At 41.6% G+C, this 144,179-nt stretch overlaps 1 protein-coding gene and 1 pseudogene across 2 annotated transcripts; one reads left to right on the top strand and one right to left on the bottom strand.

Annotated features, from left to right (window-relative positions):
* Positions 1 to 35,069: 35,069 nt before the first annotated feature.
* On the top strand, positions 35,070 to 143,652 carry GLRA1 (glycine receptor alpha 1). Of its 2 annotated transcripts, none has more exons than XM_004042856.5 (9): positions 35,070 to 35,455; positions 73,860 to 73,987; positions 79,520 to 79,587; positions 106,284 to 106,507; positions 109,889 to 109,971; positions 111,095 to 111,232; positions 114,665 to 114,879; positions 137,064 to 137,210; positions 143,178 to 143,652. In XM_004042856.5, the coding sequence occupies exons 1-9, from the start codon at positions 35,400 to 35,402 to the stop codon at positions 143,466 to 143,468; spliced, it is 1,350 nt and encodes a 449-aa protein (XP_004042904.1). In that variant the 5' UTR covers positions 35,070 to 35,399; the 3' UTR covers positions 143,469 to 143,652. The 2 variants fall into 2 exon arrangements, with proteins under 2 accessions (XP_004042904.1, XP_004042905.1); XM_004042857.5 differs by having other exon boundaries at positions 143,154 to 143,652.
* LOC101142128 (glutamine synthetase-like) lies at positions 115,419 to 117,333 on the bottom strand (annotated as a pseudogene).
* Positions 143,653 to 144,179: the final 527 nt, after the last annotated feature.

Below are 144,179 nucleotides of genomic sequence, written 5' to 3'. Positions count from 1 at the left end.
GAACAAAGAACAATCGAGGAGAAATGCAGTGGCCTGTTACATTCATAGCATCCCCGAAATGTAGAGTGGGAAGGAAACCCTGATGAGTTTATCCTTGATAAGTAACCAAAATAATACTAAGAGCAACTGTTAAGGATTTTACGTATATTATCTCATTTAACCCTCACAATCCAGTAGTGTAAGCTCTGTCTCCATTTCATCGCTAAGGCAAGTACATCCAGAGATGTTTACTTCTTGCCCACACAGCACAGCCAGTATTTAAACCCAGATTTAACATCAAATCCTGTTCCCACAACCTCCACACCATACACTGCTTTACTTGGGCTAGCCTCTGGTTGAATATCTCAGCTGCCAGGAGATTTACTGCCTCACAAGGTGGCCCAATTCAGCATCTTCCCGAATTGAATATTCCTCCTTGTAACTTTGTCCAAAAGACCTCCAGGGGTGTCCAAGGGAGAAAATACAATTATGGGTTCTTAGTTTCTGATTCTGGTTAGGCCACCAAAACCCCTTCCTCATCCCTCTTTTTCACTTATCACTAGAGACAGAAACTAAAAACCATGGCTTTCAGGCTGCTAAAAGTCTAAAACAAAACAAAACAGAACAACAATAAAATTAAGGCAGGTTGGGCAAGCTTGATAGACTCTGACCCCACCTCCATTCACCCACAGTGTGTTCCATCATCTCCTCCTTCCCTATGGCAGCCCTTCAGAAGTTTAAAGTCATTGATCACCGTGAACATTCTTACCTCCAGGGGAAAAGCCTCTCTCATCCTTTTCCTTGTTCTCCATATGGCAAGGTCTCCAGATCCTTCCTCTCTTACTCACATTCCTCAGAACACACTCAGGTTTGACAATGAGATTCTTAGAGAACTGAACCCATATTTCTAAGTGTATCCCAGCCAGAAGAGAATGCAGAAGGACCATCTCCTCCCTTATTCTAGGCTTGCTACTTCTGTTAATGCACTCCAAGAGCGGCTCATCTGTATCAGCAGCCGGGTCACATATTGGCTTATGATGGGCTTGCTCCCAAATAGCTAGGACCTCTCTAGATATTTTTCACACATGGCCTTCTTAGCTAGTGTGTGATCAGCTGAATTGTTCAACAATTAGTTGGTTCTAAGCAGAATGCAATTAAATAGATCCCACCAGACAAAACCACCAAAGAAAACTCCAGTGTTCTATCCCACTCAAAATCCTTTTTTCTTCATGAAGGGACTGTTATCAGTTGGTCCAACAGGAATAGAACATCCTGTTCACCAATAAAATAATCACTGCTCCTTATAAGCCCTGAGTGAGGCCTTTGTTTTATCAATCATTTACATGTCAGTAACAAAAACTACCATTTTAAGCACTGACTATGAGATACGCTCCAGGCAAGTTGATTACCCTAACACTTAATGATAATCCTGCACGTTCAGCGTTATTATTTCCTTTTTCCAGATGAAGAAACTGAGCCACAGAGGAGTTTAGTGACCTGCTCAAGGGTTCACAACTGTCTTAACCTTTTTTTTCCTGTCAGTGCCAGGTTTATTAGTCCGTTCTCACGCTGCTAAGAAAGACATACCCAAGACTGGGTAATTTATACAGGAAAGAGGTTTAATGGACTCACAGTTCCACATGGCTGGGGAGGCCTCACAATCATGGTGGAAGGTGAGGAGCAAGTTACATCTTACGCTGATGGCAGAAGGCAAAGAGAGATCTTGTGCAGGAAAACTCCCCCTTATAAAACCATCAGATCTCATGAGACTTATTCACTATCACGAGAACAGCACAGAAAAGACACGCCCCATGATTCAATTACCTCCCACCGGGTGCCTCCCACAACATGTGGGAATTGTGGGAGCTACAATTCCAGATGAGCTTTGGGTGGGGACAGGGCTGAGATTCAAACCCATCTTTGGTACTGGATCCAAAGCTCACACTTTTTCCACCACAACACAATGTCTTCCAAGTCCAAAACTTCCTGCATTGGCCCATACTGGGCTGACAAGTTTCTATCTACTTACGTAACTTCTTATTTGATTGTCACAAACACCCTAGGATTTGGGGACAGGATAAACTAAAGGACTTGTGCAAGGTCCCAAGGGCTGGTCTTCTTTCCGAGTTCTCACTGGTTATTCTCTTCTTGTCCTGCATCCAGGCACAGAGGCCCCTCATTCTGCCTTGTTAATCTATGTTCTTGTTTCTTGCCGAGGATCTCAGAGCTCAGAGGGCCTCTGCAGGTCAGAGGGTTGGAAAGGGCCAAGTTACTCCCCTGCAGAGAAAACCAATCAATCTTATGTCGACCCACCTGCTCTCAAAAAGAGCAGCTGATCAGCCACAGCTGATAAAAAGGAGGTGATTTAAAGGTCAAATGAAGGCTGGATGTCTATCTGCCCTCCTTTTGTGATAAATGTATCTGAGATGTGAGCACAGTGAGATGGTGTTATTTTAAGATGGGTGGCTTATCAGGAAGACTGAATTCACCCAGCCTGTGTCAGCTCCATTTTATAAAATGCAGTGTCCAGGAGTTACAAAAGGTAAAGCAATGGGGTGAAATGAGCACTGGAATAGGAGTGTTTTTCTAGAATACATATTTAGGCTTGGCACCAGCTACTGGTCTTTGGGCCTACTGCTTGAGCCCTTTGAGTCTGATGTGGTTCATCTTTAAAATGAGATTATATAAGCCACCATCATAACAATGCTACGATAAGAAAGCAGAATTGCCTCTTGGATTCCTAGTCTCGTGTTGTACCATACAAGAGATGCAAGAACCCTCAGAAAGCAGCTAGCAAAGCTGGTTATAATTAGTGTAATCCTATAATCTCCTCCAATCCCCTAGCAATCACCAGCACCTCTCTGAAACCTGAGTTCACCAGGATATAGTCTAAAGACCAGCTACCTAACAGTCCATTTTTGAAATGGGAAAACTGAGGCCCAGAGAAGTGAAGTGACTCAAAGCCTTGAAGTGAGTTTATTACAGAATCAAGACTAGAATGCAGGAATCATAGTTCTAGTTTAGTGCACTTTTATTTATTTTTTTCGACAGGGTCTCGATCTGTCGCCCAGGCCAAAGCATAGTGGTTGATCACAGCTCACTCCAGCCTCAACCTCCCAGGCTCCAGCGATCCTCCCACCTCAGCTTCCTGAGTAGCTGGGACTACAAGCATGTGCCACCACATCCAGCTAAATTTTTTTTATTTTTTTCTTTGTACAGTCAGGCTCTTATTATGTTGCCCAAGCTACAATTTCTAATATGACATGCTAGTATGGCTTGTTCCTCTTTCCATGTGTAACTATATGTGTATAATATACAATGTTCTACAAAGTAACTTTCAAACTCCTTAGATCCCTAAGACTCCAAAAATGTGACAGTGACAAGAAAAGGCAGGATTCTTACCTCTGCTCCAATCAAGGCAAGTCTGTGTTTTTCCCTAAAATCTGTTAATAGTGTCAGCTAACATTTATTGAGCACTTAATACCAGGTTATATGTGAGTATTTTTAATGTGCATCATCTTACTTAATACTCCCAAGAGACTGTGAGGTAGCTGTTAGTCTTTTTCCCATTACAGAGATGAGGAAACTGAGGGTGAGAAAGGTTAAGTCGCTTATTCAAAGCCATCCAGCAGGAAGTGGAGCAGGAGTCACGCCCAGGTAGACTTACCCACAGGGCCTTTACCAGCAACCCTGTGTTCTTCTACCCAAGTACAATTTCCTTTAAAGAAAGGGACCCACCTCCTACCTATAATTTTTTTTTCTTCTTTACGTTTTTTAGTTTGGAAGGCACCACTCTGAGGTTGGGAAGAAGCACCCCAGTTTCTCTAAGCGCCTCGCTGTGTGTGTTGGGTAGAGCGTCTTAGTGAATAGGTCAGTCTTCCCCAGAAGTGAAGTAGGGTGACTCACCAAAACTGTGCCCTCCACTAGGCCAACAAAGTGCCCGAGACACCTTCCACAGGAGCTGCAGCGCTGTCAGCGAGGCCACTGCAAAGGCAGTCATCTCAGCCTGAATGTGCTTCCCTCCCCTCGTCCACGTCATCTGCAGGTACTTCACCTGCAACAGTTCCACCAGGGAGATGAGACAACAGCAGCGTTGGTGTGCACGCAGCTTCTCTGGAGTCATGCTAGTTTACTATCAAGCCCAAATCCAAACCTCAGCTTTGAAACAACCTACTTTCCTTCAATAAATTCCTGCAGCTTTTACTTGTCCCTGATCTTTTCTGCCTTGACCCCAGAAATGCCAGTTACACACGGGGCTGCTGAGACAAAGGCTATATATAAATGCCTGGGCCTTGAGATTCCTATTTCAAAAGTAGTCGATACACTCCTGCTTAAAGGTCCCACTCAACTCCCGAAGCTTGCTTGGGACTGAGTGGCTGGGTCCCTTTGGAAAGGACCCAGAAAGGAGATGGCAGATAGACTTGGAAAGGATCCAAAAAGGAGATGCCAGATAGACATCCTCTGATCTAAAGTACCAGTAAGCAGGGACAGCAGATCCCAACGCCTGCTCTAGTAATGCTGCCCAGCTTTCCTAAATGAACCCAGGTATCAGCCAAATCATTCTACAACCACCTAACACAACACAGTCCTGAGAAGAGTAGCATAGGATGTTATTTAATGACAAGGAATTATGTTCATGATTGTCAAGGAGAAAACTCTATACAAGAAATAGTACATTTCAGTTTTATATTTTCAACACATACATATTTATGCAAATTCAAATAGAATAAATGCACTAAAATTTTTAATGAGATATTGTTGTATAAACTGTTTCTATTATAGTTTTTCACTTAAAGTAGCATGAACATCTTTCTGGATATACACAAGTGTGTATGTGTGTGTTATAAGTGTGTGTGTGTGTGCACCTCCTCTGTGTTAGATTACCTGTAATTTTTGTTCTTTCTTATTTCCATGTTTTGGGAAGAAAGCTATTGAATTTGCATGCCTGCCTCCTACTTGTCCTTTGAGGAACAATCCATTCCACCCAAACAGTTGTGGCAGGGCGATGATAGTGCTCTCATCCCCACCAATACTGCCACATGACTCAGGCTAGGCCAGCAGAGCCCTCCCTCCCCTCGTGCACAGTGAATGGTTCAGAGGAGAGCTCATGGCCCAGAGGAGCTTGCGTCTCCTCTAAGACTTACTATCTGAGCATTGTAAGGAAGAGGAGCTTGCTTGTCCTCTGGGATGTTAAGCTAAAAAGACCATAATTAGCCAAGAATTATTGGGAGATTTATTATGCTGCTTCCAGTATATGGAGAAATCCTTTCTTAGAATGAAGGCAAGACAGATCAGAAAACAGAGCCAGGAAGTGAAGAGAGAGCGCTAATGACATTGATCTTCAGGATCCAGCCATGGCTAAAGCTGGAATGATCCCTGAAATTCTCAGTGATGTGCCCTAATAGATTTCCTCTTATACTAATGTGAATTAAATCTCTGTAAAAGACACAGCACCTGTGTTTTCTAATAAACAACTGTGTGCATATGTATATATATGTATGATATATCCCTTTTTATGAACAGTAATAATAAATTCAATCCATTCTTCAAGCTTTATCAGTGTATTCCTCAAAAGTCTCTTCTCTGTTTATAGCATCAATTTTGCACTCCATACTGCCATATATTGTTAATTCATTGATTTTTCATATGTCAGAATCTCCCCAAATAAATAAGTTCCTTGAAGAAGGAGTTGTGTCTACCTTACTCCATAACACCCAGCACCATGCATTGTTCAAAGTAGGAATGTGAAAAGCTCCACCCCACCCCGTCACCCCATCAGCAGACATGCATTTAGGTTAGATTTCTTCTCAGCAGGATGAGGTGCCTTACAGCATTCTCACTCCTGTAAGTTCATTAGAAGAGAGCTACCTAGCATTTGGGTCTGTGTTCATGGTCATCTGAGAAGACAAGCAAGATCCTCTCTCTTACAACACTGAGATAGTAAGAGAAGAGGCTCTTATTCCTCTTAGAGGAGACTCAAGCTTGAACTGGGCTACAAGCTCTCCTCTGAACCTTTCACTGTGAATGAGGGGAGGGAGAGTTCTGCTGGCCTGGCCTGAGTCATGTGGCAGTATTGGCGAGGATGAGAGCACTATCATGGCCCTTCCACATGATCAAACCCAGAATCACTGAATGTCAGAGTGGGAAGAAACTTCAGCCATCACCCTGCCCAGTGGTTTTCAAAGTGGTTTTATGAAAGCTTGGGGCTGTGCGTGGATGTCAGGAGGCAGACATCCCAAAGTCTGATGAGAGAAGCAAGCGGTTATGCTGAATGGACTAAATCCATGCCTGTTTCCACCAGAGCAGTCTTTATTTAATCCTTTTAAATACTGAGGTTGTTAAAAATGCTAACTCCTGGGTTCTTTCCTAGACATACTGAAACCTATGGTCAGATTTGTGATTCCAGCATTTTCTTTTTAACAAGCTGGCACTAAAGTTTAGGCAGCATGACTCTAGCGTCCCCAGAAATTGAGCCCCTTGACATCCATATCTGGAAATCCCATCCATCCCTACCAGTTCCCTGCCTAGGTAACCTCCACCCTCCTGAGGCACAGTAATTGAATGTCACATGTTGAGCATAATCCTGGAAAATCCTCTGTCATCATGCTGAAGTCCCAACAGCTTGTAGTAATTAGATCTAGACTGGAGAGAGGTACAAAGGAATCATACACTGTTACAATTTGAAGCTTCTGAGGTTCATGCAATGAGTGAGACCAGGATCAACCAAAGAAAGTGTAGCTACAAATTCCAAGTAAGGGGCAGTATGGAGGCCACAATATCCATGGGACATTCCCAATTCATTTCAGTTCCTCTCACCCCTCCTGTCCCCAACCTATGTCCTATTCAGAAAGGACATGCAAGTATGGTAGCAAACTTCATCTCTTGCAATATTAGATGGTGGATTTTAAAACTCCCCCTCTTTTGGCTTGGCTACATTTTAGCAACTTGATTTAAAAACAAAGAACCCTTCCTATTCTTTCTCCCCACCTCTTGAGTCAGAATCCACAGGAGTGGAATCCTGAAATCTGTACTTCTATAAAGATCACATTGATTTTTATGTAGCCAGTCCAGCTCCAATCCACAAACTAAATTTGGTAACCCCCATTCATGTCCACATTTGAATGTTCCTAGGTTCTGTTAAAAAAGAAAAAAAGATTAGGATAGAAGAGGAAATCAAAGATGGCCTGAAAAACAAAAGGCCTGGAAAGAACAAAAGAGTTAGAAAAATCACCATTTTGCAACCACTAATGAAAAGATGGACCTAGACAGGATGATCAGGGCATGCCAAACTCATTAGGTGAAAGGTTGACTGGAGAACTTTGCCGTGGTGGGACCAGACTGACATCATGCAGATTAGGAAGACTTGACATTACACACCCAGAATGTGGTAGAAAAGGAAGTACAATACTCACAATATGTTCGAAGTCATCTAGCTGAAACAATGGAGCCTGAATATAATCATACTCTAAACTTACTGCCACTTTATAGGAAATACTGGGGATAAAAGAACAACTTAAATAACAAGAAGGGATAAAAGAAAAACTTAAATAATAGCAGGAAGAAGTAATCAACTAAATTCATAATCTACAAAAGAACCAATTTCTCTAACAAGCCAACGGTATTAAAAGGTGGGGAGAAGGGACACTATTAAAAAATAAAGGAGACTTAAGAGACATAATTAACCAATACAATGCATGAACCTTGTTTAAATCCTGATTTCAATGAAGCAATTTATTAAAAGGCAATTTTTGAATCAATCTGGGAAGTGTAAGTATGACTGGTTACCAGTGCTATTCAGGATTATTGGAAATGCAGCTAGGCACAAAGAATCCAAAGTCCTTATTAGTTAGAGCTACATATGAAGTATTTATAAGTAGAATGACGTGATTCTGGCATTGACTTTAAAACACTCCAGTTTAAAAAAATGGTTAAAGCAAGATTAGCAAAATGTTGACAATTGTTAAAACTGGGTAATCATATTATATTATTCTCTCTACTTTTTTGTAGTTTTAAGCATCTCCATTATAAATTCTTTTTAATTCCTGGCACCATTATTCATCCCTAGTAGGAAATGAGTTGATGATTGGTGAGAGGGAGTACGAGTGAAAAGTGAACAAACAAAAATGTAATTGACACACAGGAAGTTAATGGCTAACTGAACTCCTACTCAGCATCACCCAATGTGAATATGAAAACCCCTTCTTAGATGTTCAATCAGTTTTGCCTCATACTGTATTTCAGGCCTCAAATTAGATTTCATGAGGTTAAAAAAATACCATGGGAAGGTTAGAGTCTGGCAAGGAGGTCTAAATATAAGCAAAATATAATGTACAGAGTAATAATTAAGCAAAGCAAATTTATTTGAGTACTTCCTCTGTTCTAGAAACTGTGTATTTAATATTATCTTATTTGATCTTCACAACACCTCAAAGGTAATTATCATATCCAATTATAAAGAAATTAAGTCCTAATAAAGCTCATATCAAGTTCATGCAGGTAGCACCTGGGCGGAGGAGGCAGCCTACAGGACCTAATATGGCATATAGAGAAAATGCATTTGGGAAGATGGAGTCAGTTCTTGCTTGTTCTTCTACAGGAATAAGTGTAATAATGGAGAAGGTAATGTCCTTGCTTTGAACAGCTGGCCCATCTGGAAGGGCCATTTAGAAGGTTATGTTGGTACCAGTTTTCTTTTATCTTAAGAATGGAGGGGAACCTTGAAATATTTAGCAAAGTTCAAAGCTCTGAGGCTATTCAACCCATGAGAATCTTTCCTCCTTGGATCTGCTTGTTCTTCAAATTCCAGCTCAGTTCCCATCAGAAGAGCCAAGCATTTAGGGATTGCTACCTTGGAGTCAGATAGATATGGGGTTTGATCTCAGCTCTGCCACTCACCGACTAGCAGCCTTAGGGGAAGTTCTTGGACTCCTGGGCCCACCTGTAAAGTGAGATGGTGATTGTCCCTCCTCCACAAGATAATATTTGTATCTACATAATACATTTAATACCATGCAGGGGATAAATAAATATTAGTTGCTATTAGAATAATAAAACTTTGCACCCTACTGAGATTTTTCCTTTTTCCAGAACCCTTGTGCACCCTGACCAGTGAACTTCAGCCAATGATAAACCAACGCCTAGCTCACAGTATACAGTAGGCAGTTAATAAACATTTACTGTATACATTGATGTCTACCTAGTGATGTCTCTCCCATAGGCTTATAACATTATTTAACTTTGGTACATGTTCTTCAACTAGAAAGTAACTATGGAAGACAGAAACTTATCTGCCAATTCTGTATCCCCCAATGTGTATAGCATGAGATTAGAGGCTCAAGAAACACTTGCTAAATGAATAGCAAAGAGTTGGCTATGTCTATGGGACAGAACGACCAGAGCCCCAAGTGTGTCTCTAGCACAGCCTCCAATTGAGCTCATCCTATAGGAAACAATGCAAAACCTAACAACCAAGTCCAGTGGAGGTAATTCAAGCTCCAGGCAACCAGAAGCAATTTCTCCCAACTCTCTGCAATACCCACCTCTGCTCTCTGCTCTACCAGGCCAGGAAGTGGATGCGTTCCTCTCGGAGATTTGTGATGCCTCTGTTGGGACAGAGGAAATGCTGCAGCAGCGACAGTGTCTGTGCAGGAATGCGTGCAGCAGGCTGGCCTGCTGGAGAGACACAGGCTGGCCAAGGAGCCGAGGGCTCTACTCCCCTGGGCATGGCATGCTGCCGCAGCTGACCACAATAATTCATCATGCTTAAAAACTCACCCTTGGGAGGGGCCCTGAAGGAGGTAAGGGAACTGAAGCCACAGTTTCTCAGGAAAACTCAGCACCTGTGATTTTTTTTTATCTTTTTCATCAAGCCTAAAAGGATGGTGAGAATCATCCAATCAGCAGGATTTTATGAACATAATCCAAAAAAAGGAACTCTCATTCTGGACTGAACAGTCAAAACAATCTAAGAAAAATTGACCTCACCTATAAGACAAATTTCCTTTTTACTGCAAAGCATCTTCCCACATCCCAATACCTATCCCACTGCTTTTGACACTGTTTTCTGTGTGAGGAAAAGAGCTCAGGTTTAAGGGGGCAGGTGTCTAGCCCAGCCCCTGCATGGCCTTGGGCAAGTCACTCCTACTCTCTCAACCTCAGCTTCCTTGTCTCTAAGAAGAATGAGCTGTAACAGAGTGCACAAATTTAAGTGACTGAGGCAGTTTACACACATACATAATGGGTGGGCAGATGGCAAACGTGCTAAGCTGCTCACACTGTCACCCGGCTAAAACTCTGGAAGGGTGTAACAAAGAACACAGCAAAACAAAATTCTTACGAGTCAGCCTGCTCGTGACCCATACTAAAAAGCTACCTTTTGGACCTTTCTAATTCTATGAAATTCTCCTTGTTCCAATGGCACTTACAATTTTTTCCCGTGGCACCATCTCCCTGGCACCCTGCCAGAGTTGGCAACCAGCTGTGCTCTGTGTGGCAGTTGTAGGAGCAGCCAGAGATTCTCTCTTCCAGAGAGCGAATGGAGAGAGGTGGGGATGAGAAAGAAGGAAGGAGCGAGAGAGGAAGTGGGGAAAGAAGGAGAGAAGAATCTTTTCATTTAAATTAATTCCCTCAACATCTCTACAAGTGAGAAAACTGAGACTCAAGGAGGTTAAGATTAATAATTAACTCAAAGACTCTCTGCCAGTGAGGAGCAAAGCTGGCATTCAAACCTAGGTCTGTCTGAATGCAAAGCCCTTGCTCTCCTCCTGCTCCACATTTCACCCCAGATGGGGTCAGAGACAGCCTGACTTCAACTGAGTAAAGTGAAAAGACACCTGTCTTAGTCTGTTTAGCCTGCTATAATGCATTACCATAGACTGGGTAACTTATAAACAACAGAAATGTACTGCTTACACTTATGAGGCTGGGAAGTCCAAGATCCAGGAACCAGCAGATTTGGTGTCTGGTGAGGGCCTGCTCAATGCTTCAAAGACAGTGCATTCTAGCTGTGTCCCCACGTGGTGGAAGGGACAAACAGGCTCCCTTCAGCCTCTTTTAAAGGATGCTAATCCCATGCATGAGGGCAGAGCCCTCATGACTTACTTCCCAAAAGCCCCCACCTCTTAATACTATCAGATTGAAAATTAAGTTTCAACATACGAGTTTTGGGAAGGCACATTCAGACCATAGCAGCATCCCACACATACGTGTGAGCCGCAGAAGAAAAGCTGTACTCACTCAATAACTCAGTATTGCTGAGCTAAATTTCTCCCTGGGGCATCTTTCTCTCTCCAACGCTGCCAACATTCCAATTTTGGCATTTGTTTACACCCTTCCCTCTAGAATTTCCCTCTAGCCAGACTCCAAAAACCAGCTAAAGCCTCCCTCCTTCAGGAAGTCTTGCCTGCTTCATTCCTCTCTACCTCCACTTAAGATTCCCTCGCTACACAGGCTGCAGCCCACACTAACGGTAATAAAAACACAACAGTAAGGGCAAGAACAGTTTTTATTGAGTTCTAGCTCTATGTCAAGCTCTGTTCTCAGTACTTACTGTAGATAAATGTTAATCCTCATAAAAGTCCTGTGAGGTGAGTACTAGCACCCTCTTACTCAGACAGTAAGGTTAGGTTACTTGTCCCCCGTCACAAGCTCAGAAGCAACAGGGACAAGATTCAAACCCAGGCAGACTGTCCCAGCCAGATCTTCATTCCTAATCACCCCCACTGCACTGTCTCATATTTTCAGGATTCTTTACAAACAGCCTCCTCATTTTTCATCTCATGTTCAGGTTCACAACAACCCTTAGATATAAAAAGGGGGAAATCTTAAAAGAAGAAAATAAATCTGTAAGTTAGGAAACCTGCTTAAGCAATGCACCCACTAAGTGGTCATTCCAGGACCCCAGGTCAAACAATACCCAGGCCCAGCTTATAAGTGTTAGCACCAAGACCAGAACATCTCCCAGAGGTGGCACAGCCGGTATCAAACAACTGTAGTCATGGGCCACCACCAGGGATCAGGGAGGAGGGCAGAGAGTGGCCATGAATTGAAGCCAACAGTCAGGAGCCAGAGAAGGGGAGCTGGCAAGCCCCAGGGAGCAAATACTGACGATGCTTTTCACTCCAGCGGAGGGCATGCAGCTCCTGTGCTTACCCCACGGCTGCACATTGTAAGTAGCCAATGAAGGATGGAGACTTAGTGTGTGTTTCTTTTTTTCAGGGTCTGAAAGAGCTAGTACTGAAATCTCCTTCTTAGGGAAAATGAAACTAAAGTCCAGAGAGGAAGGTCTGGACCAAGATAACAGAATAAATTAGCACAAAGAACAAAAACCCGGGTCTCCTCCCTTTAGCCTCTCTTCACCAGAAACATCCTCTGCAGCACCCAGCAGCCCCTGAGAAGGGACTATTACTCACTGGACAGACAGCCTGGGAAATCCCAGGCATCTGGCTTTTGCGCTAACATGTTCTCAGCCTCTGCAGACAAACACCACATGCAGGAAGGGTGGGTACCACCATCTGCACAGAGCCTTAATGAGAAGGCTGTGATCTCTTGGTGTCTTAGCCAAGCTGTTTGCCCATCTCAGGGAGTGAGCACCTTTGGCCTGACCTAACATAGGCCTTTCACCCCTGCATGGCCTAAATAAGGCACCTTGGAGTCCTCTCATCTGCTCTGCAATGAATGTCTTCCTTTGTCAGGGAAATACTTGTTAAATATCCTGGCAGCAGGAAAAGAATGGAATGAATCCCATAGGGTTTATAGGTTTGAAAGGAAAACCATCATACCTTGGTCTGTCTTTATACAAGATGAGATTCTTCAGTGTCCAGTCTCCTGGGATCTCTTTGCTGTGGGAGCTAAGAATGGTAACCTCACTTCAAGGGTCCTTGATGAGATGTCCATGGAGCATAAGAAAAAAGGTAATGCTCACTTCAGTAAAAGTCCGTTAACAATTATGTCCTTCATCAGTAAAATGGGTTGGCTCCACAGGACAATGAGTCACATAGAAGATGAATCTTTTGGGACTCTGGAGCAGATCCTGTGTGGCAGAACATTAAATAGAGGCATCAACATTCCTTTTAAATCTCTAGTTCTGTTCCCATGATCCTTGGAGGGTAGCAATACAAATAACATAGGTTTCAGAATCAGGATAGTGCAGTCCAGTCCTGGCTCTGCTATTTAGAGTCTGTGTGACCTTGGACAAGGTGTTTCTGATCTGTGAGATGTGGCTGACCCTTCCCCTACCTCTATGGGTTATTGAGAAGATGAGAACAATGGGGGGTATGCCCTGCACCCTTCCAGGCACATAGTGTTCAGCAAATATTAGCCTCCTCACTTCCTAAAAGGGGGCATCCAGAACTGCAAGATCTCCTGATCCTAAGGCTCATAAAAGAAAAAAATGTCTGTGATTCCAAAAGAAATGGGGCAAAGAGAACATTGATAGGAAACCTTTCCTGGCTCTCAAGAACACTGGGGCCATCTTCTCCCTAACCTTTAAGATAATGCCCATGTTGATTTTATTTCCAAACTTGCAATTTGGCAACTTGCTCTAGCCTTCTTTCCCCCACTTTTTCTTCCAATGATTTAGGCTGAGCTGTTGCTTGAGCCAAAAAAAAAAAAAAACCCACGCTGAAGTCTGCACCCTTCCCTCCAGAAGATAAATTATGTTGGTTTTCGCAGTGAGTGAATTGGGGCAGGAGAGAGATTTCACTAGAATAAAATGTTCTAGGCTGAAAAGGTGACTTCAAGTAGATTTGCTTTGTTTGCAGAGGTTCCCAGACCCCCTGATTTACCTGCTCCAGCCTGGGGTGGCTGCTCACCTCCAGGTGATGGCCTCGGGGGAGCCTCTTAAGACTTGGAGCAGAGGTGGCTCCGAACTGAAGGACACTGACAATTGGCAGCTTGCCTCTGTCCTCTTCTCTCCCTTCCCTCACAGGAACAGAGCTGTGAGTGAAGACAGGAAGAAATAAACCATCCTCTGTTTTTCAAGAGAAAGATAGCTTTTAGCAGAATTGTCTAAGATATCACACCCAAGGAGAGCAGGCCTACTTCCACCTATTCAGCATTTTCCAATCAACGTAACAATGACTTTACATGGTACAGGAGATGATTTTAAGACACAGACACATTAAATCACATTAAGTCATTTAGTGAGGAAGTTATTTACTTTCCAATCCTCTTTAAATTCTTCTCATTAGAAAGGAAGAAGCCTCAGTTTGGTGCTAGTGTGTCTTTAACCCTGTCCTACCACTTTCTTAATCATCCTTGTTAAACAAAAAAGCAGTCCGCAGCCCCGGTCCTTTAGCAGGCAACAGTATCAGCTAGAATGTAATTGCTTCTTCTATTTTTGTTATACTTATTTTCACGTCATCTACTTTTTAAAGCAAGTGATAATGGCTTCCCATTTATTGTAGTATGAAGATTCCTTTTAAAATAAATACACGTATGTTTTGAAAGGTGGGCCAATGTTAAGGAAAATATTAAACAAATAATATTATAGGTGATTCACAGATATGACAACAATCACAAAGATACAAAAGACTAAATTGGATAAATGTTGGATTGATTGGAAACAAATACATGGCATGCAACTTTTTCCCCACTTCTTTTTCAAATTAAATAATATATCCTGTTGCCTCATTTTTCCAGCTGAAATCCACTCAGGCTCTCCCACTTCCTTTTTCCTTTCTTTTCCCAAGGCTTCCTTGGTAGCAGAGGAATTTTCTACTGGTGAGAAGCATATCATTTTCCTTCCCCTTAGATTCAAGGTGAATGCTTGGAGCCATACAAATGCCCATTATACTCATTTATTCATTCATTCAGTTAATACACATTTGCAGGCACCCACTCAGTATCAGTCCTGTGTCAGGTGTGATGATACAGCAGTGAACAGAAAAGACACAGTCCCTGCCTTCCTCGGGCTCAGAGTCTAGCTGAGGAGGCAGAAGACTACACAAGCGACTGCAACATAGTGTCATACATCCTGGAACAGGGGAGCCACATGGCACTGAGAGCACAGATAGGAGATCAGGGAAAGCTTCCCGGGTGAAGGCAGCAGTGCCTTATAGTGCTATGTCTGCCAGCTCCATATAATCACACGTGGAGACCAATCTCAGTACCATCACTCTCCTGCTGGGAGATCTTGGGCTAGGGACTTCAACCCTCAGCCTCAGTTTCCCAGTCTATTAAGCGGGGATCATTTGATCTCCCTCTTAAAATTATTTTAAAAATTTAATGAGACAATGAGTAGAAAATGTTGTAGTGCATTGCTCAGCACATAGTAAATGCTCACTAAATGCCACATGACTTCCTTAAATATCTTTCATCCAAAAACTATCTCTTACACACTTGAAATTGTATGCAAACATTCCTGCCCGATCTGAGCCAATTCTATTTGAAAAAAAGCAAAGAGAAGTTAAGTCTGTTTATACAACACACAACAGATCTAGGACAATACTGAATAGAAACATTGTGCTTCTGATGTGATAGTTTGTCCTTAAGTACAATTGGGTCTTGAAGAAAAATCCTGGGGTTGAGGAAGAATTGATTACAGTGGCCAAGATGGGGAAGTTCCAAAGAAAAACGTTATGTGGTAGGATTAGTTGGTTGGAGGCAGTGGTGGGTGGGGAGTGGAAAGGGTGGGGTGCGGGGAAAAAAAGAATGAATATAGTGAAAAATAGATAATAAATGTTAGAAGCAGAAAAAAGTAAAGAATAAGGTCTCCCTTTCATGTCCTCTGCAGGGACATGGATGAAGATGGAAACATCATTCTCAGCAAACTATCACAAGAACAGAAAACCAGACACCGCATGTTCTCACTCATAAGTGGGAGTTGAACAATGAGAACACATGGACACAGGGAGGGGAACATCACACCGGGGCCTGTTGGGGAGTGAGGGGCTGGGGGAGGGATAGCGTTGGGAGAAATACCTAACGTAAATGACGAGTTAATGGGTGCAGCACACCAACATGGCACATGTATACCTATGTAACAAACCTGCACGTTGTGCACATGTACCCCAGAAATTAAAGTATAATAATAAAAAAAGAATAAGCTCTCCTTAATTAAAAATAAAAGAGAACTCTCCAGATTCTATTAGAAAATGTGAAGAGCTATAGCAGGTATATATGAGTACACAGTGTCTTTTCCAAAATGAAAATTAGAACTATGGAAGGAACTACAAATCTCTACAAATTTTTATGATGCTTTCATGTTCATAAAGTAGATTCCCATGCATCACATCCTCACAATGGCCCTATGAAGTAGGTATTACTATTAGCTCCACTTTATAGATGGAAAACTGAGGCTTGGAGAGAGGATTTGATTTGTCCAAAGTCACCAGTGACTTCATGGAAGTGCCAGGGATCAACCTCAGACCTCCTGACTCCATGCCTGGTGACCTAGACTAGGGGGCAGAAATTTTTTCTGTCAAGGGCCAGATAGTAAATACTTTTGGCTTTGTAGGCCATGCAGTCTCTGTCAAAACTTCTCAACTGGCCCATTGTGGCATGAAAGCAGCCATAAATGAATGTAAACAAACAGGTATGACTATGCTCCTATAAAACTTTTTTATGGACACTGAAATTTGAATTTTGTGTCATTTTCATGTGTCATGAAATATTATTCTTTTGGGTTTTTTTAACCATTTGAAACTATCTTTAGCTGGTTGGTTACAAAAACAAGTGGCAGGCCAGATTTGGCCCGTGGATGGTAGATTGCAAACTCCTGTTCTAGAATATCTCAAAGATGAATGAGGCATAGCCCCGCACTCACAGACTTGGAGCAAAGGAGGCACAACAAATTCTACTTCTGGAGAATTTGTTTCAGTTAAATTTCAGTCACTGCAGTACAACTGTCACAATACTTGTCACATCTGCAAAAAATTTCTGCTATTATTTAACCTTTTTTTCCCATTGACTGACTTTTTGACTTAAATAAGTTTCTTTTTACATGTTGTTACACTTTTACAAATGAAAAACTCATTTTACTTTCCAAAAAGGGAAAAGAAACAAAAAATTAAAAAACAATATAATTAGATGAGTACTATTAAATTCTAACTACCTACAATCACCTGCCAAAGTGATTGGGCCTGAGGGCTGCTTTGTCTTCTGCCTTTATTTGAAAAAAAAAAAACCTGGCAAAGGGCAAAAAGGTGTTTCAAAATCATACTGACACCAACATGACACCTTCCTCTTGATGTAGTCAGAAATACTGCAGAGGGACTAACTTTCTCAGCATGTAATCCAATTCTATTCAATACCAGGTCTTTGTCTATGTAAAATCATCTTCCAGGCCATAAGGCCCATGAAGCCCACACTCTGGAAATTGCTATAATACAAGCAAAGTGCCACAGATTTGTACAAGCAGGAGGGACACATCTGGGTGGAGGCAAGAAAAACTTTAAAAAGAAAGTGGCCTTTCAGAGACTTTGAATAGTATCTAGGATTTCATTAGACATGAAATTCAGAAAGAGCATTCCAAACTGCTGAATAAAGGGGTGAATGGGCAATAAGACCAAAAAGAAATATGGCTTCTAAATCATGAATGGCCTGGAATATCATGCCATGGGCTTTGGATCCAAGCCTTCTTGTTTTCTTGAATGTTCTCTAAGTCAATGGATGCTCAAGGTTATATTTTTAGACCCTTCTACATGAGGGAGATAAGAAGATGTAGTCCAGGGTCTCTAGAAAAGGCCCATGGAGGGGCCGAGAATGGTGGCTCATGCCTGTAATCCCAGCACTTTGGGAGGCCGAGACAGGCAGATCACCTGAGTTTAGGAGTTTGAGACCAGCCTGGCCAACATGATGAAACCCCGTCTGTACTAAAAATACAAAAATTAGCCAGGTGTAGTGGCGCACACCTGTAATCCCAGCTACTCAGGGGGCTGAGGCAAGAGAATTGCTTGAACCCAGGAGGCGGAGGTTGCAGTGAACTGAGATCACACCATTGCACTCCAGCCTGGGTGACAGAGCAAGATTCCAACTCAAAAAAGAAAAAGAAGGCCGGGCGCAGTGGCTCACGCCTGTAATCCCAGCACTTTGGGAGGCCGAGGTGGGCAGATCACAAGGTCAGGAGATCGAGATCATCCTGGCTAACACGGCGAAACCCCGTCTCTACTAAAAACACAAAAAATTAGCTGGGCGTGGTGGCAGGTGCCTGTAGTCCCAGCTACTCAGGAGGCTGAGGCAGGAGAATGGCGTGAACCCGGGAGGCAGAGATTGCAGTGAGCCGAGATCGCACCACTGCACTCCAGCCTGGGCGACAGAGCGAGACTCTGTCTCAAAAAAAGAAGGAAAAAAAAAGAAAAAGAAAAGAAACGGTCCATGGGGACATGGGGACAGAGAGAATTATTAGGACTGGTGGTTCTTGACTTTTGTACCACTGAAGATCCATTTTACATTTACTCTTGTGCATTTCTGCCTTTGAAATATTTCAGTCTACTAAACTGCATGATTTAAGTCTTGATGACTGTCCTGTTTTCTTGACCAGTGATATGCATCCTCCCAGTCATCCTGAGAGACTGGTACTGACTGCACTCAACTGCTCTGATTTCAGCCAAAAGTAAAGGAAGAGGCTTGACAGGGGAATTAGTGTTCTCATTTGGGCAACTGCGTCATGAGGAACTCTGACTCCAAATCAAGGACACTCAATGCTGAACCTGATTGTCCTATTCTAGCTCCTCATATGAGTATGAATTCAGAGCCTATTCTCCAGGACCACCGATGATTTTACGCCACACAGAACTGGTATGGAAATGGAAACAGGATAGCCTCAATGGTAATTTTTTAAAAGAAAGAAAGAAGAGGACATCATACGCTCAACTGCTTGCTCTCTTCTTCATTTGGAAACCTATACATAAATATAAAGACTGTTCTTCTGTTATAGACTGCAATGTAATCACAGAGAAGCAAATGCAGTTTGTGGGAGCTGCTTCCCGCCTGTGGTATTCCCACAGTGTTCAATAACTCGATAATCTCACAATTGGTCGGTGGAATCACAGTGTAAGGCAACGTGGCTGCAATGCAGCTGTAGAAAATGCCCAGCAGGGCCTCTCCAAGGATCTCCCATGAAGGCAGCAGTACTGGCCCCCTGCAGAATCATCCAGGAAACAAGGCCCATCCTCATACCTGCTTGGTGATAGTCACCCCCAAAACACACATGGCTTTGAGGCTTGCAGAGGGCTCCCAATCTCCTGAGCAAGAAGTGAAACAAGATACCTGAGTCCCAGTGAACTGAGATGACCCCCAAACTCCCACTGTCTAAAATAACCTCTTCTGGCCCTGCTCACCTCCTACCTGAAATTCACAGCTTCCTGCTCTGGCGTAGGATTGTTTTATAAAAAACAAAAGTGCTACAAATTCACTGTGGCCTTGCCATGTTACAGCAAATGCCTTCGGAATATGGGAGCTCCCGCACATGGAAGCCAGTGTTCATTTCTAACTCGACTTTGCCTACCTTACCTTCAACCTCCTCACACTGGTCTTCAGCACTTTCTGAAGTTTGGTCTTCACTTTACTCTCCAGCTTTCTTCCCCACTACTCTTCTCTATACCCTCTGCTGAGACCCAAAGGCTGTCTCCTAAGGGAGTCCCACCCCCGCCCCTTTGCCCTGGCTAAACTTACTCTGGAGAACATCCTCCTCTCTATGATCCACCTCCTCCAGAAAGTGTTTTCTGAATTCCAGGCCATAGTGACCATATTCCTCACCTTGCATCCTCCCCCTTGGAAACACTGAGGAGGCAGAAAGTCCAGGGAAGGATTGTGCCATGGCCCCTGCACTGCTCCCTTTATTGAACTCATTTCCCCCTGACCCCCACAACCCACGTCATATGTGTCTGTTTCCCAGATGCTGAATTTCTTTTTTTTTTTTCACTTTAAGTTCCAGGATACATGTGCAGGATGTGCAGGTTTGTTACATAGGTAAACACGTGCCATGGTGGTTTGCTGCACCTCTCAACACATCACCTAGGTATTAAGCCCAGCACGCATTAGCTGTTTTTCCTGATGCTCTCCCTCCCCCTGCACCTCCTCCTGCCAATAGGCTCCAGCGTGTGTTGTTCCCCTCCTGGTGTCCCTGTGGTCTCTCATTATTCGTCTCCCACTTATAAGTGAGAGCATGCAGTGTTTGGTTTTCTGTTGCTGTGTTAGTTTGCTGAGGATAATGGCTTCCAGCTCCATCCATGTCCCTGCAAAGGACATGAACAAATGCTGAATTTCTTATGAGCATGGATTATGCCATCTTCCCTACTGCATACCCAACACTTGATTCAGTACCTCCCCCAGTGGAGATACTCAAAGAATGCTGTCTGAATGAATAAATCACAAATCAAATATGCAAGTGATACAGGCTTGAGAGTCAGATACACCTGGTTTCAAACCCTGACTCTACTATTCTACAAGCCTGTGACCTTGGGTAAGTCACTTGAACTCTCCAGGCTTCAGCTTCAACTTCGTCATCTGCAACATCTACAAGACAGTCAGAATACTCCCTGAGGAGTTGTTGGTAGCGATTAAATTGCATAATACACACTAAACTCTTAGCACATGCCTAAAGCAAGAAAAGCATTCAATAGATGATACCCATAGCTGTGGACCTAGAACCTCAACTGTATGCCAGGCACTGAGATAGGCACTGGGGATTCTGCAGTCATTAAAATACAGGGCTTGCTTTGTGTTGTAATTATTGTGTTTATGTAAATCTTATCTTCCCAGTTAATGATGTAAGAGTATATTCATTTTGTTAAACAGTTTATATTAATGATCACCTGTGATCTTCACAATAACCCCATAAATTAGGCACATTTAACAGATTAGGAAACTAAGGCCAAAGAGTTAACCAACTTGGCTAAAGTCATACAGCTCACAAGGGATGAAACAGACACTTGAAAACATACTATCTGCCTCCAAATATCCCTTAATCTCAATACCAAGCACTCCTCTTATCTCTAAGAACCTGTTATTTACCTTTTCCCACCAGGGGTACCACCTTATGTTACCATAAGCATCTATAAAACAATTGGTTTGTGAGTGATGAGGTAGAATAGACACCTATGGGGAGAGAGATAAGGTGTGTAGAGGTGAACAGTAAAGCAGGATGACTGGTTTTCAGATAAACTCTTTTTTCTGCAACTGCCATGGTACCTGGCTTACAGCATGTTGACCGAATGAACACCTGGAAAGAAGAGACCCAAGAAATTACCAGATTGTAGATCCTGAGTAGTCAAAAGAAACTTAATGACTGAAGGAACTGGGAAGCTGAGGCAGGACAAACAATGAAATGGAAGAGGACCAAAGCTGAGCTTCATGTGAGAAGAGCTGGTTCTAACCCATCTTTTCACTTGTCTCACTGTTGGACAGTAGGCAAACCCTAGCCTCATGTCTCTCATTGCTAAAACAGGACACCAAAGGCTTGCCCTTCCAAGCTTGTTGGAACACTAAGAGACTCTAAGATTTCTGAAAGGCCTTTTTAAAAAGTTAAAAAGGCAAATTTTGAGGATGATATTTTAAATGTACTTCTTATAGAGCTACAACTGTGACATGGTAAAAAGTACATCACCCAATTGTTCAAGAAGCAGGGTTTGCATCCTAGCTTTCCTTCCCTGGGCTAGTTTGCTTCCTGAGCAAACTCCTTAACCTCCTGGAGTCTGTTTCCCTATCTATAAAACCAGGGACGTGAACATTAACTTCTCAGGGTTGGCCTGAGTGCTAAATATGAAGATGGATACATTAGCTCATTCTATGTGTATGTTATCCTATCTGAGATTGCCTGCAACTGTGTTTTGTTAATTTGTTAAATTTATTCTATAAATAATAAATTCTTCCCTGTAGCTCTCCTAACAGAAGACAGCATGATTTACCATAAATGGTCCAAGCTTTAGGATCAGATAGAACTCCCTTGGGATCTCAACTCTAATCCTTACTAGCTGGGTGCAGGCAAGTTACTGCCCCTCTGCATCTCTTCATCTTTAAAGCAGAAATGATAACACTACCTCATTTCTCTTTTTTAAAATGGAGATGATATTAAGTACACAAAACATACCTTTATTAAGTATCAACCATGTGTAATAATTTCTTATCAAGGAGCTTATATAAAGAAAGAATTTGTGTAAGAGTTTTTGAGTAAATTTTGTTCTATTGTTAGTAAACCTCAAACCTTGTAGGACAGAGAATTACTCTGGGAGCAACCTGGCTCTCCACCAAGGGTTGTGCTGGGGATTTGAGATCTTTCCTTGCCATTCTCTAAATGACCAAAAGACAAGAATGGATTTTCTATTCCCAGGAAACATGTTTTGTTGATGCACTAATAACCCAGCCACTGGAAATTCAGGTCAGAGATTTGGGGGGAAAACAGAAGCAACTACTGTCAGCCTTTGGGGAACCCAATGTTAGACTCAAGCTTTTAAAACAGCTTCTGAAATCTAAAAGAAAACTGCCTTTAATGAGTGCCAGCAACCAGGATCCCAGAAGAGATTGGAGAAACGATATTGTGTTTTTATCTTGCATTGTTGGCTTTGGAAAGTGGCCGGAGGCCTCAAAGGCTCACATAGCTAGTCTCTCGGTCAGCTGTCAACTATATGCTCAGAGGCACAAGCTCTAAGGTCTCTAGGGGAACCTCCCTGACCTTTTCTGCCTGAAGTCTAAGACATTACCAGGAAGGAAGGATTTTGGCAGCCCCAAGGAAGTGCAGAACACAGATAGAGGCTAGGGCTCCTGGTAGGAGAGGAGGAGTAGAGGTAGAGCCTCAGTAGTAACAACAATGGAGTAGTAATATAATAACAATTAGTAGTAATAACAATTGAGTACTTCCTCTGTGCCAGGCACCATGTTAAGTGTTCCTTACGCATGACTTCACAACATCCCAGTAGTAATACTATTACCATCATTTTACAGATAAGGAAACTAAAGTTTGGAGATGTTCAGTAACTTTGTCAAGGTCATACATTAGTAAGTAAGAAATCCAGAACCTGAATTCCACATTCTTAGTCACTATGCACCACTGTCTATATGTTTATTAAATGAGTGAGGATTTACCGCTTGAGTATAAGCTTTGCTTCCATGAGCAAGCAAAAGCCATTTATACTGTAGATCTCTTAAATACTACTGTCTAAGTAGAAAGGGACCTGGAAGTTTGATCCATCCTAAGATACTTGAACCTCCTCTGAACTCTTCTTACCAAGTGATCACTCAATACTTGTTTTCATACCTTTAATGACACAGACCTTAACTATCTTAGAAGATATCCCCTTCACCTTTCAACAGCTTTGGCTGTAGGAATTCCTATATTGAGCTGAAACATCTACCCATTGGTCTTATATCTGCCCTTTGGATGGCACATAACTCATTTAATCCTTCTTCCACATTAACAGCCCTCTAAGTACTCTGGAAACAATCATTCTGGTCCCTTGAAATATACCACCTCTACCTTCTCCCACCAACCCCCCAAAATTAATTAAGGCATTTACTTACTTGTTCATGCTATGAATAAACAATTATGAATTGCTCATGGCATGTATCTGAGCATCTACCTAGTTATTCTAGGAGAGAAAATAAAAATACACACGAATGATTATATTACAAGGTAGAAACTTATAAAACTGTAAGGATACTGGAAAGAGTGCTATGCAAGTTCAGAAGAGAGTTTTTTTAGCTGGGTGATATGTGCAGATGATATAGAAGAGGTGCTGTTTGGGCTGGCTCTTAAAGTATGAGATATACACATTTTAGAGATGGAGTGTTTCTACGTTCCCTAGGCTGGTTTCAAACTCCTGGCCTCAAGCAATCCTCAATCCTCCCACCTCAGGCTCTCAAAGTGCTGCAGTTACAGGCATGAGCCACCATGCCTGGCCAAGCATTGGAAATATTACTGATCATCTGTTGTAGGAAATAACTGGATAATCACAGAGTTATGAGATGCTGTAATAATATGAGAGCACTGACCTTGGAGCAGATCTGCTACACTGTTGCTATATCTTACTGCCCCTCATTTTTCTCATCTGTAAAATAGAACTTGTAACATCTGCCCTGACTATCCCTGAGTTGCCATAAGGATAAAGTGCAAGATAACAACGAAAGGGAATTGCTGCCAGGTGTGCAGGGAATTGTTAAACCCTGTTTTCTTAGACTTGAAGATTAACCTGACACTTACACAACTTGGTGACAGCTGGGGAATCAGAAGACACATGCTTTGGTGAGAGCCGTCCAATCCAGCACAAGCAGAGGAAGAAGAAAAACAAATGCCAGAGCCAAGCAACATGGCCTAAGTGTGAGCCAAGACAACCAAATAACAGCCCCAGTTCCTCGGCACCATTTCATTCAGAATAATCCTATAAGATGTGATCAAAGAAAGGATCAACAGCTCAAGCATATTACCAGCTACCTAAGCCTTTAGAGGAGAAGGCCCACTGAGAGATTAAGACACTTAGGACATGTCTGAGAGGTTTTCCTGCAGTTAGAGCTTCACTAATTGATATCCAAGCATCAGCAACTATTCCATCTGGCTCGTTATTACCACCACCTGACAAATAAGAGATTGACCTCATGCAGAGTCAAGGGCCCAAAGCAGAGAGCTGGGGGAGGTGCGTGGTGAGGTTTTTTCAAGGTCATGCAAGACACCCTTTTGCCTCTCATCAGGCTACACAGATACACTCTTGGGTTTGTACAAGTCACATGTCCACATAGTCAATCAACCATCAACAGGCATTTATGAAGCATTGTATGAGTCACAGCTTTCTTGGGTGTAAGGGTGAGAGAAATCCAACTAAAGCTAGCTTAAACACAAAATAAATTAATTGGTGCGTTAAACCAAAAAGGCCAGATGAGATTGTGGTTTGAGGCTGACTGGATGAAGGTGCTCAAACAATCAAACAATATTATCTAGCATCTTTTAATACCTCTCTCCAACTCCCAATTCTGAGTGCCTCAATATTGGCTTTATTTTTTGTTCTGTTTACAGTAGGTGGGGGTGTGGTTTATGAGTAGTAGGCTCTCCTACTTACATCCTCAAAGTGTTAAGTCTTAAAAGAAAAATAAAAAAGTGAATCTTTTTCCAGCAAAAGACTCAGAATTAACTGTCATTGGATAGATTCAGGTCACATGTTTATTCCTAAGGAAGTGTCTGTTTAGGGGTGGAGCATATCAACTGAGCAGTCCTGTATCAGGCATGAGAGATCTTTGGCTAATCCTACCAACAGAGGATGAAAGAGGGGTGCTCTTCATGGAAAATCCAGATACTGTTATCAGAAGAATGACAAGTGGATGCTAGGTGAAAAAAAAAAAGCAAAACAAAAATCCAGATGTCAATTCTCAAAACTCTTGTGGTGGAAACACAAAAAGGAAATCCACAATAAGATCATATTTTGTTATCAAGAAAATTATTCTTTAATTGAGAGGATTTGCCCCATGTAAAATTAATAGAAAACCTAATTAATTATAACTAATGATCTAAAATGTACAATACAGATCATAAGTCTAAAAACAATGATGTTAGGGATTAAAAGTGCAGGCTCGAAGTTAAGTCTTAATACCACCAGTTACCTGCTGTAACTGAACAAGACAATCTCTCTCTGTGCCTTAAGCATTATTCCTCTATAAACTGGGGACAATAATAGACTCTATTCCATAGAGTTATTCTGATAATTTAATGAGACAGTGTATCAGAAGCATGAAATACAGTGCAAGTCACAGTGTAAATAAATCTTGTAAAATTTTATTCATTCATCTAATGTTTACTATGTGCCAAGAACTACTACAGACACTAGTAATAGCTTGGGGAAGAAGAAAGTCCCTATTACTGTGCTGCTTATATTCTAAAATGAAAAAGTAAATACATAAATGAACAAATATTAGGTAAGGATGATTGCTGCAAAGAAAAATTAAACAGAATGAATAATAGTGATGGGGAAAGTACTTCAGGAAGGAGAGTAAGAGGTTTTATCGAGGAGGCACCATTTTAACTGAGATCTGAATTACAAGAAGAACCAATTGTGTGAATATCTGTGTCTGTAGCTTGGAAACAAGAATGAACAAAAGTCTATAGCTTGGTAAGAGATGGGGAGAATGGCAGGAAGTGTTGTCAGAGAAGGGGGGTCAGGGCTGAACATATAAATCCCATGGGTAATTGTATTTCATTCTAAGTATAAAGACAATTCAACGCAAACATTAACTGTGTGAAGAATGAACTATAGGTTGGATGTAAAACTAGAAGTGACAGCTAGAGAAAAAAAATGCTTGATGGAAGAAATAGAATAGAAAGTAATAGCTGATCCCTGAAGAATGCATAAGGTGAGATAGGCAAAAAGACCAAAAGTGAGTCAGCTGAGGGAATCCATGGGTATAGTGCAGAGTAATGGGGACCCTCCAGTGTCTCCTCATTGCCTCCTGGCTATGAAGGAGTAGTTTGGATCTGACAAACATTGAGAACAACTATAACAACCGTATCAAAAGTGCCATCAGATGTTTGAAGGCAATGGGGAGCAACCATAACTTGAAGAGCCAGACAGAAGGAAAATACATCAAAGTGGATCCTAAATTGGTGCTTCCTTGACTCTGGACATTTTCTGAACTCAATACAGAGCAAAAGGGCAAAACAGAAAGCAGTGGCCTAGTTCACTGGGATGGAAGTGCAAAAAAATTAATTAAATGCAGCCAAAAATTGAGGAGCCAATATCCCCCTGCAAAAAAAAAAAAAAAAAAAAAAAAAAAAAGAACCACAGAAAAAGTGAGCTCAACATTCTGCATGCAATTCCTCATAATGCATTTGCCAAATTCTCAGCTGCACATACACGTGGTCAGAGGCCAAGAAGCCAAGCAAACATAGCTAATAACCTCCTCTAGGAGGTGGAGCTAATTTCCCTCTCCTTGAGTGTGAGCTGGACTTAATGGCTCAACCTCCAAAAGAAAAGAATATGGGAATAGAAAAATTGTAACTTTATAATAGAGAAACCTGGCAGAGATACTACCTAAACCAAATGATCAAGTTTATCATCAATAGTAATAGGTTATGTTGATGTCATGTATCCCCATGATATCACTTCATCTCTGTGATATTCTTCCAAAAACTCATAACCTCAGTCTAGTCAAAAGAAAATCATCAGACAAAACCAAATTCAAAATTGAGTGGCATTCTATGAAATACCTGACCAGCACTCTTCAAAACTCTTAAGGCCATGAAAAACAAGGAAAGACTGATAATCTGTCACCATTTGTAGTAAACTGAAGAGAAATAATGACTAAATGTAATGTGGTACCCTGCATTTGATCTTAAGACAGTGAGAAAAACAATAAGAAAAAAACTGTACCAATATTGATTTTTTAATTTTGGCAAATGTACCATATTATATAAGATGTTAACATTAGGAGAAATTGGGTGAAGGATATATGAGAACTTTTCTGTACATCTAAAAATAAAACAAAATGAATGACAGTGATGGGAGGGATACTTCAGGGAGGAAGGCAGAGACAGCTTCATTACAAGATAAAATAAACATATTTTTTAAAAAGCAGCTTCTAAGGATTGAAAAGCTTAGCAATGATTTTGGCAGTCTCACAGAGTTGAGGGAACAGAAATTGGAGTTCAGGACCCACCAAAGAGAAAGGCAGGGAATTGGCTTTCAATTAAGACCCTAATAGGCTATGCCCAAGGAATAAGGTAAATCAGAAAGTGACATTCTCACGAAGCCTGAAACACAACTTAAAATCATCTTAATCCATGATTAAATCAAGATGATCTGTCCATACTCTCTCTGCTAACCCAAAGTAAATTTAATCCTTCCCAGAAGATAACATGATCCAGTGCCACTATAATTTTTCATACACAATGTAAGGCATTCACTCAAAAAATACCAAGTATATCAGCAGATACAAATAAACAAAATCTATGATAAAAAATCAAGTAATAGAAACACACCAATAGATGACCCATATTTTAGAATTATCAGACAGGAAATTTAATCAGGATTAATGCACTCCAGAAAATTGGTAAAAAGATAAGGAATGTCACCAGAGAACAATAATCTATTTTAAAGAGAAAAGAAAAGAAGAAGCAAGTGGTAATGCTAGAGCTGGAAATTAAAACAATTGAAATTAATATTTAATTAATTTAATAATTAAAATTAATTTAACAAGTGTAAAATCAGATGAAACACAGCAGAAGAGAAGATTAGTAGAAAGAGTAGAGAAGATCTAGATTGGTGCAGAGAGGAGAAAAGAGAATAAAAAATGCAGAAAAGGGCACTGACAGCATATGAGACACAAGGAAAAAGCCTAACATAAGTGCAATTGGAGTTCTAAGTGGAGAGGGAGAATAAAGAAAAAGCAATAATGAAATGCTGACTATTGATGAAATACATCAAGGCACAAATTCAAAAAAGCTCTATAAGCCCCAAGCAAGATATTTGTAAAGAAAATCAAACCTAGGTACAGCACATAAAACTGGTAAAAACCAAAGACATAAAAATCCTTAAAACCATCAGGGAGAAAAAAAGAATAATTACCTTAAAACGATCAAAAATAAGACTTACTGCTGACTTTTCAAAGATACAATGTCAGCCAGAAAACAATGGAATAACATTATTCAACAATATACTTCTAACTACCTCTAAAATGAAATAATAAAGCAGAGTGGATACCAGAAAATATTTTGAACTGAATAATATTGAAAATATGTCTTATCACAACTCATGGAATGCAGCTGAAACAAACATCAGGAAAAAATATATATGAAAATAAGAAAGGTTGAAAGTTAATTATCTAAGCATCCATCTCAAGAAGCCAGAAAAAGATAACCAAATTAAACCCCCCAAAAATGCATAAGTTGAGAGCAAAATAAATGGAATAGAAAACAAATTTATAATATAGAAAAGAATTTCTAAGTTGGTTACATGAAGTGACCAATACAATGGCTAATGACCTAGAAAAAGGTAACCAATAAAAAAGGAAAAGTACACATTACCAATATAACAAAAAAGAATACATCACTCCAGATTCTGTAGACTAACAAGACAGGAGGATTATAAAGAATGTTATACAAATGTAAATTTTAAATAAAATGGACTAATGCCTACAAAGATACAACTTACTAAAACCAATACATGAACAAGTACAATCAGAATAGTTCTATATCTATAAAACTGAACCTTAAAATATAAACCTTCCACTAAGAAACTTCCAGATGGCTTCACCAATGAACACTCCCAAACACTGAAAGAAGAAACAGCACAACTTTGCGTGGATGTTTGTAAAGAACAGAAAAGAAATAACATTCACAACTTGAAGATGCCACCATGATCTTTATACCAAAACCTGAAAAGCCATTTTTAAAAAAGGAAAGTTACAGGTTGATCCCCCTCAAGAACAAAGATTATTTATTCCATTTAGTCATAAGCAAGCAAAATGAACGTAATAGAAATCAGAATAATATTAATAGATATTTTTGGCAGATAATGACTGGGAAGAGGTAAGAGGCAGGCCTCTAGAGTCCTGGTAATGTTCTATGTGAGTGTTCATTTTGTAAATAATTTATCAAAATTTATGTATTTATGTGTATTTCAATATTAAAGGGTTTTTAAATACGCAGTACAGGAATCTCTTTTATCACCTCCTTCCTTCCAATGACACTGATTATTCTTTTCTTGTGCTACCACTTTCCAAAGTTCCTAGCACACAGAAAGTACTTAATAAATATTTATTAAAAACTGAATGAACAGATCTTTATTTAGACATGTAAAACCTCAGCACAGTGTCAGACACACAACCAGTGTTCAAGATATATGTGTTTTTTAAATAAATGAACAAGGCTTTGAGTGAATGAACAAAGTCAGTAAAAGTGTATCCTATGTCAAGCCTTCTTAATCCCGAAAGTCTTTATGGACACAGTAGGAGATGAGAGACCCAATGAGAAAAACTGACTGGGCCAGACGCAGTGGCTCATGCCCTAATCCCAACACTTCGGGAGGCCAAGGCAGGCGGATCACCTGGGATCAGGAATTCGAGACTAGCCTGGCCAACATGGTGAAATCCCATCTCTACTAAAAATACAAAATTAGCCAGGTGTGGCAGTGCACACCTACAATCCCAGCTACTCGGAGGCAGGAGAATCGCTTGAACCCAGTAGGTGGAGGTTGCAGTGAGCAGAGACCATGCCACTGCACTCCAGCCTGGGAAACAAGAGCAAAACTCCATCTCAAAAAGAAAAAGAGAGAAAGAAAGAAAAACTGACTGAATAAACATGAAATAACATGTAAGGGCAGATGAGAAGAAAGTAGAAAAAAAGAGGCAGAGATAGTTTGAGAGAAAGATGGAAATGAGGCACAGGGAGATCACTAAAAGTCTCTCACAAACAGTAAGCTGTTAGAGCACCAAGTACAAGTATAGACTTGGCTACAAAAGAAAATTGGGGAGTCTCTGGTCTCTGAGCAGGTCAGCTTTGATACGAAGCATTTTTCATCACAGATCTTAGCTCCACTTCTGTTATTTTAGGTCTCACAGAAAAAAAGGTAGGGAACCATGACCTGAAAGATAGGAGTCCTCCAATCTAGATTCAGTTTTGTTGTGGTATCTTAAGCCAGTCATTCCCCTTTCCTGGACCCTGAATAGCTAGTGAAATGGGAGGAAAGGTCTCTTAGTATTTTATGCATCTATTCTTTACAACTAAAATTCTGGTGTCACTGAGATCCCCCAAGTAGTTCCGGGGTCCCTTCTTTAAAGGATAAAGAACAGGTAATTGCTTTGCAAAAAAAAAAAAAAAAGTAACAAGAGCATTCTGGATTAGGATTAGAAGGATTAGAAAGAGCTGGCAGCAAGCCTCTAATTCTTTGGAGAAAAGACTCTTCCACAGTCCCATTTTCAGGCCGTTATTCATCATAGTACAACACAATTAGGCAAGCTGCTCAGTTGTTCCAAATATCTATCTGTCTTTGCAAAGTATCATTCAGGCCTGTCAAAGCAGTGTTGAAACTTACAGCACTCTCCTCTGTGAATGCCATTATGGACAGAGGCTTGGCATTATATTAATTACATTAGCTGGCTCAGGACAACATAATCTCACCTGATTAACAATATTCCTTACTCTCTTTCCCCTGTATTTGTGTCCTCTGCCTGAATCTTTTCATTCTTTTGTTTATTCATTCATTCATCCTTGCAATAAATATTTACTGAGCCCTTAGTATCTGATACTGATATGTGATATATATCAGTATATGTTAGTAATAAAAACAGGTAAACTCTCTTCCCTCATAGATTTTCCTGACTTTCTTTCTGCATTTCCTTTATCTTAATTGAAACAAAAAAAAATAGTTGAAACACCCTTTAGCTATAATTAGGGTACTTGTGTTCTTGTCCCAGCTGCGCTATGAGTCTAAGGGGTAAGTCTATTAACCTCTCTGTATATAATTTTCCTCTTCTGTACTCGAAAGTGTTGAACAAGACTATCTTAAAGAATTTCTCACATGGACTTTTTCAGTAGCTCCTAACTAGTCTCCCTGCTTTCATTTTGCTCCTGCCATCCCAGAAATTTTATTCTTGGAGGTAGTACCTGCTCTAGTCCCCAACTTCCTCTCTAATCTCATCTTCTATCACTATTCCCTGCACTCACTCTGTCCAGGCTCACTGGTCTCCATGCTGTTTCTTGTACACTCCAAACATACTCCCCTCTCCGGGCTTTTACATTTGCTTTTCCCACTGCTCAGAAAGCTTTCCATACCTGCCCCCAAGGCCACATGACTCATTCCTTCACTTCCTTCAATTACATAAATGCCTTTTCAGGAGCCATTCTCTGATATGATCACCTTACATAAAATAGCACCTCCATGCCACTCTCTGCCCTGCCTTTTTCTTTTTAATTCTTATGACTGCCTAACTCATCATATATTTCCTTGTTTGTCTTGTCTTCCTCCAATAGAAGATGCATACCTTTAGAATAGGGCTCTTGGCTTGTTTTGTTCCCTGCTATATCCCCAGTGCCAAGAATAGTACCAGATACACAGTAAATGCTCAATAAATGTTTGTTGAATGAATAAAATAATGAATCTTTTCTAGTAATAAAATAAGTCTCACCGTGTGTCAAAATTTATTCATACTTAGTAGGGCTCAAATCTGGCTACTAGGACCTATAAGAGACCAGTCAAGTATTAGAACTACGCTGGAGTCAGACTACACAGAAAAGTTACCAACAGAAATGAACCATTAGCTGAAGCCAATCCATTCCATTCCTTGAAGATTTTTGTTTCATAGCATGGTAAGCTACAATAAGATTAGACTTAAATATTTATTCTACACAGTTTCTTGCAGTGAGAAAAGTGGCATTACTACCCTCATTTCACTTAGGCCTGGAGTTTAGTCATTTATCCAACATAACCAACCTTTTTGAAGCAGAGAAAAAATAAGGACATAAATCCCTGACTGCCAAGCCCACAGTTGTTTATTTTCAATAGTGACCTAAACAAGAACAAAAAGATCTGTACAGGCATAAATATGTGATATGTAGGGTAAAAAGTGTAGATTAACATGAGGGACTCTTCCCACTGAACTTCTGAAGCAACTGCATGTTCCAAAAGTTTATCTTATATACTGTTTATTTTATACACTATCAGTATATACTGTGCTGTTTATCTTATATACTGTCATATCCCCAATACCTGGCACATGCTCATTTCATGTGTACTGATTAAATGAAAGTATCAGCCTCATAGTAAACAGAGGCCTATTAACAAACAGGTGCCCCTCCACCACCCCAGGTAATAATTACTCTTACCTCCTGCACAGGCCACAGCCTTGAAGCCACTCACACTCATGAACAGCAACACACACTCAGCACCCCTTGAAGGAAAAGAAAAACAAATTTCCACTTACTGCATCACGCCTGGCTATGCAGGTATTTCCTAGTCAGATGAGGGACCAGGACAAAATTGCCAGCTTACGGCTTGTTTCAGTACTTCTAGGACCACCACGAAGACACACATAAATACATACACATCTATGTGTATGTGGAGAAAGACCCATTTACAAATACAAACGTACAAATACACATATGCATATCAAAATCACTTCAGAATTAGGCAAGATACAAATCATAAATAAATTTGTATACACAGTAACCTACAAGCTGGTTTTGCCCTAGCATACTCACAAATGTACACAAACACATACACAAAGATAATACTTACCTCAAGGTTTGACTGTGAAAAGTAAATGAGATTATGTGAATTCACAGTAATTTCTGACACATAGAAACCATGCTAATAAAGGTTAGCTCTTGATTACATATATAAAAATACATATATTATACATTATATTTTAATTTGTATCCAACTCATATTAATATACACCTTCAAAACAAAATTTCCTTTTCAGTCACTATGCAGAATATCATGGAAATTCTAGACTGTGGGAGCCAGTAACAGAACCGGTAGTGTGGGGTATGCTATTGTAGTACAGGGGGAGGGGAGGGGAAACCCTGCTGGTAGGAGGCTAGTAAACAAGACTTTTCAGATCTTTTTGCTTGGGAGAAGGCCTAGCCTTGGAGGGAGCTGAGCTGATGAGTATTCTTGAGAGATGAGCCAAAGGAGTTTCTAACGTTATTGGGTAAGGAGGAGGGGTTGTCCTCTCTCAGTAGCCTTGGGCGAGAGAGTCCCCAGAGTCCCAATGAGTTCAAATCAGCCAGAAAATCCTTTAAAGTATTTATCCTATAGTCCCACAGCTTGGAGAAAATCTGATTAACTCCATCTCACCAGATGGGCTTTACAGTGAAATGTATAGCTGGTTTCTAAGATTCAAATAAGGTGGGAAAACAGAGGAAGAAAAAACGAAATGTGAGTCATAACACATCCCTGTGTGTACAACTTGGCTCTGCCATCAATTTGGAGCAAGCTACAGCTCTGTGAGGCTCAGTTTCCCCAGCATATAAAAGGCGAATAAAACTGTCTCCTGTCCAGTTGGAAGAAGGTGCTTTTATTCCCTCTCAAAAGGGTGCCAGCCACAGCACCTCCCACTCAACCCTGGAAACTGCTCAAAGAATTTCTCTCTTATTTCCCTGCTGCGGTGACCCTGGAGGGGGTCTTTATCCACCAGACTTCTTTTTGGATATTCCTCCTTTCTTTCTAGGGCCAAATATTATAACTTCAGAGCTCTTTCAGAAAAAAAATCAGGGATCTGGTTCAACTCTTCCCTTTTAAAAGGATAAATTGAGCCCAGAGCACGTCTTAACAAGGAACCATGTGTTTTACTCACATACAACTGCATTCTTTAAAAATCAAGGCAACCTTTTGAGAGACCTAGAGAGATTAATTCCATAACCTCTCTCACCCCACCGCTTACACGGAAAGAAGCTTGGGGGTAGGAGGGGGATTGCGCAGATCTCGTCCAGCACTCTAAGCGTTAAATTCAACCCGGAGTCTAACAGGCTATTGGCCGAATACCGGGAGAAGATCTGGTTTTCGTAGCCGCGGGCCAATGAACACCTCGAGTGGGAGGGTTTGAAGATACTAAGGAGTTTTCCCCCCTTTTTTTCCCCTCTCAACCCCCTCCCATCGGCTATCACCCCTCCCATCCCCCACGCCTCCAGTTTGTTAAATTAATGCAGTAAGAAAGTCTGAAGATCTGAAGGAGTCTTGACCAAGGGAAGATGAGCGAGCTCAGAAAACCGAGATGCATCTGAGACATTGGGCTTCAGAGCCCCGCGGGGTAGCCATGGACCCCGGTAGCCCCTGAAACTTGCCCTGGGCTCTCTGACGCCTGCGGCCCCGAGCAATGGGACACCTTTTCTGCAGTGATCACAACTTATTCGGCGGGGACCAGGAAACAGGAATAGCAAGGCGACAGCAGACCCGCATAGAGGCAGGAGAACGAGATTCCGAGACTGGATTGCGATGCTCCAGCCTGGCACACTCTCCGAGATTTAACTGAAGGCAGCGCCGTCAACCGCTTTCCCCTCGCCCCTAACCCCCTCAGGCCGGCCCAGAGCCATAAAGCTCTGTTCTCTTTACCCAAGATGCTCGCCCAATCCAACGGTCCGAGGCCAGCGCTCTGATCTCCACAGAAGATTTTTTTCCTTGCAGGGAGCTGGCCGTTTAAACAGAAAAACAGGGGTAAAAAAAAAAAAAAAGGAAATATACCCACCCCCAAACGTGCCTCCCCAGCGCCGCAGGGAGCCAACAGACACGCTGGAGTTTAACAAACAGCAATACTCTTCGCGCTCCTGAAAAGCAGGTCTGGACGCTCTCCGTGGTGCTGAAACGCCTCGCAGCCGCCGCTGTCCGTGGTATCTACGGCCCCCTCGCTCCAATTTCCCCTGGGGCTCTCCCTCCGCGCCCCTGTTCCCCGCCTCCCTTTAACATCTGGATTATTTTTTGCAATAGCGCTTTCTGGTTTTGTAAGTGCCAATCTGAAACATTTTTGCCCCCATAACTCGTGGACTACAAAGCACAAGGACCTGAAAAATGTACAGCTTCAATACTCTTCGACTCTACCTTTGGGAGACCATTGTATTCTTCAGGTATGCAATTTTCTACTGACCACATCGCTCTGATGGAAATGGGGGGAAAGAGTACGGAGGCTACCTCTGTCCGTGGTCCCATCATTTTGGGGAAGAGGGGTGCTGTATTCCACTGCAATCGGTCCTTCCATCCCCCTTCTCCCTTCTCCCCCCTCCCGCCCCCCGCCACCCACCCCACCCCCGCCCGCAGGGTGTCTGGCTTGTGCGTGGAGGTCTGAGACAGTCGCTGTTCTGGCAGCTGTTTGCCTGTTTCTTACGGTTTGTTTGTCCTTCTGTCTGCTACACCCCCCACTATTGGTCCCCAGCCCCACTGCATGTTGGCTTTCACTCGGCTGAGGACTTTAAAGGGAAGCTTTAGGAGTTACTCAGTTTAATTAGGACTGCATTCTCCCTAACCGCAGTGCCGAAAACCTCAGCTTTCCCGTCTGGGAGCCAAGTGACAACTAGCGGTGACGGGGAAGGTTGCACTCAAACTCGCTGGACACAGAGCATTTCATTTTCTGTCCTTTTTTGCTGTTGTTTTCTTTTTCTGCGAAGAGGGAGGGGGGTTACTAAGGCTGAGTGCTTGGAAACAATAGTATTATAACCTCAGTGTGTAAAGCCCTGAACTTGGGTGCAGAGTGGATCTATTTAGGAACATACTGGGAAACATTTCCCTTTTGAAACTTTGACTGCCTCTTTCCCCGACCCACCTTTCCAAACTCTGTTAGCTGCAGATCCTGAACTCATGAGCAATCCTCATTTGCTTTGTTTTTAAATTTATGCTTATATTTGACTCAACAGCTGAGTTATCCCACCCACTGTCTCTCAGGTTAAAATTTTCTGCCTGAAGACTTGTCTTTCTTATGTTAGTAGAAGTGAAAAGTGAAAAATCACCTCTTTAAGAAGCATTGAAATAGATAGTCCTTTGGTAAGTGTGTGAATCATACCATCTTCAGAGATGGCTATGATAAATTCCACTTATATGAATTTAAAAAAAATTATTCTTCTTCCATGACATGCAGGGATATTAATCTTCCTCATTTTAGATGCCTGCCTCTCATATTTTACTGTGGCATTGGATTAACAGTCATTTGAAAAACCCACTCCAAATTCTTTTTAAAAATAAGTGGTCACCAAATATTACCCTCTCCCACCATAAAACAGCAAATAATTTTTGTTTTATTACAGTTCATAGGAATTGCTGATTTGACTAATCTGTTGGCTGGTTTATTAAATGACACCTCCCCTCAAATAGTAAGTTTCTGTATTTCAGTCTCTTTTCATGTCTCTCTCTTGAGATGAAGAAAAGGCATGCCCCCTTATCTGAGATACCCAATGCTAAAGCTTCTAATCTCCTGTTCAAACAATTATTTTGTAGGCCACAGAGTCCTGACCACAGATCAGACTGCAAATAGTCAGAGAGTCAGATAGAATGAAAAAGTACAACAATCCAGGGCCTTATGAAATGTATCAAAATGTGGCTACTTTATGGGGGAAAGGGCAGGAAGCATTCTATTTATAATATGAGATCCTTTATCCCCTGCATATTTAATAGAACTACAAATGTATGGAGGTTGGGTACTTTGTAACATTTGTATGCAAATTGATTCTCTGCTTGGTTTACAGGAGACAGAACTGAACCAGAGAGATTAAAGAGCAAATTAATAGAACCAAGCACATCTTTCTCCCCACACACACTCTCTCTTTTTTTCTTGATGAGCAGTATGCAATGCTTGATTTTCCTCTCCAGACATTGTCTTTCACAAAAGGGAGACTCAATCTAAAAGGTCTGGATTGTAGTCATTTTGATAAGGTTGTGAATCCACTGTGTTAATTCTTCAACTAAGCTGGTGGTGGCCTAACAGAAAACGTCATTCTACATCTCTTTCCCCTACGTGTGTGAACGCATACATGAGCTACAATGGATGTGGGATATAATTCTATGTGTTTATAAGGAAAGAAGAGTTATAACTGTGGAGAGCTGCAAGTGTGGGTGGCACCACTGCACTTCAAAATATAGGAACAGCTACTTCATTAGGGGAGTAAATGCTGATTTTTGAAACACAATACAGACAATAATTGAACTCAGGAAATTCAGCAATTTTTCAGAGAGATTAAAAAAAGGTCACAAGGAAGTAAAGTGAGCAGATTGTATTTGTTCAATTGGTATTTTCATTTCTAAGTCACTCATTTTTAAAATTCCAGGTGAAAATACAGAAGCATTATAATGTGAGGACTTATTAGAATGTATTTGGGGGTAGATGGAGGCTGGCAGGTCTCTAGCAGGTTCCATGTGAATAACCCCTTCTTCCCCAGGGGATGGGTGCTGTGTTGGAATGGCCAATCCAATCATCTCAGTCACCCAGGTACTCCTTAGAATAAATGATGCCAGCTGCTCACCTTGTTGGGGAAATCGGGGGCTAGGAAAGGCTCTCAATAACAGACATGCTGCATCAGCACATAACCAGCGAAATGGCAATAACAACAGCAAAACAAACAAACAAAAACAAAAATCGAGTGACTGAGGTGGAAATCCCATATGGTACCAACACAGAGGAGGAACTGGGTCTTAGAAAGGGAAACATGGGGTCCTGGAAGACAAAAAGCATTGCATGCTCATCAACTGTGTCTTCATGAGTAAGATCGGGTGATTTAGCTAAAGTTCCTGATTTGATATTTTAAAAACCTATGGTTCTAAAATTCAGTAAGTGGCATTCTGAGAGTCAATAACCTAAATGTTTTCCCTTATTTTCATTTGAGAATGGGGCCCTGTAGCCAGACTGGTCAAAAATAATAGGCAAATTTTCTTAATGGTAGAAGCACGTTTCTTTCAAATGTCCTCTCAAGCCGAAGTCAACTTGGCTTTAATCCCCAGAGCCCTTACAGAGGCTTATGGCTGGGACAGGGACAGTATGACCCCAAAATTCTCTTGCCTTCTGAGCAACTCAAACAGACACATGTTTCTCCAGCTCTGCGCTATTGACACTTTTAACTGGATAATTCTTTGTTATGGAAGTTGTCCTGGGCATTGTGGGATGTTTAGCAGCATCCCTGGTGCTAGTAGCACTACTTCCCTGAGTCATGACCATCAAAAAATGTCTCCAGACCTTGCCAAATATACATCCTGGGCAAAGGGGAGACAAAATTGTCCAAGGTTTCAAACCACAGTACAGAATGACCAAATTTTTAATCAGCTGCTCCAATGTAGTAATTATAACGAGGAGGAAAGTCTAGCTTCCTTGAGAAAATGCCCCTCATGAAATATATAAAGCACCCTGATAAAACAAAAATGGACCTAGCATGTGCTTGAGAAGGGAATAAAGGTAAGGAGATAAACCAGATCTAATCCCTGGGTGGTTTTCCCAAAAGATGATCAGCTTTTCTTTAATGTGCTACTTCCCTCTTCCATCCCAGTAGATGCTTCCTTGCACTGGATTTTGTACTGAATATGCCACTCAACTGCTAACAAAGGTCATCAAAACCTTGAAGGGAAGATGTTTCTATCCACATTAGGATCAAAAGGAAAATGACAAATACATTGTTTCATATCTCAGTCCTAAAGAAAAAACCTACCCAGTTGAAAGGTGAATGGGCTTTTCCTTGAGGTGGCCCCTGTGGCTTCTCCATCTCCAGGCTTGTCAAGAAGGGCAGATGACTGTCTTGATTTTTCCCTTCTTGAAGGAGAGCTGTACTCCACCTTGAATCTTACCTGCTGCATTTTGGCACTGCAGAATGTGCCTAGGAGTTTCTGACATGGCCCAAGGACTTTTCTCCAAGGAATGAAGTTCCTTGGGCAAGTTTGTATTAGCATCAAATTAAGTATTTGATTAATTAAGAATACTTAATATTAAGTAACTTATATTAAGTATTCTTACCGTAAATAACAAAAAGGGAGTCTACTCCCTTTTTGGGCTTAGGAACCTTAAAAAAGAGAAAAGAAAATGTTGTGATTTGGCTCCTGAAGGACGGGTTGGACAGGGACCCTAGGCTGGTAAATAGAGTTATGAATCAGCACATGACGTCTGCATATTTACCAAACTGGTAATGACCTAAGCAGAGGATATTTAGGAAATTGTTTTCTTTAGATTGTCTTATGAAAGAGGTTATGGCCATGTGGTGCAGCGGGAAGAGAAGTTGGGCTATAATTTGAGAACTCCTGCCTCTAGAGTCAGCTCTGCTTCCATCCCATAGCATGGGCATAACAAGTCTCTTCCTCTAATGGGGACTCAATTTTCTTACCAATCAACTCAAATGACTGAATCTGACACTTCTACATTCTCTCCAACCCCTGATAAGATCTTCATCAAAGGCAGGGGCCCATACCCACAAAGGTTCAGGATGAATTGACCAGTGGTGATGCTGCCTTCATTTCTTCACCAGGAACTTGTTTATCATGTGCTTATGTGTCCAGTCTAAAACTAAACACTCTGCAGGCACAGATGCCACAGTCCCTGTCCTTGCAGAAAGGGGAGACACTGCTCCCTTTAAAGGTACATTAAAATCCTTTTTTCCTTCTTCAGAGGACCCACAGAGCTCCCCTCCAGGCAGCCTGTTCACGCGTCCTGCGACAGCATCACATTTATGTGGGCGTCATTAACTTTATTTCCTTCATCAGCTGGCAGAAGCCAGCATGATTTTTAAGATGGATGGCACAGTCTCCCTGCCTGGCCATCTTGAAACTATTCTGCAGGTTCGCATTAAACAAAGAGGCTTTGGCCTAAAGGGAAGGAGACCTAGGATCCAGAATTTAGCTAGTGGCATGACCTTGAGAGGGTTCTATGACCTTTCTGGCTCTCAGTTTCCTCAGCTGTAAAATGAAGAGATTTGGCCAATCACGTTCTAAAATCACTTTTAGCTGTGCCAGTTTAGGATATCTTCTCCCGATCTCTTCCAATGATAGCACAGCTTTGGTTACAGCTATTGAAGTGTATTTCATTTATTATAAGAAATAGCCACATCGAGGTATAGTCAGGCTCAAAGGTCTGAAAGAATTGAGGACCTCACTAAGCAATTCACCTTTTGGAGAGTTATCCCAACCCGGACATGATTATTGACAGATCCTATACATATGTCAGTTTCTGCGGGAAATGTTTATTATGATGAGAAAACATGATGCCTGACCACTATACTCACAGATCTGAAAAACGGTGTGAGAAAGAGAGACCAAACATTTCTGTACTTTTTATCAATGATTCTGTTTGGCTCTTTTTTCCCTCATAAAGCCTATGTTTTTGTTTTTTGTTTTTTCAAAAAAAATTGCTTACCAGTTACCATTCATCATTAACATATTTTTCCCATCTTTGTTAATCAAAGGCACAAGTAACCGCCAGAAATACTAAATACCATGGGATAAGCAATGTCACCACACTGAGTTGACCTAAGAAAAAACAAAAGTAAAGACATGTGATTCTTTTTAGTTAATCCAGAGAGTCTTGTCAGAAGTAAATATGCAATTTGTTAGAGCCTTTGAAATGTTTAAAATGCACTCTGAGTCCTCATTACTATTTCATGAATCTCCTATGTACCCAGGGACCCCATACTGGGAAACATTAGATTTGATTTATTCTATATAGCTCCAAGAGAAGAATCAGAGTAAATTCATAGATTATTTTTAATGCACTCTTACAAATTTGGACTCAATATAAGTCAGAACTTTCTGGTAGCTCTTTCAAATGATACTGTGGGCTGCCTCAGTGGTAGTGATGGTGTCTGTCAGTGGAAGTGTGCAAGCAGAGACTGGACGTCCACCTCCCAGGAAAGACATAGAAGGAATTCAAGCTTCTTTTGCAAATTGAGATTTGTAATTTGTTGCAGAAGAGTGAATGAAATGCAAGTCAGAGACAATCCCTCGCAATTCTATATTCCCTCCTTTTCTGATTTCCAAATTGCTATCTAATCTTTCTAAGCTCTTTGAATCATGACATGAATACCCACTAACTGGGATCTTTTTCTTCTTAAAAATGGATTGGATAACTAATAAATTGGACAATGAACATACAAACACCATGCAACAAAGAATTATTAAAAGGAAATCACCTTGGTTATGCAAAAGCCTCATTTTAAGAAATGAGAAGGGCCTCAGAATGAGCCAGAAAAAAACTACCAGAAAATGCACTTGTCCACGGACAAGGCCACAGGCACCGATAGTGTTCACAGGACTGACGGCCTCTCAGCCTTGAACTCCAGCTGTCTCCCTGAACCAACTCCCTGTAAAGCCTAACACACAAAATGAAAACACTATACAGCCAGCCAGCAAATTCATTCAGAAAGCACATTAGAAGGGAACAATGCCCAGAGATGCTGGGGAGAGGGGCTTATCCACACAGTGCCTATGCTTTGTAATGCAAGCTCTTATGAGGGGTACTGAGGCCCCAAAGCTTTTGAAACTCCTTACAAAGGATCCCTTTGTGATTTTCTGAAGTTGATATTGTCCAAGTCTCCTGAGGCTAATTCAATGCAATTAGATTACCACTCTCTGCCTTTGAATTGGGCTGTTTTTCAGTGTCCGTTGCTCTAAATTAGTTTACCATCTTAACAGGGAGCTGCCGACAATCATTAATCCCAGCCGTGAAATGGGCAGCAGCCCTGGGCAGCATGCTCTCTTGCCTCATATTCTGGGCAACCCACAGGAACATGGAGAACAAACCTCTGCTCCCTTTCTCACAAGCACATTCCCAACTCTTCCACCTGTTCACCCCCAGAGAATTGCACTTTCCTTCAGAGTGTCTTGAGTATCAACAGAATCATGGAATCTTGCGGTAGGAAGGACTCTTAGCTCTAGAATTCAATGGCTGTCAAAGTTAGCTGTGAGGGGCTTGTCAAAAAGACAGATTCCCAAACATTTGTTAAGAGGACAGATCTTATATTAAGTATTCTTACTGCAACTAACAACAATAATAATAACAAATATATAAAAGAGCAAGAGGAAACTTTTGGGGGTGATTGATAGTTTATGGCATAGATTATGGTGATGGTTTCATGAGTATATATTTGTCTCTAAACTCATCAAGTCCTAAATATGTACAGCTTTTGTACGTCAATCACACCTCAATAAAGTGGTTTTAAAAATTAAATAAAATGAAATACAGATTATCAAAATCATATCAAACTACTGAAACAGAATCTCTCAGAATGGGGACCCAGAAACCCATAATGTCAACAAGAGTCTCTAAATCAGTGCTTTTCAAACTTCAGTGTCCAGGATCACCTGAGGATCTGCTAAGATGCAGATTCTGACTCAGGAGGTCTGGGGTAGGCCTGAGCGTCTGCATTTCCAAAGCGTGCCCAGAAGATTGATGCTGTTGCTTCCTTGGACCAAAGGTTTGCACGCACAGCAAGGCTCTAGATCATTCTGACTGAGAACGCCTGACATACATCAACCCTTTTATTTTGCAGATGTAGAGAGGATAAATAACTACCTCAAGTTTATAGAGTGGGTGACAGAGCTCTCAAAGCCATAGATAATCCCCAAACTTACTCCACTACATATCGTCTCTAGAGTCCATACACCCTAACTTTGCCACCGCACTTTCTTTCCTTCAATCCTCTCACACTCTGTCCTTTCTCATAAACACAAACACACTCACCCTTCCAGAGGGTTCTTCAGGGAGCTATCCCTATCCCCAAACTGGTGGCCTGGTCTCTGAAGTCCTGGTGCACCAAAAGCTCTTATTCACACAGCTGGGAACTCTATGTGACACTAGATAAAGAGAAGGGGCACCCGGGCAATGAGTTTTAAATCCTGGCCCTGGGACACAGCAATAAGAGTCTGTCAGGATTGATAAAGGAGGTGAATCAAGATGGTCAGAAGGAGAGGGTATGTGGTTTCTTTCTCCAAAGATAATCTCACTTAACAGTCTTCCTGTGTATGTTGTACTCTCAACTTTGCATAGCGAGAGGCTTGCTTAGGCCTCCCAGATGTTCAGAGACCACTGCCATATTCTACCACCTGTCTGACCTCAGGACCATGATCTTCCTTTTTCTCTATCCCTTTAACCTGTCAGCCTTTCTGCAAATCATGTCAGTATTTTACACACCAAATAGAGTAACTACTATGATCTTCAGCCTTCTGAGAGCTGCGTGTTTATTGCTGTGTGCTCAGTTCTGCAACACTCGCCAGCTCCAGAGGAATGCGGCAAGGCTGCTGCAACCCTGGCTGCCAGGCAGATTTGCAGTACTGTCTTATAAAAAGTACTTCACAGGTTATAGCATGTTTTATATCCATAATCTCATATAAGCTGCCCAATCACCTTAAAAATTAGATATAGGACAATGGTTAGTATCCCCATTTTAGAGCTGAGAAAACTGAGGCTTAAAGAAAAAAAGGTGATTTGCCTTTTGGTAACAGCAGGTAACCATGCTGTTATTCTCAGAGTAAAACCAGGATTCAAACACAGATCTCCTTGCTCCTCCCTCACCATACTGATACATAGAGATAGACAGATAGACAGAGATATATTTATGCAGCCCCTTTGAGCTGGTACAGCTTTCAGTCTAATAACCCTCCCCCTCTACCAATGGATAAAAGGGGTGGAAAGAAGCCTAGAAAAAAAGAGCTGGAAATTTTTCATTGGCCTTTGGTTTGACAGAGCCTTGTTCTTCCTACTCTTGGCCAGATAGGCATTTATTTCTCTGTCCTTGATCATGTTTAACTGCACAATGTCTGCATACATTACCTCTTTAAGGAATTATAATACTACACCAAAGCCTGAGATCCCCTTTGATAATGACCTCTAGGTCCCTTTCAACTGTTATCCTTTTTGATAATTTTTTACTCATATATATATATGTATTATATATACATTACATACACACATGTATATAACCATTGAAATATACAATCATTTCATGGAATCATATTTTCTATATAATTTACTATTTGTTTTGTTCACATATTAACATGTCTTGGGAAACCTTACCTGTTGAAGCATACAGTTCTACTTCATTCTTTTAACCACTGCAGAGCATTTTATGTTATGGATGTCCCATTGTTTTCTAGCCATCCCCTATTGATGAACACTTATACTTTTCCTAATTTTCCCACTGCAATCAGTGCTGCAATAATTACAGTGTACCTACAACTTTATGAAAACATGTGGTATTTCTCCAAGTAGATAATAAGAACTGGGAATGAAACTGCTGGGGTACAGAAAAAATGCATCTTATATGTTGATAGATAACTGCAAACAGATATTCCTTTCTTCCTGAGCCTTCTCTTCTGCCTTCCCTCAGGATGCCCCATCTCAGCCCCAACTGCAACAACTCATTAAAAATAATCATTAGCATTTATTGAGTGTTTACTGAATGCTAGATACTATGCTAACAACATCATATACCCTACCTCATAATTCTCAAAAAAAATACTATTATGTTCTATTATAAAAGTACTATTCTATCCCCATTTTACAGGAGTCAAGACTGATACATAAAGAGGTTGTGTAACTTGCCAAAGGTAAGACAACTAGTAAAAGGCAGAGCTAGGATTCAAAATTGGGTGTGACTATAGAAAACACTCCTTTCACCATTACCCTGCCACTATTACTCTAAGAATGAACCAGGGAGGAGGAAGGAGGAGACTAGACTGGATGAGAGAGATGAAAGATATGAATTTGCCTCTCTAGAAAATCAAGAGCTAATCTCTTGCAGGTGGTTCTGGATAGTTAAAAAGTTATTAACATGCATCTGTAAGTAGATACGAGCTTTCAATCTCTATCCTTGACGTACAAGAGAAATTGCACTAGCTCCCACCCCCATTATAAAGTGTGTGGTTAGAGCTCTGACAAGGGGTAGAGATGGTCAGCCACTGAACGTCCTTTCTCCTTTGTCCCACTTGCCTTTTGACCAAGATCATTTCATTGAGAAAGCTAGCTAGGAATGTGGGGGAGAATTTCTGACTGAATCAGGAGGTCAAGAAGAAGGGCAGCATAGTCTCTGGCCCAGGAACAGAATTTTTAAAAATCTTGGTCCCTTATACTCAAACCAAAGACATTTTTAGCTGTGTTCTCTAACCCCCAGACACACAGGAGTATACCCAGTCTCCCTTATCTTCTGTATGTGCCCCACCTCAAGCACTAAAGGTCTCACCGCATGCCCCAGATTTACCACTCCCAAAGCAGACCTTCAAAGCAGGTTTCTCTTAACATCTCTAAGCCAGAAAACCACATCCAGCCCAGACAAGGCAAGGGGAGCAGAAAGGGCCAGCCCTCCATAATAGCCGTCAGCATCACCCCTGACATGGCCTGTGGGAAACTCAGGCAATGCTGTCTCAGACATCTGTTTTCAATAGCTCTCTGAGTGACACCAGAGACACTTTCCACTGTGTCCCTACCAGCCCTATTGCTATTAGAGAAAAATAATACAATAGAAATAAAGTCTCCTAATATCAACTCTTAAAATAGACCTGCTGGTTTGTCATTTTGTTTTCCTTTATTTTGTTTTTTACACTACAAATACATATTTGTTGTAAAATATTAAACAGCATAGGGAGATATGTTTGAAACTAAAATACACGTAAATCTTACTTCCTAGGATAAATCACTTAACAGTTTGATATTATCCTCCTAAATGGTTTTAATAACATAATAATAACAAAAACATGAGTGCTTCCTTCGTGCCTGACACCTTTCTAAGAGCTGGATAGAACTTAACCCATGTAACCTTCAGAACAATCCTATAAATCATATACTATTATTCATTTCATTGTACAGATGAGGTTAAATCATTTTCCTAGGATCACCCAGCTTGGAAGTGTCAGTGTGGGATTGGAATCCAGGAAGTGTGGCTTCAGAGAACCTTTAGCTTCTGTGCTACTGTAGTAAGCTGCTTCTGTTTTACAAAAATGGGATTATTCTAAACACCATGTTTGGCAACTTCTCTTTTATCACTCAGGAATGTCTTGTCAGTGTGCATATGGATCTACCTCATGCATTTTTGCAGTTATACTGCCCTTCTCTTGAAAATGCCAGGTTTTAACATAATACGAAACTCTCAGCTTGCCGCACACAGCCCCCACTGCTATTTACAACTCCTTTACTTCACACAAACTGAATTCCAACCCAAAATGGATTTCTCATTGTCCATAAGCAGTACATCCATAAGTCTCACCTCTGTACTGTAAGTCATGTTGTGCCCTATACTCTCCATAAATCTGGAAAACTTCCCCCTCACTCTGGCGTAAAAGACACACCAACCAGCTCTAGGTTCAAAGTCATCTGATTTTGAATCCTGCCTATGTTACTTCCTTGCTGTATGGTCTTGGCAGTTTGCTCAATCTTTCTGAGCCTCAAGTTCCTCATCTTAAAAACTGAGAATAACAACTTCACTGATAGATACACGAAGTCCCACTTCAAACACATTTTCCTATCAGAGCACAATCCCTTAACAAACGGTAATTTCCTCTCCTTCTCTCTGAGATGCTATCCATGCCTTAAGATCCATCTCTAGCATCATTTCCTCCATGAATTGTCCCTGGATTGCCTCTATACCTAGCCCCAACTGGGCACGGACTCTTCTTCCTAAAACCTCTTGGAAATATAGGCATTATCCTTAGCACTCAGTTTGTTTAAAGGGACCTTACATACATTTGGGTGTCCTTCTAGCTTTCCTGTTGGATTGTAAGCCCCTCAAAGATTAGAGCTTAATGAATTTCTTGATGCATGTGAAAAGCAAACAGGAAGAAAAGAGAAACATCTCCTAGTGCTTTTCAGAGTTTTCAGCTTACTCCACTACCCCCTCATAGATAATGTCATCCCAGGGGTTCATGTATATCAAACACTCAGTGTTTGTTAAATCAAATTGCTTTGTCCCCAAATGCCTGCTCCCATCCTCCTTCTATTGGCTCTGCAGAAGCCCAGGACCTGAAAGATTCCAAACAACCAACCCTAAAGCACTGCTGTATCTCACCATGACCCCTTTCTGCTCCAAGAAATGAGTCACAGTGAGAATGCGAGCTAGATATGGCAGCGCAGCCCTGGCTCCGTAGCTGTTGCAGTGAGTTGCTCGCTCAACCTTTCCCTTGCTCTCTGACAGGGCATGTCCAAACTCTGGGCCTCTCAAAACATCTGAGCCATTGCAGATAAGATTGCTCTTCACCATCACCAAGTTCTACAGAGAAGCCCCTTCCATAAGACAAGGAAAACTTTCTAAAATAATTTTAAATATGAAGAAAGTATGGACTTACCTCAGTTAAAGGTAGTTTCCTCAATGTGACCTAAAACATCTAGTAGAAAAAAAAAAAAAAAAAACAGTCTTCACAGGAGCCAAATAAGAGACTGCATCATGCCCAGACAGAGGGTGCTTGAATAAATGTATTGAATATGGCTTGGACTGTAAAAAGCTATGCCTACTGAAAAAAGGAGGTGATACGGCCCAGAAAAAAATGTAATGCTCCATGCTGCCCAAAATTGGACAGCCTAGATATTAGAGCAAGATTTTCCTTCCCCTGCAAATTCTGCTCTAACTTTGTAACTAGTCTCAGCTTTTCCATGCCTAAAATGAGACAGAACTATGTAAAGACTACAGGTCATTCCAGCTGTCATTGCCTAATTCTTAAATTAAGTTGGCATATTGAAGGCCCAGCAGTTAAAAACTCTAGCTTGGGGCCGGGCGCAGTGGCTCACGCCTGTAATCCCACCACTTTGGGAGGCCAAGGCAGGCAGATCACGAGGTCAGGAGATCGAGACCATCCTGGCTAACACGGTGAAACCCCGTCTCTACTAAAAATACAAAAAAAAATTAGCCAGGTGCGGTGGCGGGCACCTGTAGTCCCAGCTACTCGGGAGGCTGAGGCAGGAGAATGGCGTGAACCCGGGAGGTGGAGCTTGCATTGAGCAGAGGTAGTGCCACTGCACTCTGGCCTGGGCAAAAGAGCGAGACTCCATCTCAAAAAAAAAAAAAAAAAACTCTAGCTTGGGAATCAATCATACATATTCCGAAATCCTAGTTATACTACTTGCTATGTGTATGCCTTGGAGCAAGATTATTTTTAAAATTGCTAAGCCTCGATTTTCCTCATCTGTTAAATGGGAATAATAATTATCCCTTCCTGACAGATTATCATAAGTATTAAAAGGGAGAGGGCATATAGTTGGCATTGCATATGGCAAGCAACAAGTGTAAAAAGCAGGAAAACCACTATTACTATAATTAAAGTAGGATAGGTGCAAAGTGTTGTGGGAGCATACAAAAGAGCCTGATTAACTCTGTCTGGAGGTGGGAGACAGTATAAATTGAAGACATTTCACATGACTCAGGATAATTAAACTGGGCCATAAAGAATGACTAATTTACCAGGTAGGCAAAGAGTGTCAGGAGAGTGAGGCAAACAAAGGAAAAAGGCTTGCAGAACAGTCAAGCTGAATGATGTTGAGCTCAAGGCCACTGGGTAGGCCAGGCATCCACCCTGTTACGTTGGCTCAGCCCAGTCCTGCTCTGCCCTATTCTCTCCCAATGGGCTTTCTATCAATTAGAAGCCCGGCTGAGAGAGAATAATTTGTTCATTATCCAAAAAATATTTATTAATTCCTATGATAACCAGGAGTTGTTCTAAGTTCTGGGGATAGATATATTGAGGAACAGAGTCATGGTCCCTGCTCTAACACACCTTAACTTCTAGTGGGGGGTACAAACAACTAAACAAATAGAGAAACTATAGAATTGCAGGACCTAGTAAGTGCTATAAACCCAATAAAGCAAGAGAGGGTGACAGATAACAGTCTACTATCAACTCCACCCTCAAGGTGCCTACACTTTCATACATCTCCATTATCTCCCTTAAGCCTTATATTATAGGAGATGGGCAGGTTGGAGAGGACTGTTTCTTGTTATAGTTGAGGAAACTGAAACCCTGAGGGGAAAAATGATTCATCCAAAGTCACACAGCCAGTTAGTATCATGGGCAGGCAACCTCATTCCATGCAGAAAAGTCAAAAATGGCCAGGATGAATGATTACAAGGAGTGGAGAGAGAAGGGAAGGCAAATAGCAAAACAGTCTGTACAGTAGGATCCCATTTTTATTTTTTATATGTATTAATGTTCTCTTATGGGGAAAAATTCTACAAAAATGGACTGAAAACTGTTTATAGTTGTTATTATCTCTTGAGAATGAGACCATGGGGAACTTTTATTTCCTGCATTAAATATTCCTGTAATACTTGAATGTTTTACAACAATATATATTACTTTGGAAAAGCTGGAAAATATATTTTTTAATAAAAGAAGATGCCAGAGAGTATGGGCATTCAATCAAACTTAGAGCCCACCTTAATAAAAGGCAACCTGTACCAGGTAGGAAAGAAAGACATTTGGAGTCACCCAAACCAGTGCCGTCTTGATTGTTTTCTCTAAGTAAAAATCAGCCTAGAGGCTGAAACTATTTCGTGTATTTAGAAGAATTTTCTGAACAAATGGAAGTTGCTTTTCCCACAGAAGTCATTGTGCTGGAAGCAAAATGTCACTGGAAAATGGAAGGCTAGAGTTATATTATAAAATTGGGTGCTCAGAACAACGTGATGGATGGTACATACTCTCATCAGGGTGACTGGAGCCCTACCCGATTCATTGTGCAATTTCATAAAATACTCCTACTCATGACAAAAAAAAAAAGTTAGAGATGGAAAGAATTACATGTCCCAGTTCTTTCAGTTCCCAGGGAGGAACTGTGGCCAGAGGGAAAGGGACTTGTCCAAAGTCAACAGTAAATTAATGTCCAGCCCAGACAAGAACTGAGAATTCCAAGTCTCTTATTACCATGACAACTTTCCCTAAAATCAAATCAGAGTTACACCAATAGTCTACAAGATACACTATAATGGTACAGGATAATTTTCTCTTATTTTCTTTTACTAGGGACCAGAACTTACCAATTCTATTATGATACTGATAACATTTAAGACTAAAAATCAAACTAAAAATAAATTAAATAACAGTACATAAATTGGGCAAAACTTATTATATGACATGCAAGTGATTTTGGTTTGGAGAATACGGCACTCTGTCATCACATCTTAAATACTACCTGGGAGAAAATGGAAAGTATCAGAAGGACTTCTTAAATTGTGTCAGTTCTGAGCAAGGCCTAACTTTACTCTTAACTTCCAAACAGCTTCTTCTCAGGGTAAGTCATGACCATGGGCTGCAATTTGAATTCAAATGGTTGGAGAAAAGATGGTGCCTTTGGGTAAAAAGTGCACACATTCAGGAAGCAGAGCACAGCTGAGATCAGGTCACCCTTTGTGTAATTTGCTGAGTCTCTATTTGAGCTATATTCATAGTTTTCTTTTCTCTCCTTATGTTAGAATGACATCTGTGACTCTCGACCCTTCTCCTTATGGACAGAAATCCCTCTAAATAATATTTATAATTAATAATACTAGCAAATATGAATAACATATATTTAGAACCTACTATATGCCAGAAACTTTTCAAAAAACTTGATATGTATTAACTATTTCATCTTTATAGCTACCCTGTGAGGAAAATACTATGATCATCCCCAGTTTGTAAATGAAGGGACTAAGGCAGTGATCTTACCAACCTAGGACCCCTTTAGGGCACCGTGGCAATTCAAGTTCAAAGTCTTCATATGGAGAAAGACAGCGGACAAACCCCTCCAAAGACATGGTGGGGTAGGATGAAGAAAGTAGATAGAGACTCTGAGGAGGAAAATTGAGGGGCTCACCCCAAATCACAGCCACAATGGGAAGAACTTGACAACACACTTCCCTTTCAATTCTTCTACCCAAAATCCTGATTTTGTTTCCATTTAAGATTATGGGATTAAGAAGCAACAAAAGAGAAGAAAGAGTATTGAGCAAGAAATAAAATGAACAATTAAAAAAAAAACAAGAAAGGGGAGAGAAATGTGGAGATAAGCAAAGTAATAAAGAGGGAAGAGCACTCAACTCAGGTCTACTCTGGGTTCCACCAAGGACTCATTCTGTGAATCTCTTTCTGTCTTGGAAATGCATTCTTCTCATCTGTAAAATGAATGAGTACACTGTACTAGAGGACTTCTAAGATCTCCCTCAACTCCATCATCCTAGGATTCAGAAACAAATGAAGGAAAAGGAAGAAGTTAGAGAAACCAGAAGGGAAAAAGAATGTAGGAGGGAAGTAGCAAAGGTTAAGGAGGAACGATGACAGGAGGAGGAAAGAAGAGGATAGAGAAAGGAAGACATTTTCCAAAGCAGTTGGAATCTGCTTATCTTGTTGAAAGAAAAGGAAGGATCCTCACGTCAAGAATTCCAACAATAAAAGCTTTCTCTTCATGCAACTAACTCCATGTTTCCTGCTGGTGGGACCCATGGCTGATGTTGGTAGGAGCCTAGACTGATGTCTACAGAACAGGGGCCTGAATGGATACCTGGGAGGAGACAGGATGCTGCCTTGTTCTCAAAGCCCAGGAAGGAAGGCTGCTGAGAGAGCCCTCAGAAGGGCGGCCCTTCCTCCTCTTCCTCACCTCTTCCTCCTTTTCCTCATCCACATCTTCCTCCTCCAGGCCAGATTATGGACAACAATTATTAGCATATTCCCAGGCTATGGGGAAAGTCCTGGGGAAATGACTAGAGAATGTGCCCAAGGGAGCCACAACTGCAACATTACAGCATTGTGCCTGCTAGAAAGAATCCTGGGCATCATCAAAAGGAGAAAATCCCAGGCAAGAAAGAGACCTTCCAAGGTCATCTTCTCCATCTCTTGCCTCTGAGCATCCCTTCCCTAATTGCCCAGGGGCTGCAATCCAAACCAAAAGATTTAGCACAGAATAATACTCAGTCCTATCAGCTAATCTTTTCACAACTGTCTGAGCCATCCCAGGCCTTGAGACCTTTGTAGACAAAGACAGTGCCTCCGATTGATTGAACTCTAATGCATATGGCACAGTGCTGGGCATATAGTGGGCTCCTCAAACCCATCTGATATTTGATCCATAGGGTGACATGGTTTATTAGCTGTGTGGTTCTAATCTTTCTCCCAATAATGTCTATTCTATTGCTTAACATTTCAGTTTGAATATTCTTCCTTTCGTTTATTCCACTGCCCCTGTTTTAAAGTCCAACCTGTCATTTGCCTAAGGGGACAGAAATTAGCATGTACCTGTCACTGCAGAAGTGAAGTAAAATACTCACCTAGGAGGTGACCTCTCCAAGTCTAAAATTTTTCCCAATGAAGAAGTGAGTAGACAGTGTCACCAAATAAATGAGAGCCACAGATACAAATAGAAAGATTATAGATAATTTTTCACTTAATATATAAAGAGCAACTTCTGTATACCAGCTTCTTGGCTAAACAATTTATCTGTATTTTTTTTTGTAAGTCTTCTAAAATTAGGCCATATTCTCAGTTTATAGATGAAGAAACAGGCTCAGAGAAGTTAAGCAACTTTCAAGAACACCCAAGTAAGTAATAAAGTCACGGTTCCAGCCCACTCCTCAGCTGACATCCTTACAGCATGCTACTGAGCAGAGAAGTTCAGCCTCTCCTTGAATACTTCCAGTGACAAGAAACTCATCATCTACTCAGGCAGCTTCTTCCATTGTTGGATGGCTCTAATGGTCTAAATATTCTTTCCTCACATGTATCAGGCAGCCATCTTGCTCTTTAAAAGTCCGACAGGTCTTCCCTAGTCACTTGGAACAAGTCAGTGGGCTGTAGAAGGTACTCAAACTATAAAATTAGAAAGACCTGGCTCCACTCCTACCATTCCACCTATTAACCACGTTAACTTTCAACCAAGTCACTTCTGCCTCTGTGCCTGTTACTTCATCTGTACAATAGATACACAAATACATACCTCATGTAGTGTTTTGGAGAAGAAAAAATAAATAATATTTGCAAAGCTCGATGTCTGGAAAATAAAAATACTCAAAAAAATTATTTTATTAAGTTGGGTCCCTCTTCCCCCAACAGCCCAATGGACCGATCCCTTCTGCCTAAGACTTCTCTGAGCCAAACACCCACAGAGTCTTTAATTATTCCTTACAGGTCAATTTTAAGTTTGTTTACCAGCCCAATTGTTCCCTTTTGGACCTGCTCCAGCCTGTTAATGTCCCTCTTAAAATGCAGGACCTACAACTAAATATAATAAATTAGCCAAGATGTAAAGTACAGCCCACATCCGGTATTTCCTGCATTCCTGACTCTTTCAGTCTTCGGATTTTTCTAAGTTCTTAAGAATTATTAGGTTAAACTTAGGCTGGCATAAGATTTTAGTGCAGATTATTTGAACCTTATTTTTATTTGTAATAATTGCTAACATACTCAGTAGTTTCTCTGTGCCTGGCACTGCAGTTCTCACTTGATATGTATTTTCTTACTTAGCCAAACAATTATAGAAAGTATCCCTATTATTACCCTTATTTTACTGATAAGGAAACAAATTGAAAGTGTTAAGTGACTTGCCTAAGATCACACAGCTAATAAATCAGAACCAGCTAATAAACGGCAGAATCAGATTTGAGTCCACCATGTTATCCTACCCCCCATTTCGAGCATTTAGGGGATGCTTGCAAAATGTAAGTACTTTCAGGGATTTAAAAAAAATGAATATGACACAGGCAGAAGACATATGCAGGGCAATTTAACAGAAAAAGAAATGCAAAGCACGAAGCAATGTTGGGCTTCTGAACAATCTGTCACTAAGAGCTCGCTTTCTCCCCTCCAGCACGTTCCAATGTCTACAATTTCATGGGCAATGTGAGTCAGTGGAGGAAAAGGGAAAAGATGGAAGCAGTCACCTCTCTCCTTTTCAACTTCTACTTACTCACCGTTGCCTTCAGCCCTTGCCCCAGCACACTGCCTTATGAAGAATTAATTTTCAATGAGAGCCAAGTTGCTGGTCCTGGGGGGTTGGAAGGGGCTCCTTTACTCTGCTATGGCCTTTCTGCCTCAGAAATATTTCTAGCTTTGACTCAGCAATTTTGCTTCTAGGACATGAACAGAGGTTTGTGACCAAGGGGGTTTTCCAGCATAATTTATAATAGCTAAAAATTGAAAATAATATAAATGCCTATCAACTGTGGGACAGCAAAATGAATACTAATTTTAAATGACTGCATATGCCAGCCACACACTGGCATATGCAATCATTTAAAATTGTGTTTCTAAAGGTTTAATAGCAATAGAAAATGCTCATTTAGAATCTTCAGTCAAAAATAAAGAGGAAACAACACTGATTATGATCTGTAGAGGAAAAAAACCTGGAAGAAATTTAGCAATATGTTAACAGTAGATATCTAGATAATGGGTTTTCTAGGTGGGTTTTCATTTTTTTCCTTGAACCTCATTGTATTTTCCCAATGTGCATTTTTTGCTTTAATCATCAGAGGAAAATGTTATTTTTTTAAGAGTTGAAAGAATCTGGTCTGAGGGCAACCAGCCAGCTTGTGAAAAATAGTTTTTGCCACTGGACAGTTTCCATATGTGCAGCAGCAATTACTGCTCTGTTACCATCAGATCATCTTAATCCTATTGACTGAAATGCCAAAGTAATACTATTAATTTACTACATAACAGATAAATTACTAAGAGCATAGTAGAACTACCTGAGATTGCTGTGGTACTCTTCTAGGGTCAGAGTGTGTGGCCCTTCTAGATTCCAATATAAAGCACAAAAAGCTTCTGGAAGTTCATATATTCATCCCCCATCACAAAGCCTAGATCTGCCAACTCTCTTTGAATCAATAAAAATTGTATTGAACATTTACACTGTGCCACACACCAAAGTGAGCACTGTAAAAGAATGCTTATTCCTTACAACAAGCTTATGACCAACAACTACTATCATCCTCATTTTACAGATGCAAAAACAAAGATTTAGACAGAATAAGTAACTTGTCCAAGGCTGCACAGCTAGCAAAAGCCAGAGCCTGATTTGAGGCCAGAGTCCATGTGCTTAGCCCTGGAGCATGCCCTTTTTCAGCCAAAAAACAAGTTCTTATGCTTTCTTCCACATTATTTTAAATAGTAATTTAAAAGTTAGAGCAGGAGCTATCTACACGCTATGGATGAGGAAGCTGGTGGTTACGTGTAGTAAAGGACTTGCCCAAGATCATACAAGGAAGAATTGCAACAGGTAGAAATCAAACCCAGAATCTCTGACTCCACAGCCACAGCTTGTCGCATTTCCAAGGTTGCTTCTCTTTGCCTCTGAGACACGCAACAAGCAGCAGAAAGCAGTGGGACTCAGGACCCCATTTGGTCCCCCTGTGTGTTAGAAAGGGGTGACCTGCTGGAGAATCTTGAAGGCACAGGGTAAAAAGGACAGAAATCCCAAGAAGAGAAGAAAACCTCAGCAAGGACCCTAGAGCTCCTTTATCCTGAAAGGGTAAAGGGGCATTGGCCACAGAGCCTTGTTGTTTCTTCATCATCCATCACTCTTCCTTCCATCTCGTTAAGTCTCACAAGGTGTCAATGATACTTTCCCTGAATTCTCCTAAGTAAATATTCCTTCTAGAAGCTTATACTAAACCACAGAAGAGTAGAAACTTAAAACCATGCGTATTTGAATTGAGTGAGCTGTTTTAGCAGATTTGAACTGCTGCTCCAAAACTTATGCCAAAATTTCACCTCTATTAGATTTATGTATCAGCTCTTCCACTAAGTCACCTTGATTAAGTCAGTCAATCTCCCCAAGTCTCAGTTTTCTCATCTGAAAAATAGAAAAGAAAATGCTTGATGTTTCATAAAGTTGTTGGGAAGATTAGAACGCCTGTATGGAACAGTTCTTAACTGTGGATGGCACCTAGAAAGTATTTGGTCATTGGTAGTAGCCTTTGCTATTCTCAGTTAATCTCTGAATCAGTTTTCTTATCTATAAAATGGAGATGATAGTCTTGCAGGGGTATAATATACATTTATTAATTTATAGCAGGTGATCAATGAATGTCTTTTTTAATGCACAGGATGACTAAGTCTCGTAATTCTATGACTCTACTACTCACTTCTTGCCCAAGACTTTGGAACCTGCTGAGTGAAACAAAGAAGTTCCACCCCACTGAGCATAGCTGCAGCTCTGACTCTGTCTTAGAGGATTCAAGGGCATCAACAAAGGCTATTTAGAGAGCATTATTAGAGCCCTGGAGAGTCCCTAAAACTCTGTATTTACATGCAAATACCCACTTCAGCTAAACCCTATCAACTCACAGTTAAGTGCTCACTTTCTGAAGACCAGTCACTCCATTTATTAGAGGCAGCTTCAGGTTTTAATCCAAATTGCCCTTTCTACAATTTAAAATCATTTTTTCCTCAGTGCCTAGTGAGGATTGTTTATTTTCTGAACATCCTCCTTTGAATCATAGTCTTTGGATGCTTGAAGACCACACACATCCCAGCTCCACTCCTATGAAAACTCTGTTTTCTCTGGGATAAATACTATAGTTTTGTTGATGCATTTCTTATGGGTCCATTGCAACTTGGCTTTTTTTTCCACTCTGAGTTTGAACTAGTATAGATTTGGAAGGGAAAAGTGATATGTTTTTTCTAATGACTTTGGATATTAAAGCACTTATTTGTTCTCATGTAAGTTTTCCTCTACTAGTTTGAGAGCCCCTGGAAAGCAATGGCTATTGCACATTCATCATTAATATAGTTAAGAGAGAAGTTTGTAAGGTCAGGTGAACCTGGATAAATTATTTAATCTCTATGGACCTCACTTTTCTCATCAGAAAAACAGACGTAATTATACCCCAACTCAAAGGGTTATTTTGAGGATTAAGTATTGTAAATAAAGCTTTTGGTGTAACGCCTGGTACAGTACTTTATAACCACTCAATAAGGGCTGGCTGTTATTATTTTATTCGTAACCTCCTCTAACACCTACTATAATCTCTGACAATATAATAGGCACTTCCTAATTATTTTAAGTAAATAAGTAAATGAAATAATAAACTAATGCTATCTAAAATGAGATTATCAGCATCTAAAAGTACCTAATGAATAAAGTTGACTAACCTGAGAAATGAAAGTTTATTTCCACAGCATCTGTAAAATTACTGTGATCCTTTGCCATTCTAAAGGCAGATAGTATTTTCAAGATGAGCTAACTGAGAAAAGGGTAAAACAAAAAGCAAGTTGACTACAGAGAAAGTGTGACAGAAATGATGTAATAAACAGTCAAGAAGGTATTGTCCATACCGTGATTGGTTCTGGGTCAAAGAGTCAAGCAGAAGATAACCCAGATCAGACCTGGAGCCCTCCAGTTATGTTATGGTTCTACCATCTGAGACTGAGCAGGCCTCCTACCTTTCAGTCGAGCCTCAGTGTCATCACCTGGACATGGAGATGTTGTCACAGCGCTGGTATGAGGATCAAATGTAGTGATGGATTTAGAAGTGCCATAAAAACTGAAAGTGTTACATGTGTGCAAGTGATTATCAATTACATTGTTCCCAACCTATATTTTCCAATTCCTGGAGCTCCAAAATTCTCAGTTGTAATTCCAGAGTTATGAGGAAACATATCACGAACCAGAGAGGCTTCTCAGAGGGACTCTGCAAATCACTATCACTTGGAAGAGTCAATAAATTATAGTGATTAATACCATGGGCTTCAGAGACCAGTTGTCTCATGGGGCTACCACTTACAAACTGCATAACCTCAGGTAAATTTTCTGAAAATGAAAGTGTCAGCTTCCTCATCTATAAAATGGGGATAATGATGTCATCTTCATGGTATTGAGAAGATTAAATCCAGTGAAATATGTAAAGTATCATGAATGATAGCCATTACTGTCATTAGCTAATATCATGTCTTCATCTGTTTTTATCCTACTGCTTTGTCTCCTCAATATCTATACTCCCAGGCCTTTGCAAACTCAAATAACCAATGCCTGCTGATTAATGCAATCTTTTTTCCCAAAACTTTCTGTCCAAAAGCCTGGGCTCCATTCTCTGCAAAGACACATTTCTCCAGTGAGATTTATCTGATTAAAAAGAAAGCTGCATTGAAGGTAATGAGAGCCATTTGCTCTTCTGTCCAACTCGTGGGATGCATGCTGATTATGTAGGGCCTGCTAAGAGCTTTCCCTCAGTCAGAGTAAACCCCATAGGCTTGCTCTTCAACACTCAAGCCTCTGAAGAATCCCCCTGGATTCTTCACACTGTAACTCATCTACGGGCCACTTGATGCCCCCATGCTTAAGCCAAGCATTCTTTCACCGTAGGACCAGACTGCAGAATAACACTGAAGGTCAGAGGCATGGGAAAATTTTCCCAAGTGAGACATATACACACAGTTAGGGCAAAGTGAGATGGTTGTGGTAGAATTATAAATAAGAACATAAGGAAGCAGGAATGTGGGGTTTATGCGCAAACATAGGTTTGACCTAGGCCAGTGGTCCAAGACATTTCGTGTGAATACCACTGAAAGAAATGACTTTTTCTCTTATTTTTCTGCCTTGTATTTTCCCTGAAGACATTAAATATTTTCCCCAGGGGCTGACTAAGAGTATCAGAGCCAGAGTTTAGGACTCTTTGGACTCCAGTCAAATCATATCACTGATGCCAAATAATGCTGCACAGCTAAATTAAGCTTCCTCTGGAATTTCGGGTATATATCATCCATTTAACAAATATTTATTGAGCTCTGACTATGTGCCAGGCTCTGTACTTCATGAAAACCATGTTTATTAAGAGGCTGAAAAGACGTTTGTGAAAATCATGCTTTCAGGGTTTTGTCTGTATAACACCTTGATGGCCCCAATTCTGAGAAAAAGGAAGGTTACAGAGCTGAAAGTTTGGCTTGAACCAGAAAAGACCAGGACTGTCATGACTTCAGCCTTCACACATGCACCTGGAGTAAGGAGAAGGAAGATGAGAAAAAAGAAAACATCAATATAATGTAAGCAAATACAGTGTGGAATGCCAGAATTGGACAGATCAAGTCACAAGCCACAAAATTGATTAAGCCTCAGTTTTCTCACCTGTAAAATGGAGAAAGGCATCCCTACCTCTCAGGCTATTTGGGGGATAAAATGAGATAAAATATGTAATGTGCAATTCAGAGTCCACATTAGGAACAGCAGGTGCTCAATTAATGTCATTTCTTGCCACCAAACAAGAAAAACGAAAAAGCTTTTTAAAAATAAAGCGGGATGCTGTAAGAGGTAAAGACCCCCTCATCGGGTGAATAGATTTGATCATCTACAGGAAATCCCACCCTGTAGACCAGGCTCCAGGATTTAGGATGTTATAGCAGGGCCAGGACTAGAGTGAAGCAGGTGAGGCACAAAATTTAATGAGGTGCTCACTCTCTGGTCCCTGCAAGTGCAGGGTTGGCATTTATGCAACCCTGGGATTGAGTGCCTCCTTAAATTTTACTAGGTACCTCATTCATCTTTCTCTAGGTGGCCCTACTTTGTGGGGATACATACGATAAGACAGGAGAGTTAGTGGATGGAAGGCTATCCAGAGGAAAACATGGAAACTGATGCTACAGAGTATATGGGATCCCTAGAGGACCAGACTTCCTTAGGGTCAGAGGCAGAACCAGATGAGATTTTAAGGTTTAGTCCAGCTCCAAGAATCCAGGATTTTACCTTGCTACAAGAAGAAAATCATGTTCAAATACATGTGCTTCTTATTCAGATAAGCGTTCCCTATAGGAAGCAGTCATAACTGTGGGAGGTAGGACAGGAAGGGGGAGGGGTGTCTTGTTCCATAAGACCCTGAGGTGAATTGGGCTCAGGGCATGCCAACTGTGACATTCTGTTCCCAAGGGTGCTTAGCAGATCATGAAGTGACAGTGACAGTAATAAAATGTCAAGCACTCCCTGGCCAGCCTAAGCCCCTTACTGCAATCAAATAAAATCAGAATTGCACAGCTGGCTGCGGGAAGCCAGATGCTGACCTGATGATCCAACTCAGACAAAGCTGAGGGTGACCAGCAGGGCCCAGGCTGCACAACAATCCCCAAGTCCCTTGGGGTCAGAGCCGGGGATGGGAAACTGGCTCAGCCTAGAAAGCCAAGAGTGCCAGCCCAGCTCAGCCCCACCTCTTCCCAGAAGCCCAGGACACCCACCCCTCCCCACCATCCACCATTTCTTTTTCATTTAGAAAAAGACCAGCCCACAGGCAATGGGGCAGGAGAAAGCTTTCTCCCCTGAATACACAATTTGAAAATGGCAAATATTGAGTCATTCTAAAAGCACACAGAGGCTACAATTAATAAAACTCAGACAATTTCTGATTAATCCCCGCCTTCCCCTCAAATACTGCCTTCCACCACTGAGCCACCATAGCAGTCCAATTTTGCCACCTAAGCAGAGTGGCAGCCCTTATAATTTCTTAAGTACCTAAACTATTCTATCTACTGGACAGTAAATAATTAGAGGGCAAAGGCCAGTCAAATCGAATTTTTAATTACTACTACATGCCAGGCACTGAACAAGACAGAGCCTACCCACAAGTATTTCATCCTCATTTCTCATCATTTCCCATTCTCTTCTCTCCCTCCCTCCTTCATACACACACTAAACTCTTCTTTTGGTTCTCCAAGTTGTCTATCACTTCTAAACTACACATGCTGTTCCTTCTACCTCAAACACTCTTCCTCCTGTATTTTTCCAGGCCAACTCCATATCTAACCTTCAAGTTTTACTTAAAAAGTCATTTTCTCCACAAAGCCTCTTGGAGACTTCTCATCCTCTCACCAAGTGTAGTTGGGTACCTGTCCACTGTACTCGCTGAATTCCTCAATTACAGTGCTGACTGTGCCTCAAACTCCTTCGTTTTTACAGTGTCCTCTTCCTCTTTCACCTCCCACCTCCCTGTCCTCAATCTGCACCTCCAAGTTCCTCCTCCAGCTGTATAGGTCCTTCCCTTGGTTACTCTCAGCCTCTTAGTCCCTCTTCTGCCCCCTCCTTGTCTTTCCTCCCCCTTTTCCATCCTGACCTCCTGGACTTCTCTGCTCATGGTAAACTGGAGAGGGAATTGACTGGAGGGGTCCCCTCTGCTGACCCAGAGTGGTTCTTGGGGGTGTGGTGCCATGCAAAATGTAGTTGAAATTGTTTCTCCCCAGTCTTACTGCCAACCCTGGCTCATCTGTAATTCAGATTGACAGCTTTATATTGATTCCCTATTTCAATTGATGTTGCAACTGGAGAATGAGAATCTGAACATTGATCTGGCCTTTCTTCCAAGTAAACCTTGAGAAACAGGTTGGCCCCTTGGAGAAAAAAATCTTGAGACTAGTTGAGGAAGAACCAAGACACAAAATCCCATTCCTCCAAAAAAGTCCAGACAAATCTGGATCCTGAGACCAGTGTATGAAAAAAAAAAAAAGAAGGAATATTATAGACTCATAAAATGATGGCTGAGGGCTGGAAGGGCTCTTAGAGATCATCTTAATTTCATCGTGTAACTGGGGAAACTGAAAGCCAACAAGGGAAGTGACTCACTGAAGGTCACACAGCCCCTACTTCATTACATCACCCTGCCTCCCACCCCTCTGTTGAACTCTACTCCTGGAGCTTTGCATGGTCTCTGTCATTAGAAGTAACATCTGAGGTCCTTTAAGTACCAAAATCTCTTAGTGTGACAAATCCCCTGACCAAAAGGTGGTGGACAGTCTAGTGCATGCTCTAATCCCCACATACAGCCATAAACATCCATCTATTTGTATACATAACATACATAATACATCATACCTAGAAACCTACTCACATCACACAAACTTGCCTACATCCATAGACACTCACAAAGAAACTAAAATATATTTGTTCCTCATCCTGTCCACCAAAACTAGCTCTTCAGGATGTAAGGACCTTCAGATTATTAAGCAAGAGTGTCTAAATAGTCCTAGAATACCCTATGAATCTTCAAAGCAATGCCAGATTGCTTTCAGTATTTTTCATTTCTGTGTATAATAGTCCAATACTTTGTATAGTCAGTGCATCTATTGCAATAAGCCTTCTCAGTAAGGAACAGAAAACTTGGTCTCAGAAGACCTCACTCTCTTTCTGAAAATTACCATTAATCAAATCTGCCTAAACTGAGTCTGATTCATCCATTATATTTTAGTAATCCCTGAAAAAAAAACTGCATCATTTCCAAATACTGTTATAAGGTCAGAAAATTTTAACAATTGAGTGTTTCATTTCTCAGATTCATTCCCAGCTCCTCTGTCCAGCAGCTCATGGTCTATAAGCAAATGCTTAAGTTAACTGGGAATTGTGGTACTAAAAGAGCTCCCCGATGCATATTTACTCTACACAGATGCACAGCATATCAGATTCACCAGGGTGGAGAGGGGGAGTTTTGAATAATCCTGTGCAAATTGTACTGTCTAAATATAGACAGAAATGTACAAGGATTATCAAGTGGAGGGAGGCATAGCTACTTTGGCATTAATATGGAGCCTTTGTATTTGGAAAAGAGTTGGGAACTTTTGGCCTAGGGCACAGTGAGGGAGGGGGAGGATTTTAAGTGATTGACACAATAACAATAAATCATTATTGAACCAATTCTCTTCCAATCTTTCTTATTATCTCCAGGAGTCTCGTTAGGTGTTAATATGCCTCTAACGCCTGTCCAACACTTGCTGCACTTCCTTTGTAACTTAGTTCAGGCCTTGGGCTCAGAACATTGGCAAGCAGCAGATCACTAGAATTGTAAACTCTTCTCTTTTTGTTTTGTTGTCATTGTATTTGCTATTATGGTTCTCTTCCATTATGGCAAGTAATATTAGTTTTCTATTTGTGAGTAGTGAAATATAGTTTCCTTTTAAATAAGTTTAAAAGAAGTGAGACAATTTAATGAAAATAATTAAGTGACTAATAGAGGTGGTGAACAAACAGGGCAAAAATTATGAAAGTGGTATCAGGAAACAGCTGGTAAATAATATATGGGAGAGGCTGGACTAGAGACTTTCAAAATATGCATAGTGAATCACTTGACAAAACAGAGGATTACCGGGTAGTTCACAACTATTTCTTCTTCATTTTTAAGTGTGGTAAATTCAGAGCAGTGTATATACAGATTGCTAGAATTCAGACATGTTTTGACTTGCTTGGATAGAAGAGGGTAGAACAAGCTTCAGAAATAAATCATAATAATAGCATAACTATCATGATTTTATACTCTTCACAATTCACAAAGACTTTCCCTTATGTTGTAGCATTTGGATGAGTCAACACTTGAAAATGTAAGTTCTAATTCCTTCTCTCTTTAAAGTGCTGTGTGACTTGGAGCCAGTTACTTAACCCCCCGGGGTCTTCATTCCCTCCACTTCGGCTCAGTGCCAAGGTTTTAAGTGAGCCAGTGGCTGGGTGACCAGACTGCAAATACCTTACTGCAGACATGCAAGTTAGAATAACCAGAAGACTCTTCAGCTTTGGGGAGGATTCTGGTATTAAATGGCATGTTATGCTAATACCAAATGGTATGGGATGATGTGGGGAGAATTCATTCTCCCACTGTACTGCCCAATAGGATTCAGGCTTATGAGAGAGGCCTAAGGGCCAAGAGATCGCTTGTACTCCAGCAACTGCTGGGAGGCAGTACTATGTTCCCAAATCATATTATCAGAGAGGAGGGGCTGGAGAGAGTATGGGAGCTTATGAAAGCTTCATAACTGCCACTCCTAGAGAGGTTCTAGAAGTGAATTATAACAGCAGAAAAGTCATAAATCACTAGTTGCGTGCCTGTGGTCCCCTCTGCCCACACCAGAGCCACATAGCAGCCATGAGTCCAGTGCTGAATGGACAGTTGCCCCAAGTGTGGGCCATGGGAAGCACCTGGGAGGGTTTTCCAGCCATGTGGGCTCCATGGTGCAGCTGAAAGCATTGTGAGACAAGGAGCAGCCCCAGACCCACTCTGAACTGCTTCAAACACACACACACACACACACACCATGCTGCAAGAGAAAAACAATGTATTGAGTGCTTGCTATGTTCTAAGAACAGTCCTAGGTATTTTTAACCATGCTACCTCAGTTATTCCTTGTGCAAAACTCATTTGACAGGTAAGAAAACTAAAGCTCAGACAGGTTAAGTAACTTTCCCAAGGTGACACAGCTAATAAATGACTAAGACAGGATGAATTCCAAATCATCTGTTCTTTTCACTCTTTTGCACTATTCTATATTATATTTCACAGTACATTTCAAAAACAAATACATGCAATATACACATCACAGACATACATCTACAGAAGCATTTTACACATTCACACCCTATACCCCATGTATATATACAGCTCACATATACACACACCTCACATATACACACACAAAATGCCCATATTAAATGCCACACTTGAAATACATACACATGAACACAGAAATTCACATTTTGCACATACAAACCTATGTGACCCAATTCACTATGCATCTGCAAACACCTCCATGCACACTCTAATCCCCATATACGTCCATACACATCCATCCATCTGTATACATAACACATCTATACAATTATATCTAGAAACCCACCCACATTACACAAACTCACCTACATCCATAGACACACACAAAGAAACTAAAGTGCATTTGTTCCTCACCCTGTCCATCAAAATTAGTTCCCCAGGATATGAGTAAGGATCTTCAGATTATTAAGCAACAGTGTCTAAATAGTCCTAGAATACCCTCCGAATCTTCAAAGCAATACCAGATGGCTTTCAGTATTTTCCATTACTGTGTATAATTGTCTAATTATTTTTAAATTGTTAATCCATGTATAAATATTTATGAACACTTTTTACTAGCCAGGATATTTGATTAATTAAAGTAGCACATTATTCATTCATTCATTCACTGTGCAATTACTGAGCACCAATTATGTATGAGACACCATGGTAGACACAGTGGGGAATGAAAGAACAAACAAACAAATAATAAATAAAACCACCATGATTCCTGCTCTTAAAACACAAACACAGATAACTACATCAGCACCTGGTGAGTGAGTTTATTGGGGGTAGTGGGGTGGAGGAGCAAGAAGACAAGATGGCTCTGAGGTTTCTAATCCTAGAGAGTGGAAGTATATTGACATCATCTGGGGAAACTGATCTGGAGGAGCAATCTAGGAAGGATGCTGTAGTGTTCAGTTTGGGAGATGAATTTGAGACACTGGCAGAACATTGAGATAAATGCATCCCACAGATGTTTGCAAATGAGGAAGGGGGTTTTAAGGAAGAGGCCAGGGTGGTGACAAATTTGAGAGTCATCCATTATTAACTGATTGCTTAAATAGTTACAACTGATGAGACCAGAAAAGAAGCTGAGAGGAAGAACAAGACAGGTTGGGTACAAATCCTTGGGGAACATTATGCGCTGCATGACTAGGTGACAGAAGCTTCCACCTTACACACACACACACACACACACACGCACACACACATACATTCATATCTCTATGCATTTCCTCCAACATCCCAGCCCCACAAGCACATGTCAGTGCTGCTTATGGCTCCTAACTATCTCCTGGATATAATTTCAGTACTAGGAAAGCTCAGTTGCCCAAAGCAACCCAAAATTAGTGTTCTTCAACCTTTGAGCCTCCAACATTGACTCTTATTGAAATCTATATGCTTTAAGAGTTTGGTGTGGCAATTCCTCAAAGATCTAGAACCAGAAATACCATTTGACCCAGCAATCCCATTACTGAATATATACCCAAAGGATTATAAATCATTCTACTATAAAGACACATGCACATGTATGTTTATTGAAGCACTATTTACAATAGCAAAGACTTGGAACCAACCCAAATGTCCATCAGTGATAGACTGGATAAAGAAAATGTGGCACATATACACCATGGAATACTATGCAGCCATAAAAAAGAATGAGTTCATGTCCTTTGCAGGGACATGGATGAAGCTGAAAGCCATCATTCTCAACAAAGTAACACAGGAACAGAAAACCAAACACTGCATGTTCTCACTTATAAGTGGGAGTTGAACAATAAGAACACGTGGACACAGGGAGGGGAACATCACACAACAGGGCCTGTCGGGTAGTGGGGGGCAAGGGGAGGGAGAGCATTAGGACAAATATCTAATGCAAGAGGGGCTTAAAACCTAGATGACAGAGGGGAGGAGCCAAGATGGCCGAATAGGAACAGCTCCGGTCTACAGCTCCCAGCCTGAGCGACGCAGAAGACGGGTGATTTCTGTATTTCCATCTGAGGTACCGGGTTCATCTCACTAGGGAGTGCCAGACAGTGGGCACAGGCCAGTGGGTGCGCACACCGTGCGCGAGCCGAAGCAGGGCGAGGCATTGCCTCACCTGGGAAGTGCAAGGGGTCAGGGAGTTCCCTTTCCGAGTCAAAGAAAGGGGTGACGGACGCACCTGGAAAATCGGGTCACTCCCACCCGAATACGAATATTGCGCTTTTCAGACCGGCTTAAAAAACGGCGCACCACGAGACTATATCCCACACCTGGCTCGGAGGGTCCTACGCCCACGGAATCTCGCTGATTGCTAGCACAGCAGTCTGAGATCAAACTGCAAGGCGGCAGCGAGGCTGGGGGAGAGGCGCCCGCCATTGCCCAGGCTTGCTTAGGTAAACAAAGCAGCCTCGAAGCTCGAACTGGGTGGAGCCCACCACAGCTCAAGGAGGCTTGCCTGCCTCTGTAGGCTCCACCTCTGGGGGCAGGGCACAGACAAACAAAAAGACAGCAGTAACCTCTGCAGACTTAAATGTCCCTGTCTGACAGCTTTGAAGAGAGCAGTGGTTCTCCCAGCACGCAGCTGGAGATCTGAGAACGGGCAGACTGCCTCCTCAAGTGGGTCCCTGACCCCTGACCCCCGAGCAGCCTAACTGGGAGGCACCCCCCAGCAGGGGCACACTGACATCGCACACCGCAGGGTATTCCAACAGACCTGCAGCTGAGGGTCCTGTCTGTTAGAAGGAAAACTAACAAACAGAAAGGACATCCACACCGAAAACCCATCTGTACATCACCATCATCAAAGACCAAAAGTAGATAAAACCACAAAGATGGGGAAAAAACAGAACAGAAAAACTGGAAACTCTAAAACGCAGAGCACCTCTCCTCCTCCAAAGGAACACAGTTCCTCACCAGCAACGGAACAAAGCTGGATGGAGAATGATTTTGACGAGCTGAGAGAAGAAGGCTTCAGACGATCAAATTACTCTGAGCTACGGGAGGACATTCAAACCAAAGGCAAAGAAGTTGAAAACTTTGAAAAAAATTTAGAAGAATGTATAACTAGAATAACCAATACAGAGAAGTGCTTAAAGGAGCCGATGGAGCTGAAAACCAAGGCTCGAGAACTACGTGAAGAATGCAGAAGCCTCAGGAGCCGATGCGATCAACTGGAAGAAAGGGTATCAGCAATGGAAGATGAAATGAATGAAATGAAGCGAGAAGGGAAGTTTAGAGAAAAAAGAATAAAAAGAAATGAGCAAAGCCTCCAAGAAATATGAGACTATGTGAAAAGACCAAATCTACGTCTGATTGGTGTACCTGAAAGTGATGTGGAGAATGGAACCAAGTTGGAAAACACTCTGCAGGATATTATCCAGGAGAACTTCCCCAATCTAGCAAGGCAGGCCAACATTCAGATTCAGGAAATACAGAGAATGCCACAAAGATACTCCTCGAGAAGAGCAACTCCAAGACACATAATTGTCAGATTCACCAAAGTTGAAATAAAGGAAAAAATGTTAAGGGCAGCCAGAGAGAAAGGTCGGGCTACCCTCAAAGGGAAGCCCATCAGACTAACAGCGGATTTCTCGGCAGAAACCCTACAAGCCAGAAGAGAGTGGGGGCCAATATTCAACATTCTTAAAGAAAAGAATTTTCAACCCAGCATTTCATATCCAGCCAAACTAAGCTTCATAAGTGAAGGAGGAATAAAATACTTTACAGACAAGCAAATGCTGAGAGATTTTGTCACCACCAGGCCTGCCTTACAAGAGCTCCTGAAGGAAGCGCTAAACATGGAAAGGAACAACCGGTACCAGCCGCTGCAAAATCATGCCAAAATGTAAAGACCATCGAGACTAGGAAGAAACTGCATCAACTAATGAGCAAAATCACCAGCTAACATCATAATGACAGGATCAAATTCACACATAACAATATTAACTTTAAATGTAAATGGACTAAATTCTCCAATTAAAAGACACAGACTGGCAAGTTGGATAAAGAGTCAAGACCCATCAGTGTGCTGTATTCAGGAAACCCATCTCACGTGCAGAGACACACAGAGGCTCAAAATAAAAGGATGGAGGAAGATCTACCAAGCAAATGGAAAACAAAAAAAGGCAGGGGTTGCAATCCTAGTCTCTGATAAAACAGACTTTAAACCAACAAAGATCAAAAGAGACAAAGAAGGCCATTACATAATGGTAAAGGGATCAATTCAACAAGAGGAGCTAACTATCCTAAATATATATGCACCCAATACAGGAGCACCCAGATTCATAAAGCAAGTCCTGAGTGACCTACAAAGAGACTTAGACTCCCACACATTAATAATGGGAGACTTTAACACCCCACTGTCAACATTAGACAGATCAACGAGACAGAAAGTCAACAAGGATACCCAGGAATTGAACTCAGCTCTGCACCAAGCGGACCTAATAGACATCTACAGAACTCTCCACCCCAAATCAACAGAATATACATTTTTTTCAGCACCACACCACACCTATTCCAAAATTGACCACATAGTTGGAAGTAAAGCTCTCCTCAGCAAATGTAAAAGAACAGAAATTATAACAAACTATCTCTCAGACCACAGTGCAATCAAACTAGAACTCAGGATTAAAAGTCTCACTCAGAACCACTAAACTACATGGAAACTGAACAACCTGCTCCTGAATGACTACTGGGTACATAACGAAATGAAGGCAGAAATAAAGATGTTCTTTGAAACCAACGAGAACAAAGACACAACATACCAGAATCTCTGGGATGCATTCAAAGCAGTGTGTAGAGGGAAATTTATAGCACTAAATGCCCACAAGAGAAAGCAGGAAAGATCCAAAATTGACACCCTAACATCACAATTAAAAGAACTAGAAAAGCAAGAGCAAACACATTCAAAAGCTAGCAGAAGGCAAGAAATAACTAAAATCAGAGCAGAACTGAAGGAAATAGAGACACAAAAAACCCTTCAAAAAATTAATGAATCCAGGAGCTGGTTTTTTGAAAGGATCAACAAAATTGATAGACCGCTAGCAAGACTAATAAAGAAAAAGAGAGAGAAGAATCAAATAGACACAATAAAAAATGATAAAGGGGATATCACCACTGATCCCACAGAAATACAAACTACCGTCAGAGAATATTACAAACACCTCTACGCAAATAAACTAGAAAATCTAGAAGAAATGGATACATTCCTCGACACATACACTCTCCCAAGACTAAACCAGGAAGAAGTTGAATCTCTGAATAGACCAATAACAGGAGCTGAAATTGTGGCAATAATCAATAGTTTACCAACCAAAAAGAGTCCAGGACCAGATGGATTCACAGCTGAATTCTACCAGAGGTACAAGGAGGAAGTGGTACCATTCCTTCTGAAACTATTCCAATCAATAGAAAAAGAGGGAATCCTCCCTAACTCATTTTATGAGGCCAGCATCATTCTGATACCAAAGCCGGGCAGAGACACAACAAAAAAAGAGAATTTTAGACCAATATCCTTGATGAACATTGATGCAAAAATCCTCAATAAAATACTGGCAAACCGAATCCAGCAGCACATCAAAAAGCTTATCCACCATGATCAAGTGGGCTTCATCCCTGGGATGCAAGGCTGGTTCAATATACACAAATCAATAAATGTAATCCAGCATATAAACAGAGCCAAAGACAAAAACCACATGATTATCTCAATAGATGCAGAAAAAGCCTTTGACAAAATTCAACAACCCTTCATGCTAAAAACTCTCAATAAATTAGGTATTGATGGGACGTATTTCAAAATAATAAGAGCTATCTATGACAAACCCACAGCCAATATCATACTGAATGGGCAAAAACTGGAAGCATTCCCTTTGAAAACTGGCACAAGACAGGGATGCCCTCTCTCACCACTCCTATTCAACATAGTGTTGGAAGTTCTGGCCAGGGCAATCAGGCAGGAGAAGGAAATAAAGGGTATTCAATTAGGAAAAGAGGAAGTCAAATTGTCCCTGTTTGCAGACGACATGATTGTTTATCTAGAAAACCCCATTGTCTCAGCCCAAAATCTCCTTAAGCTGATAAGCAACTTCAGCAAAGTCTCAGGATACAAAATCAATGTACAAAAATCACAAGCATTCTTATACACCAACAACAGACAAACAGAGAGCCAAATCATGAGTGAACTCCCATTCACAATTGCTTCAAAGAGGATAAAATACCTAGGAATCCAACTTACAAGGGATGTGAAGGACCTCTTCAAGGAGAACTACAAACCACTGCTCAAGGAAATAAAAGAGGATACAAACAAATGGAAGAACATTCCATGCTCATGGGTAGGAAGAATCAATATCGTGAAAATGGCCATACTGCCCAAGGTCATTTACAGATTCAATGCCATCCCCATCAAGCTACCAATGACTTTCTTCACAGAATTGGAAAAAACTACTTTAAAGTTCATATGGAACCAAAAAAGAGCCCGCATCGCCAAGTCAATCCTAAGCCAGAAGAACAAAGCTGGAGGCATCACACTACCTGACTTCAAACTATACTACAAGGCTACAGTAACCAAAACAGCATGGTACTGGTACCAAAACAGAGATATAGATCAATGGAACAGAACAGAGCCCTCAGAAATAACGCCGCATACCTACAACTATCTGATCTTTGACAAACCTGACAAAAACAAGAAATGGGGAAAGGATTCCCTATTTAATAAATGGTGCTGGGAAAACTGGCTAGACATATGTAGAAAGCTGAAACTGGATCCCTTCCTTGCACCTTATACAAAAATCAATTCAAGATGGATTAAAGATTTAAACGTTAGACCTAAAACCATAAAAACCCTAGAAGAAAACCTAGGCATTACCATTCAGGACATAGGCATGGGCAAGGACTTCATGTCCAAAACACCAAAAGCAATGGCAACAAAAGACAAAATTGACAAATGGGATCTAATTAAACTAAAGAGCTTCTGCACAGCAAAAGAAACTACCATCAGAGTGAACAGGCAACCTACAACATGGGAGAAAATTTTTGCAACCTACTCATCTGACAAAGGGCTAATATCCAGAATCTACAATGAACTCAAACAAATTTACAAGAAAAAAACAAACAACCCCATCAAAAAGTGGGCGAAGGACATGAACAGACACTTCTCAAAAGAAGACATTTATGCAGCCAAAAAACACATGAAAAAATGCTCATCGTCACTGGCCATCAGAGAAATGCAAATCAAAACCACTGTGAGATACCATCTCACACCAGTTAGAATGGCAATCATTAAAAAGTCAGGAAACAACAGGTGCTGGAGAGGATGTGGAGAAATAGGAACACTTTTACACTGTTGGTGGGACTGTAAACTAGTTCAACCATTGTGGAAGTCAGTGTGGCGATTCCTCAGGGATCTAGAACTAGAAATACCATTTGACCCAGCCATCCCATTACTGGGTATATACCCAAAGGACTATAAATCATGCTGCTATAAAGACACATGCACACGTATGTTTATTGCGGCATTATTCACAATAGCAAAGACTTGGAACCAACCCAAATGTCCAACAATGATAGACTGGATTAAGAAAATGTGGCACATAGGCCGGGCGCGGTGGCTCATGCCTGTAATCCCAGCACTTTGGGAGGCCAAGGTGGGCGGATCACGAGGTCAGGAGATCGAGACCACGGTGAAACCCCATCTCTACTAAAAATACAAAAAATTAGCCAGGCGCAGTGGCGGGCGCCTGTAGTCCCAGCTACTCGGGAGGCTGAGGCAGGAGAATGGCGTGAACCCGGGAGGCGGAGCTTGCAGTGAGCCGAGATTGCACCACTGCACTCCAGCCTGGGCGACAGAGCGAGACTCCGTCTCAAAAAAAAAAAAAAAAAAAAAGAAAATGTGGCACATATACACCATGGAATACTATGCAGCCATAAAAAATGATGAGTTCATGTCCTTTGTAGGGACATGGATGAAATTGGAAACCATCACTCTCAGTAAACTATCCCAAGAACAAAAAACCAAACACCGCATATTCTCACTCATAGGTGGGAATTGAACAATGAGATCACATGGACACAGGAAGGGGAATATCACACTCTGGGGACTGTTGTGGGGTGGGGGGAGGGGGGAGGGATAGCATTGGGAGATATACCTAATGCTAGATGATGAGTTAGTGGGTGCAGCACACCAGAATGGCACATGTATACATATGTAACTAACCTGCACAATGTGCACATGTACCCTAAAACTTAAAGTATAATAAAAAAAAAATAAAAAAAATAACAATGCATTATATACTTCAAAAAAAAAAAAAAACCTAGATGACAAGTTGATAGGTGCAGCAAACCACCATGGCACATGTATACCTATGTAACAAATCTGCACATTCTGCACATGTATCCCAGAACTAAAATTGAAAGAAAGAAGAAAGAAAGAAAGAAAGAAAGAAAGAAAGAAAGAAAGAAAGAAAGAAAGAAAAAGAAAGTTGGGCAGAGGGAAGGTCATGTTCTTAATACATGAGTAATTCATACTGTGGTGTGAATGGGGCCTTAAAGCCACTTTGTTGAATGGGTGTGGGGTGGGAGAGGGGTGACAGAAACAGTGTAATGCATCCCAGTTTGACTTCTAATCACCTAACTCTCGATACAGTGAAATAAGCTACTACTGATTTACTCCGGGTCCTATGTCAGTCCCTTCTGCTAACTGGGCCTCAATTTCCCAAGTGAGATTTTGTGAAGTATATGTTTCTTGAGACAGTGATCCCATAAGTACGAGCATATAAGCTTGTCAAAGCTTCTGAGGAGACTTGAGGTAAAAATGCCTGATAAAATTTGTGTTCCAGAATGCATCTGACTTTAGCAACTTTTTAAAATACTGTGACTCTGATTCTGAAAATAAACCTTGAGGAAATGGCAAATTATTTTATCTCTAACATCCTTTCTGTCCGTGTGGCTCCATGGACCTATGAGAGTGCAGTTGCCCAACACAAGGTTAGGTCTACCAAAAGACTAACCCTCCAATCTTCTCTCCCAGGGACACCCAGCTGCCAAGTGTGATTACTCAAAATCCCAGAGATGAAGCCTTAAAAATGTCCGTGACTTCTCAGCATCAATCAGACACTTGGCTGCCTGCCAGGATCCCATGCCGGCTGATATTTGGGCTGGGTAAACAATTTAACCTGGGCCTTACCTCATTAAGGACCCATATTACCCATATTACTCCAGCTAAGAACACTCTTGTGGTTCTACAGAGGTTGGACAAGGCTGGGATCTGATCACAGCATGAGAAAGAGCCATCATTAACCTTTTGCTTTCCTCTCTTCCTCCTTAGCCTTGCTGCTTCTAAGGAGGCTGAAGCTGCTCGCTCCGCACCCAAGCCTATGTCACCCTCGGATTTCCTGGATAAGCTAATGGGGAGAACCTCCGGATATGATGCCAGGATCAGGCCCAATTTTAAAGGTAGAGAAAATATTCCTTCCAGACCCACAGGGAAATGCTTTCCCAGATTAAAGCAGCAAGCAGCATGGTAATGCACGCAGATGGTAAATATGCAGTGTCAATCCCATGACTCTTTCCTCCACCCAAGGCAGACATTCTTAATCAATTCAGTCTTCTCTCCCACCAAGCCCAGACAAAGCCTCAGAGGATTCAATTTAACAGCACCTCTGGTTTCCAGGAGTCCAAAAGTGAATTAAAAACTATTTGCTACTTCTTGTATGATGGGAAGAAGGATAAACATGGAACGTGGAGAAATGGGTTCAAGTTTGGGCTCAGGCACAAACTTACTCTCTGAGCTTAGATGATGAGTCTCTCCCTTTCTTTGGGCCTCAGTTTCTTCATCTGTGCAGTAATGGGCTTGGCAACTTTCGCAGCTTTTAAACATATGCTTCACGGAGCTTTCAGGCTTTCAGCAGGTGCCCCCAAAGGAGAAGCAGAGGGCATGATGAGCAAGCCCACCCTGCTCCTCCCCAAACAGCTCCACTTTTATTTTCAATAATGGGCTCCCAACTAAAATTCTTCAGCTGAAAGTTTCCCATGGGCTAACAAATAATTTTGAAAATTTTTGGTCTAAATCAGAGTCATAATTTCAAATGCCTACCAGGGTTGGGTAGATAACTTAAATCAGCGAGGCAAACCAAGAGTAAGACAATAGGGAGTGGTAGAGACTATGAAGAAATAGAGGTACAGGCTCCTCTACAGGGGCAGCCTCTTCTTAGCCCCAGCCTGTAGTTGCCCTGCAGAAATGTAGGCCCCATGTTTCCAGAGCATCAAGTATTCCAAGAAGAGCCAGATACCGAGATCTATGTGAGACTTCCTAATTCCTAAAACACGTAAATTCAAATAAAACATGTTTGTGACCCACATATGCCCTGTGGGTTGCCAATTTACAAACTCTACTCCAGATGACTTGAAAAGGTTCTTTTACCTCTCATAACCCTATGGGAACTTAGTGTCTATAACCAAGAGACTAGTTCCCTTTGTTTACTGATGCCTCAGGAGGTTGCAGCCATCTCAAACTGCCAAGCAGAGCCCTGCAGGTGCAGTCTTAAGGACCTCCTTGGGAGCCTATGCACTCTGACCTTCCTCCCAGCACCCTTGCAAAAATCTTATTCCAAGGACCTGCAGCCAGCCTCCTAGACAAGCCTTGATTTCAGGTGCCCTTCCTCACTGTTCCTTTGGCTCAAGTTCAAGACTAAACAAGGCATGTGACAGCTGGTAACAGCTTCCTAATATTTGCTCACTTTGCCCCCTGCTCTCAAGTCCCTTTCTCAGAGTGCTTGCTCCACACAGCTCTGCAAATAGAAAATGTTCTGAGAGATGCACCCAGGTCTCTGTTTGGGCCCACTCTCCCCCATTTACCTCGAGGCTCCTTCACTTCCCCTGCACCTTGTTCCTGAGGCCATAGCTTCCAGCATTGTTAACATAACCCCCAGGATAGGTAAGTCAATAACAAGGTTGCTGTCCCAGCACACTCAGCTCAAGCCTTCACCAGGGTCACAATCTCTAATACCTAGAGGGGCAAGACAACTATAGTATATGAATGAAGCAGGGTGGAGATAAGAAAATAAAACCAGAGAACATAGGGCTTATCTAAGGGCAGCCACTTCTCAGCTCTTGTTGATGGCTGTCAGGCAGGAATGCAGACCCTGTTCAGCCAGGCCTTCCAAGACAAGACTTAAGTCTGAGGTTTTATCTGAAATCTTGCAAATTGACAACTAAATCACCTCTTTTAAAAACACTGTTGGCCAAATCAAACACTTCCAGGAACTGGTTAGGGCCCTTGGCAACCAGGTTGCATCCTCTGTCCCTCTCTGCTTTTAGGAATTCCAGTCCACCACGCCCCCTGGTGGGCTCTCTCAGAACTCCATCCTGAGTGGAGGGGCCATGGTCTTGCTCTGAGAAACGAGGAACTAACTCATTCGTTTGTTGAATGTGGGTGCATCCAGGGTTTATGTGTTAGTTATTCTTTGTGCATACCACTGTACTTGACACACAGAAAAGCCCCAGTAAACCCTCATAAATGAATGAATAAATAAATAAATGACCCCACAAATATGCTAGGGCTTAGAGCAGTTAAGTGACTTTTTCAAGTCATGCTGTCAAAACCAGAGACTTTAACCCAGTTACTCTAACTTAATTCTTTGTCTAATAATAGTGATTCACTTATTTATTTGTTCATTTATTTATTTACTTACTCAGCAGTGGGCATTTTTAAGAAATAAAATTTTATCCTGACCACTGAATCAAGGTCCGTCCAACCTTCCCACTCTGAGAAGCTTACTCGGAACACTTGGGCCCAATATCTACAGAACTAGTTCATCTTTTAGGCCCGTCCCAACCCTGCACTAGCCTTAACTCCCTCGACCCCCACCTGACTGAGAATGAGGTGCAGCTTCCTGGAGCCCCACCGCAGGAGCTGAGAAGTTTTCTCTGCCCTCCTTTGTGCTGAGGCCTGAAAAATTGCTGAGAGGATTTTCTTCCCCTGAGCCCTTTGATGCCTTTCCTGCTTCCACCGACACAAATCAGATTCCCTAAAACCCCATACAAACCATAGAGCTCCTGAAAAGGCCATTGAGGATCAGGGCCCCTATGACTCCAACATGATAGAAAGAGGTCTGCATTGTTTAAAAACACTACGGAGGGATCCATCACTCAGCAGCTGCCTTAGGTGCTAGAAATTTTCCCTGCTCCTGACCCTCGTGAAAACACAGGTAGCCAGGAATGGCAAACACAGTCTGCAGAGTACAATGGCAAAGAAACTGTGAGGTAGAAGTAAAGGGCACTAAAACAGCATTCCAGTCCTCCCTCTACTTACCTGACAGGCATGACCCCAAATGAGTCACTTACTGTATCTCAGCCTCTGTTTCTGCATCCGTAAAATGATCCAGCAGGACTAGGCCATTCCAGCTCTGTTATTCTGTGTCTTCTTTATGACTTTGTGTATTATAATGGCTCCTAGGATCAGGGGCACAGCCCAATGCAAATACATACAAAAAAGCAAAATTAAACTTTAATATTTAATGAAATATATACATTATCCTGCTGCCAAAGGCAGCTGAATTGTAATTTTCTCAAAGATAATTTAATTTCAGATTTATTTCAATGAACCGCACCTTCCCATAGGATCCTTTTGGCCAGTGTCCTCTCGCACACATAAATCAGAAACTAATTTATATGGGAGTCACAGTGCCAGACACTTGCAGGGACTGGGTGGGAACTCTGTGCACATGATTTCAAGGCATAGGCAGTAACTCCGTGGGGTATCTTAATGGCATGAGGCAACAACAAAAAAAACCTGGGTCTGAGTCTAAATAAAGGAGAAAAATCCTGACCATTCAAGTTTTTTCCACCTGACCTTTATTTAGGTGGAAGTGACAAGGAGGCAGACTTCCACTCAACACAAGGACAAAAAAATTTAGCAGACAGAGCTATCCAACTATGGAAAGGGCTGCTTAAGACAAAATGAGTTTCCCACTGCTGGAAGTATTCAGGCACTCAGCCTTGAATGGGTAGCTGGTCTACAGCAGTGGTCCCCAAACCTGGCTGTGCATGAGACTCACCCAGGTAGCTGTCTGAACACTAGACTCTTGGGCTAACCTCCAGAGATTTGGTTTTACTTAGTGTGGGGTTGGGCCAAAGAATCTGTAGTTTAACAGGTTCCCAGATGATTCTTCTGCAGATAACCCTGTCTGCACTTCAGTTTGGGAAGAAATTGATGAGGTGACCTTTAAGAAACCTTCCAGCCCTAAAATCTTACAACCCTGAAATGTAAATGGATAGCTTCCATAAAGGAATTCCAAACCACTGAAGCTGAGAATGACTGCCTAGATCAAGAGCTACTCTCTCTCCAGATTGATGAGGAAATTGAGGCCCAGGACAGAGAAAAGGCATGGCCGAGGTCAAACAACCAGTGAGTGCTGGAGTTATGTCCAAAACCCAGAAATCCTGATAATCCCTTGAAGGAAAAACCTAGATTTTCATCCCAAGACTGAGTCCCCTCCTATATGCCAAGACCTCTGATCCTAGCTTAGTTTGAGCAAAATGCTTGGGCTACTTTTTCAAGAGGGACAGAATGCAATGGGTGCCAGACGGCATAAGGACATATCTACTTTCTTCTTTCCGCAATCAGAAAACTTTGGTTCAAGTCCTGGTTCTACCACTCGTTAGTTGAATGAGCCTAGGTGAGTTACTAAAACTCTTGGTGCTACCTTTGTCAAGTAGGAACAAGAATTCTGCCCTGTCTACCTCAGTACCTCATGGGAATCAAGAAAGTGGACCTGAAAAGCAAATCACAAATTGCAAATTACAATCTTTATGTGAAGGGCTGTGACCATTTATCCAAGTCCTATTCACCTTCGAAGTCATCTCCAGGTCACCACCTTTCTGAGGTCTTTCGTGCCTTATTCTCCAGAACTTCTCTCACCTGGACTCCTGCTGCTTTTACCACTCTTACCCATGGTCTTGCATTTCTCTTTGGTTATTTTATGTCAGCCCTTTTTGTCAGCTTATTTGGAAACCCAGTGCTGAAAATTCTAGACTCTGCCACTGTCTGTGTGATCATGAGCATGCCCCTTCCTTCCTCTAAACCTGTTTCCTACAGAATAGCCATTAAGATGAGCACCCTTGGAGTTAGAAAAATCTGAACTCAAACTCTGACTCACCCATTTACTAGTTATGTAGGCATGAACAAATAGCTTCTCTGAGCCTCTGTTTTCTCTCCTGTAAAATGAAGGTAATAACCATACCTTCTCCTGGAGTTGTTGAAATGATGAAATGAAATGATGTTAATAATACTCTCAGCACAGCAGTAACCCCTGTAATGTTTAGTAAATGGCAACTGCTATAATTAATACTATAAAGTGAAGAGATTGGGCTTCAATGAGACAACATCTCCTCTAGCAATGAGACAGCAAAGCAGTGAATAATCCTCCATTTCTTTCCTACGCTTTGCAGTAGGATTCAAAAGACTTGCTCAGAAAGTATTTAACAAAGTCTGTGGACTTCCCCTGAGGTTCCTTCTGGATTCCTCAGCTGGTAATTCCCATCAATGCCTTTCAGACAATCATTCTTGGTTCATAAGTTGAAGGCAAGGAGCTTGCTGTTCCTTGTAATTCCCAAGATGGCCTCCAAATGTTGTAGACATAAATATATTTCAGCCACTAATTTGTGGCTGAAAGGCAGCCAATGGGACTTGGGGAAGGAATTTCAACCATATGGCGGATGATGAATCATTCTGTGTTAATGAAAGTACATCTCAGCTCAGCCTCTGCTGTTCTGTACCTGGTGCTCACTTGGGGACCAGGAAATCTGGCATAGAGATGTTAAATGGTGGCTGGGAATCCCAGGTGCTTGGGGGTGGGGTGGAGAGCAAGCAAGGATCTCCTCCACCAAAGGCGATCCATTCCAGAAGTCAGTGTTCTGGGAATGAGTCCTACCCTGTGGGTTCTTCCATGGCCTTGGGGCTAAGCAGGAATCTCTCTTGATTGGCAGGCCCCCCAGTGAACGTGAGCTGCAACATTTTCATCAACAGCTTTGGTTCCATTGCTGAGACAACCATGGTGAGTAAGTCAAAACACAAGCTGTTAGTTCCTGCTGGGGATATCTCTCCATGAAATATTTATCCTCTGCATTGGTCTCCACCAAGGAGGTGGGGAATCAGCTGGGTTTTTCTCAAGTCTCCAGTGGTATACCATGAGGCTCAGATGTCTTTTCTGTCACATTAAATGTTTTGAGTGAATACATAATATCTGAAAATGGCCAAAGACCTAGCAGGGCAAGCACCTGCCAAACACCCAGGATTACAAAAAGAAAATTATACAACAAGTCAAATTTTTAGAGTAAAAGAAAATGTGAAGACCTGTTTTTAAGTTTAACATTCAACTGCAGAATGGCAGAAGACTGCTGGTTATACAAGCTGAAATGGGTATATTGGGTTAATTGTATATTTCCTCTACTGTTGAATACATTTAAAACTTTTCACAGTAAAAAAGTTTAGAATAAATCTATTACACTAGAAGAAATGCCTAGGAAAAAAAATACCAAAACTGTAACAATGATTATCTCTGAATTAAAAAGTTATGAATAATTTTTATTTTCTTCCTACAGTATTTATATATTTTTCAAATTTCTGCAAGGGGTGAATATTACATTAGTAATTATGAATAAGTGTAATGATATTTTAAAACTTTTCTCAGACTTTTTGTTTTTGTTTTTTCAACAGAAAAATCAATTGCACTTATGTTAAGGAAGTGATCTAGCTTGTGAAAAAAAATAATCAGGGCAGCCTAAAGTTAACTCTAACCTATCCATTTCGGAACATCCACACGCCCCTAATCTAGTTCAGGCTTCCATCGTGGCTTGCTTACATGACTGCAAAGGGTTCTCGCTGGCTTCCAACTTGCCGCCTTCCAGTCTACTTTATCCCACACTAGCCTTTCCAAAACACAAATCTAACCACGTCACTGCTCCAATTTAAACCCATCCTATGGCTCCCCATCACCCTCAGCATTAAACCCAAATTCTTTCGCAAAGCTGAGGAGTCTCCCTGTGATTCACCCTGCTTCATCTCCTCCCTCTCCCACTGCATACTCTAGCTGCACCGATTGCTTACAGCTCTCCAGCCAGGTTGTCTCTCGCTCTCTGCTTTACAGGCTTCTGGTGATGGCTGCTAGGCCACTGCCCAGAGCACCCACTCCAGCCTCCTTTCCCTTGCCAATTCCTATTCTCCTTTAAGACTCAGCTTAGAATTGTTTCCATAGAAAGCCTCCCCACTGTAACATGCGCGTACATGTGTGTGAGTTCACGTGTGCCCTTCACCCAAGGCTGGGATGGGTCCCTTCTGTCCATTCTCATGACACATTTTACAGTTTCCACAACAGCACTTGCCACTTACAATTACCACTGTACCAACCTGCTTATGTGTCCCGTCACTATACTGTAAGTTCCTTGGGGGCTGGTATCTTGTCTCATTTCCTGTGGGAACCCCAGCAGCTAGCACAGTGATTCAATAACAGATACTCAACAGTTTTTTAAATAAATAAACCAAATCAATTATATTGCTTATCAATTAAAACCAGTATTTGGTCCTAAGCATTGATGGAGATTACATCCAACCTTTCAGTCCCAGGCTGGCAAAAATCACTGAGTTCAGTAGGTGAGGTGGCCTGTCTTGATATGGTCATGAAGACTGTTCCCACATTCAAAGGACAACTGGTGAAACTCCCTAAAGTAACAGGCCTCTTATCTCCAAATGGAGATGGTCCCACTTGTTAGCTAGGAACAAACATGGGCGCTTTTCACTGGATATCCAGGTCAAATAAATAGCCAAGTTTTTTTCACCTTTGAATGGATGTCTTACAAGCACTCTTAATGAGCCCCTCTGCTTTTCTTCCCCTCCTCTGAGATCAGAAGCATATTGACATTTGTATTAATCATAATCTGTACAGTGAGTGTTGACACTTCCACTCTTTTTCCTCAATGGTAAATGGTTATCAAGCCAAGTCAGGGAGTGGACCACCTGGTTCTGTAAAGGACCTGGTTATTTGAGGACAGGTGCACATATCAGCACTCGTTTCCTGATAATGACCAAACAGAGACCTAATTCCTTCATACAGATTCCTAAAAAAGAAAGATATAGCCTTACTTCCCGTGGTGATTAAAAGCCCAGCTCTGGAGTCACATACACTGAGCTCACTCTGTCTACGAGGAGCTTATTTGCTTCACATCTTTAAGCCTCAGTTTCTTCATCTGTAAAATCCCAATGGTAATTAACATACTGATATCATTAAGTTATTATGTGAAGTGTGTAGAGAAAAAATGGGTTTTTTTGTTTTGTTTTGTTTTGTTTTGAGACAGAGTTTCGCCCTGTTGCCCAGGCTGGAGTGCAGTGGCACGATCTCGGCTCACTGCAACCTCCACCTCCTGGGTTCAAGCAATTCTTGTGCCTCAGCCTCCCAAGTAGCTGAGATTACAGACATGCACCACCAGGCCCAGCTAATTTTTGTGTTTTTGATAGAGATGGGGTTTCGCCATGTCAGCCAGGCTGGTCTCGAACTCCTGGCCTCATGTGATCCACCCACCTCGGCCTCCCAAAGTGTTGGGATTACAGACGTGAGCCACTGCGCCCAGCCTAGAAAAATGTTTATCATTGTCCATGCTTTGCAAATGTTCACCAAGCATTTTTTATGATGGTGATGATGATGGAGACTCTTGACACTGCAGCCCCAACATTATCATTGATGATTTGCTGTGTAAACTTGAGCAATCCTTAGACTTCTCTGAGCCTTGGTTTATTCCTCCTCTCCTCTCCACTCCCACCTCCACAACCCTCACCCCCCATTTCCCACCCCACATCTTCTGACCTTTCCAGACTTCACTTCTGCTGCATTTTGCTTTCTACAGAAACAGTGTAGCAGAGTAATTAGACACAGTCTTCAAAGCCCAGACAGAATTTGAGGCTCAGCTCTGTGATCTTGGCCAAGGTATTTAAGTTGGCTTTCTCATCTGTTAAAAATAGGGATGCCAGTAGCATCCACCTTGTGGCCTGCTGTGAGTATTAAGAGATAAAGCATGGAAAATGCAAAGCACAGTACCTGACACAAAGGGCAGTTGCAATGATGCCAGCTATTGTTACATGCCATTTATCATTTTCAGCACATTTTCACATTCACGCTCTCACGTGATTTCTTCACCACGTGTGTATTCTTACAACCACTCTGTAAAGTAGGCATGCTATGTTCCCCAGTTTACAGCTGAGGAAACGGAGGTTTGTACAGATCATATCACAAAGCTACTTGGTGACTGTGCAAGGATTAAGATCCAGTTCTCATAACCTATAGATAAATGTTTGTTCTGTGCCACACTGCTATAACTCCAAAGAGCACAGACTAAAAAAATTGGAGGACCAGGACCTACAAAGTACACGTAAGCAACAGTCTAAGTGCATCAAAAGTGGAAATCCAACCCAATATCATGCCATGCCCAGCTCCCCTCAAGAGAAAATAGTAAGTAATGATAATGGAGATAACAAAGGACCCCAGAGGAGATGGTCTCCTGGAGTAGAAAGAAATAATCTTCCAACAGGAAATGAAGGATCAGTTATGATGTACTGCCTTGAGGGTAGACCACAAATGACATAGTTTTCTCCCTATTTATTAAAATTAATCCAAAGTAGGGCAGGGGGTGCTATTTCCAAGCATGCACATTTCATAATATAGTATTTCTTATATATATCTCATAATATATCTTACTAGATCTCACTTAACATCACCAATAGGTTCTTAGAACCTGTAACTTTCAACAGAATGACTACAACACAACCAATTTTATTTCTCATCAACATTATAACAAAACAACATTATTTGATAAACTGCTGTATGCCATTTCACTTAAAGTCTGTTCCCAATAACCTGTCAATGATGTTAAATGAAGACTTATGTACTATGATTTTTTCCTCACTGGCTTCTTAATTATTTGTGTGTTTAACTTAATTATTTGTGTGTTTACAGATGATATAGGGGAAAAATGTCTCAGATCTAAAAAAAAAAAAAAAACTTAAGAAATTGCCTAGTCTGGCTCTCTATTTTCTGGAGAGAGAATCTGGTGGTTAGAATGGTAAGGTCACTTGAGCAAGGTCACACAGCAAGAAATAGGTGTGGTAGAAACACAGGTCTGATGCTCTCTGCAGTGCTCAAAGGTTCCCCTCCCTTCAGCTTCTTTTCCCTCTGGATTCCACCTACCAAAACTTTTGGACGACTCTCCCATTCAAGCCTCTTTTCTTGTCACTCAAAGTGGCTTTGGGAAACTGCTATTAGTATAATAACAAGAAAAGCAACTTATTCTTGAAGAACTTATTATATGCTACTACATACCAGGCAGTGAACAGAGCACTTCTGTATCTATCACCTAATTTAGGCTTGATAACAACCCCCATAAAGTGGGAAAGTTTATCTCCAGTTTACAGATGAGAAAGCTGAGGATCAGAAAATTAGGTTATTTTCCTAAGGACACACAGCTAATAACTAGCAAGGGTAGAACTTGAACTCAGTGCGTGGTCTCCTAAGCCAAATGTAGACATTTAATTCCTGAATGTTTGGGACTACCCAGCCCTTCCTTGTCTCCTTTCATCACAGAGAATTAGAGCAAAAGGGAACTTCAGCTTGAACAGACATAGAAACTGGAGGCCATAGAGAGGATTGCACTTGCCCATGGATGCACACACGCAGCTAATTAGTGGCATAGTCAGCCCAGGCTCCCTGACTTCCAGCCTGGGTTCTGCCTCTCCAACCACACAAACAGCTAGTTGTGCACCATGGGTCCAAGGTAATATGGACATAGTCTGGGTTTCAGAAACTTTCCAGGCTGTGTTTGTTCTCCAGAAAAAGCAGGAGTGCATAGCAGCTCTATAAACAGCTGGAGTCCCCAGGCCTAACTGCCTACCTCCCAGGACCTGGCTTTATTCACCGGAGCTGACAGACCTGAGAGCAGAGAGGCAGCCAGCAAAGCAACAGGGGTCTCTATCCAGTCCTGAAAAGGAGAGGGCTGAGACTGCCTGTCCTTTATCTGACCTTTTCCAGGACTCTCTTTGAGTCTGTGCAGCAAGAGGAAGGTAAAAGTTGAAACAGAAATGTACAAGGGAGGCCACATGCAGTGGCTTATACCTGTAATCCCAGCACTTCGGGAGGCCAAGGTGGGCAGATTGCTTGAGCCCGGGAGTTCAAGACCAGCCTGGGCAAATGGTGAAATCCTGTCTCTACTTAAAAAAAAAAAAAAAATTGCAGGGCATGGTGGCACATGCTTGTAGTTCCAGCTACTCCTGGAGCAGGGGCTGAGGCAGGAAGATCACCTGAGCCTTAGGAGGTCAAGGCTGCAGTGAGCTGTGATCATGCCACTGCACTCAAGCCTGGGCAACAGGGTGAGGCTCTGTCTCAAAAAAAAAAAAAAAGGAAAAACAAAAAGAAAGAAACGTACAAAGGAAAAGACGAAAGGGAATCCTGATCTAGAGCAGCCCCTCTGGTATTCTACAAAGAGCTAAAACTCAGATGAAAACCTCTAGCTTGTCTGGACACATGTGTGTAAGTGTGTGCACTGGAGCATCTATGGATCTGTGTAGTATGTATGTGGAGGTATATACTGAGGGATCGTGGAATTGTGCAGTGGCATACATAGGCATGTGTATATGTGAAGCTAATTTGAACATGTGTAGACATGTAACTTCAAAGAGAAATGTGTATGATCTATAGGTATGGATATAAGTATGTGTATTTCTGTGTTTATATTTGTACATGTGGAAATCTGTACATATGAATACACATGTATCTGTGAGTTTGCATACATGTAGGAGATGTGAAACTACTTAAGAACGAATGTGCATGGAGTGTATTTTTTCTTTGGGTATTTGTATGTGGATATTTGTGAATATATAAAGAGATATTTAAGTATGTATCCGCATTTGAGTAGGCATGTTTACATGTGTGTACATGCATGTGCACATGAATGTGAATGTGTGTGCATATGAATACAAGTGAATAAGTAAAAGAGTATTTAAATGTACCAGTGTGGGGGTATGACTATACATGTGTGCACATTAAGGGACTTGTATATTGCTGGAATTTGTGTAGAACTGTATATAAGCACAAGAGAGAGAGACAAAGTGAGAGAGAGAGAGACAGTGTGTGTGTTGACATCCTTTGGGCATGAATCCCAGTATTTCCATTATTAGAACATGTGTTCCAGCCTCTCTTGCCAAGGGGCAGGCTAGCTTGGCACAAGACAGGTGCACTGTGGCCAGGACCCCTGCTGATTGATGACAGCCTATGCAACTACAGTCCACAAGTTTGGCCTTATTTGACGTTAAGGGGCAATGGACAGAGATCTGAACCAGGAGTCAGGAGACCAGGGTTTGAGTTCTCACTCTGCCACCATTAATACTTCTGAGATACAGTTCCCCCAGGTACCTGGCCCTAAGAATGGTGTATAGGATCACACAGAGTAATAGGTATGCAAGTCTTTGGTAAATGGTATAGAAATATAAAAGATTATTTACTACTAACTAGTCAGCCAAAGCAAAGACTTTGCATTAGTCCATTTTCACATTGCTAATAAAGACATACCCAAGACTGGGCAATTTACAAAAGAAAAGGTTTAAATGGACTTACAGTTCTACATGGCTAGGGAAGTCTTACAATCATGGTGGAAGGCAAGGAAGAGCAAGTCACATCTTACGTGGATGGCAGCAGGCAAAGAGAGAGCTTGTGCAGGAAAACTCTCCCTTATAGTAAACATCAGATCTCGTGAGACTTACTCACTATCACAAGAACAGCTTGGGAAAGACCTGCCCCCAACGATTCAATTACCTCCCACCAGGTCCCTCCCATAACACACGGAAATTCAAGATGAGATTTCAGTGGGGACACAGCCAAATCATATCATTCTGCTCCTGGCCCCTCCCAAATCTCATGTCCTCACATTTCGAAACCAATCATGCCTTCCCAACAGTCCCCTAAAGGCTTAACTCCTTTCAGCACTAATTCAAAAGTCCACAGTCCATAGTCTCTTCCAAGACAAGGCAAGTCCCTTCCACCTATGAGCCTGTAAAATCAAAAGCAAGTTAGCTGGCCAGGCACAGTGGTTCATGCCTGTAATCCCAACACTTTGGGAGGCCGAGGTGGGCGGATCACTTTAGGTCAGGAGTTCAAGACCAGGCTAGCCAATATGGTGAAACCTCATCTCTACTACAAATACAAAAATTATCCAGACTTAGTGCAAGCCTGTAGTCCCAGCTACTTGGAGGCTGAGGCTGCAGAATTGCTTGAACGCAGAAGGCGGAAGTTGCAGTGAGCCAAGATGGTGCCACTGCACTCCAGCCTGGGCAACAGAGTGAGACTCTGTCTTAAAAAAATACGTAAATAAATAAAATAAAATCTGAAAAAAAAAAAGCAAGTTAGTTACTTCCTAGATACAATGGGGGTACAGGTATTGGATAAATACAGCCATTCTAATGGGAGACATTGGCCAAAACAAAGGGGCTCCAGGCCCCATGCGAGTCTGAAATCCAGTAGGACAGTCAAGTCTTAAAGATCCAAAATGATCTCTTTTGACTCCATGTATCATATGCAGGTCACGCTGATGCAAGAGGTGGGTTCCCATGGTCTTGGGCAGCTATGCCCCTGTGGCTTTGCAGGGTACAGCCTCCCTCCTGGCTGCTTTCATAGGCTAGCGTTGAGTGTCTGTGGCTTTTCCAGGCTCACAGTGCAAGTTGTCAGTGGATCTACCATTCTGGGGTCTGGAGTGTGGTGGCCGTCTTCTCACAGCTCCACTAGGAGGTGCCCAAGTAGGGACTCTGTGTGGGGGCTTCAACCCCACATTTCCCTTCTGCACTGCCCTAGCAGAGGTTCTCCATGAGGGCCCCACCCCTGCAGCAGACTTTTTCTTGGGCATCCAGGTGTTTCCATACACCTTCTGAAATCTAGGCAGAGGTTACCAAACTTCAATTCTTGACTTCTGTGCACCCGCAGGCTCAATGCCACGTGGAAGCTGCCAAGGCTTGGGGCTTCCACCTTCTGAAGAAACAACCCGAGTTGTACTTTGGCACCTTTTAGTCATGGCTGGAGTGGCTGGGACACAGGGCACCAAGTCTCTAGACTGCACACAGCACAGGGACCCTGGGCCTGGCCCACGAAATGATTTTCTCCAAAGCATTTGGGCCTGTGATGGGAGTGGCTGATGTGAAGACCTCTGACATGCTCCGGAGACATTTTCCCCATTGTCTTGGGGATTAACATTTGGCTCCTCATTACTTATGCAAATTTCTTCAGCTGGCTTCAATTTCTCCTCAGAAAATGGGTTTTTCTTCTCTATCACATTGTCAGGCTGCAAATTTTCCAAATTTTTATGCTCTGCTTCCCTTATAAAACGGAGTGCCTTTAACAGCAACCACATAACTTCTTGAATGCTTTGCTGCTTAGAAATTTCTTCCACCAGAACCCTAAATCATCTCTCTGCAGTTCAAATTTCCACAAATCTCTAGGGCAGGGGCAAAATGCTGCCAGTCTCTTTGCTAAAACATAACAAGCGTCACCTCTGCTCCAGTTCCCAACAAGTTCCTCATCTCCATCTGAGACCACCTCAGCCTAGACTTTATTGTCCATATTGCTATCAGCATTTTAGGCAAAGCCATTCAACAAGTCTCTAGGAAGTTCCAAACTTTCCCACATTTTCCTGTCTTCTTCTGAGCCCTCCAAACTGTCCCAACCTCTGCCTGTTACCTAATTTCACATTTTTGGGTATCTTTTCAGCAGTGCCCAAAGTCACTTCCACATTTTCAAGTATCTTTTCAGCATTGCCCCACTTTACTGGTACCAATTTACTGTATTAGTCCATTTTCATGCTGCTGATAAAGATATGCCCGAAACTGGGCATTTACAAAAGAAAGATCTTTGTTGGACTTACAGTTGCATGTGGCTGGGGAGGCCTCACAATCATGGCAGAAAGTGAAAGGCATGTCTCACATGGCAGCAGACAAGAGAAGAACTTGTGCAGGGAAACTCCTCTTTTTAAAACTATCAGATCTTGTGAGCTTATTCACTAACACGAGAATAGCATGGGAAAGACCCGCCCCCATGATTCAATTACTTCCCACCAGGTCCCTCCCATAACACATGGGGATTCAAGATGAGATTTTGGTGGGGACACCAATACCCAAACATAAGGAAATGCCCTTCTGGGTTTTGGAGTTTTTTGTTGTTGTTGTTGTGTTTTTGTCTTTGTTTTTGTTATTTGCTTGTTTTTACTTTTACTGGTCTCTCTTCATTCATTTGTTCTTTCCACTCCATTTATTAATTAATGTCTTACATGTGCTAAATTTGGCATTAGGCTCTAGAGATAGAGTTCTGTTTTAGTCCTATAAGCTAGGCTTTCCTGCATTAACAAATCCCCAAAATCTCAACATCTTCAGACAACAATGATTCATTTATCACTCATCTAAAGTCTGCTGTAGATCTAAGGGCTCTCCAGGACTGCTTTCCCCCAGGTAGTAGCTCAGCATTGCATTTCTGTATCAACACACAATTTCACATTTGCCACACAAGAGAACAATACACTGAAGGGTTGAACACTGGTGTATTAGTGTGTGCTACCATAACAAAGTACCACAGATTGGATGCCTTCAACAACAGAAAATTATTTTGTCACAGTTCTGGAGGTTAGAAGTCCAAGCTCCAGGTGCCACCAGAGTTGGTCTCTAGTGAGGGCCCTTTTCTGGCTTGTAGACAGCTTCTTTTCACTGTGTCCTCAAATGGCTTCTTCTCTGTGCAAAGAGAGAGAGAGAGAGAGAGAGAGAGAGATCTGGCACCTCTTTCTCTCCTTATTAGGACACAAATCCTACTAAATTAGGGCCCCACCCTCATGACCTCATTTAACCTTTATCACCTCCTTAAAGACTCCATCTTCAAATATAGTCACTCTGGGGGTTAGGGCTTCAACATATAAATTTTGGAGGGACACATTCAGTCCATAACAACTGCCAAGTAAATGTGTTCCACCTAGGAGTGACTTCTGCTTGCATGTCACTAACCAAGGGAAGTCACATGGCACTGCCCAAAGAGAAGTATAATCCTCCTATGGTACCAGAAGTAAACAGGAACCAGACATCAGTGAGTAGGAGGTCTCTGCTTTCAAGGAGTCTATTTTAAGGAAAACAAGATAATACCACAGTAGGATGGGTGAGATTACAGAGCTATGCAAGGATGCTGTGGAACACAGAAGTTAATAATAATTCTCTGTAAATTATTAATAATAATTCTCTGAATATGTACATGCCATTGTGTGCTTTTGAGTTATTTTTCTTTTTTCTTTTTTTCTAAACTGATCAGCACCAAATTGAGTGATTTTACTAAAGCAGCAATCTGGTCATGGTACTCCCCATGTTCAAACCTTCCAGGAGAGAACAGTTTCAAGGGATGAACCAAAGGATGAAAGGGTTTCAAAAAAACTGTGTGTGTTCAATAGTGCCAAAAGAGGAAAGAAAAGTCGAGTAGAAAAGAAAGTGTCATCCAGTAGTTTCAGCAACGGGGCATAGGGGAAGGGAGGGCACGTATGTAGAATTAGGGAATGTAATTTCAGGGGCATGAAGAAAGCAAAGGATAAATTGAAACAAAGACAGCATGAAGATAAACCTTTCAAAAAGCTCTACTGTGAAAAGAATGTGAGGTGTTAGTATTGGTGTTTGTCATTTACTGAGCACTTTTTTGAAAGCCAGGTAATTTTGGTTAGTGAATTATGGGAATTATTTCATGTACAACAATCCCATTTTATAGATAAGGAAACTGAGGCTTAGAGAAGCTTGATTCACCCAAATTTTTCCAGCCAATAAATGGCACAGCCAGTTATCATCCCCAGGCTGCCTGACTCCTGAGGCCCTGTTCTTGGCCTACTCCATTTGCTGAGCATAAAGAGGGAAGTGGGAAGTGGCAGAGCCAAGGGCACCAGGGCCATGTAAGGGTATGACCTCATCCTGGTCTTCTGCAGCACGGTTTGGTCAATAAGAAGCTCAGTAGGATTTGTGCAATCCTTGTCTATGGTCATACCACCCTGAACACACCCAATCTCGTCTAATCTCTGAAGCTAAGCAGGGTCAGGCCTGGTTAGTACTTGGATGGGAGGATTTGTCCAGTCCTATAAGAACTTGTGTCACAAGAACGACCTTGGTCATCCATCATTTTGGGTATTTGCAAATAAGACCTCAAGATACAAGAAAACAGCTACCACACAAGGAGATCAAAAGCCCCTTATAGCCAGATGTGGTGGTTCATGGCTCTAATTCTAGCACTCTGGGAGGCTGAGGTAAAAGGATCACTTGAAGCTAAGAGTTCAAGACCAGCCTAGGCAACAAAGTGAAACCCCATCTCTACAAAAAAATTAAAATATCAGCTGGGCATGGTGGCATGCACCTGTAGGCCCAGCTATTCAGGAGGCTCAGGAGAGAGGAGATCACTTGAGCCCAGGAGTTTAAGGATGCAGTGAGCTATGATTGTGCCACTGTACTCCAACCTGGGCAACAAAGCAAGACCCCACCTTTTTTTTTAAAAGCCCTTTATACCCAAACATAAATATTAACACATTGGCTAGGGAGCAGTCATTTAGTCACAAGTCAAAGTCAACCTATCCTGGGATCAGTTGATCAAATGAAGCAGACATTTTAAATCACAAAAATAAAACTTAAATCCATCTACTTTTTTCCCACTTTGTTGCTCTCAGCTCCTAGTTAAAATTGGCATAATCTCTCTCCTGCTTGACAAAACGGCCTCCTAACTGGTCTCCTTCCTTCCCCTCCTCATGCTCCCTATCACTTCCCATAGTTTCTAGAAGGATCATTTTAAACTGCAAATCGGATCACAGAATTATCCTACTTCCTATCCTGCAACAACTTGCAAAGGTTCTTACCACATTCTGTTCCCTCTGCCCAGAAAGATCTTTGCCTGCCTGGCTCCTTCTCACCCTTCAGGTCTCAGCTCAGACATTGCTTCAGGGAGTGCTTCTCCACCTCCCTACCTAAAAATATCCCTCTCTTCCAGTTACTCTCTATCACATCACCATGTTCTATTATCCTCAGAGCAATATCTAAAATTTAAAAGTTCACTTATTTGTTTGTTGCCTTATTGGCTTTTTCATCCAGAATGGGGACCTTGTTTCCCTCAATCACCTCTATATTTCCAGTGCCCACCACACTGCTTAAATCACAAGAACTAGTCAGTATTTGTGGAAAGGTTCTCTAAGCACACCCCCATCTGTTGTCAGAATCCCTGCCATAAACATCATGTCCAAGTACTTTTTGCTTGCACACCTCCAGTGATGGGGAACCTACTACCTCCCAATTTTAGATTCAAGGGGTCATGTGGAGGTTTGTTACATGGATATATTGCATAATGTTGGTATTTGGGTTTCTATTGAACCCATCACCCAAATAGTGAACATAATAACCAATAAGTAATTTATTTATTGGTCTTTCATCTCAAGATGGAACTCAGCGCACTGAGGAGAGCACCCTGATGGTAAAGGGACTGCCCATTTCATCTTTGGGCAGCTCTGAAATCTCCATTTACCCACAGCTTTAGTCCTGACCTAGTGCCACACAGAATCAACCAAATCAACTGACAACCCTTCACATAATTGAGATCGGCTCTCCTTGTCCCTTCCCCAGCCTGGCTTCCTCAACCATTCTCTCTAGTTTTCAGTCCCTTCACCACCAGGGTGCTCTCCTCAAAGTGCATCCAGCACTTGATTTCCATCTTGAGATGAAAGGTGAAGAAATAAACTACCTATAGGGCACTATGTTCACTATTTAGTTGATGGGTTCAAAAGAAGCCCAAGCTCCAGCATTACGCAATATACCCATGTAACAAACCTGCACATATACCCCCTGAATCTAAAATAACAATTTTTAAAAAGAAAAAGAAATAGACCCAGCCCCCACAAGGAGTGTTCCGAGCAGAGCAAAGTGGGGCCATACTTATTCTGGGTTAGTGAATTTCAAAGCATTGTTTTTAATAGCAGTCCCACCTTAGTTCAATTTTTAAGGTAAAGCTTTTTTTTTTTTGAGACAAAGTGTCACTCTGTCACCCAGGTTGGAGTGCAGTGGCGTGATCTCAATCTCAGCTCACTGCAACCTCCACCTCCCAGGTTCAAGCCATTCTTTTGCCTCAGCCTCCTGAGTAGCTGGGATTACAGGTGTGTGCCACCACATCCGGCTAATTTTTGTATTTTTAGTAGAGATGGGGTTTCACCATATTGGCCAGGCTGGTCTCAAATTCCTGACCTCAAGCTATCCACCCCGTCAGCCTCCCAAAGTGCTGGGATTATAGGCACGAGCCACCGCGCCTGGCTGTAAGGTAAATCTGATGTAGCACTTTAATAAACAGATTTCTTAAATGGGTGGTTCTGGTTGAACTGGAGAGGGAAACAAGAATCTCATTCTCTTGACCTCTCTCTCAACCTCTGCCTCCCCCAGGAAGCCCTTGGAAAACTTTCTCTAGGCCCTAAAATCCATTTCTACCCATTCCACCTCAAAGACCTTTCCATTTCGGGAACCATGTCACAATGTTCACTTGCAGTATGCTTACGGACAGCAGCACCCTGGAACATTTTTTTAAAGTGCATTAGTAATATATGAAAACAAGCTTTTGTAATTAGTTCAATAAAAAAGAAAAAGAGAATGAGAAATAAGAATGCCCCTGCTTTGCCCTCCCCTCCAATTCCCTTTGTCCCATCCTGAGTTAATAAAATTTAGTGGACACCATACTAGTCCCCTTTCCTTGATTGTTCATACATTTAGGTACATATACATGTCTTTGTATAAGTAGGATTGTGCAATACAATTTGCTTTTTCCACTCCACCACAGCTTGACGCCTCTCTCGACATGGCTACATATAGATCTACCTTATTCTTTTTAACTCTCTACACATTCCCAAATTTGGAAACATGGGAGAACAAATATATTGTTTATTATTAGATTAAATGTATGACAAAATTATACTAACTATGTTTCCAGGCTTTATAGCCTCCTGGTAAAATTCCATGGTATGGAGACACCATCATTTCACAGTATTTAACCACTTTTCTCTTGACATGCTTTTAGGTTTTTTCAGCTTTACACTATTACAAACAATGCTACAATGAGCATTCTTGTGCATAACCCTCTGTGTGCATTTCTTTAGGATATATTCCAGAAGCAGAATTGCTTTAATGAAAGAATATTCACTTTTTTAAAAGTATTTTGCCCAATTCCCTTCCAAAAAAAGCTTCAATAATTTACATTCCCTACAATAGTGTTTATTTCTCTTCATCCTTGCCAACCCAAGGTATTATCAAGCTTTTTTATTTTCACCAAATGGGACTTTCAAAATGGTACTTCATTGTCATTTTCAATTTGCACTTCAGATTCCTAGTGAATCCGAGCATCTTTTAATATGTTGACTGGGCATTTTGAATAATATTATAGGTTTCTTTTTTTATATGCATCTCCTAAATCCATTTGGAGTTTAATTTTATATGAAGAATTTGGTGGTGGCTTAACTCTATTTTTCTCTGATTGAGTTTCTATTATTCCAACACCATTTCTTAAACAGTCACTGTTTTTCTACTAATTTGAAATGCTATCTTTTTCATAAACTAAATCCCCATGTATACATTTCTAGTCTCTAGTCTCAGTTTATTGCTCCATTGCTCTATCTGTTTCTATACCAATACCACACTGCTTTAATTTCTATGACTCATTATATTTCTATGTCTGGTAGAGAAAGCCGTCTGTTGTTCTTCATTTACAAGTTTTTCTTAACGCTTTCAGCCCTTTCTTTCTTCCATGTGAACTTTAGAATCAGTTTATTGAGGCCTATAAAAATCGTCTCACGCCCGGGCGCAGTGGTTCACGCCTGTAATCCCGGCACTTTGGGAGGCCAAGGCAGGCAGATCACGAAGTCAGGAGGTTGAGACCATCCTGACTAACACAGTGAAACCCCGTCTCTACTAAAAATACAAAAAAAAAAAATTAGCCGGGCGTGGTGGCGGGCGCCTGTAGTCCCAGCTGCTCGGGAGGCTGAGGCAGGAGAATGGCATGAACCCAGGAGGCGGAGCTTGCAGTGAGCCGAGATCGCGCCACTGCACTCCAGCCTGGGCGACAGAGCGAGACTCTATCTCAAAAAAAAGAAGAAAAAAAAAAGCCTCTCAGGTTTTGATTAGGATTGCATTAAGTTTAAAGATTAATTTGGGAATAAAGTACATCTTTACAATATTTTATAAGTATAGCACATCTCTCCAATTATACAGGTATTCCTTTATGCCTTTCAGTAAAGTTTTTGATGTTTTTTTAATATATACAACTCACATATTTCATGTTAGGTTTATTCATAGGTATTTTGTGGGGTTGGTTGCTATTATGGATGAGATCTTTTGTTGTTGTTCCTTTTTCCATTACACTTTTGTCTCTCTACACAGCTTATGCTAGGTCCCTTCTTATCTTCTTGGGTCTGGGGGATCCAAGAGAAAGTCTATTCACCGTTATCCAATTAGATATGGTGCCACACTCAACAAAGCTTTAGTAAACAAAAGACTAAGAGAGGGCCAAGGAGAAAGCCCTCAGAAATGCCATTAGAGTCTATCAGGAGCAGACCATGGGGTGATGAGCAGTCTTGGTACCATCTGCTGGATGATTCTCTCCCAGTACACCAGGGGAGGTGTCACAGCAGTGAACTTATGACTGCCCAGAGCGTGATTCTTCATCAGATCAAATTCCAGAAGGCTGACTCATGACCATCAAACCCACGAATGACTGAAGTGGGGAAATCAAACTGCCAAATTGTTCCAATTTACAGTAAGACTTTCTATTGTAATAATAAGAATGCCATGTCCACCAGGAGTGTGCTCCCTTGCCAAGCAAAAGTTGCTTTTAACATAACTGGAATTGGAGAAAAGAGAGGTAGACAGTCTTGAGGGAAATTTCATCCAGGCCAGAGAGAGTTCTAAGAAACCATCTTTGCATCACCACACAGAAGCCCTCCTTCTAATGACAAGAAAGTTGGTGTTTCCACAAATATAGTGATGGAGTATGCTAGATTACCAATTGCCAAATTCCTCCTACTTGAACGGCCCTTTCTTATGCTACAGAATGAATGTCCCACATATGTTTACAAAACAGTCCCCAAAACAAGATGTAATACAATAAATTAGGGTTCTTCTCATTACATTACAAGCACATGCCCATCCTAAGTCATTGAGATTACACATAGATCATTCAGATTGATGCCAGGCCTCAGATTTGAACATGCAAATCCCTCCATTGCATATTCATTTCCATTGTTTGTTTTTTAACTCTCAGAGGGTGACCTTAATTTCCATATTTCCAAGTTTGTTAGTGGCATGTCTCACCATTGTGCCCTGCACTGCCAACACTATCAGCTTTCCTCTTTCCAGGTTAACATCCACCCTTCCTTCCTTCCATTTGCACCCTTTGGCAACCAGTTATAAATCTACTTCATTGCTCAATGTCCCAGTCCAAAATTCTTCGCCTGATACTGATTATAAGGTTATTTATGCACCAACCTGTCACATGGGCTCAGTGGGTCCCCAGTATACTACGTCTACTATATTTCCTTGATCTACCCAATAGATAGTCTAACATATTGTATTTAATATTTAATAAAAAGTTTAAATATATGTTTAAAATATTTAATAATTTTTAATAAATATTTACTTTTAAAATATTTTAAATAGATGTTTTAAAATAAATTGAACTTGGTTTAAAATTTTTTTTAAATGGGAAGATACAGCCTATAATTGTCAAAAGAGTGTGAAATTGGGAACCAGAAGTCCTGGATTCATATCTCTGTTCCTAGCACCTACTAGCTATGTGATCTTGGGCAAGAAACTTAACCTCCATTTAACCACTCTAAATTTTGGTTTCCTCTCCAGTGAAATAAGTGTAATAATGCCCAGTATGCTAGGTTGATGAAAAGGTTTTTTTTGTTGTTGTTGTTTTGTTTTTGTTTTGTTTTTGTTTTTGTTTTTTGAGGTGGAGTCTCGCTCTGTCGCCCCAGCTGGAGTGCAGTAGCACAATCTCAGCTCACTGCAACCACCACCTTCCAGGTTCAAGCAGTTCTCCCCCCTCAGCCTCACAGGTAGCTGGGATTACCAGCGCTTGCCACCAACTCCAGGCTAATTTTTGTATTTTTAGTAGAGACGGGGTTTCGCCATGTTGGCCAGGCTGATCTCAAACTCCTGACCTCAGGTGATCTACCCACCTCGGCCTCCCAAAGTGCTGGGATAACAGGCATGAGCCACCACACCCAACCAAAAAGTTTAGCAATATGATACATAGAAAGTTCTATGTGGTGGCTCATGCCTGTAATCCCAGCACTTTTGGACGCCAAGGTGGGTGGATCACTTGAGGCCAGGAGTTTGAGACCAGCCTGGCCAACATGGTGAAACCGTGTCTCTACTAACAATACAAAAATTAGCCGGGCATGGTGGTAGGTGCCTATAATCCCAGCTACTCAGGGGGCTAGGGCAGGAGAATCCCTTGAACCTGGGAGGTGGAGGTTGCAGTGAGCAGAGATCGCACCACTGCACTCCAGCCTGAGTGACAGAACGAGACTCCATCTCGGAAAAAAAGAAAAAAATTTAGCAAATGTCAGACATCCAATACACCCAATAAACAGAACTGCTATTCACATTTTTATGTAATTATTAAATTCACATTGATCTTTAGTGATCCCCTAAAGACAAACAAAGATGCTAAGCTCCACTGGTCCAAACCATCTACAGTTCTTTACAACAAATGTAGCTCTGATTGTGTGATATCTAAATGAGAATGCACCAGGCAGCATGGTGACTTAGGAGAAATTCAAGACACAAAGCATCTGGGGCCAAGCAGGCAATAGACAGGGATCTGGGCAGTCCACAAGCACTGGACTTGAGTATAGAGCAGACAGCAGATCAAATCCATGGCTCGAGGCAGAAATAAAGCACTAGCAGACTGCTAAATCTAGGGCAGAAGCTTTCTGTCCTTTGCCCTTTTCAATACTTCCTGTTAGTTGTGGGCATCTAAAAACCCACAGGTACGTCATAGCAGCCAGAGGCAGTACCTAATGACATTGAGGTGTCATCAAACTGTCACTCAATTCATATCTGGGATATCATGGGTAGTGTAGTCTACTGGTTAAACGCTTGGGCTCTGACATTAACGTCCTGGGTTCAAATCCCACCTTTGTCACTTACTAGTTATGCAGTGTCATGAGTGTAACATTAACCTCTCTGTACCTCGATTTCCCTGCAAAATGAGAATAACAATAAAACCTACCTCACAGGGTTATTGTGAAGATAAAAAATAACACACATAAAGGTCTTAACACAGTTTCTTGCATGTGGTGAAGTCTCAGAATATTAGTATTATTTGCATTGTTATTATTAATTCTGAATTTACCAGTAACTAGCAGCAGGAACTTGAGCTTTTAGAGCTTTAGTTTTCACATCTGTCCAACAGGATTCCTGCATGCAGGTTCCACCTTAGTCAATTGAATTGCTGTGTGCCCCTGAGGGAGACTCCCTTTCTGTAAAATGAGAGAGTTGAGACAGAAGTCTCCAGGGTTCTTTCTAGCTGTAATATTTGATGATGAAAATGATGATGATAAGAATGATGATTCTCTCATCTAGCTCCAATCTCCATTCCTGCTATCTTAGTTTAGAACCTTTATTACCACCCAACTGGATTGTCACAACAGCCTTAAAGCAGGTCTTTCTGTACCTGTTTTCTCCTGCTTCCAATTGTCTACAGTGGTTCCTGCCATACTGATCTTCCTGAAATCAAACTGTGACATTACCCCACTGCTTAAGTCTTCAATGGTGCTAAATTGGCTAGCAAATAAAATCCAAATACCTTGGTTTGGCAGTTAAGGATATCCACAGTCAAATTAATTCATTTTGCAGCCTTATCACAGCAGAGTAGTTAAGAGCCTGAACTTTATGTAATCAGACAAACCAGGTTTGAACTCCAGCCCCACTCTTTCCTAACTGTGTAAATCCAGAAAAAGCACTTAATCTCCCTGCACTTTCTTCATCTATAAAATTAGGTTGAAAATGCCCAAGTCATAGGATTGTTTTAAAGATAAAATAAGCTGACATGTATGGCATGCTTAAGACATAATGCCTGTTGTATAGTAGGGCCTCAATAAGGGGCAATTATTATTATTTATGCTGCTAATGGTTGAGCTAAACTGAACTGTTTGAATGCCCCTGCCTACACATCTCTGCTTGTGCTATTCCTTCCACATGAGATTCCTTTTACCCCCAATTATACATATTCTAATTCCAAATACTCTGAGGCTGCAGCCCTAGTCTTAATGTCTTACCCTTATCTCAAAGATGTGAGACATATAGGCTTAGAGTATATCGCTGGCCTTGTTCCAGGTGAAACCAGATACTGTTCACATCTCAGAACAATCCTAGATCTAGAGATGCTAACTTCTGGAGGATGGAACAAACTGAAAGGGGCCACCTCAAATGCTACCTTCTCCTGAAAAGCTTTTCCAGATTTGCCCAACTTGGCTGGAAATCATCTCTAATGGCAATTTGTTAAAAGTATTTATTTATTTATATTTATGTATGTATTTATTTTTGAGACAGGGTCTTGCTCTGTTACCCAGGCTAGAGTGCAGTGGCACAATCATGGCTCACTACAGCCTCAACCTCATGGGCTCAATTGATCCTCCCACCTCAGCCTCCCAAGTAGCTGGGACTACAGGCGTGCACCACCATGCCCAGCTAATTTTTTTATTTTTACTTTTTTTGTACAGATGGAGTTTTCCACATTGCCCAGGCTTGTCTCAAACTCCTGGGCTCAAGCAATCTGCCCATTTTGGCCTCCCAAAGTGCTGGGATTACAGGCGTGAGCCACCGCGTGCAGCCTGTTAGAACTTCTTATGACCCTCTCACTTTCAATTTTGTGTGGTAGATATTTGTGTCCATGCCTTATCTTGCTTACTAGATAAACTGATTTCTTTAAGTATACAAATGAAGACCCTGTGCCTCCACCGTCAACTGTACTCCCAATCAGCCTCATAAATGTTAATAGAGTTGGATTGAGTTTCGAGATAAGATATCCCCTTGGGAGCTGGAATGATAAGACTTTAAAAGGTATAAGAATCTGGTTCTTTTGTTTACCTCTTGATGCAATGTCTCTTGGTTCTGACTGCAATGGGCCCACCTCTTGCATTCCACATACCCTTCCCACCAACACTCTTGCACAAGCTCTTAGCTCTATCCTACTAAAACACTTCATGCTTCCTACTTCATCACAATACTGAGTTTAGAGGAGTTTATTAGTAGAGGTTAGAATCTGAAATGAGGCACAGTGGGGGTAGAGGTGGGGGACAGATCCAACTTCAGGTGGTGCATAGGAAGCCCTCAATGTCTGTGGAATGAATGAATGAACAAATGAATGAGTTAATGCTCTACCTTGGTCTCATAAGCAGGGCAGCTAGTTGCCCAGTCACTAGAAATTAGATCATCAAGGAATCTGAGAGGCAGGATGGGTGAGTTGATGCTGAACACTGTTGAATCAGAGCTCTGGAAATCCCTCCCGCTTCAGGTTTGTGGGCTACCCTTGAGAGTTTGAGACCTAGAAGCCAGCTCTCAGAGGTGGAACCTCAGGTTCTAGGGTGGAGAATTCAACTGCTGCTCCTCCAGTCCCTGAACTTGAACATGGCCCCCAGCATGTCGAACACCAACCAGCATACGTATAGCTATGGCCAAATAAGCAAAACAGCCTTTAGCTTTCGGCCTATTACACCAATTACATTGATCTCTTCTGAACTGCATTTCTCACTGCTGTTTGCCAACTTAAGGGAGGAAATCAATGGCAGCAACTTGTTTGGGTAGCGGCTGCTAGGGCAGGCGCTGCCAGTAGGAGTCAAGCTACCTGAGGACACCAAGGTACATTCTCCGTCTCTCGCTCTAACTTTTCATTAGTCATTTCATGATGAGAGACTCATTATGAAATACAAAGAGATGGGTTTTATTTTGTTTTTCTTCTTTTAGATGATGTACGTCTAAAACATAAATTTTTTACTGACAACTTGCATTGCTTCTGAAATAACAGTAAAACATTTTTAAATATTAGTAATAAAATACAAATGTAATAATGTCCATCTTTACTTAAAATTCTTCAATCGCTCCACATTATTATTAGGAAAAAGTTCAAATTTCTCAGTACAGCTTGCAAGACCCTGCACGTGTCCTCCCACTCCTCTATTCTTTCACTTGCTATTCTTTCCAAAGTGCCACACTCTTGCTTTACCTCTAGGCCTTCACATATGCACTTCCAACTGCCCAAAATGCTTTCTCTCTTTGGCTCAACCATATTTGGTCTCACCTTAAATATCACTTCTACCTGGAGACTTCCCTGATCACCACCCCCAAGTCCAGATGGGAACCTGTCTTCTATATTCCCTAGCACCCTGCGTTTAACCCCTATCAGAGCCCTTTCCTCAGTATGGTGTAAACATTACACTGGAGGCTCTGGAGCTGAATAAATATATCTTTCTTGTTCTCAGTGGATTCCTCAGTGCCTAGAATAGTATCTGGCACTTAAGAGAGCTCAGTTAAATGTTGGAAAAAATAAAACTAACAACAATTAGCTGTTAGATTTGGAAAAGTTCTTAGAGACCATCTAGCCTAACTTCTTTTAACAGTGAGGCTCAGAGAAGCAGAGCCAAGTTCTAATTCCAGATTCTTTACTGAATTGTTGTGTGATCTTAGGAAATACCTTTCCCCTCTGGGTCTCAGTCTTTCCAGATATAAAATAAGAAAAGTCCATTCTGTTCCAGCTTTTTCTGACTTTACCTCCTCTTCCTTCTTATAGGTACTAGGTAGCTCATAGGTGCACTGACTAAGTGACTAGGTGAGATGGTGCAGTGAAAATATAAGGTCTGGTTCATCCACTAAGATTGCTCCCAATCAAGCTGAGGACATAAGACATACACAGTGAAGAAGTGCTCAATTAAACATTCCAGGTGATTCGGTCTTGCTAGGAGATCGAAAAGGAAGAGGTCAGGGAAGCCTGAGGCATCAAGTCTCCTGCAGGAGATAAGCCTTAAGCTGAGAAGGCAGAATTTGCCTGAGCAATGAGGCTGACAGAAAGTGTCCCTCACACAGGATTGGCTGTCCACACCATGTGACGCAAATCACAAGTGCTCACTAGAGGCTCAGGCTGATGCTGATTGCAGTCCTAGCTCTGCCACTCACTGGCCCTGTTCCTGGGACACATTTCTCAGCCTTTCCAAACCTGTTTTCTTACCCTCACTATGGGAATCTGAATGTCTAGCTTGCAGGGGTTTTGTGAGGATAAAATGTATGTGACAGTGTCTAGAACGGCGCCTGCTGCCTAACAGACCATTTTAAGAAATGCCACTTTCTTTTCTTCCTGCTAGCCACATAAATGGACTTGACATGTCACTGGCAAGAACATCAAAAGTGCAGCTGGGGCTTGGGGACTGAAGGCTTTTTCTGCCCAACCATTCATAGTCTGTTCACTCTGATGTGACTTGCCCAATGCCTCATCATAACACACACACACACACACACACATGCACACTTCATGCAAAATCCAAGGGAGAAGGAGAAGGAGAGACTATTTCCAATCCCCTGATCAGATGGGACCAGATTGGGAGTTATCCATTACCATCAACAGGACAAAGAGCCAACACTCAGGCCAGGCCTGAAGTTCTTCCACCACCATGGGACTTATAAGATATGAGATTATGAGGCCAAATGTCACTTTCTATGGGGCTGGAGGGAGAGGCTGCAATTAAATTATAGAACAATCCTATAAAATATCTTGGAACATTTTATGAAGCTATTGATATTTCTATAGGCAAACAGACCGAGGCATGAGCTGTAGGAGGAATTGAGCAGGGGTGAGGGTGAGAGTGGGGAGGAAGGTTGTTTGTTTTAGTTTATCCCTGCTGATAACAGATCAAGACTGATGAGGATTTATAAGCAGCATTCCAAAAGAAAATATTGCATGACCTCGTTTATCCAGCACCCTCGGGAAAGAGCAATAGCAGGTCCTCATGTATGGAGATTATTCCTTGGAGGAAAGCATTTAAAGTTGGACTTGAACTGAGGATATTAATCATTTGGGGAACTATAGACCCTTTGGGAGATCCAACATAGAGAGCTATGCCCTTCCTGCTTGGGAAACACAAATATACCCTAAACTCTACTTGTGTCATGATATTCATGAACTCCAGGTTTACAATGTCTCTGTAACAAAATTTAAAACTTTCTTTTTTGTTTTGTTTGTTTGTTTGTGACAGGGTCTCACTCTGTCACCCAGGCTGGAGTGCAGTGGCATGATCATGGTTCACTGCAGCCTGGACCTCCCTGGGTTCAGGTGATCCTCCTACCTCAGCCTCCTGAGTAGCTGGGACTACAGGCTACTGTACAGGCCATCACATGTGCCATCACACCCCGCTACCTTCTGTACTTTCTGGTAGAAATGAGGTATCATCATGTTGACCAGGCTAGTCTCAAACTCCTGGGCTCAAGAAATCCTCCCACCTTGGCCTCCCAACATGCTGGGATTACAGGCATGAGCCATCGCTCCTGACTGAAAACTTTCTTAATGGAAATATTTCTTAACTGCCTGACCCAGTTTTCTGCTATTGAGATCTACCCATACCATAATAGCTCCTCACGTTGTGAATAGAAACTGAATGGACTCTCAGTTCCTCTAGGATCAGCTGAGGCAATTGAGCAAACTCTCAGCTAGGAGTCAGAACACTTGAGTTCTAGAATCAGCTCTGGCCCTACATTTTCAGAGTGACATTGAGCCAGTCTCAATTCTCCCTGGACTTCAGTCTCTTTATCTGGACAAAAAAAATGTGGGAGGTGGGGACGGAGTTTTGACTAGAACAGCCATTCCTAACCTATATTCTATAGAAGATACTCATCATGCACAAATATAAGAATTCCATGGCCAAAATAAACCATATTCTATTCCCTTCTTGAGATGCACACAACTCATCAGCATATTAAGGTCTCTGAGAAGTCCTGCAATAAAGAAGCCTATTGTATTTCATCCGGTCTAACATTTCCCTAATTGATTTGGCTCCTGAATTTTTCTTTCAGTGGAATAACTACACTGCAGTACCATCAGAGAAACATTAACTAAGCATTGAGTTTAGAAGCCAGTAAGATATCAGATTAGTAGATTGCAAAAATTTTCTCCCATTCTGTAGGTTGCCTGTTCACTCTGATGGTAGTTTCTTTTGCTGTGCAGAAGCTCTTTAGTTTAATTAGATCCCATTTGTCAATTTTGTTGCCATTGCTTTTGGTGTTTTAGACATGAAGTCCTTGCCCATGCCTATGGCCTGAATGGTATTGCCTAGGTTTTCTTCTAGGGTTTTAATGGTTTTAGGTCTAACATTTAAGTCTTTAATCCATCTTGAATTAATTTTTGTATAAGGTGTAAGGAAGGGATCCAGTTTCAGCTTTCTATATATGGCTAGCCAGTTTTCCCAGCACCATTTATTAAATAGGGAATCCTTTCCCCATTGCTTGTTTTTCTCAGGTTTCTCAAAGATCAGATGGTTGTAGATGTGTGGTACTACTTCTGAGGGCTCTGTTCTGTTCCATTGGTCTATATCTCTGTTTTGGTACCAGTACAATGTTGTTTTGGTTATTGTCGTCTTATAGTATAGTTTGAAGTCAGGTAGCATGATGCCTCCAGCTTTGTTCTTTTGGCTTAGGATTGACTTGGCAATGTGGGCTCTTTTTTGGTTCCATATGAACATTAAAGTAGTTTTTTCCAGTTCTGTGAAGAAAGTCATTGGTAGCTTGATGGGAATGACATTGAATCTATAAATTACCTTGGGCAGTATGGTCATTTTCATGATATTGATTCTTCCTATCCATGAGCATGGAATGTTCTTCCATTTGTTTGTATCCTCTTTTATTTCGCTGAGCAGTGGTATGTAGTTCTCCTTCAAGAGGTCCTTCACATCCCTTGTAAGTTGGATTCCTAGGTATTTTATTCTCTTTGAAGCAATTGTGAATGGGAGTTCACTCATGATTTGGCTCTCTGTTTGTCTGACAAAGGGCTAATATCCAGAATCTACAAAGAACTCAAACAAATTTACAAGCAAAAAAACAAACAACCCCATCAAAAAGTGGGTGAACAGACAATTCTCAAAAGAAGACATTTATGCAGCCAACAGACACATGAAAAAATGCTCATCATCACTGGCCATCAGAGAAATGCAAATCAAAACCACAATGAGATACCATCTCACACCAGTTAGAATGGCAATCATTAAAAAGTCAGGAAACAACAGGTGCTGGAGAGGATGTGGAGAAATAGGAACACTTTTACACTGTTGGTGGGACTGTAAACTAGTTCAACCATTGTGGAAGACAGTATGGCGATTCCTCAAGGATCTAGAACTAGAAATACCATTTGACCCAGCCATCCCATTACTGGGTATATACCCAAAGGATTATAAATCATGCTGCTATAAAGACACATGCACACGTATGTTTATTGTGGCATTATTCACAATAGCAAAGGCTTGGAACCAACCCAAATGTCCATCAATGATAGACTGGATTAAGAAAATGTGGCAGATATACACCATGGAATACTATGCAGCCATAAAAAAGGATGAGTGCATGTCCTTTATAGGGGCATGGATAAAGCTGGAAACCATCATTCTCAGCAAACTATTGCAAGGACAAAAAACCAAACACCGCATGTTCTCACTCATAGGTGGGAACTGAACAATGAGAACACTTGGACACAGAAAGGGGAACATCACACACCAGGGCCTGTCGTGGGGTGAGGGGAGGGGGGAGGGATAGCACTAGGAGATATACCTAATGTAAATGACGAGTTAATGGGTGCAGCACACCAACATGGCACATGTATACATATGTAACAAACCTGCACGTTGTGCACATGTACCCTAGAACTTAAAGTATAATAAATAATAAAAAAAAGAAGCTAGTAAGATGTGACTCCATGACATCTATTAAACCTTTCCAAACAAATCAACATATGTCACAGTAAGTTATAGAAGGCTGGTATTAAAAGCGAATGGGATGAACCCTAGGACCAGCAGGAACACTACAGAATTCTTCCGCCCATCCCTCCTTCACTTCTTGAGAATTAATTGTTCTCTTTAGGCAGAATAGTTTGAATGCTCAGACATCAGCTTTGATTTTTTCCTTTCATTCCTTCAATTTGTCTAGACCAGTGACTCTCAAATCTTAGTGTGCCTAAGAAGTACTGTAGTATTGGGGTTGAGGGTAAAAGGGGGACTTCAATTTATCTGCAATGTATTTTTTCTCTTATTTAAAAAAAAGAAGCAAATATGACAAAATATTAACAGGATGATGAAAACAAGTGTTTATTACATCCATCTTTGAATTTTTCTTTAGTTTAATTTTTTTCAAAATAAAGAATAACATTTACATAATCTCAGTTCAGGGTTGAATATACCTCATGGGGCATTTAGAGGATTTTCAGGAGTAATTATGACTCCCATGGTTTTGCCTGATACACACCTTTTATGTCTCACCCCCATATAAGATGCAACCACACTTAATAACATCCTCCAGAAAAGGTTTTACTGGCCAAAAGCACCCAGGTCCTCCAAAAGTTGATGTCCTTGGGCCTAACATTGCCTTCACCTTGTTATTTCCTGGCTGTAGGACTATAGGGTCAACATCTTCCTGCGGCAGCAATGGAACGACCCCCGCCTGGCCTATAATGAATACCCTGACGACTCTCTGGACCTGGACCCATCCATGCTGGACTCCATCTGGAAACCTGACCTGTTCTTTGCCAACGAGAAGGGGGCCCACTTCCATGAGATCACCACAGACAACAAATTGCTAAGGATCTCCCGGAATGGGAATGTCCTCTACAGCATCAGGTGAGTTCTGACCAGGTTCACCCACTCCCTGCTCAGAACGTGTCCCACTACCTTCTGGGCATAGACTCTAAAAGAGGGGCCAAACAGAGGTGAACAGGCCCTGGCAACCCAACACCTTTGCAGAATAGGTAGACCCAGCTCTGTAACTTATACTCAGCAAGTAAGAATAAAATACAATGGGGCATTTTATTCTAGGAGCCAATGATTTATTATAACCAAGGAGACTAAGAAAGCCATCCTAGAGAAAGTGGGGTTGAAGTTACTCGGCATTTCAATCAAACAAGATAGGAAAGAGTATTCAAGCAGGATTACCAATAATAGCAGGAGCAAAGGCATAAAGCCTAGAAAATCACAGCAGCTTCAAAGTAAATGAGCCTGCCAGGTGGATGGTGTTGCTCATGGTCAAGGCCAGGGATACTCCCTTCTATAAAATCTATCCCCAAAACTTTGCACGGGGTCTAGGGGTTTAGATTTCCTTCTCCAGATGTGGAGTATCCTTGAGATATTGGCTAGGGGAAAAGCCTTCAGAGTCTACTGCCACCCCTCCACACCAAGTCCCTGATCTCCTCTCCTAAGGCAAAAGGAAAATGATCAATGTCCAAGAGGTGAAAAAATGACCTTACACATGTAATAATAACAGCTACCATTCATGAGAATTCACTAACTATGCCGGGTACTTTTCATGTGTTATATCCAGCCCTCCTAATAACCCCATGAAGCAGGTTTTACCAGGCCCATTTTGCAGATTAGACAAATGAGAATCAGAAAAATTTAAGTAACCTGCCAAATTTTCCAGTTTGTTAGTAGCAGAGCCTAGATTCTAATCTGTATTAGTGTGAATCTGATGCCCTCTCAAAGTCCTATAGCAGTGCATGGCATTCAATAGGCACTCAAATATTTGATCAATATATGAATATGTTTTTATTTCAAAGAGCTTAAAAAAGGGCGCTGGTCCTAAATGTCTCCTCCTCCTGCTCCAGTCCTTCAGGGAAACACATTTTTTTTTTCCTTTGGGTGATGAGCCTTAACTGTCCAGGCCTGTGGGAGAGGCTGTACAGATCCTAACCCTCAGGTTTGACTGAACTCGGTCTTTCCTGAAAGCAGGCTGGGTAGGGGAGGGAGCTTAGGAACCTCATCATCAAGAGCAGGCTTGGAGGAACCCGAGGCTCACAGGAGCCCACCTTCCCATCCCCTCAAGTAAACATCCAGACTGGAAGAGTGACAGGCTTAGGAAATGGCCATCCAGGCCCAGCTGGCTGCGGGGATGATAAGGTCAGCCTGCTTGGATTTTGCTGCTGCCAGGTTAATTTCCTATCTCTAGGAAGCTAAGTCCTGGTACAGCATGATAGGACAAATCAGCAGAAAGTGATGTTTCCAAGGTCATTCGACTTCAGGAAATTAACCCAGTGTGACAGCTGCCCCACTTTGGAGCTTTTATCTGCAGAAATTCAACTGCATTCACTCTCTCTTCACTTTCTCCCTCCTTCCACTCCCTTCTTTTGCCTCTTCTTCCTCAGCCTCTCCCTTCCATTTTTCCCCTTTTGCTTCAACCTTGTGCTTAAAGGGGCCCACATCCAGAGCTGTGGGTGTGAGCTGGAGGAAGGAAGTTCACAAAGGGCTGTGTACCTCATCACATGCAGCCAAAGTGCCAGTTCAGGTCCACTAGAACACCACCAATTAGGTGTCTTAGGGTATTGGGGTTGGCTTTTCAGGAGAGCAGTGCTGCCAGCAAACACATGAGTCAACCCCACCCTGGGACTCAGAATCCAAAGGTCAGGACACATGGTTTTGAATCCTGGCTGATGTATCAGCTTGCTGTGTGACTTTAGATGACTCTCAACCTATCCCTCTCTGCACCCTGGGTTTCTCACCTGTCACATGAGGGAGTTGCCTTGATGATCTAAGGCTCTTTGGGCTCTGAAAGCCTTTCTTCTCCATCCCCTGCAGCAGGCACTCAGATGTTGGAAAAGCCTTTCAAGCTGGAGTCTTGTATTCCAGCTTGAGCTGCAGGCCTCGAATTCTGTTGAGAGGACTCCCTCTGGTTCTGAGTCTGTGGCCTCTGTCAGGGTTGGACAACCAAAATAAACAGCTAGCCCAGAATCCTGAGGAGCCCACCCCTTTCCAGTCGACCCCAGCATGAGCCTACTGATGTAGTCAACTGTGTTTGGACACCCAGAAGGCAGAGGGCCTCTTTGAAATAACCTTTGATGAGCCCTATGTGTGAAGAAGGTAGACAAGAACCACTTGCAACACCTGCTGCAGGTGCACATGGGTGCTGCTCAACTTAAAATTTGAGCTCTGTCCCTACCTGAGGGCTATGCAGAAGAGTAAGGAACAGGGGCAGCCCCTGGCCTCCAGGCAACTTGCTAAAGACAGGTCTCCAGAGGCCATAAAGACTCCAAAAAACCCAGAAGTTCCCTGACTGTGTCACTTTAGGCAACCTATTTTTACCTCTCTAAACCTCCATTTTTCAATCAGGAACTTGGAAATACGCACATAATTATTTAATAAACATGAGTTGTCCACACCCACCACCACCCAAAGGTGCTGCATCCCAGCAGCCATCGGGGGCTTTGTCTAGGCTGGGCAAAGTTGGCTGGGAGACCAGATGGCCACCAGGTCACTGAGGTGGGGTGGGAAAAGAGGTTTGTCGCTGCTTCAGGCCTGGGCCCAGCTGGTGGGAGCCACAGCAAGGGCTTTGGGAGCCTGGAGGACAAAGCCTGCCACCAGGCCCAGGCCCCCAGCTCATCTGCACCTCCAAGGCCAGAGGGCCTGCAGGTCCCCAAAGCAGCTGACTGCACTCTGCTTCCCACCACGCTTCCTGCCAGAACTCCTTGTGGATTTTTTATCCTTCAGTTTTGCTAAATTCCTTTATTTGTGTTAACAGTTTGTATGTGTGTGTATGTAATTTGCAGGGCTTTCTATATATGAAAATCATGTTACGGCCGGGCATGGTGGCTCATGCCTGTAATCCCAGCACTTTTGGAGACTGATGTGTGAGGACTGCTTGAGCCTGGGAGTTCGAGACTAGCCTGGGCAACATGGCGAGACCCCGGTCTCTACAAAAAAAAATTTAAAAATTAGCAGGCATGGTGGCAGATGCCTATGGTCGCATCTACTCTGGAGGCTGAGGCAGGAGAATTGCTTGAGCCCAGAAAGTCAAGACTGCAGTGAGCCATTATTGCATCATTGTGCTCCAGCCTGGGCCACAAAGAGAGATCTCATCTCTCAAAAATAAATAAATAAACAAAAAAACAAACACAAGTTCCCTGACCTTCTTTCCCTACCCTGGGCAACTGATTTTCTAACAATAACTAGAATAGAGGCACAGCCTCCTTGATGTGTAGATCCTGCATCATTCAAAATCCCTTCTCTTCCCAGAATCACCCTGACACTGGCCTGCCCCATGGACTTGAAGAATTTCCCCATGGATGTCCAGACATGTATCATGCAACTGGAAAGCTGTGAGTGTCTTGCATGAGTCCTCTAGAAAGAACCAGGCTCCTTTTTACCCATGGGATAGGCAGAAATTCCCACACAGCTGCTCCTAACCACTAGACCCCAGGAGATTACTGTAATAACCCAAAATATTCGATGAAGGATTTTGCTTTTAGAAAATGCATTAGAAATATAACTTCCCTTACATTGCCTAACTGAGGCCCATGTTTTGGAGCCAGCAGCATTCTCCAAAGGGTCATTGTTCCATGTCTATGGTTAATGTGAACGGAGGAGAAATGGCTTGAATAAGTCATGGTCCTTGAACCCACAAGATGTTCACTCCAGCAGGGGAAGTAAACAACTGACTGCACAAATAACTCTACTAAAGGGCGGCAAGTGATTGGTTTGTTGTTAGAAGTACAAAGCACTGTGGCCTCGTGGCAGAAAGCGTGCTTCCTTCTAATGGAGAAGGAAATAGATTATTGGAGTAGACTTTATGGAGCACTGAGATTTTAACAGATTGGATAGCAGACTCCTTTGATTGCAAACAGAGAAACCAATCTGACTAACTTAAAAATACAGAAACCAAGGCAGAGCACTTAGGCAACAGGAACTAATGGACCATTTCCTTGGAGCACTACCCGTGAGGGGAATCAGCACAAACCAATTCTGAACCTCTTGTTACTTCACTCAATAGTTGCTGAAGTGCTGGGGCACATTCTGGCCTAGCTCAAGTCACCTTTTCACACTTTCCCCCGTCTACCCCAGCCAGTGGTTAGTCCCACCAAGAGAGCGTGCAATAGAGTTGTTCCACAGAGGAGTATCTGCTGTGAGCAAAAGAGGAGGCTGGCAAGGATGGTGTGCAGGTGAAAATAGCAGGTGTCAACTGCATTTCACCATGGGAGTGAGAGGGGGAACAATAGGACAAGCTAATGCAGAAGGTTGGGAAGAGAGGAGGAAGGGCTCTGATGTAGATATAAATAATTAACCAGTTTTTTACCTCTTTTGAGAGGAAAAAAAAGGAACCTGGTCTCACAAGTTCCATCAAGTGTCTGATGTCTCTCTCAGTCTCTAACCCTAACCAACCCTGACATGCTTCAAACAAGTGCTTCTGAGTGGTGACTGCTCCTTCTTCTGATCCCATCCCAGTTGGATATACGATGAATGACCTCATCTTTGAGTGGCAGGAACAGGGAGCCGTGCAGGTAGCAGATGGACTAACTCTGCCCCAGTTTATCTTGAAGGAAGAGAAGGACTTGAGATACTGCACCAAGCACTACAACACAGGTAGGTACAAGGGCCACCCTCCTCAGATCCCACCCCCTAACCAGGACCAGAGGTCATTTCAGACACATTCAATCATTGATCCAACAGATCTTATGAAGACTACCTAGTGGTTAAGAGAATAGGTTTTGAAACAAAAATGTGGCTCTGACATTTTCTTCCTGTGAGTCCTGGAGTGAGTAACTTAAGCTTGGGCCATACCTAATTATGAGGGAAGCTGGTAAATACAGTCATTATTCCAGGTAGCAGAATGGATCCTATTTCTAAGGCAGAAGTAAAGAACTGATATTGGGAAGACACCTAGTAGTCTCTGTCACAGATGAACTGGCATTTCCAATAGAGCAAAAGTAGAGAGAATGCTCACAATAGACCTCAGCAAGAGGGAGCTGAGAGGTGTCACTGAAGGTTAGTAAATAGCTAGAAAGGGTTCACTTGCCTGTGAGCTATGAGAGGTCAGAGAAGCCACGATGGTGTAGCTTAGCTCTCTATTTCCCATGCCTTTGTTGGAAGATTGAATATCTGGATGACTGGGGCCAGATCAAGACTGGCTTTGCGTATCCTGTCTCAGGCTGAGAAGAAGCTCATAAAAGCATGGGAGAAGAAAGTCAGTCAATTGGTATAACAGCTGGAAGGATGGGTAGGAAGCTGGGGTCTGAACCCAGATGCACAGAGTAGAGAGGCATGGCACGCCAGCAAGAGGAGGAGGTGAAAGAGAGAGATTGAGAGAAACCATCGTAGGCTCTGGTGTAAGTAGAAAGCCCAGTGAAGGTACAGGCAGCCTGGGCTGCAGTCTGTCTTGGGTAGCTGCCTCTTTCTGAGTCACCTCAGAGATGTTTCAGAACCTCCAAAGATACTCTCTTTGTTCCTTGAGCCATAATGGTATTCCCATAGCAGCCATGAAAGCAATGACTCCCAAGTCAAATCACTACAACTGACCCTCACATACCAAGTCTTTTACTCTTTATACAGCATTTTCTTTTCTTTTTAGCTTTCTTAAGGTATAACTGACCAATAACAATTGCATATATCGAAGGTATGCAACGTGATGTTCTGATATACATATGCATTGTGAAATAATTACCACACTCAAGCTAAGTAACATATCCATCAACTCACATACTTCTCATTGTGTGTGTGTGTATGTGTGTGTGTCTAGTAAGAACACTTTAAGATCTACCCTCTTAAAGACCTAAATTTAAGATTAAGCTAAAATGATAAAACTTCTAGAAGACATGAGGACAAATCTTCCTAATCTTAGATTTGGCAATAGATTCTTAGATATAACACCAAAAACACAAGCAATAATGAAAAAACAATAGATAGATTTGACTTCATAAATATTAAAAGTGCATCAAAAGACACTATCAAGATAGTGAAGATAAAGAACCCACAGAATGGGAGAAAATACTTGCAAATCATAAATCTGATGAGGTCAAATATTCAAAATATATTTAAAAACTCTTAAAATGTGAGAAAAAGAAAAAAAGGCCAGGCATGGTGGCTCATGCCTGTAATCCTAGCACTTTGGGAGGTCAAGGCGGGTGGATGACTTGAGGCCAGGAGTTTGAGACCAGCCTAACCAACATGGTGAAACCCTGTCTCTACTGAAAATACAAAAAAAAAAAAAAATAGTTGGGCATGGTGGCACATACCTGTAATCCCAGCTACTTTGGAGACTGAGACAGGAGATCCCTTGAACCCAGGAGACAGAGGCTGCAGTGAGCTGAGATCACGCCACTGCACTCCAGCCCGGGTGACAGAGCAAGACTCTATCTCAAAAAAGAAAAAAAAATAAGTAAAAAGGAGATCTACCCTCTTAGCAAATTTCAAGCACACAGGACAGCACTGTTAATTCTAGTCACATTGCTGTACATTAGATCTCCAGAACTTATTCATCTTGCACAACTGAAATTCTGTACCCTTTGACCAACATCTCCCAATTTCCCCCATCCCTCAGCCTCTAGCAAACACCATGCTACTTTTGGCTTCTGTAAGTATGACTATTTTAGATTCCACATATAAGTGAGATCATACAATATATGTCTTTCTGTGTCTGGCTTATTTCACTTAATATAAAAATGTCCTCCATCTTCATTCACATTGTCATAAATGGCAGAATTTCCTTCTTTTTTAAGGCTGAATAATGTTTCATTTTCTTTATCTATTCATCCATTGAGAAATATATCATGGTCCAGCAATCCCACTTCTAGATACGTATCCAAAGAAAATGAAATCAGTACCTCAAAGACATATCTGCACTCCCATGTTCACTGCAGTAATATTCACAATAGCCAAGATACGGAAACAACCTAAATGTACACAGCATATTCTGATTCATTTCACTTGCTCTTCACCATTTTCATTTAAGTTAGAGCTGAACTCTGTGCTAGACCCTATGGATGCAAGAAGAAAAGACTGACAAGGCCCTGCCTACAGCTTACAGTCCAGGGAACTCCAGGAAATTCGCTATTGTGCTTCAGTAGACAGGAACTAAGATCCCACTATAAGACTGGCCCCATCCCAGTTCCAGGGATACACAGACAGGGAGCAGACAAGCTGCCTAGTCTAGTGCAGAAGACAGATAGAAAGAGAGACTGACTTGCCCATTCACTCACTGTATTATATCTCGAAGGCTCTGATGATCATGTGAACAGGGCTCAGGGAACACAGAAAAAGAGCAGCATTCTGTCTGGGAGAATCTTCACATTTACACTGCCATGGAGGAGAAGGAAGATTTATTTGGCTGGTTGTGGGAAGGAACAAGGGCATTCTGGGCAAAGGGATGAGCAAGATCAAAAGCTCAGAAACATGAAAGTTCAGGGCATGCTCAAGGCAAGGGATGGCATGTAGGGAGTCATGATTAGGGTGAAGAAAGATGGGGAAGGGGATAGAAAGACTGGTTAGAGCTTGATTATAAAGGGCAAGCTAAAGAGTTTAAACTTTTTCCTGTAGGTAACGGGAACTGCCTTGTATGAGGAAAGAAGGATGAGACCAAAGGTTTTACAAGAGGAAATAACAGGATCAAGTCATGTTTTGGAAAGATAACTGGCAGAAAGCTAGACAAAGTTCTACTTAGGCTCATTCTTAGCAAGAAAATATTGATGATGATGATGATGATGATGATGATGGTAACAGTGATGTTGGCAATTGACAATTCTGAACATTTACAATGTATGAGGACTGCTAAGTTTTTCATAAGCATCATCTCATTTTATCCTCACATTAATCATATAAGTAACTATATGATGGAGGTATTATTGTTATTATCCCCAGTTTACTATACATAAGGAAACAGATACAGAACAATTCAAATACTTGTCTAAGGACACAGGTAGTGTGAGACTGAACCAGGACTCCAGCCAAGGTTGTTCTAATCCTAAAGCCTTTTGTCCTATTCACCAGGCTACACTGCCTTCTCACTGCAATTTCTTGCAGGTAAATTCACCTGCATTGAGGCCCGGTTCCACCTGGAGCGGCAGATGGGTTACTACCTGATTCAGATGTACATTCCCAGCCTGCTCATTGTCATCCTCTCGTGGATCTCCTTCTGGATCAACATGGATGCTGCACCTGCTCGTGTGGGCCTAGGCATCACCACTGTGCTCACCATGACCACCCAGAGCTCCGGCTCTCGAGCATCTCTGCCCAAGGTAAGTCCCATTGCCCAAGAGCACAGAACACCTGGACAAATAAGGACAGCACCTACTTCCTTGCTCTGCCTAAAACATGGGGAACAAAGGAATTATTCACTACTTATTTATCTACTATACTTTGCAGGATCCTGCAGATCTTTGCAGGTTCTACACTTTTCTGATCCATCAAACCTTCCACCAGACTCAACATTATGTTCAATACGAGTTGCCAGACACCACATTCTGCTCCACTGTCTACCAACACCAGACACACATTCTGCTTCATTTACTATTAACACTCAACTTCACATTCTCCTCCATTCACTTTTAGAGCTAAGTACAATATTCTGCTCTTTTCACCATTAATAGTAAATACTGTGTGTCAGGGATCTCCAACACTAATCTCATATCCAGAGATTTGATAGAAAGATTCATAGGACTCAGCATAAAGTTGTATTTGCAGCTAAGATTTATTTATTTTTTAATTTTTTGAATTAAAAAAAGACCTTTATATTCCACCCTTTGAGTTGCAATTGGGACAATTGGGAGAAGGGGAAGAGTTGGAGTGGGATGAAGAACTAGGAGGGGCTCGACGGCTGGAGGTCTAGTCCACTTAGTTTTTGTACTGGAAGGGCTCATTGCCGGTTTCATTGAGAAGACACGTGTCAATGAGGGCTTCTGTCACCGAAAAGGGTTCGCAGTTGGCAGAGGGGCAACGGTCTTCAAAGTAACCCTTCTTCTCCTGGCCAACAGTCCAGGGAATGTGTATGTTGGCACTACGATTGGCTACCCCAGCAGAAAAGTCATTGATGTTAGAGGTTTCATGGAATCCAGCTAGGTGTTGGGCTTTGTCCAGGCCTGCCTTGGGATCATAAGCGCAGATGTGGTACTGGTGCCACTTGCTTAGTTTCTCGATGGCCTCCTCAGTGTACTTCAGACCATTCTCCTCCCACATGGCCTTGGTGCTGAAGTTGCTATGGCAGCCTGAACACTTCCAGTTCCCAGGAATGGGCTTGGGATCAAAGGTTGCTATCACTCCAAAGTCTTCACATACATGATGCAAAATGAAACAGCCCACTCAGAAATGATCTTCCATGTTGATTCTTTCACAGGGTCTGGTTTGAAATTCCCACTGGGCAGGCATGACCTCAGCATTAGTCCCCACCATCCTGGCTCCAGCATACAAGCAGGCCTGGTAATGGGCCTCCACGATGTCCCTGCCATGGGCTTTGCCTGCTCCCACACTGCAGTAATATGGACCCTGGGGTCCTGGGAAGCCATTGGAAGGCCAACCAAAGGGGTACCCATCTGTCCCCATCAGGGTATATTCCTGTTCCATGCCAAACCAGGGTGCTGGTTGCTCACCATGTCCATTATCCACTTACAAGTGTGCCTCAAATTGGTCACTGCAGGCTTTCGGTTGTACTCGAAAACTTCACAGAACACCAACTTGTAGGGTCCTTACTGAAGGTATCCCAAAACATGGCAGGAGGCATGAAATGCATGTCACTGTTGGAGCCTTCAGACTGTAAAATACTAGAGCCATCAAAATTCCAGGCTAGGCATGGTGGCTCATGCCTGTAATCCCAGGACTCTGGGAGGCCAAGGCAGTTGGATCACCTGAGGTCAGGAGTTGGAGACCAGCCTGGCCAACATAGTGAAACCATGTCTCTGCTAAAACTACAAAAAATTAGCTGGGCGTAGTCACACACACCTGTAATCCTAGCTACTCGTGAGGCTGAGGCAGGAGAATCACTTGAACCTGGTAGGCCGAGGTTGCAATGAGCTGAAATCGTGCCATTGCACTCCAGCCTGGGCAACAAGAGTGAAAACTCCGTCAGAAAGAAAAGAAAGAGAGACAGAGAGACAGAAAGAAAGAAAGAAAAAAAGAAAGAAAGAAAGAAAGAAAGAAAGAAAGAAAGAGAAAGGAAAGGAAAGGAAGAAAGGAAGGAAGGAAGGAAGGAAGGGGGAGAGAGAGAGGGAGAGAGAGAGAAAGGGAGGGAGGGAGAGAGGGAGGGAAAGAAAGAAAGAGAGAGAAAGAAAGGAAGAGAGAGAGAGAGAAAGAAGAGAGAAAGAAAGAAAGAAGGAAGGAAGGACAAAAAGAAAGAAAGAAAGAAAGAAAAGAAAGAAAGAAAAAGAAAGAAAGAAAGAAAGAAAGAAAGAAAGAAAGAAAGAAAGAAAGAAAGAAAGAAAGAAAGAGAAGAAAGAAAGAAATCCCACTCAGGCAACTCTTCCACACAGTTGGGCTCACTGTCCAGGGTCTGGGTCTTGCAGCGCCATCCTTCTCCAGTACCATCGATCCAGATATACACGGCCTGGACTTTCTCACCCCGAGACAGGGACATGTACACCTGCTTAATACCTTTGTTTAAGTGGGAATGTGCTGAGGCGGTCATGGTGGAAGGTGTTCTGGGCGCTGAGCAGGTGGGCGGGTAAAGGTAGGCCATGAGAGTGAGGTGAGGAGAGGAGAGGAGACGAGACCGCCGTGCTGCTCACACACTCCGCTCTTCTCCCATTCTCAGCTCTCCACAGCTAAGATGTATTACAGCAACATATTCAGAAGATACAGCTAGCTCATCAGGGGGAAAGAACATAGGCAGAGACTAGAGGAATCCATGTGCAGGCTTCCTTACTCTCCCGCTCCCATGAGGGGTCACACAGAATGCACTCTTACTCCAGCAACAACAATGCAGACACGTGTGTGCTGTGTTTCTGCCCCAAAAGATAGAAAAACAGAAACTCTTAGTCAGGCATGGTGGCCCGCGCTCGTAATCCCAGCTACTCGGGAGGCTGAGGTAGGAGAATCACTTGAACCCAAGAGGCGGAGGTTGCAGTGAGCCAAGATGGTGCCACTGCACTCCAGCCTGGGCAACAGAGTGAGACTCCATCTAAAAGAAAAAGAAAAAGAAAAACAGAGTCTGCTCTAAGATTCATTAGAGGCTCAGCGTGCCATGTTTTAACTGGGGGCTGGTCACATCAGCACCCTCTGCCTAGCATGTGCCAAAATTCCAGACTCCCAAAAGGAAAGCAGATTGTTCAGCATGAACCAGATTGTTTGTACAATCTAGGCACAGCGAGCCAGCCTTACCAGTTACGGAAAGTAGGAATACTCCCAAAATCCAAGTTCCCAGATGCCATCCAAGAGGCAACCTTGCAAGCAGGCCCTTTCTAACATAGCAGCCTCAGGCCTGTTTTGTTAACCCTTTTCTGGACACACTTCAATTTGATACTTACATTTCTAGTGTTAAACACCACATTTGCTGTTAACTCCTAAACCATATTCTGCTTCATTCACTATCAGCACTAGACACAGCATTCTGCTCCATTCACTATTAATGTCAGATACACATTCTGCTCCATTCACCCTTATGCTAGACACAACAATCTGTTCCATTCACCTCTAACACCAGACAGAGCAACTCACTTCATTCATTACTAACACCAGGCACTATTTTTCTTTCAGTCACCCTTACGATCAATATTCCCTTCACTGTCAACACTAGATCTTGCATTCTGCTTAATTCACTATTTTTTTTTTTTTTTTGAGACGAAGTCTCACTCCGTTGCCCAAGCTGGAGTGCAGTGGCACAACCTCGGCTCACTGCAACCTCCACCCTCCACCTCCCGCGTTCAAGCGATTCTCCTGCCTCAGCCTCCCGGGTAGCTGGGACTACAGGCATGCGCCGTCATGCCTGGCTAATGTTTGTATTTTTAGTAGAGATGGGATTTCAGTATGTTGGCCAGGCTGGTCTTGAACTCCTGACCTCGTGACCCACCCACCTTGGCCTCCCAAAGTGCTGGGATTACTTAATTCAGTTTTAACACTAAACATAATGTTCCGTTTCACTTACGGTTAATGCTAGACACCATATACTCCTCCATTCACCCCTAGTTGAGGTACAACATTCTGTTCCCTTCACTATTAATACTTGATACTTCATTCTACTTCACTCTCTTTTAATGCTACATGCTGCATTCTACCACATTCACTATTATTGTTTGAGTCACATTCTGCTCTATTCACTCAACAATAGACACAATATTCTGCTCTATTATTAACGCCAGACACCACATTCTGCTTCCTTTAGCCTTCTGCTAAAAACAATGTTTTGCACCATTTCCAATTAATGCTGCTTAACATTCTGTTTTGATATAGAAAAGTTGAAAGAAGATACAATAAACACCCTCACACCCTTTACCCAGATTCATCAGTCATCATTTTCCCACATATACTTTCTTAGTATAGGTAGACAGATGGATAAATAGATAGATAGATGGGCAGGTAGGTAGGTAGATGCAATTTTTGCTGAATCAACAAAGACATGGCAATTCACCTCAAAATAAGGAAGGAGAATCACAATGACATTATCACATCTTTAAAAATTAACATTAACTCAATGGTTATTATTGAGTTAGAAATAATTCAATTTGAAATAATTCAATAATATCATCTAATACAGAACCTTTAAATTCTCCCAGTTGTCAAAAAAGTCATCAGAAAATATGATGAGGGATCCAATCAAGGATCCAATTCATATTGCACACAGTTGCTCTATTTTGTCTCTTTTAACCTAGAACAGTCTCCCAGCTGTTTTTTGTTTTTCATGACACTGACTATTCCATTAACTTTTAATGTGAGACACAACATTCTGTTTCATTTGCAATCAGCAGTAGACACCATACTCTCCTCTATTCACCCTTAGAACAAAACTCGACAATATGCTCTCTGCAGCATTCACACTAGACCTCAAATTCTGCTACATTCACTACAAATGCTTGAATCCACATTCTCTGATCACTATTAACACCTGACAACACATTCTGCTGTGTGCAATTGTAGCAGCAGACATAATGTTCTGCTTTCTTCTCCTTATGTTAGATTCAACATTCTGCTCCACTCACTATTAATAGTTGATGCCACATTCTTCTCTACCTATGGTTTACACTAGACTCAACATTCTGCTGCATTTGTGGTTAAAAATATTTGGCTCCATATGTTATTAACACTCAACTCCACCTTCCCCTTCATTCATACTTTTTATTTATTTGCCTTTTTAAGCATTAGATTTAGTTCCTTTTAGTATATTCACAAAGTTGTACAACCCTATCTATACAACTGCCTATAGATAGTATCTAATTCCAGAACATTTTCATCACCCAGAAAGAAAATCCATACCCTCCAACAGTCACTCCTCATTCCCCACTCCCAAGAGCCTCTGGTATCAATAAATGGATACTTAACTACCTGTATAAATTTGCCTTTTCTGGACATCTCGTATAAATGGAATCATACAATATGTGGCCTTTTACGATTGGCTTCTTTCATTTAGTGTAATGTTTTCAAGGTTCATCCATGCTGTAGAATGCATCAGTACTTCATTCCTTTTTATGGCTGAATAATATTCCATGGTATAGATATATCACATTTTGTTATCCATTCAGCAGTTAGGCATTTGGTTTATTTTCACTTTGGCTATTATAAATAATGCTGCTGTGAACATCTGTGTACAAGTTTTTGTGTGGACATGTTTTTAATTCTCAAAGGTATATACCTAGAAGTGAAACTGTTGTGTCACATGTTAACTACATGCTTAACTTTTTGAGGAACTGCCAAACTGTTTTCCAAAGCAGCTATACCATTTTATGATCCCACCAGGGTTCCAACGTCTGCACATCTTCACAAACATATATTATTATCTGTTTTTTTTAACTATAGCCATTTAGTGGGTGTGAAATGGTATTGCATTGTGGTTTTGATTTGCATTCTGCTAATGAATAATAATGCTGAGCATTGTTTCATGTGCTTATTGATCCCTTCTGTATTTTCTTTGGTGAAATGTCTGCATTTCTGCTCCACTCACTATTAAAATCTTTTGCTCACTTTTGTTATTTATCTTATTATTATTGAGTTGTAAGAGTTCTTTATGTATTCTGCATTTTAGACCTTTATTAGATATAGGATTTGCACATATTTTCTCTTGTTCTATGTGCCGTGGTTTAGATTCTTTTCCCTTCCAAACCTTGTATTAAAATTTAATCCCCAACATTGGAGGGGGGTCCTAATGGAGGTGTTTGGATCATAGGAGTGGATTCCTCATGAATAGATTAATGCCTTCTCTTAGGGGTGAGTTCTCACTATATTCATTGTTTAAAAAGAGCCTGGCCACAGGTAATACACCTATGTAACAAACCTGCATGTTCTGCATATGTATCCCAAGACTTAAAATAAAATTAAAAAATAAATAAAATTTTAAAAAATGATTTTTAAAAAGAACCTGGCGTCTCCCACCCACTTCTTGCTTCCTCTCTCACCATGTGATCTCTACACATGATGGCTTCCCTTCACTTTCTACCATGAGTGGAAGCAGCCTGAGGCCCTCACCAGATGCCCAATCTTGAACTTTTCCAGACATCAGAATTGTGAGCCAAATAAACCATTTTTTCTTTATAAATTATCCCATCTTAGATATTCTTTTGAAGTAACACAAAATGGACTAAGACTCTATGGGTTTTCTTTTCACTTGATTGATAGTATCATTTATGCTCAAAAGTTTTTAATTTTGATAAAGTCTAATTTATCTGTTTTTTCTTTTGTTGCTTACGCTTTGGGTGTCTTTTTTTTTTTTTTTTCTTTTGAGATGGAGTATTACTCTGTCACCCAGGCTGGAGTGCAGTGGCACAATCTCGGCTCACCGTAACCTCTCCCTCCCAGGTGCAAGAGATTCTCCAGCCTCAGCCTCCCGAGTAGCTGAAATTACAGGCATGCACCACCATGCCTGGCTAATTTTTATATTTTTAGTAGAGATGGGGTTTTGTCATGTTGGCCAGCCTGGCCTCGAACTTCTGACCTCAAACAATCTGCCTGCCTCAGCCTCCCAAAGTGCTGGGATTACAGGCGTGTGCCACCGCTCCTGGCCTTGGTGTCATTTTTTAGAAACTATTGCCTAATCCAAGGTCATGAAGATTAATACCTGTATTTTCTTCTAAGAGTTTCATAGTTTAGCTCTTATGTTTAGGTCTTTGGCACATTTAGATTTATTTATATATGTGATGTGAGGGAAGAGGTCCAACTTCATTTTTTTTTTTTTAAGACATAGTCTCACTCTGTCACCCAGGATAGAGTGCAGTGGCATGATCTTGACTCACTGCAACCTCCGCCTCCTGAGTTCAAGCGATTCTTCTGCCTCAGGCTCTCCAGTAGCTGGGATTACAGGCATGCACCACCACACCTGGCTAATTTTTGTATTTTTAATAGAGAGGGGGTTTCACCATGTTGTCCAGGCTGGTCTCAAACTCCTGACCCCAGGTGATCTGCCTGCCTTGGCCTCCCAAAGTGCTAGGATTACAGGTGTGAGCCACCGTGCCCAGCCCAACTTCATTCTTTCACGTGTGAATATCCAGTTGTCCCAGCACCATTTGTTGAGAAGAGTATTCTTTTCCCTGTTGAATTGATACCCTCGTCAAAAAAATCAATTGACCTATAAATGGACTGGCTTACTTCTGGACTCTCAATTCTATTGCATTGATCTATATGTTGATCCTTTTGTCAGTACCACACTGTTTTGATTACTGTAGCTTTGGAGTAACTTTTAAAATTTGGAAGTGTGAGTCCTCCAACTTTGTTCTACTTTTTCAAGATTGTTTTGGCTACTCTCTGTCTTTTCCATTTGAACACAAATATAAATTTTAGAAGCAGCTGCCAGGCACAGTGGCTCATGCCTGTAATCCCAGCACTTTGGGAGGCCAAGGTGGGCAGATCACAAGGTCAGGAGACCGAGACCATCCTGACTAACATGGTGAAACCTCGTCTCTACTAAAAATACAAAAAAATTAGCCAGGCATGGTGGCAGGTGCCTGTAGTCCCAGCTACTCGGGAGGCTGAGGCAGGAGAATGGCGTGAACCCGGGAGGCAGAGCTTGCAGTGAGCTGAGATCGCACCATTGCACTCCAGACTGGGAGACAGAGTGAGACTCCATCTCAAAAAAAAAAAAAAAAAAAAAATTTAGAAGCAGCTTGTCAATTTTTGAAATGAAAAAAATAGCTGGAGTTTTAATAAAGAATGCATTGACTCCATGGACCAATCAGGGAAGTATTGCCATCTTAACAATATTATGTCTTCCAATCCATCAACATGGGATTTCTTCCCATTTATTTAGGTCATCTTTAATTTCTTTCAAGAAAGATTTCTAGTTTTCAGTGTACAAGTCTTGCACTTATTTTGTTAAATTATATAACAGGTGTTGTACAGATATATTCTTTTATGCTATATAAATTGAATTGTTTTTAAGTTTAATTTTTAAATTACTCATTCTAGTCTATAGAAATACAATTGATTTTTGTATGTTCATCTTGTATCCAATAACTTTCCTGAACTCATTTATTAACTCTAGGTCTTTTATATATCCTTAGGATTTTCTTTATACAAGACCATGTGATGTACAAATAGAGATGGCTTTATTTTTTTCTTTCTCACCTAGATGTCATTTATTTCTTTTTCTCAACTAATTTCCCTGGCTAGATCTCCCAGTACAATGAAGAACAGAAGTAGTAAGAACAGATATTCCTGTCTCATTCCTGGTCTTACAGAGAAAGCTTTCAGTTTTTCACTGAAAACTGAGGTTAGCTGTGGGTTTTACATAGATGCCCCTTACAGTTTGAGGAAGTTTTCTATTCTTAATTTGTGGAGTATTTTTACCATGAAAGGTGTTGAATTTTGTCAAATCCTGTTTCTGCATCTATTTAGAGGATCATGTGATATTTTTCCTTTATTTTATTCATATGGTGACTGATTTTTGTATGTTCAACTAACATTGCATTCCTGGGATACATCCCACTTACTCATAACATATAATTCTTTTTCACATGTCACTGGATTTGGTTTGCTAGTGTTTTCCTGAGAGTTTTTTTTTGTCTGTATTCATAAGAGATGTTGATATGTAGTTTTCTTTATTGTGATGTCTTTGGTGTTGTTATCAGGGTAATACTCGCTTCTTAGAAAGAGTTGGGAAATGTTCTATCCACTTCCACTTCTCTGAGATTATAAGAAGGATTTGTGTGAATTCTTTAAATGTTTGGTAGAATTAATGAAGGAAGCCATCTGGTCCTGGACAATTCTTTGTCGAATTTTTATTACTAATTCAATCTCCTTACATGTTATGTGTGTATTCAAAGTTTCTATTTTTTTTTTTTTTTAGATGGAGTTTTGCTCTTGTCATCCAGGCTGGAGTGCAGTGGCACGATCTCGGCTCACGGCAACCTCCACCTCCTGGGTTCAAGCAATTCTCCTGCTTCAGCCTCCCAAGTAGCTGGGATTACAGGCACACGCCACCACATTCAGCTAATTTTTGTATTTTTAGTAGAGATGGGGTTTCGCCATGTTGGCCAGACTGGTCTCAAACTCCTGACCTCAGGTGATCCACCGGTCTTGGCCTCCCAAAGTGCTGGGATTACAGGCATGAGCCACCATGAGTGGCCTCTATTTCTTCCTGGGTCAGTGTCTTTTTAGGAATTTGTCCACCTCATTTAGGTTATCAAATTTATTGGCATACAGTTGTTCAAAGTATTCCCTTATAATCCTTTTTATTTCTGTAAAGTCAATGATAATGCCTCCTCTTTCACTCTTTATTTTAGTAATTTGATTCTTCCCTCATTTTTTCTTGAACAGTATAGTCAGAAGTTATTCAATTTTGCTAATTTTTTCAAAGAATCAACATTTGGTTTCATTGATTTTCTCTATTATTTTTCTACTGTTCTACTTATTACCATTCCAATCTTTATCATTTTCTTCCTTCTGCTTGCTTTGACTTTAGTTTGCCCTCCTAGTTTCTTAAAGTGCAAAGTTAGATTATTGATTTAGGACCTTTCTTCTTTTTAAAATAGGTGTTTACAGTTATACACTTCCCTCTAAAAATGATTTTAGCTGCATCTCATTAGTTGTAGTATGTTGTGTTTTCAGTTCTCCTCAGAGTATTCCTTAATATATCTTTTATTTATTCTTTGATGCATTGTTTATTTTTGTGAGTTTTCCAACTTTCTTTTGGTTATTGATTTTTTCATATTCCATTGAAATCAGAAAACATATTTTGTATGATTTCAACTATTTTAAGTTTGAGACTTGTTTTATGCATAATAGTATGGTTTATTCTGAAAATACTCCATGGTGCACTTCAGAAGAATGTACATTCTTCTGTTATTGGGTGGAGTGTTCTATAGGTGTTCTTTAGGTCTAGTTGGTTTACAGTGTCATTTACATTTTTCATTTCCTTGGCAATCTTCTAATTATTCTATTCATTATAAAAAGCAGGGTTTTGAAGACGCCAAGTATTATTGTTGAATTATCTATTTATTGCTTCAATTCAGGCAGTTTTGCTTCATATATTTTGGGGCTCTGTTGTTAGATGCATAGATGTTTATAATTGTTATATTTCTTGATGGATTGACTCATTTATTATCAAATGCTCTTCATCTCTTATTAACAATATTTTTTTCTTAAAGACTGGTTTGTTTGTGGGTTTTTTTTTCTGATGTTGGTATAATCACCTAAAGGCCTCTTTTGGTTACTGTTTACATGGTATGTTTTTTCCATTCTTCTACTTTTATCCTAGTTGTGTCTTTGAATCTAAAGTGTATCTTTTATAGACAGTATGTATTTGCATTTTATTTTTTAATCCAGTCTGACAATCTCTAACTTTCAATTAGTTTGTTTAGTCTATTTCCACTTAATTTAATGTAATAAAAAATGCAATTTCGTATAATTTACATCTGCCATTGTGCTGTTTTCTATATATATCTTATCTTTTTTGTGTCTTTGTTCCTCCGTTACTGCCTTTTTGCATTAAATATGTATTTTTGTGAATGCAGTTGCTCGTGCCTGTAATTCCAGCACTTTGGGAGGCTGAGGCAGGTAGGTTGCTTGAGCTCAGTAGTCCAAGACCAGCCTGAGCAACATGGTGAAACCCCATCTTTACAAAAAATACTTTTAAAAAATTAGCTGGATGGAATGGCATACAGCTGTAGTCCTAGCTACTTGGGAGGCTGAGGTGGGAGGACTGCTTGAACCTTGGAGATTGAGGCTGCAGTGAGCCATGCTGGCAACACTGCACTCCAGCCTGGGTGACAAAGCAAGACACTATCAAAAACAAAACAAAACAAAACAAAAAAAACAACAGTATTTTCTAGTGTGTCATCTTAATTCCCTGGTCATTTCTTTTACTATTTTTTTCCAGTTATTTTTTTCATGATTGCCCTGAGGATTACAATTTCATCTTATTTTAGAAACATCTAATTCAGATTATTAATACTAACTTAATTACAACAGTGTCTTAGTTTACTTGGACTGCTAAAAGAAATGCCACAGATTTGGTGGTTTAAACAATAAAAATTTATTTTTCATAGTTCTGAAACCTGGGAAGTCCAAAATCAAGGTGGCAGCTAATTCAGTTGCTGGTGAAGGTTCTTTTTCAGGTTGGCAGATGACCACTTTCTTGCTTTGTCCTAACATGGTAGAGAAAGAGTTCTGGTATATCTTCTTCCCTAAATCCTATTGAATTAAGGCCCCACCTGTAAGATCTCACCCTAAAGATCTCACCTCTAAGATCTAACCCTAACCCTAACCCTAAGTCTAACCTCATCACTTCCTCATAGGCCCTGTCTCCAAATACAGTCATAATGGGGGTAAGGACTTCAACACAAATTCTAGGGGCACACAAATATTCAGTTCATAACAAACAGTACGCAAAAAACTTTGCTCCTATATATATCTCAATTACCTCCCCCTTCCTTTGCACTGCTATTATCATACAAATTACATCTTCATTATATGTTGATTAACACAGGTTTACAATCATTGATTTACTCAACTGTCCTTTAAATCAGATAGGAGAAAAAAGTTATAAACAAAAAACTGCATTTTTTATATTGTCTTGAATATTTACCTATGCAGTTACCTTTACTAATACTCCTTATTTCTTCATATGAATTTGAGTTATTGTCTAGCATCCTTTTATTTCAGCCTAAAGGGCGTCCTTTAGTATTTCTTGTAGGACAGATCTGCTAGTGGAAGTCTCTCAGCTTTTGTTTACCTAAAAATGTATTTTTCATTTTTAAGGGATACAGAATTCTTGAGAAAAATTGGCAGTCTTTTCCTTTCAGCACTTTGAAAATGTTATCCCACTATCTTCTGTACCCGATGGTGTTAATGAGAATACAACTGTTAATCTTATCAAGAATCCCTTGTACAAAAGGAGTTGCTTCTCTTTTGCTGTTTTAAGATTCTGCCTTTGCAGGAGAATTTCTTGAACCTGGGAGGTGGAGGTTGCAGTAGCAGAGATCTAGCCACTGCACTCTAGCCTGGGCAACAGAGCAAGACTCCATCTGAAAAAAAAAAGATTCTGACTTTGTCTTCTGACATTTTGATTAGGATGTGTCTAGGTGTGGATCTCTTTATCTTACTTGGAGTTCCCTGTGCCTCTTAGATGTATAGATAACTATTTTTAATCAAATTTGATAAGTTTTCAGGCACTATTTTTTTAAATATTCTTTCTGTCTCCACTGCAGATTCCTATTAAACACTATGTTGGTGCATTACATGGTTTCCCACAGGTTTCTGGGGCTGTTTATTTTCCTTCATTCTGTTCCTCAGACCATATAATCTAAAATTCACTGATTCTTCTTTAAGTTTCCTGATTCTTCTGTCTTCTTAAATCTACTGTTGATTCCATCTAGTGAAGTTTTCATTTCAGTTATTTTACTTTTCAACTCCAGAATTTCTATTTGGTTCTTCTTTATCATTTCTTTTTTTGAGAGGGACTCTCACTCTGTTGCCCAGGCTAGAGTGCGGTGATACGATCTTGGCTCACTACAACCTCTGCCTCCTGTGTTCAAGCGATTCTCCAATCTTAGCCTCCCGAGTAGCTGGGATTACAGGCACACACCACCACACCTGGCTAATTTTTTCTATTTTTAGTAGAGACGAGGTTTCACCATGTTGGCCAGGCTGGTCTCAAACTCCTGACCTGAGGTGATCTACCTGCCTCAGCCTCCCAAAGTGCTGGGATTACAGGCTATCATTTCTCTTTATTAATATGCTATATTTGGTGAGACACTGCTCTCATATTTTCCTTTAGTTGTTTAGACATAGTTTCCTCTAGTTTGTTGAACATACTTAAAATAACTGATTTAAAGTCTTTGTCTATTAAGTCCAGCATCTGGGCTTCCTCAGGGACAGCTTCTTTTGACTACTTTTCTCCCTATGTATGAGGCATACTTTCCTCTTTCTTTGCATGTCTTAGAATTTTTGTTAAAATTGGACATTTTATTTAAGTTCTGGGATACATGTGCAGAACATGCAGGTTTGTTACATAGGTATACACACGTCATGGTGGTTTGCTGCACCCATCAACCCATCATCTACGTTAGGTATTTCTCCTAATGCTATCCCTCCCCTAGCCCCCTACCACCCAATAGGCCCTGGTGTGTGATGTTCCCTGCCCTGTGTCCATGTATTCTCATTGTTGAACTCCCATTTATGAGTGAGAACATGCAGTATTTGGTTTTCTGTTCTTGTATTAGTTTGCCGAGAATAATGGTTTCCAGTTTCATCCATGTCCCCACAAAGGACATGAACTCATCCTTTTTTATGGCTGCATAGTATTCCATACTGTATATGTGACACATTTTCTTTATCCAGTCTATCATTGATGGCCATTTGGGTTGGTTCCAAGGCTTTGCTATTGTGAACAGTGCTGCAATAAACATACGTGTGCATGTGTCTTTATAGTAGAATGATTTATAATCCTTTGGGTATATACCCAGTATTGGGATTGCTGGGTCAAATTATATTTCTAGTTCTAGATCCTTCAGGAATTGCCACACTGTCTTCCACAATGGTTGAACTAATTTATATTCTCACCAACAGTGTAAAAGCATTCCTATTTCTCCACATCCTCTCCAGCATCTGTTATTTCCTAACTTTTTAATGATGGCCATTCTAACTGGCATGACATGGTATCTCATTGTGGTTTTTATTTGCATTTCTCTAATGACCAGTGATGATGAGCTTGTTTTCATATGTTTGTTGACTGCATAAATGTCTTCTTTTGAGAAGTGTCTGTTCATATCCTTTGCCCACTTTTTGATGGGGTTGTTTTTCTTATAAATTTAAGTTCTTTATAGATTCTGAATATTAGCCCTTTGTCAGACGGATAGATTGCAAAAATTTTCTCCCATTCTGTATGTTGCCTGTTCACTCTGATGATAGTTTTTTGTTTTTGTTGTTGTTGTTTTTTGCTGTGCAGAAGCTCTTTAGTTTAATTAGATCCCATTTGTCAATTTTGGCTTTTGTTGCCATTGCTTTTGGTGTTTTAGTCATGAAGTCTTTGTTCGGGCCTATGTCCTGAATGGTATTGCCTAGGTTTTCTTCTAGGGATTTTATGGTTTTAGGTCTTACATTTAAGTCCTCAATCCATCTTAATTTTTGTATAAGGTGTAAGGAAGGGGTGCAGTTTCAGTTTTCTGCTTATGGCTAGACAGTTTCCCAACACCATTTATTGAATAGGGAATCCTTTCCCCATTGCTTGTTTTTGTCAAGATCAGATGGTTATAGTTATGTGGCGTTATTTCTGAGGCCTCTGTTCTGTTCCGTTGGTCTATATATCAGTTTTGGTACCAGTACCATGATGTTTTGGTTACTGTAGCCTTGTAGTATAGCTTGAAGTTGGGTAGTGTGATGCCTCCAGCTTTGTCCTCTTGGCTTAGGATTGTCTTGGTTATGTGGGCTCTTTTTTGGTTACATGTGAAATTTGAGGTAGTTTTTTCTAATTCTGTGAAGAAAGTCAATGGTAGCTTGATGGGGATAGCACTGAATCTATAAATTACTTTGGGAAGTATGGCCATTTTCACAATATTAATTCTTCCTATCCATGAGCATGGAATGTTCTTCCATTTGTTTGTGTCCTCTCTTATTTCCTTGAGCAGTGGTTTGTAGTTCTCCTTGAAGAGGTCCTTCACATCCCTTGTAAGCTGTATTCCTAGGTATTTTATTCTCTTTGCAGCAGTTGTGAATGGGAGTTCACTCATTATTTGGGTCTCTGTTTGTCTATTATTGTTGTATAGGAATACTTGTGATTTTTGCACATTGATTTTGTACCCTGAGACTTTGCTAAAGTTGCTTATCAGCTTAAAGAGATTTTGGGCTGAGACAATGGGGTTTTCTAAATATACAATCATGTCATCTGCAAACAGATATAATTTGACTTCCTCTCTTCCTATTTAAATACCTTTTATTTCTTTCTCTTGCCTGATTGCCCTGGCCAGCACTTCCAATACTATGTTGAATAGGAGTGGTGAGAGAGGGAATCCTTGTCTTGTGCTGGCTTTCAAAGGGAATGCGTCCAGCTTTTGCTCATTCTATATGATACTGGCTGCAGGTTTGTCATAAATAGCTCTTATTATTTTGAGATACATTCCATCAATACCCAGTTTATTGAGAGTTTTTAGCATGAAGGGGTGTTGAATTTTATCGAAGGCCTTTTCTGCATCTATTGAGATAATCATGGGTTTTTTGCATTGGTTCTGTCTTTATGATGGATTATGTCTATTGATTTGCATATGTTGAACCAGCCTTGAATCCCAGGGATGAAGCTGAACTGATGGTCATGGATAAGCTTTTTGATGTGCTGCTGGATTCAGTTTGCCAGTAATTTATTGAGGATTTTCGAATTGATGTTCATCAAGGATATTGGTCTGAAATTCTCTTTTTTTGTTGTGTCTCTGCCAGGTTTTGGTATCAGGATGATGTTGGCCTTATAAAATGAGTTTTGGTATCAGGATGATGCCGGCCTCATAAAATGAGTTAGGGAGGAGTCCCTCTTTTTCTATTGTTTGGAATGGTTTCAGAATGAATGGTACCAGCTCCTCTTTGTACCTCTTGTAGAATTTGGCTGTGAATCCTTCTGGTCCTGGGCTTTTTTTGGTTGGTAGGTTATTAATTACTGTCTCAATTTCAGACTTGTTATTGATCTTTTCCAGGATTCAACTTCTTCCTGGGTTAGTCTTGGGAGGGTGTATGCGTCGAGGAATTTAACCATTTCTTCTAGATTTTCTAGTTTATTTGCGTAGAGGTGTTTGTAGTATTCTCTGATGGTAGATTGTATTTCTGTGGGATCGGTGGTGATATCCCCTTTATCATTTTTATTGTGTCTATTTCATTCTTTTTTTTTTTTTTTTTTTTTTGAGATGTTGTCTCGCTCTGTTGCCCAGGCTGGAGTGCAGTGGCGCAATCTTGGCTCACTGCAAGCTCCATGTCTCGGGTTCACGCTATTCTCCTGCCTCAGCCTCCCAAGTAGCTGGGACTACAGGCGCCTGCCACCACGCCCGGCTAATTTTTTGTATTTTTTAGTAGAGACGGGGTTTCATCGTGTTAGCCAGGATGGTCTTGATCTCTTGACCTCATGATCCACCCACCTTGGCCTCCCAAAGTGCTGGGATTACAGGCATGAGACACCACGCCCAGCCTCTTTTCTTTATTAGGCTGGCTAGTGGTCTATATATTTTGTTAATCTTCAACAAACCAGCCCCTGGATTCACTGATTTTTTGAAGGGTTTTTCATGTTTCTATCTCCTTCAGTTCTGCTCTGATTTTAGTTATTTCTTGTCTTCTGCTAGCTTTTGAATTTGTTTGCTCTTGCTTTTCTATTTCTTTTAATTCTGATGGTAGGGTGTCAATTTTAGATCTTTCCTGCTTTCTCCTGTGGGCATATAGTGCTATAAATTTTCCTCTAAACACTGCTTTAGATGTGTCCCAGAGATTCTGGTATGTTGTGTCTTTGTTATCATTGGTTTCAAAGAAATTATTTATTTCTGCCTTAATTTCGTTATTTACCCAGTAGTTATTCAGGAGCAGGTTGTTTAGTTTTCATGGAGTTGTATGGTTTTGAGTGAGTTTCTTAATCCTGAGTTCCAATTTGATTGTGCTGTGGTCTGAGAGACTGTTTGTTATGATTTCCATTCTTTTGCATTTGCTGAGGAACGTTTTACTTCCAATTATGTGGTCAATTTTAGAATAAGTGTGATGTGTTGCTGAGAAGAAGGTATATTTTGTCGATTTTGGGTGGAGAGTTCTGTAGATTTCTATTAGGTCTGCTTGGTCCAGAGCTGAGTTCACATCCTGAATATCCTCGTTAATTTTTTGTCTCGTTGATCTAATATTATTTTCAGTGGGGTGTTAAAGTCTCCCACTATTATCGTGTGAGAGTCTAAGTCTCTTTGTAGGTCTCTAAGAACTTGCCTTATGAATCTGGGTGTATATGGGGTGCATATATATTTAGGATAGTTAGCTCTTCTTGTTGCATTGATCTCTTTACCATTATGTAATGCCCTTCTTCGTCTTTTTTGATCTTTGTTGGTTTAAAGTCTGTTTTATCAGAAACTAGGATTGCAACCCCTGCTTTTTTTTTTTTTTTTTTTTTTTTTTTGCTTTCCATTTCCTTGGTAAATATCCCTCCATCCTGCCAGACACGATTGCTCATGCCTATAATCCCGGCATGCTGGGAGGCCAAGGCAGGTGGATAGCCTGAGGTCAGGAGTTCAAGACCAGCCTGACCAACATGAAGAAACCCTATCTCTACTAAAAATACAAAATTAGCCAAGCATGGTGGCACATGCCTGTAATCCCAGCTACTCAGGAGGCTGAGGCAGGAGAATCGCTTGAACCCAGGAGGCGGAGGATGTGGCGAGCTGAGATCGTGCCATTGTACTCCACCCTGGGGGGCAACAAGAGCAAAACTCTGTCTCAAAAGAAAAATATATATATATCCCTCCATCCCTTTATTTTGAGCCTATATGTGTCTTTGCACGTGAGATTGGTCTTCTGAATACAGCACACTGATGAGTCTTGATTCTTTATCCAATTTGCCAGTCTGTGTCTTTTAACTGGGGCATTTTGCCTGTTTACATTTAAGATTAATATTGTTATGTGTGAATTTGATCCTATCATTATGATGCTAGCTGGTTATTTTGCCCATTAGTTGATGTGGTTTCTTCATAGTGTCAATGGTCTTTACAATTTGGCATGTTTTTGCAGTGGCTGGTACCGGTTGTTCCTTTCCATGTTTAGTGCTTCCTTCAGGAGTTCTTGTGAGACAGGCCTGGTGGAGACTAAATCTCTCAGCATTTGCTTGTCTGTAAAGGATTTTGTTTTTCCTTTGCTTATAAAGCTTAGTTTGGCTGGATATGAAATTCTGGGTTGAAAATTCTTTTCTTTAAGATTGTTGAATATTGGCCCCCAGTCTCTTCTGGCTTGTAGGGTTTCTGCCGAGAGATCCGCTGTTAGTCTGATGGGCTTCCCTTTCTGGGTAATCCGACCTTTCCCTCTGGCTGCCCCTAACATTTTTTCCTTCATTTCAACCTTTGTGAATCTGACAATTATGTGTCTTACCATTGGTCTTCTCGAGGAGTATCTTTGTGGTGTTCTCTGTATTTCCCGAATTTGAATATTGGCCTGTCTTGCTAGGTTGGGGAAGTTCTCCTGGATAATACCCCGAAGAGTGTTTTCCAACTTGGTTCCATTCTCCCCGTCACTTTCAGGTACACCAGTTGAATGTAGGTTTGGTCTTTTCACAGAGTACTGTATTTCTTGGAGGCTTTGTTTGTTCCTTTTCATTTTTTTCTCTAATCTTGTCTTCATGCTTTATTTCACTAAATTGATCTTCAATCTCTGATATCCTTTATTCCCCTTGATCGATTCAGCTATTGATACTTGTGTATGCTTCACGAAGTTCTTGTGCTGTGTTTTTCAGCTCCATCAAGTCATTCATATTCTTCTCTAAGCTTGTTATTCTAGTTAGCAATTCCTCTAAACTCTTTTCAAGGTTCTTAGCTTCCTTGCCTTGGATTAGGAACATGCTCCTTTAGCTTGGAGGAGTTTGTTATTCCCCACCTTCTGAAGCCTACTTCTGTCAATTTGTTGAACTCATTCTCTGTCCAGTTTTGTTCCCTTGCTGGCAAGGAGTTGTGATCCTTTGGAGGAGAAAAGGCATTCTGGTTTTTGAAATTTTCAGCCTTTTTGTGCTGGCTTTTCCTCTTCTTCGTGGATTTATCTACCTTTGGCCTTTGATGCTTGTGACCTTCAAATGGGATTTCTATGTGGATGTCCTTTTTGTTGATTTTGATGCTATTCCTTTCTGTTTGTTAGTTTTCCTTCTAACAGTCAGGCCCCTCAGCTGCAGGTCTGCTGGAGTTTGCTGGAGGTCCACTCCAGACCCTGTGTGCCTAGTTATCACCAGTGGAGACTGTAGAACAGCAAAGATTGCTACTTGTTCCTTCCTCTGGAAGCTTCATCCCAGAGGGGCACCTGCCAGGTGCCAGCCAGAGCTCTCCTGTATGAGTTGTCTTTCCACTCCTGTAGGGAGGTGTCTCTCCATCAGGAGGCACAGGGGTCAGGGACCCACTTGAGGCAGTCTGTCCCTTAGCAGAGCTCGAGTGCTGTGCTGGGAGATCCACTGCTCTCTTCAGAGCTGGCAGGCAGGAACGTTTAAGTCTGCTGAAGCTGCTCCCACAGCTGTCCCTTCCCCCAGGTGCTTTGTCCCAGGGAGTTGGTAGTTTTATCTATAAGCCCCTGACTGGAGCTGCTCCTTTTCTTTCAGAGATGCTCTGCCCAGAGAGGAGGAATCTAGAGACACAGCCTGGCTACAGAGGCTTTGCTGAGCTGTGGTGTGTTCCACCCAGTTCGAACTTCCTGGCAGCTTTGTTTACACTGTGAGGGGGAAACCGCCTACTCAAACCTCAGTAATGGTGGACACTCCTCCCCCCACCAAGCTCAAGTGTTCCAGGTCAACTTCAGACTGCTGTGCTGGCAGCGAGAATTTCAAGCCAGTGGATCTTAGCTTGCTGGGCTCCGTGGGGATGGGATCTGCTGAGCTAAATCACTTGGCTCCCTGGCTTCAGCCCCCTTTCCAGGGGAGTGAATGGTTCTGTCTTGCTGGGGTTCCAGGTGCCACTGGGGTATGAAAAAAGAAAACTCCTGCAGCTAGCTCAGTGTCTGTCCAAACGGCTGCCCAGTTTTGTGCTTGAAAACCAGGACCCTGGTGGCATAGGCACCCGAGGGAATCTCCTTTTCTGCAGGTTGCAAAGACACTGGGAAAAGAGTAGTATCTGGGGCCAGAGTGCACCATCCCTCATGACACAGCCCCTCAGGGCTTCCCTTGGCCAGGGGAGGGAGATCCCCGACCCCTTGTGCTTCCTGGGTGAGGTGACACCCCACTCTGCTTCAGCTCACCTTCTGTGGGCTGCACCCACTGTCTAACCAGTTCCAGTGAGATGAGCTGGGTACCTCAGTTAGAAATGCAGAAATCACTCGCCTTCTGCATTGATCTTGCTGGGAGCTGCAGACCGGAGCTGTTCCTATTTGGCCATCTTGCCAGCCAAGTTTGGACATTTTAATAATATAATGTGGCAACTTTGAAAATCAAATTCTCCCCTCTCTTCAGGATTTGTTGCTGTTGCTATTCAGTAACTTTTCTGAACTAATTCCGTAAAGTTCGTATTATTTGTTTTGTGGGACTACTGAAGTCTCTGCTCAGGTTGGTAGTCAGCTAAAAATCAGACAAAGGTTTCCTAAATGCCTGGAACCTATAAGTCTCCTAGCCTTTGCCAAGGGGCTCTCTACCTTAAACATTCTGTGAGGCAGTTTACAACTTTGACTCAGGCTCCACTTCCTGCTTGCTCAGACTATCAAGGTTAGCCAAAGGTGAGAGCCTAGAGCCATCTCAAGTCTTCCCGGGAATTCACACAGCTCTAAGCTTGCACACAGTTTCCCAAGAATATGTCACAGCTTTCCAAAGCCCCCTATAAACAACTCATTGCCCAGCTTTTCTTTTTCAGCTTTTTGATTAACCTATTATTTTGCCCCAACTGCCTCAGGTGGCAATTACTATTGATTGCTTTTGAAAAATGCCCTCAAAGAAAAAGGTTGTTCACATGGGGCCAACTTCAAATCAGGTCAAAGACAGACTTGTGAGTGGCATCTTTGAGGGAACCATGAGATATATCAAATGATGATAACTCTCTGGGAATGAGGCACTGAAGAAGCTCCAACTGTGTTCTGCTCCATCCAGCGGCTTCCAGACAGCTGTTGGTTTTCAAGGCTACTATGGAGCTGGATAGATTATGACAGGAATAGGGCAAAACACCACAAAGCTCCAAGGGAAATGAAAATACATGTCCGTGCAGAAACTTGTACATGGTTGTTTATAGCAGCATTACTCACAGTAGCTAAAAGGTAGAAAACTTAAATATCCATTACCTGATTAATGGATAAAGAAAATGTTGTATATCCATAAAACAGGGTATTATTCAGCCATAAAAAGGAATGAAATACTGATACATGTTACAATGTGAATGAACCTTGAAAATATGCTAAGTGAAAGAGGCCAATCATAAAAAGCCACATATTGCATTATTTCATTCATATAAAATATGGATTAGTGGTTGCTTATGGCTGGGGGAATAGAGAGGTGACAGCTAAAAGGTAACATTTCTTTTTGAGGTAATGAAAATGTTCTAAAATTGACTGATGATGATGGTTGCACATATGTGTGAATATTCTAAAAATCATTAAACTATACACTTTAAATGTGTGAACTGTATGGTATGTGAATTATATCTCAATAACACTTTTAAACACTGCCACAAAGCTTGCTGTTCTTATTAAGATTCAGCTGATTTTCTTGAATAAATGTTCAGAGGACTGATATAAGCCTTTGGTAATTAGTGGAGTTCTGAAAAGTTGGCATTGACAATTTTTTCCAGTGTTCTCATTAATTTTTTGGAGGAATTTTCAGGTCCTTACGATGTCATTTTTGCTGACATCCTCCATTCACTTTTAATGCTCACTACAACAGTTTGTTCCAATCACCCTTAAATGAAAGACAGCATTCTGTTCTAAGTGATAATGCTAAATATACCACTGTCCTCTCTTCAGTACTGTCATAGGTACCATAATCTATTTACCCCCAATATTCTTTCTAGTCTGTCTGATGCATTTCTTTTCTGTTTTCCTCTATACCTCCACCCTAATATCCCAGCTGAGAAGCAGACAGCAGTGGGTGATGTGGGGAATTACCGAAGAGCAGAAAATATTCCGCCATGCTTAATGTTTTACATTCCCCTGCTTTCACCTCCCTGTTTCTCCTCCACCCCCACTCTAGGTGTCCTATGTGAAAGCCATTGACATTTGGATGGCAGTTTGCCTGCTCTTTGTGTTCTCAGCCCTATTAGAATATGCTGCCGTTAACTTTGTGTCTCGGCAACATAAGGAGCTGCTCCGATTCAGGAGGAAGCGGAGACATCACAAGGTAGGCCTTTGGATCACTGCCTAAGGAGGGACAGCTGGTAGTAAACAAAAGAGTTCTAAGCAGTCTTGTCTTGTGTTATTTGTTTCAATGGTCCATCCTTCTCAATGTGCAAGGCAGGTTAGAAATAGGAATTAAAGACCTAGAGGTCTCAGCTTTCCCTCCCATAAATAATGCCCTAGTTGGGTCTATAGGCAGTCACTCTTCGAATCGTAACAGTAACACTACAGAAATTATCAAGTTATACCTAAAGGTGCAACTAATTAACTAAAAGCTGATGGGGTCAAGAAAATAACTAACTATAAACCCAAAAGACTGGGAGGTGTCCACTGGCTTTTTTCTGCAAGCCTGCATTGTTTTAATAGGCTTGATTCCAGAAGACAATTGCACCACAAAAGGTGAGATCTTAACGTAGAATGCCCAGGTTCAGGCCTTTGCTTCCTGCCTCCAGGAAAGAAGCAACAAGCAAGATCTCCGCCAGAGTGGGTTCTCTCTCCATATGAAGGATTGAATAAAAGAATATTTGACAGGGCACCTCTGAGAAGTTACCAACCTCTGTTCACGAGGTTGTGCACTGACCAAAGAATGCCAATGGGGAGCATGCAGCCTGCTGGAGCAAACTGCTGCATATCGTGGGTCCATAACTAGTTCCCCAGAAGATCCAACCACCCTAGCTTTTTTTCTTAGTTCTTCAAACATACACACAGGATTTTAAATATCTTGTTCTCTTTCCCTGTACTGCTCTTCCAGTGCACTGTGTGTCCTAGCAAATGCCATGTTCTACTTGAACTTAATTTCTAAACTTCTAAAAATGTATCCTGATTTAAAAGCATAAATTCAATGATGTGATTTTTTTAAAGCTGATCTCTTCCACCAAATCGCAAGCTCCATAAAGGCAGAGACCATGTTTGGTTTTGCTCTGTGCTATATCCCTGGTGCCTAACACAATGCCTAACATATAGTGAGCATGCAATAAGTATTTGTTAAACAAATGAACAAAGGGATAAACAAACGATTGGTTGGTGCAAAAATAATTGCAGTTTTTGCCATTAAAAGCAATAAAGAAGAAGCCTTCAGACACAGAGTCTGAAGTTTTTCCACTGACAGATTAGGGCAACCAGGGACCCACACATTATGACCTGTCATACTGTTGCAGGTCACAGTGCATACCTGCAATATGCCAGGTCCTACAAGCTTTAGACTGACCTATTTAAAATCGTTGTCTATTAATCAGTAAAGCTCAAAAATAAAATAAAACAAAACAAAATAGTTGTCTGCCCAGGCGCAATGTGCTGTGACAAAGGACCCTGACTCTTTAGTTTTCTTTAGTATGAGACTTCGAGCTAGCCTACTTGGGCCCAGGTTCTTCATGTGCAAAATGCGTATAAAAGGAAATTCTGGTGAGAATTAAATCAGGGGATGCCAAAGTAGCTTTAAGTTTTGTTCCTGCCCCACAAGTGCCAAGGATTAAAATGATTACATATACACACACATTTCCATCAGTATGTTTCTTAAACATCAGCAATCTGATTCAATTAACTTCTGGCAGTTTACCACAGGGAGGAGGCCGACGTTCCAAGACAGAAGATGTCCATGGGAATTAAGATATCACCATCCTACTAAACTACATTGAAGGAGGAAATTGTCTTGGGTTCAGCAAGCCAGATAGAACTTCTTAAATGACCCCTAGTTTTAGTTAGTCTATATTGTCCATTTAATACCTAGCCTCTGATGCTTTAAAAAAAAAAAAAAAAAAAAAGTCTATTTAAGCAACTGGCATGATGGCTTGTGCCTATAATCCCAACTACTAGGAAGACTGACGTGAGAGGATTGCTTTAGCCCAGGAGTTCCAGACCAATGTGGGCAACATAGTGACTTTGTCTCAAAAAAAAAAAAAAAAAAGAAAGAAAGAAAGAAACTGACCAAACATAAGTATCTCTAGGATTTTATTTTTCCATTTTCCCTATACACTAGCTGCTTTTTGTAATTTCATCTGCTAGAGACATTTGTTAAAAACACTAATTTGAAAAGATCATGTCCAAGATATTTTACTAGCACCAGCCCCTTTGATTGGGCACTGCACAGCTCCAGTAGATGCTGTTTGTATGGACTAAAATGGGAATGGAGCCTCCTGAAGATATGTACTATGGTGGGCCTACGGTACTTTCAAAGGCTGCTTCTACGCTCCCCAAGTATGTACCAGTTTGACACACTAGAAGAAAACAAACACTATCTCTGGCCAGATAAAGTGTGAATAAGGCCACTAGCTAGATTTGATCAGATTCTCCTGCTCTGTTCCCTCCTTTGAAGATACCTCAGCAATCACCCTATCCACTCCTTCCATGCAACTGATGAGAGAGACCCACAATAGCAAGGCCAAGTCACTGGTATCATGAGGCACTGATGGCAAAGGCAGGAGAGGTGCTAAAAGACCCGAGGTTCCTCTCCAAACATTAACCATACCACGAGTTCTTATCTGTTCATCAGTGTGTCCATCCTGAAGCAGATAAAAATCGTCCTGCATTTATTAGATCTTAAATAAAAACTAAGCCTCATCCCATGGTGAAGGTCAAAAACTAGTAGCCAGAAGGCCAGATTTGGTGTGCAAATATCTTTACTTTGGCCTGGAGTGTTTTTAAAATCTGGACTTAAGGGGTCAGCATTTAAAAACCACACTTCTGGCTTCACTAGAAAAAAAATCACAGCATCCAGCCACACTGAATGTGCTTCCCATAAGGTATTGGTGCACTGGAACTGCCTTTAGGTAGGGAATGCATTTTCCAGTTAATACCATCCCTTCTAACCAGGGATATTTTTCAGCCCCAACTCACTTTACCACTCACATCTCTCCTGCCTGCCTCCTTCTATGCATTTGAATTAACGTAATCTCATTCATAAGGGCTCTTAAGTTGGCCCAAATGTCAGAAATTACAATGATGCAGAAGTGAGCTCACCATAAAGAATAGTTTCCTTAGAGTAAGCCGCTCTGGAAGTGATTTGTACACTAGAGGTGTACAAGCTTCTTCTGCAGAAACTCTCTTTAAGAGGAAGTTTGCAGAAGGGATTTTAAGTCCCAGATGGTGAGTGGAGAGGAACTAGCTACATGCCTGAATTTCTCAGAGCCTGTGATCTTGGACAGCTTTCCCAACTCCCACCATCTTCCCATGTTGCCTCATTTGTTGTGCAGAAAGCATCTGGTTCTCGAATTCTCTGGCCGGCCTCCTTAGGCAAATTATTAGGAAACCATATCTGTGAGCGCCAGACTCAGCAGGCATACTACTAGCAACTTCCCTGAGCTCCAGAGTACACTACCAGATTTCCCCTGCTCCAGCTCTAAGCAGCTCCAGATGCAGTTGGGCATGCATTTCCTGCCACCTGCTGGTTCCAATAAGAATAGCAAGCCTTTTACCAGTCATTCCTAGGGAATTTTTCTCCCAGACACAATATGAAATTGATAATCCTCTAGCTAGATGGGGCCTTCAATCCAAACCTCTACTCCTCCTACTCCCATGTTTAACAGATGAGAAAGGCAAAGAATAATTCACCCAAAGCAGCATAAAAAGTTAATTTGGTGCCTCCCCCTACGTAACTAGGTCCCAGTTTAAAATAAAAAATAAAAATAAAAATAAAACACCCCAGCTCCAGCAAGGGGAGATTTTCATTGAAATGCAACAGAGTCAGACTTAGACCCCCTTCTAAGTACTAGGTCCAGCAATTTGGCTGGCTCTCCCCAACTCCTCTCCTTGGCCCTGGCATTGAATCTTCTACTGTTGCCCTATTCATAGACAAGTACTTACTGAGCACCTGTTTGCCAGGCACTGTAGGTAGCACATCCTCTTCCTCCTCACTTTTGCAATGAAGATGTTGGACAAGATTCATTCATTTTCCAAGGATTTCTTGAGCGTTTACCATATGTCTCAAACCCTTCTGGTGCTAAAAATACAACTCCATTTAAACAAACAACAACAAAAAAAGGGACACTAAAGCTGGTGAAGATATACAAGTAAACATTTGTTCAACAAACATATACCAAGTTTTGAGCTTATGAACCAGGGACTATGTTCATATGTTCAGTGTTGAGAGTGCAGTGAACATGACAGACTTTGCATGGAGCTTATAATCTAGTAAGAGACAGACGCTAATCAAGAAATTACCATACAATGTGATAAGAGCTTTAAAAAAAGATGGAGATATGTACAGAGAGCTTATGGAGCACACAGCAGGAATGGCTAGCCTATACTTGGGAGCTCAGAGAAGGCTTCTGAGGAAGAACTAGGTGAAAGAGGAGTTGGAGACAAGAGATGGGGTTCAGAGTGTGTTCTAGGCAGGGAGAACAACTTGCACAAAGGCCCAGAGTTCAAGAAAAGAGCCATGACATTTTCAAATATAAGGAAATACTTCAGTGACTAAAGCATAGAACACCAGATAGAAATGGCACAAGATGAGACCGCAAAAGCAGGCAGGGTCCAGGTTCTAAGGCCTTGTTTATCATGTTCAGGATTTTAATTAACCTGAAGTCAGTGGCAGCCTATTAAAAGGTTCTAAGCAAAAGATGACCAAGATCTGTGTTATAACGACTCAGATGGGTTGGGTGGTGGGGGCAGATTGGAGGCTGTTGCAATGGTGGGCTGGACACAGTGGCTCACACCTGTAATCCCAGAACTTTGCGAAGCTGAGGCAGGAGGATCTCTTGAGGCCAGGAGTTGAAGACCAGGCTGGGCAACATAGCGAGATCCCCATCTCTACAAACAAGATAAAACAAAACAAACAAACCAGAAGGTGGCCTATCCTACAGGAGAGATGGAGAGGCACCAGTGAATCCTATACTGAGTTTCTTGTTCTCTGTTGGCCCGGTCCTGCACAGGAACAAGCAGAAGACGGTGTTTCTTTCCTGAAAGCATTATCTAGGTGGGCAATGTGAGCTGATAAAACTTCCCAATGCCAACATTGAATCAACAGCTCAGTTGAGACCAAAACATTAGACTCTCAATTCCTCCTCAGAGCTCACATGCAAAGATAACAAAGCTGGACATGAGGAGAGCAGACAATAGTGCCTCCATGATTCAGACCAGGGCAAGACCACCATGACCTGGGAAAGAGATGAACTAGAAGGATCAGAGCAGCAGGCATTTTGGTAGTGAGCATAAGGAAGGGACGTGAGAAGGCACAAGAGAAAATGTACAAACCTGGAGGGCTGCAAAGTATCTGGTGGGGGAGAAGGAAAGCCTGGAAAGGTAAGTTGGAGCCAAATGATGAAGGGTCTTGAATGAAAACTTAGTAAAAATCCAGAGGTCTGTCTGAAGTTACAACTGCCAGGGATGTGGGAACGTAGAGGCAGGAAGAAGCTGTGGCTTCCCTGGCTTGTAGAACGGAAGTGAGGCCCAGAGCTCCTGCTCCATCCTGGCCCATAGCCATCCCCCTTACCACCCACTCCTGGGAGCTATTAACTGGGGAATGGGATGGGGAAGAGGGCAAGGAAGCAACAGAGGCAAAGCAGGGGATCTGTCCAAATTGTCCTCTGAATTTCTAACTAAAACCCAGTACAACCTTGAATATGTTCTCAATTATAACCTCTGATGGTCAAAAGAAACTTGTGGAGTAGTGGGGAGAATCTTATCCCCCAGGTAGAAGAAAAAATGAAATAAAAATCCCCGAGACTCACAGAAGGAAATTACCTGCCTATGGTCATACAACCAGCAACTGATACAGCTGGGACTTGAACACAGGTCTCCAGACTCTAAACCACATTCCTATCCCCTGTTTTGCATCTGTTTCAGCAGGCAAGTGGCGCCCCTCTATAAGGCAGAACTCCCCAGCCAGCCAAAAAGCCTCCAGAAACCTAGAGTGATGCAGTCTGGAAAGCAGGGAGAACCAGATAGGCATGGCCTGGCCCCCAAGGGAGTGCCTTGCAGGGAGGGTGCCTAGCCCCTGTCTTATTTTAAGTAGAGCCCCATGTTGAATCTATTCCAGGAGGATGAAGCTGGAGAAGGCCGCTTTAACTTCTCTGCCTATGGGATGGGCCCAGCCTGTCTACAGGCCAAGGACGGCATCTCAGTCAAGGGCGCCAACAACAGTAACACCACCAACCCCCCTCCTGCACCATCTAAGTCCCCAGAGGAGATGCGAAAACTCTTCATTCAGAGGGCCAAGAAGATCGACAAAATATCCCGCATTGGCTTCCCCATGGCCTTCCTGATTTTCAACATGTTCTACTGGATCATCTACAAGATTGTCCGTAGAGAGGACGTCCACAACCAGTGAAGGGTCTGAAAGGTTGGGGGAGGCTGGGAGAGGGGAACGTGGGAATAGCACAGGAATCTGAGAGACTAAGGAAGAGAAGGGGAAGAGAGGGAGGGGGCACACTTACACAACTCTCTCTGCAATATGTGCAATAGCAAAATGCAGTGATGCATGAATTTTACAATGTGGCACTATTTAACCTCGGATGGGCTGTGGGCGGGGGGTCAGGAGGGACTTTTCTAATATAGGAACTGAGGGCTGGGAGGAAGGGAGGGGGTAAGGGCAGGGGGTGGGGGATTGGGGAAATAACAGCTTTCAAAAATCTCAGTCCATGGGCTGTGCAGTTTTCCTGTTTGGAATGAGAGCGCAGTCTGCCCCAGAGCAGAAAGAAAGCAATGTAATATATGATATATATTCATGCTTAATATTAATGCAAAACCCCAAAAACAAAGGATTTGTTTCTTAACCTATCAGCCTAGTAACTGCTTAAATTTTTAAAGTCACAGAAGTAACGGACAATTTTTCCCAGAGTGGAAACAGTCACAAATAAGCTTGCTCTGGTGTATGTCCCACATCATACCCCTCCAAATGCCATACCTGTCTTCAAACTGACCCAGGCGGACACATGCCAAAAAGCCATTTTGCCTCTGCTTCAAGAGGGCTGTGTGGTATGGGAATGGGTAGTGAAAATGGGGACAGGTAGAGAGACGAGAAGGGAGTGACTAAAGAGAC

Source organism: Gorilla gorilla, chromosome 4 (genome assembly GCF_029281585.2).
Source record: "Gorilla gorilla gorilla isolate KB3781 chromosome 4, NHGRI_mGorGor1-v2.1_pri, whole genome shotgun sequence".
NCBI classification, from domain to species: Eukaryota; Metazoa; Chordata; class Mammalia; order Primates; family Hominidae; genus Gorilla; species Gorilla gorilla.
This window is presented reverse-complemented; position numbering and strand designations above follow the sequence as displayed.

Bases quoted from the DNA above. Each gene is read 5' to 3' on its own strand.
- GLRA1 (XM_004042857.5), top strand. From the start codon at position 35,400: ATGTACAGCTTCAATACTCTTCGACTCTACCTTTGGGAGACCATTGTA. The intron at 106,508-109,888 runs GTGAGTTCTGAC...TTCTCTTCCCAG, and splicing joins AATGTCCTCTACAGCATCAG to AATCACCCTGACACTGGCCT. The intron at 114,880-137,063 runs GTAAGTCCCATT...CCCCCACTCTAG, and splicing joins CTCGAGCATCTCTGCCCAAG to GTGTCCTATGTGAAAGCCAT.